This window comes from Hyla sarda, chromosome 4, assembly GCF_029499605.1.
Source record: "Hyla sarda isolate aHylSar1 chromosome 4, aHylSar1.hap1, whole genome shotgun sequence".
Lineage (NCBI taxonomy): Eukaryota > Metazoa > Chordata > Amphibia > Anura > Hylidae > Hyla > Hyla sarda.
In genome coordinates, this window is record NC_079192.1 from 292126996 (window position 1) to 292233714 (window position 106719).

The window sequence follows — 106719 nt, forward strand, 5'->3', positions numbered from 1 at the left end:
TATGTTCACCCTAAATCTATGAACTATGTTCACCCTAAATCTATGTTCACCCTAAATCTATTCCATTGATCTATTCCACTGATCTATTCCACTGATCTATGGGTCCTGGCATAGTGCGTTTAGTTTTGACATCTAGCATGACAGTGGATTGAAATGGAGCCTCATTCATTGATGTTCCTTGTTTATCATTTAGATGAAAAATGCAATTTACATCGACTTCCATCAGTTTTGACCACTTCCTCTAACAGTTTTCATGATAATCATGAATCCTAACATTGCTGTGCAACAAACCCCCTTTTTTTGCACTTCTTATACCTTATTTTAAAATCAGAGAGCAGGGGTTTTATATAGCATGCCAAAAAAAGCTATGCAGCTTTCAAATCCATTGTGAAAATGAAAGTTTTATAATTTTGTAGGCAAAGCCTACATAATCTATGCAAAAAATTTAGTCTAGTCAAAAATATCAAAAAACATACATAGATGACGTGAAACCCTATTTGTTTTCCATTTATTTTTGTAGCATTACACATAGGTATATAATCATTACACAATACACTGCTGAGTAAAGGCAATTTACTTAATACTTCGTTAAAATATTTGGATAGAGGATAAGATATTTAGGGGCGGAGAACCCCTTCAACCCCTTAAGGACCAAGGACATACCAGTACGTCCTGAGTCCTCTCCCTTACTCATAGCGGGTCGGGCCCTGCACCTAGCAACGGCCGGGACCCGTGGCTAATAGCACAAGGCACTGATGGCGGTGCCGCGCGCTATTAACCCTTCAGACGCAGCGTTCAAAGTAGATCGCCACATCTAAAGTGAAACTAAACTGCTGCCGGTTAGCTCAGGGGGCTGTTCAGGATCGCTGCGGCGAAATCGCGGCACCCCGAACAGTGGTAGGAAACGAGGAGGGTCCCCTTACCTGCCTCCTGGTGTCTGATCGCCGAATGACTGCTCAGTGCCTGAGCTCCCCCTATGGGAGCTATAACACTGCAAAAAAAAGTGGGAAAAAATAGTTAATAAAGATCATTTAACCCCTTCCCTAATAAAAGTTTGAATCACCCCCTTTTCCCATTTAAAAAAAAAATAGTGTAAATAAAAATAAACATATGTGATATCGCCGCGTGCGGAAATGTCTGAATTATAAAAATATATCGTTAATTACACGGTCAATGGCGTACGTGCAAAATAATTCCAAAGTCACTTTTTATATCATGAAAAAATCAATAAAAAGCGATCAAAAAGTCTGATCAATACAAAAATGGTACCGCTAAAAACGTCAGATGACGGCGCAAAAAAAGAGCCCTCATACTGCCCCGTACGTGGAAAAATTTTAAAGTTATAGGGGTCAGAAGATGACAATTTTAAATGTATAAATTTTCCTGCATGTACCGTATTTATCGGGGTATACCACGCACCGGCCTATAACACGCACCCTCATTTTACCAAGGATATTTGGGTAAAAAAAAGTTTTTTACCCAAATATCCATGGTCAAATTAGGGTGCGTGTGTGCGCGTGTATACCCCGATATACCCCCAGGAAAGGCAGGGGGAGAGAGGCCGTCGCTGCCCGCTTCTCTCCCCCTGCCTTTCCTGGGGTCTAGAGCGCTGCTGCCGGCCCTTCTCTCCCCCTAGCTATCGGCGCCGCTGCCCGTTCTGTCCCCCTGACTATCGGTGCCGGCGCCCCATTGCCGGCGCCGATAGCCAGGGGGAGAGAAGGGGCAGCGGCACCGATTGCCGGCGCCGCTGCCCCGTTGCCTCCCCCCATCCCCGGTGGCATAATTACCTGGTTCGGGTCTGCGCTGCTGCAGGCCTCCGGCGTGCGTCCCCGGCGTCGTTGCTATGCGCTGCACGGCGCGGCGCATGACGTCAGTGCGCCGCGCCGTGCATAGCAACGACGCAGGGGACGCACGCCGGAGGCCTGCAGCAGCGCGGACCCGAACCAGGTAATTATGCCACCGGGGATGGGGGGAGGCAACGGGGCAGCGGCGCCGGCAATGGGTGCCGCTGCCCCTTCTCTCCCCCTGGCTGTCGGCGCCGCTTCTCTCCCCCTTGCTACCGGTGCCGGCAATGGGGCGCCGGCACCGATAGTCAGGGGGACAGAACGGGCAGCGGCGCCGATAGCCAGGGGGTGAGAAGGGCCGGCAGCAGGGCTCTAGACCCCAGGGAAGGCAGGGGGAGAGAAGCGGGCAGCGACGGCCTCTCTCCCCCTGCCTTTCCTGGGAGTGTATCGGCGTATAACACGCACATAGACTTTAGGCTAAAAAATTTTGCCTAAAAAGTGCGTATTATATGCCGATAAATACGGTAGTTATGATTTTTTTTCCAGAAGTACGACAAAATCAAACCTATATAAGTAGGGTATCATTTTAATTGCATGGACCTACAGAATAAAGAGAATGTGTTATTTTACCCAAAAATGTACTGCGTAGAAACGGAAGCCCCCAAAAGTTACAAAATGGCATTTTTTTCTTCAATTTTGTCGCACAATAATTTTTTTGCGTTTCGCCATATATTTTTGGGTAAAATGACTGATTACAAAGTAGAATTGGTGGTGCAAAAAATAAGCCAACATGGATTTTAGGTGCAAAATTTAAATGTTATGATTTTTAAAAGGTAGGGAGGAAAAATGAAAGTGCAAAAACAGAAAAAAGCTTGGTCCTTAAGGGGTTAAGGATTATACACACTAACCTGAATTCCCAATGGAGGTAGAGCCTTTCCAAAAGGAAATCCTATAGTTCCTATCCTGGATAGTCTCAAGAACATCTGATAGACCAAACAATTGTTGTACAAAGCCAAGCTCAGGGTTGGTTAAAGCTCAGTGCAAGCAGAGTACAGATAAAATCAGGTAACTAGTTAAAAGCACAGAGCACCTTCACAGATTAAAGGGGTACTCCAGTGGAAAATATATATATATATATATATATATATATATATATATATATTTTTTTTTTAATCAACTGGTGCCAGAAAGTTAAACAGACTTGTAAATTACTTCTATTTAAAAATCTTAATCCTTCCAGTACTTATCAGCTGCTGTATGCTCCACAGGAAATTGAGTAGTTATTTTCAATCTGACCACAGTGCTCTCCGCTGCCACCTCTGTCCATGTATCCCCATAGCAAACCTCTACTGCTCTTGACAGTTCCTGATACGGACAGAGGTGTCAGCAGAGAGAGTACTGTGGTCAGACAGAAAAGAAACTTAAAGGGTAGCTCCCACCATCCTATATATATATTTTTTCTGTCCCTGCCTATTGCCAATCTATCCCTAACCCCCTCACTGCTTTTCATTTTTTTTTACTATATTAAAAAGGTCTTTTTGTCTGCCTGGTAGTGTGCTCACTACCAGGCAGACTTCCCCAGCACTCAGACGTCACTGATGCCTGCTGGGGCCGACACTTCCGCCCTTAGTTCATCTATACAGGATGCCTCCATCTGTTTCACTACTACAACTCCCAGCTTGCCCTGACATCTATTGGCTGTCAGGGCATGCTGGGAGTTGTAGTGGGGAATGAGCTGGAGGCACCCTGTGTTGAAAACAATAAGTTAGGGCCATGGGCGCAGCACGGCGCTACACCGTTCCCTCCGGCACTAAACCCCCCCCCCCCCCCGTGTTGAAACCCCGCTCCCCGCAACCCCCGTGTTGAAACCCCAAGCCCCGCTCTCCCCACAACCCCCGTGTTGACACCCCAATCCCCATACATACAAACTGCAGAGTTCAGCAGCTTCAGCGGCGTGCAGGGGCAGAGCATCAGCGGCGTGGTGCGGGAGGAGGGGCCGGCGTCTGAGGCCAGGGAGCCGATGTGCTCGCTCCCTGCCTGTCTGTTTGACAGGCAGGGAGCGAGCGCAGGCTGAATGAATTAGGACCGATGCCCGGCCGGCATCAGTCCGAATTCATGCGTGACGTCATGCCAGCCTGTAGCCGGCCACTAGGAGGGAGACCCCTAGTGGCTGGTTTTCAAACGTTAATTTAAACATTTTAATTAAAAAAAAAAATAATGAAAATATATTAGAGATATGTTGTAGTACATATGTACTACAACATATCCAAAAAAAGTTGATGACAGTGCCCATTTAAAAAGAAAAGAACTTCCTCTGTAGTATAAAGCAGCTGATAAGTCCTGGAAGGATTACGATTTTTAGACTTTCTGGCACCAGAAAAATGTGTCCACTAGAGTATCCCTTTAAAGTATGAGCTATAATGGGAAACTGAGATATTTGTGTAATTGCACCAGATAGTGTTGTTTAACTGTAATAAGATGTATTAACTTGAAATAAAAAGCCATTGGTTACTCAAAGAAAACATCACATTATACCCTAGCCACAAAAGGGAAATATTTTCAGGAAGTATTAAGTAAATTGCCTTAACTCAGCAGTGTATTGTGTAATGATTATATACCTATGTGTAACGCTACAAAAATAAATGAAAAACAAATAGGATTTCACGTAATCTATGTATGTTTTTAGATATTTTTACCTTGACTACATTTTTAGCATAGGTTTTGTAGGTTTTGCCTACAAAATGATAAAGCTTTTATTTTTACATTTTTGCATTAGGGCATGCTATATAAAACCCCTAATTTCTGATTTTAAAATATGGTATAAGTGCAAAAAAAAAAGGAGTTTTGTTGTACAGCAATGTTTGGATTCATGACTCTCATGGAAACAGTTAGAGGAAGTGGTCAAAACTGATGGAAGATGATGCAAATTGCCTTTTTCATCTAAATGGTAAAAAAGGAACATCAATGAATGAGGCTCCATTTCAAGCCACGGTCATCCTAGATGTCAAAACTAAACGCACTATGCCAGAACTCATAGATCAGTGGAATATTTAGGGTGAACATAGTCTTAAAGGGAATCTGTCATCAGTATCGCCTTCACTAACCCATTTAAGGTTTGTGACACTGATTAAAGGGGAACTCCAGTGGAAACAAGTGGAAAACAAATGTTTTCAAATCAACTGGTGCCAGAAAGTTAAACAGATTTGTAAATGACTTCTATTTCAAAATCTAAATCCTTCCAGTACTTATCAGCTGCTGTATACTATGTATACTACAGAGAAAATTGTGTGGTTCTTTTTAGTGTGACAACAGTGCTCTCTGCTGACACCTCTGTCCGTGTCAGTAACTGTCTAGATTAGAAACATATCCCCACAGACAGAGGTGTCAGCAGAGAGCACTGTGGTCAGACCAGGGGCGGATCCAGAGTCGAGTCTCGGGAGGGGCACTACTAGAGTATTTTGTGTTGGCGGACAGAAAACAAGATGTTGCTCACGGAACTTACAATATTATTAAATGTATCATACAGTCCAAACCTTGTTGAAAGACTCTTAGGCCACGCTCATATGTCAGAATAATTATCAAATATACCAATTGCCACAGAATGGGAAAGTGCTAAAGAGGTTTTTACCAGTTAAAACTACAGCTCCCAGTATGACCTAAGCAGTGGTAAGGGGATGCTGGGAGTTGTTGTTTAACCCATCATTACTGCAGAACTCACAAGTGACTCCAGCTCTAATGGGACAAACACAGGAAGATACAGAATGATATCAGTGACTACAGGTGAAGTCTTCTCTATAGTGAGGAGAATACACAATGATATCAGTGATTACAGGTGATGTCTTCTCTATAGTGAGAATACACAATGATATCAGTGACTACAGGTGACGTCTTCTCTATAGTGAGGAGAATACACAATGATATCAGTGACTACATGTGACGTCTTCTCTATAGTGAGGAGAATACAGAATGATATCAGTGACTACAGGTGACGTCTTCTCTATAGTGAGGAGAATACACAATGATATCAGTGACTACAGGTGACGTCTTCTCTATAGTGAGGAGTATACATGTTGATATCAGTGATTACAGGTGACGTCTTCTCTATAGTGAGGAGAATACACAATGATATCAGTGACTACAGGTGATATCTTCACTATAGTCTTTCCTTATCTAATTCAGATGGTACATACCGCCAGGAATTGTTCTAGCTATATTTTCTCTCAGCAGAACTTGACGCCCAGATGGTTTCCATGTCAGCGGATTCTGATCCTCTATATGAAAACAATAATTATTATAATACTGCCAGACACTGTATTCTTCTAATACAGTACCGCCACACACCCTCTGAATATAATTCTGACACACTGTACCTCCTGAATATACAACACACTGTACCCTCTGAATATAATACCGCCACACACCGTAGCCTCTGTATATAATACTATCACACACTGTACCCTCTGAATATAATACTACCACACACTGCGCCATCTAAATATAATACTACCACACACTGTGCCCTCTGAATATAATACTACCACACACTGTGTTCTCTAAATGTAATACTACCACACACTTCACTCTCTGAATATAATACTATCACACACTGCCCTCTCTGAATATAATACTACCACACACTGCACTCTCTGAATATAATACTACCACACACTGCACTCTCTGAATATAATACTACCACACACTGTAGCCTCTGTATATAATACTACCACACACTGCACCCTCTGAATATAATACTACCACACACTGTGTTCTCTAAATTTAATGCTACCAAACACTGAACTCTCTGAATATAACTTGCTGTGCATTACACCCTCTGAATAAAATACCCAAATGTTTTGTGGCCCATAAAAAACGTACCACCCCAGAAATTCCTCATCATATACACTATACTTCTGAAATGCAGAACACTCTGTGCCTTCACATATAGTAATAATGCCCCATCTTGTGCCCCTACATATAATAATTATGACCCGTCCTGTTCCCCCCACATAATAATAATGCCCTCTGTCCTGTGCCCCTAGCATATATTGCCCCCTGTGCTGTGCCCTTCACATATAATGCCCCCGTTCTTTGCCCCTCACATATAATGCCCCCATCATGCGCCCCTCACATATAATGCCCCCTGTGTTGTGCCCCTCACATATAATGCCCCCTGTGCTGTGCCCCTCACTTATAATGCCCCCATCCTGTCCCCTCAGGGGGCATTATATGTGAGGGGGACAGCACAGGGGGCATTTTATGTTTAGGGCACATGAAAGGAGCATTATTTGTGAGGGGCACAGCACAGGGGGCATTATATGTGAGGGGCGCATGACAGGGGCATTATATGTGAGGGGCGCATGATGGGGGCATTATATATGAGGGGTGCATGATGGGGGCATTATATGTGAGGGGTGCATTATGGGGCATTATATGTGATGGGCACAGCACAGGGGGCATTATATGTGTGGGGCAAAGCACGGGGCATTATATGTGTGGGGCACAGCACAGGTGGCATTATATGTGTGGAGCACAGCACAGGGGGCATTATATGAAATAATGCCTCCTGTGCTGTGCCCCTCACATATAATGGCCCCTGTGCTGTGCCCCTCACATATAATGGCCCCTGTGCTTTGCCCCACACATATAATTTATATGTGTGGGGCACAGCACAGGGGGCATTATATGTGTGGAGCACAGAACAGGGGGCATTATATGAAATAATGCCTCCTGTGCTGTGCCCCTCACATATAATGCCCCCTGTGCCCCACACATATAATTTATATGTGTGGGGCACAGCACAGGGGGCATTATATGCGAGGGGCACAGCACAGGGGGCATTATATGTGTGGAGCACAGCACAGGGGGCATTATATAAAATAATGCCTCCTGTGCTGTGCCCCTCACATATAATGCCCCCTGTGATGTGCCCCTCACATATAATGCCCCCTGTGCCCCACACATATAATTTATATGTGTGGGACACAGCACAGGGGGCATTATATGTGAGGGGCACAGCACAGGAGGCATTATTTCATATAATGCCCCCTGTGCTGTGCCCCACACACATAATTTATATGTGAGGGGCACAGCACAGGGGGCATTATTTCATATAATGTCCCCTGTGCTATGCCCCTCACATATAATGCCCCCTGTGCTGTGCCCCAAACATATAAATTATATGTGTGGGACACAGCACAGGGGGCATTATATGTGAGGGGCACAGCACAGGGGGGCCCCCTGCCATGTGCTCTTCCCATATAATGCCCCCTGTGCTTTGCCCTACACATTAAATATTCCCTTTTTCCAAGTTTTTAAATCCCCCTCCCCTCCTCCTGTATATAGTTTCCCCAAATCCCCTGGCCCCTGAGCATACTCTTCACTACTTACAGTATGCGGGCTGCGGGGACAGGATCTCCGGGCGCCGGCGCGATGATGTGACGTCATCGCGCCGGCCTCTAGTGGATCGCGTCCCCGCAGCTCACACACTGTAATCACAGCGTGTGAAAGTTCAGTGAATGGTGGAGCTGGAGCTTACAGCTTCGGCTCCACCATGCAAGGTGGTGGGGCGGGTGCTGCGTGCGGCAATCTCGGGGGGGGGGGGCAATTGCCCCGTTGCCCCCCCCCCTGGATTCGCCACTGGGTCAGACTGGAAAGAACTTCACAAATTTCTCTGTAGTATATCTGTAGTATACAGCAGCTGATAAGCACTGGAAGGGTTAAGATTTTTAAATAGAAGTCATTTACAAATCTGTTTAACTTTCTGGCACCAGTTGATTTGAAAACTAATTGTTTTCCACCGGAGTTCCCCTTTAACCTGTTAAGGACCAAGGACGTACCGGTACGTCTTGAGTCCTCTCCTGTTCTGTCCATCATAGCGGGTCGGGCCGGGACCCATTGCTAAGAGCGCGCAGCACTGATCGCGGTGCCGCACGCTATTAACCCTTTAGACGCGGCGTTCAAAGTTGAAAGCCACGTCTAAAGTGAAAGTAAATCACTGCCGGTTAGCTCAGGGGGCTGTTCGGGATGTCCGCGGCAAAATCGCGGCATCCCGAACAGCTCTGGGTCACAAGGAGGGTCTCCTATCTTGCCTCCTGGTATCCGATCGCCGAATGACTGCTCAGTGCCTGAGATCCAGACATGAGCAGTCAAGCGGCAGAATCATCGATCAATGGTTTCCTATGAGGAACCACTGATCAATGTAAAAGATCAGTGTGTGCAGTGTTATAGCTCCCTATGGGGGCTATAACACTGCAAAAAAAAGTGAATAAAGATAATTTAACCCCTCCCCTAATAAAAGTTTGAATCACCCCCCTTTTCCCATTAAAAAAAAAACTGTGTAAATAAAAATAAAAATAAACATATGTGGTATGGCCTGTGCAGAAATGTCCAAATTATAAAAATGTATCATTAATTAAACTGCACGGTCAATGGCGTACGCCCAAAAAAATTCCAAAGTCCAAAATAGTGTATTTTTGGTCACTTTTTATATCATGAAAAAATGAATAAAAACCGATCAATAAGTCCGATCAATACAAAAATGATACCGCTAAAAACGTCAGATCACCGCGCAAAAAATTAGCCCTCATACTGCCCCATACACAGAAAAATTAAAAAGTTATAGTGGTCAGAAAATGACAATTTTAAACGTATAAGTTTTCCTGCATGTAGTAATGATTTTTTTCAGAAGTACGACAAAATCAAACCTATAAAAGTAGGGTATCTTTTAATTGTATGGACCTACAGAGAGTGCCACACTAAGCACAGACAACAGAAAGAGGAGAAGAGAACTGTCTGAGGACTTGAGAACCAAAACTGTGGAAAAATATCAACAATCTCAAGCTTACAAGTCCATCTCCAGAGATCTAGATTTGCCTTTGTCCACAGTGCACAACATTATCCAGAAGTTTGCAACCCATGGCACTGTAGCTAATCTCCCTGGGCGTGGACGGAAGAGAAAAATTTATGAAAGGTGTCAACGCAGGATAGTCCGGATGGTGGATAAGCAGCCCCCAGACAAGTTCCAAAGATATCCAAGCTGTTCTGCAGACTCAGGGAGCATCAGTATCAGTGCGAACTATCCGTCGACATTTAAATGAAACGCTATGGCAGGAGACCCAGGCGGACCCCACTGCTGACGCAGAGACATAAAAAAGCAAGACTACATTTTGCCAAAATGAACTTGCATAAGCCAAAATCCTTCATGGAAAACGTCTTGTGGACAGATGAGACCAAGATAGAGCTTATTGGTAACGCATATCATTCTACTGTTTACCGAAAATGGAATGAAGCCTACAAAGAAAAGAACACAGTACCTACAGTGAAATATGGTGGAGGTTCAATGATGTTTTGGGTTGTTTTGCTGCCTCTGGCCCTGGGTGCCTTGAATGTGTGCAAGGCATCATGAAATCTGAGGATTACCAACGTATTTTGGGTCTCACTTTACAGCCCAGTGTCAGAAAGCTGGATTTGCGTCCGAGATCTTGGGTCTTCCAGCAGGACAATGACCCCAAACAAAAGTCAAAAAGCACCCAGAAATGGATGGCAACAAAGCGCTGGAGAGTTCTGAAGTAGCCAGCAATGAGTCCAGATCTAAATCCCATTGAACACATGTGGAGAGATCTTAAAATTGCTGTTGGGAAAAGGCGCCCTTCCAATAAGAGAGACCTGGAGCAGTTTGCAAAGGAAGAGGGGTCCAACATTCCAGCTGAGAGGTGTAAGAAGCTTATTGATGGTTATAGGAAGCAACTGATTTCAGTTATTTTCCAAAGGGTTTGACACCAAATATTAAGTTTGGAGTTTGGTGTGACATTATGTCCAATTTGATTTTTTTTCCTCCCTTTTGTGGTTTAGTTCCAATACACACAAAGGGAATAAAGTGTAACTGCAATCGTTTTCTGTGAGAAATACTTAATTTTCTAGAAAAATTTCAGGGGTGCCAACATTATTTATATATATATACCAAATACAGGCGCAGCACTCCAACAAAGAAGGTGATTTAATGTCTCATGTCAGCATTACAACATTTCAACTCCTCCTGGAGCCATTTTCAAGCATAGTGATACACAAGCATATGAGGGCTTTTATGCCCAAACAATTCATTAAGTGCAAACAATTCTATAAAGTGACTATTCTTTGGAGGGAGTTAGTTTTCTTGACGTCTGGGTTAGCAAAAGGGATGGGCAAATTTGCATCTCCCTTTATGCTAAACAAACAGAAAAAAAAACACACTACTTACACTTTAAAAGCTGTCACCCTAGGAAGATGATAGAATCTCTTCCGTTTAGTCAGTTATTGAGAGTCAAACGTATAGTCAGGGATGAACAAATTTTGGATACTACTTTGGATATTGTCTCTACAAATTTTTTGGAGAGGGGATACCCAAAGAATATAGTAGATGGACAGAGAGATAGACTCCACTCACTTGACAGACTATCCACCCTTACCAAAACAATCAAGACTGCCAAACTAAGAAGGATTCCTTTTACCTCTGTGTACAACAGCCATAGTGGTAAAATTGCAGGCATTATTAATAAATATTGGCCTATTCTACAGAAAAGTTACAAGGGGATTGAGGAGTTCTCTACATTTCCCTTAATGTCATACAAACGATCCAGAAATTTGAGGGACAAACTTGTTAAATCAACCATTGACTCTCCCCAGACTATCAGACAAACCGTTTTAAGTACACGTAGTATTGGTTCCTTTCCGTGTTTATCATGTGTTGACTGTAAATTTATGCTCAAGGGACCCTGTTTTGTTCATCCGGAGACTAAAGTTAAATATCCTTTAAAATTCTATCTTACTTGTGACTCGACGTGGGTAATTTATGTTTTAACTTTCCCATGTGGTTTTATCTATGTAGGACAAACCACATGGAGCTTAAAGACACGAATTAATAACCACAGATTTAGTATACGTGAACAGCAGCTGGACCTTCCAGTGTCCAAACATTTCACTGAGTTTGGACACTCTGAAAAAGATCTACGCTTTATGGCAATCGACCACATCCCAAACCTTGTGAGAGGGGGTGATCGGTTGGCTCTTCTTAAATAGCGTGAATTGTGGTAGATATATAAACTAAACTCACTACGTCCCCACGGTCTTAATGCAGATTTTAATACTACTTAGATATAGGAACTCTACATAGGTGTACTATAGGTATCCCAGGATCTCCCCTATCTGTTATATTCCCTCTCTCTACATATGTAATGTGATACACAATTATGACTACATAACTATTACAAATATATATTTTTTCTTATTTCTTCTAGAATTGGATTTCTGAAGGAGGAGACTTCACATGTTCCAACACTCAAGCTTTGTAAATTGCTACCAATATGTTCTGAAGTTTCTTTTGTGTTATGATGAACTAAATAAACGCTGTGCAAATGCATTGTTTGTGGAGCAGTATTCATACTGAGAATGGGAGACATTGTTTGAGGGTTTAGGTTCTGTAGTATATTTCTATAATGTTCTTCTTTGATGATCTTCTTTTCTGCTATTTTTTGTTTTTCATTCTACTTATTTATATTTATTATAACTATTATTATTTTCATTTTTTTATTATTTACATTTTTTGTTTATTTCTATTATTTTTTATTTTGTGCTACATACCTTTCTCAAGATATGGTGTATTGATATATCGGGGTCAGCGCTGCTGAGTAAGCAGGCGCACTTGATATGTAGTTAGGTGGGGTGACCTTAGTGGGGTGGGGGCTTAACGGGCCCGAACACAGGGGTCCCCTCTTTGATAGATAACATCTTGGCCCTTGATTGGGTTAAGCGTGGGATTTGTCCCTAGCTACTCAAGTTGTATAACCCCTTCAAAACCATCATGAGTGCCTACTGTATAATATACAAAGAGAATTAATTAAAAAAAAATTATAAAAAAATATTTTATTTATTTTTGTTTTTTTATTTATATATATTTTTTTATTTTATTTTTTTTGTTTCATTTTTATTTTATGTATTGGTATTTTTATTCATTTTTTATATATCTCTATATTTCTTCATTATCTATATTCTGATTTTGCTACTTCTCTATTATCTGCTAACTATTTGAACTTTCTCCTTCTCCTTGGTCACCTATATCCTCGGTGTTGATGTGCTGCTCTCCACTATGCATGCTGTACAGCAGGTTTTGCTCACATAGGATTAATATCTGCTCAATGCATGTATGACAGTCTGCAATCGTGTTCTCGCGGTCCCGACATACTGCTACACTTACAGCGTTGTTAGTTGCTGGGACAACGAGTCACGTGACCAGACGAGTCACATGATCGCGTTCCTAGTCTGCTCACGCAGGCGTAGTAACTGAATACCCACGCTTGCAAACGCCATTTCATGGATCAGGTGAATGTCTCCTCTTGATTATTCAATATGTATGTACCGTATGAAATGCTTTAATGTACACGTGTTTCAAATTTTCTTGTTATATGTAATTTGAATATGAATGTATTTTTCAAGTGGTGTTTTTAACATTTTAATCATTATTTTGCACAAAATGCACTGTAGCACTTTATTTTCACACGTATTATATTTTTTATGAATTTATTTATACACAGATTTTATTGGATTTGTATTAATTGTCACTTCATAGAATTGTTTGTACTTAATGAATTGTTTGGGCAGAAAAGCCCTCATATGCTTGTGTATCACTATGCTTGAAAATGACTCGAGGAGGAGTTGAAAAGTTGTAATGCTGACATGAGATATTAAATCACCTTTTTTGTTGGAGTGCTGCACCTGTATTTGGTTTTTGTCTTGGATGGACCTTGGTCTAGTCATTTGGGACGCTGGCACCAACTCTCTTATTGGACTGGATAAGTAGTGCTGATTTATTTTGGGACTATATATATATATATATATATATATATATATATTCTTTTAAGATTTATCTATGAAAAAGTGCATAAGATGAAGATGTGCAGACACTATTTATTAGGCCAAAACCTCAATTGTTATTGTGTATACAAAAAAAGTTTACTACAGCCAGATTGCCAACAATTACACTTTTAAGATAGGGTCACATGTGCCGTATTTTTCGCCATATTTTCTGCAGCTGATTTTGCTACCCTTTGATGGCAATGGGTAGGAAAATACACAGCAGCAAATATGGTGTGTATCACCGACCCTTAAGGTACATCTATATTGGTGCAGGTGTTTCTGCTGTACTACAGTTAATGAAATTATGCTATGTTTGTGAATGTAATTTGTGACACTAAATGTTTTCCAGGATGGCCTATCCTACTTTCAAAACCCTGCATTTGTGAATCAGCCTAACCTATAAAGAGGGGCATAGGAACCCCGACAAATCGGGGGTAATAGCATCTCAGGGTTGACTGAAAGTATGTAGTAGAACGTGGAGCCTGAAGCATACATTCCACCCCAGCGCCTGCTTTCAACAGTTAAGGGGGCACTGGTGATGTGAAGTGCTCATCCCTGCCTGCATGCAGGCCTGTGCTGACTGCCTGTGGCTGATTTAACCTGGGCCCCCGGGAGTTTACACAAAGTTCACCTATAAGTTACACCACAATACCTGGTCAAATTATATGGCAGTTTTTCCACAGGAAGTGCTGGGTTTCTTTATGGGCAAGAGCACATAGCAGGAATATGCATATTTTCCTTGTTTCCTTGTGTCTTGTTAATTTCATGGATCATAACACCAAGGGAATTCTCACCAATATCACTGTCAAAAGTGATTGTTAGATTTAAACAGTTTTAATAGCACATCTCTGGTATCTAGTGGTCCGATTGGCACTTCCACAAAATAGGTTTGTTCCCGCTAAATGGTTGTCAGGGCAGCCTGAGGCCTGTAATGAATATGCACTTCACTGATCTATATAGGCAACCAAATAATTGCTCATAAAAGGCCCTGATGGGGCCTATAAAAAAAAGTGTTAAAAAAAACTAAGAAAAATTTAAATTCCCCTTTTTCTGATTTTCAAATAAAAAATATTTGGTATTGCCGAGTGTGGAATTGTTCAAACTGTCTTGATCCTGCACAGTTAACACAGTAAACTAAAATAATTCCGAACACCAAAATTGCAGATTTTTGGTCCCATCACATAAAAAAAAAAAATGTAATAAAGTGATCAAAAAATTTACCAGATTTGTAAGCAACTGTCTGATGGAAACCTCAACAACAAATAAAACATTTTTTAGATCATGTAAATGTAATGAGTATGTTTGCTTTGGATTGGGATTGACAGCATTTTCTTCATTTCGCCCTACAGTATGCACTATTTTTATGAATTTTTTACTGTAACTAGTAGATCTGAGAAATATTAGTGAAAACTGGTTAGGGTTGTTGCAGAAAGAAAGAGCTTGATTTACACAGACAATAATAAATCAATCAATCCCCCCTATCTGCTTTCTATCATAAAAACCCTATTCAGATTACTTTTCTGGAGCATTACCTCCATCGGTATAAAACAACTGTTAAACATATTCCTGCTGTCAGTGTAGCAACTAAACTAATTTTTTTCCAGCTTGACAACAAATCTGGCAGCACCGTCCATACCCTGTAGCATTAATTGACAACTGTAATTTGTTTAAGGGGTTGTCAGTTTAGATAAGTGTTAGGGGATGAGTGTCTTATTATAGGGGTCCAAATGATGGGAGTCCTTGTTATATCCAGAATGGTGCCCCAGCTCTCAGAGAGAGAGAGAGAGAGAGAGAGAGAGCATGCTGCAGACGGCACACGCTCCATTAATTTCTAGATGAATAATAGATACCCAAGCACAGCACTCGCTGAGAGTTGGACTCCAACCCCCCCCCCCCCCCCCTGCCTGTGATCAGACACTTTCCTTCCTATTCTCTGGTTAGGGGAAAAAGTTGTTTGATAAGTTGAGTTCCCTGAATTACTTTCAGGAAGCAGCACTTTGTTCATAGTGAAAACACAAATATTTTTCACAAAGGACAGGGTCACCCAGAACTTTATGAGTGGTGATAGATAAGATGGAAAGCTTTATATTATCGTGGGGCACAGCATGGACACCCCTCTTTCCCCAGGAGGATAAAACTATTCAACAGCGTAGGATAAAGTCCAAGCAATATGGTGCAGTCTATACTGGGACTTGTCCGAAGTCCCTTATCATAGATCGTCAAGAAAAAAAACAAGGCAGTACTTCCAAATTATAATGTCACTATACTGTATATTATGGTATTATAATTTGGAAATGCTGATGTGGATTATTTTTTTCTCAGCTTCTGGAAGAGGCAGACAGGCTCACACACACAGTCAGGGTTTTCTACTGTGCATAATAGTTTGTAAGCCCCACTTCCTGTGTTTTGACTTGGGTCTTGCTGCTGCTAGAGACTGAATTTGCCATGTAACAGCTACTTGACAGCAGTTTGCAAGGAAGGGAGACACCTAGTGGATAAGACTTTAAGTCTTTTTATTTATGAAGAAAGGAATCTAAGGGGTCATTTATGGTTAATGTTTGAATCAACAGTGACCATTGAAAGGGGTACTCCAGTGCTTAAACATCTTATCCCCTATCCAAAGGATAGGGGATAAGATGCCTGATCGCGGGAGTCCCGCAGCTGGGGACCCCTGGGATCATGCACGCGGCACCCCGTTTGTAATCAGTGCCCGGAGTGTGTTCGTTCCGGGACTGATTACCGGCGACCGCAGGGCCGGCAGCGTGTGACGTCACGCCTCCGCCCCTGTGTGACGTCACGCTCCGCCCCTCAATGCAAGCCGACGGGAGGGGGCGTGATAGCTATCACGCCCCCTCCCGTAGGCTTGCATTGAGGGGCAGAGCGTGACGTCACAAGGGGGTGGAGGCGTGACGTCACACGCCACCCGCCCTGCGGTCGACCATAATCAGACCCAGAGCGAACACGCTCCGGGCACTGATTACAAACGGGGTGCCGCGTGCATGATCCCGGGGGTCCCCAGCTGCGGGACTCCCGCGATCAGGCATCTTATTCCCTATCCTTTGGATAGGGGATAAGATTTTTACGCACCGGAGTACCACTTTAAACCTGGGACAGAAACATATGGTAAAATTATGGTTGTTTTTTAACTCTAATAAGTCTCTGAAGGTAAGAAAACATGGGATGTATTGCAATAGTTGCAAGTCTGCAGGCCACTTCCTACCAATAGGGCATAACTAAAGTTGATTTATGTGTTTGTTGCAGTGTTGCTCCTGCCACATGTATTTTTTTTTTCCAACTGTAATTTTTATTAAATAATTTTTCAAAGATACACAGGGAGGCGATCCACTATAGAGGTAGCCGGAGGGCTTACCTCTGTTTCCTATCAATGGATCACAGAGCACACAGATTAATTGAGTTAAATAGAACTCTATTCATCTATATGAGGAATCTAATGATTCCTCCTATAAGTCTAATAAAGTGTAAAAAAAAAAAAAAAAGTTTTAATAAAAGTTTAAAAAAAACACATTAACCTTTCCATGTTTAAAGTTCAAATCACCCCCTTTTCCTATATAAAAGCATGCAAACATAATAAAAATAAACATATTTGGTATCGCTTTGTGCGCAATTGTACGGCCTATTAAAATATAACATTATGTATCCCGTATGGTAAATGTAAAAAAAAAAAACCAAACCACAGAATTGCAATTTTTATAATATCCCAGAAAAAAAAGTTTAAAAGTGATTAAAAAGTCAGATCAATACCAAAATGGTACTGATACAAAAAAAAGATTATGGTGCAAAAAATGAGCCCTCATACAGCCTGGTATGTGGAAAAAAAAAAAGCTACAGGGGTCAAAAAATGGCAATTAAAAAAAATTCAAAAAAAGTTCTGAACTTTTTTTAAATTTGTAAAACATGACGAAAACTATACAAATCTGGTATTGCTGTAATCAGGCGACCTAAAGTATCAAAACAATTTGTTATCTCAACCACAAGGTAAATGGCGTAGAAAAGAAAACCACCAAATCAGCAAAATTATCTTTTACTATTTCAATTTCACTTCACCTAATATATATTTTTGGTTTGGAGAATATGTTATTGAAAAATTAAAAGGTATCATTATAGTAGGTAGTTATGGCTATTATAGGGTCAGGAGGAAAAAATCAGGGCGTAAAAGCGAAAATTGGCCCGGACAAGTGGATCGTCATGAGGGACAAGTAGATTTTGCTCCATTTTAGTCCCGTGGACAAGTACCGTATTTATCGGGGTATACCATGCACCGGCCTATAACACGCACCCTCATTTTACCAAGGATATTTGGGTAAAAAAAGTTTTTTACCCAAATATCCATGATAAAATGAGGGTGCGTGTGTGCGCGTGTATACCCCGATATACCCCCAGGAAAGGCAGGGGGAGAGAGGCCGTCGCTGCCCGCTTCTCTCCCCCTGCCTTTCCTGGGGTCTATAGCGCTGCTGTCGGCCCTTTTCACCCCCTGGTTATCGGCGCCGCTGCCCGTTCTGTCCCCCTGACTATCGGTGCCGGCGCCGATAGCCAGGGGGAGAGAAGCAGAGCCGACAGCCAGGGGGAGAGAAGGGGCAGCGGCACCCATTGCCGGCGCCGCTGCCCCGTTGCCTCCCCCCATCCCCGGTGGCAAAATTACCTGAGTCGGGTCCGCGCTGCTCCAGGCCTCCGTTGTGCGTCCCCAGCGTCGTTGCTATGCACGGCGCGGCGCTCTGACATCATGCGTCGCGCCGTTCAGCGCATAGCAACGACGGAGGCCTGGAGCAGCGGAGCAGCGCGGACCCGACTCAGGTAATTATGCCACCGGGGATGGGGGGAGGCAACGGGGCAGCGGCGCCGGCAATGGGTGCCGCTGCCCCTTCTCTCCCGCTGGCTGTCGGCGCCGCTTATCTCCCCCTGGCTATCGGCGCCGGCACCGATAGTCAGGGGGACAGAACGGGCAGCGGCGCCGATAACCAGGGGGTGAGAAGGGCCGACAGCAGCGCTCTAGACCCCAGGAAAGGCAGGGGGAGAGAAGCGGGCAGCGACGGCCTCTCTCCCCCTGCCTTTCCTGGGGGGGGTATCGGCGTATAACACGCACACAGACTTTAGGCTAAAAATTTTAGCCTAAAAAGTGCGTGTTATACGCCGATAAATACGGTAGTTTTTTTTTTATTTCCACACCCCTGCAGCCCATAATCAGTTTATACTGGGTTTCCTTATAGGCGGTGCAAATAGAAGCCTTAGAAGCCCTCTCCCAGATAATGCGATACTGAGGTAGCGTAATGGTGGTATGTAAGACATCCTCCTAGCGGCCCATATAACGGTGCGACAGAGGGTTGCCATCAGGAGGCTGGATGAGGAGAGAGCAAATCGGCCACATGTACTTATATGAAATGCTTTGACAATACGTAGTTGGAAGAAGCCAGGTGTTGGCGAAACGTTGGGTAGCGGTGACTCATATCCCCTCTGGTCCACTTGGTAATACTATTCCTTATAATCTGTGTAGAGTTGGATGTCTCTTATTTAGCCCCTACGGGTTTTTTTTTCTTAGGACCGCACTTGCGGCAACATACTTATGTATTGCTAATCAATATGTTTACCTTTAACCTGTTACAATATATGTGGGTATGAGTCTCCATTTCTTCGGCTCTCTGCCAGTTGTTTCCAGTTTGTTCTTTTATATCTTTTTGTGTATTTTTACCACATGTCTGTGTATTTTATGTGTTTAATAAAATTTTTAATTATCCCTTATCACGCTGTTGTGTATGTTGTTCCCTCAATATGTAGTTGCTGTTTATGCAAACAATTATATTGTGAGCTGTTGTCCTGTAAAGCTGTGCTTCCCAATCCAGTCCTCCAGGAACCCCAACTTGTCAGGTATTAATTTTTAAACATTATACAAGCGATTTACTTTGTTTCTGTAAATGAATAATTAGTTAATAGTTTTTTCATAGTTCTAGACATGACTTGTTGTGACCTTAAGGACTTGATTGGCAAACACTTAAGAATAGCTCTTGCCTCATTTTAAGTTATTGCACATGAAATTGCACAAAGTTAGACAGGAAACCGTGTAACTAATGCAAGCACTTGGTGAAAATGCAAACACTTTTTAGAATCTGTAGAAAATAGACATGTGCAATTCGGTTCGGCACGAATGTCTAAATTAACGAATTTTACCGTTTTCGTGCATTCGTACCGATCCGAATGCACGAAAACATATTTTGAACATTCCCGAATAGCCACGATAATACGAATAGCAAAGTAACGAATACATTCGTTATTTCCCGACCATAATGATGTAAATAACGAATGCATTCGTTATCTGTAAAGGAACGTGAAGAATTCATTCTGATAACAAATATAATAAAAAGGATATAGATAGTTTGATTTTTCGGATACATTCGGTATTCGGGTACATTCGGTAAATCTTTTTATTCTTTTTTTGGACTTTAGCGATCCTAAAAAATTATGGAGATACCTTTTTTATAAAAATTTCGTAGGGTATCATAAAAAAATCATAATAAAAAAGATACAGTGGTGATGGAAAAAATTGTATCTAATAAAATGTATCATTTTTATTATGAAATGTTTATTCATTTTTAAACAGGGATCAATTTATGTGAGCGGGTAAAGCACTAAAAATGTAGCCGACAATAATGAAAATGTAGTGTGTGCGTGTTTTTCACTTTTTTTAAAAACATTTTTTAGGTAGGACTACTACTCCCAGCATGGAACACACTCTTCCATGATGGGAGTAGTAGTTACCTGTACTAATTGACAGATCGCAGGGGTCCCTTGCGATCATCTTGTATAATGTATAGATGCGCCGGCTGCTCTTCTATGGTCCCCTGCACTCACGTATATATACACATATTCATATTTCCCGCAGAGCTGTGATTGGCCAGATGGTTCCAGCCAATCACAGCTCTCTTTGAGAAATAGGAATATGTGTATATATACGGCCGTGCAGGGGACCATAGGAGAGCGGCCGCCGCATTCATACATTATACTGGAGGATCGCAGCGGGTGTCAGGAGTGATACCCGCAGTGATCTTCCCTTTACTACAAGTACTACCACTCCCAACATAGAGTACACTCTGCTCCATGCTGGGAACTGTAGTACCTGTATTAATAGACAGATCGCAGCGGTTACACTCGCTGCCATATGTCTATTAATGCAGGTACTACAGCTCCCAGCATGGAGCACAGTGTGCTCCATGTTGGGAGTATTAGTACCTGCAGTAAGGGACAGATCCCAGGGATGTCACTCCTCCTGACACCCGCTGCGATCCTCCTGATGTGAATGTCGGGATCAGCTGTTCTCAGGGCTACAGAGCCGGGAGAACAGCTGACGCTGAGCCGTAGGTATACATCGTATATCTACTGCCCAGCAAGAACTTACAGTGAGCTTGCAATGTGTATACAGTATACACATTGCTGGCTCACTTAACCCCTTGCTGAGCTGTGCGCTATGCGCAAGCCCAGCAAGGGAAGAGTTAACTTACACTGCTGGACAGTGTAGGTTAACCCTTTGGGCGGTATACACTTTATACAGCTATCTATAGATAGCTGTATACAGTGTATACAGAAGACGAAGTCCAGCTTACTTCCCTCGAGTCCCGGGCCGGGTTCGTGTAGCTCCGCCCCCTAGTGATGACGTCATTATGGGGCGGAGCTACAGAAGGGAACAAGGCTAGTTTATCTGAAGCTCTGTTCACATTGTACGTTATGTATAATGTGAACAGACCCTTCTGGCAGTGTCTACCCAGACAGGGAGACTCCAGCTGTTGCTAAACTACAACTCCCAGCATGCCCAGACAGCCAAAGGCTGTCTGGGCATGCTGGGAGTTATAGTTTTGCACCAATTGGTGGCTCCCTGTTTGGGTAGACATTGCATCATGGGTGCTCTCCCCAGCGGACAGCGCCAAAAATGTCATAACCAATTTTTTGTGTTTTTTTCTTCTCGTTTCAGATCCGTGTATGCAGAGGATTACTGCGGATTCGATGGATTACGGCGGATTATTTATTTTTTCCTTTAATAAAATGGTTAACGAGGGCTGTGGGGGAGTGTTTTTTTAAATAAAATAATTTTTCCAATGTGTTGTGTTTTTTTTTTTTTTTTATTGAATTTTCAGGGTTAGTAGTGGACGCTGTCTTATTGACGGAATCCATTACTAGGCCAGGGCTTAGTGCTAGCCCCAAAAACAGCTAGCGCTAACCCCCAATTATTACCCCGGTACCCACCGCCACAGGGGTGCCGGGAAGAGCCGGTACCAACAGGCCCGGAGCGTCAAAATGGCGCTCCTGGGCCTAGGCGGTAACAGGCTGGCGTTATTTAGGCTGGGGAGGGCCAGTAACAATGGTCCTCGCCCACCCTGGTAACGTCAGGCTGTTGCTGTTTGGTTGGTATCTGGCTGAGAATGAAAATACGGGGAACCCTATGCGTTTTTTTTTTTTAATTTTTTTATTTAAATAAAAAAAAAAAAAAACGCATAGGGTTCCCCGTATTTTCATTCTCAGCACAATACCAACCAAACAGCAACAGCCTGACGTTACCAGGGTGGGCGAGGACCATTGTTACTGGCCCTCCCCAGCCTAAATAACGCCAGCCTGTTACCGCCTAGGTCCAGGAGCGCCATTTTTGACGCTCCGGGCCTGTTGGTACCGGCTCTTCCCGGCACCCCTGTGGCGGTGGGTACCGGGGTAATAATTGGGGGTTAGCGCTAGCTGTTTTTGGGGCTAGCACTAAGCCCTGGCCTAGTAATGGATTCCGTCAATAAGACAGCTTCCGCTACTAACCCTGAAAATTCAATAAAAATTAAAAAAAACACAACACATTGGAAAAATTATTTTATTTAAAAAAACACTCCCCCACAGCCCTCGTTAACCATTTTATTAAAGGGAAAAAAAATAATCCGCCGTAATCCATCGAATCCGCAGTAATCCTCTGCATACACGGATCTGAAACGAGAAGAAAAAAAAACACAAAAAATTGTTTATGACATTTTTGGCGCTGTCCGCTGGGGAGAGCACCCATGATGCAATGTCTACCCAAACAGGGAGCCACCAATTGGTGCAAAACTACAACTCCCAGCATGCCCAGACAGCCTTTGGCTGTCTGGGCATGCTGGGAGTTGTAGTTTAGCAACAGCTGGAGTCTCCCTGTATGGGTAGACACTGCCCGAAGGGTCTGTTCACATTATACAAAACGTACAATGTGAACAGAGCTTCAGATAAACTAGCCTTGTTCCCTTCTGTAGCTCCGCCCACTAATGACGTCACCACTAGGGGGCGGAGCTACACGAACCCGGCCCGGGACTCGAGGGAAGTAAGCTGGACTTCGTCTTCTGTATACACTGTATACAGCTATCTATAGATAGCTGTATAAAGTGTATACCGCACAAAGGGTTAACCTACACTGTCCAGCAGTGTAAGTTAACTTTTCCCTTGCTGGGCTTGCGCATAGCGCACAGCTCAGCAAGGGGTTAAGTGAGCCAGCAATGTGTATACTGTATATACACATTGCAGGCTCACTGTAAGTTCTTGCTGGGCAGTAGATATACGATGTATACCTACGGCTCAGCGTCAGCTGTTCTCCCGGCTCTGTAGCCCTGAGAACAGCTGATCCCGACATTCACATAAGGACGATCGCAGCGGGTGTCAGGAGAAGTGACATCCCTGGGATCTGTCCCTTACTGCAGGTACTAATATTCCCAACATGGAGCACACTGTGCTCCATGCTGGGAGCTGTAGTACCTGCATTAATAGACATATGGCAGCGAGTGTAACTTCTGACACCCGCTGCGATCTGTCTATTAATGCAGGTACTACAGTTCCCAGCATGGAGCAGAGTGTACTCCATGTTGGGAGTGGTAGTACTTGTAGTAAAGTAAAGATCACTGCGGGTATCACTCCTGACACCCGCTGCGATCCTCCAGTATAATGTATGAAAGCGGCGGCCGCTCTCCTATGGTCCCCTGCACGGCCGTATATATACACATATTCCTATTTCTCACAGAGAGCTGTGATTGGCTGGAACCATCTGGCCAATCACAGCTCTGCGGGAAATATGAATATGTGTATATATACGTGAGTGCAGGGGACCATAGAAGAGCAGCCGCCGCATCTGTACATTATACAAGAGGATCGCAAGGGACCCCTGCAATCTGTCAATTAGTACAGGTAACTACTACTCCCATCATGGAAGAGTGTGTTCCATGCTGGGAGTAGTAGTCATACCTAAAAAATGTTTTTAAAAAAAGTGAAAACACGCACACACTACATTTTCATTATTGTCGGCTACATTTTTAGTGCTTTACCCGCTCACATAAATTGATCCCTGTTTAAAAATGAATAAACATTTCATAATAAAAAAGATACATTTCGTTAAATACAATTTTTTCCATCACCACTGTATCTTTTTTATTATGATTTTTTTATGATACCCTGCGAAATTTTAATAAAAAAGGTATCTCCATTATTTATTAGGATCGCTAAAGTCCAAAAAAAGACTAAAAAGATTTACCGAATGTACCCGAATACCGAATGTATCCGAAAAAAACAACACGAATACCCGAATACCGAATGTATCCGAAAAATCTAAACCGAAAATATTGCCGAACCGAAATTTTTTTCCAAAACGAAAAAACGAAACGAAATTAAACGAAAATTTTTCTAGTGCACAAGTCTAGTAGAAAATCCAGCACCTGTGCCATAGAACTTTCATTATTTTGTACTTTTTTTTAAAGCTATGTTCAAATCATCGTTTTGAGCTCTGTTCGCTGATTCAGTTATGACGGAACTGAATCTGAATGTCATGCTTTTTCTCAACTAAAATCCTGAAAAATAAGACATTTAACAGAACCCAGATGGACCCCATTAAAAGTGAATGGGACCTGTCAGGGATGCATTGGTGTCCAGTGTCACACCCGCTGTCCATCCCTGTCATCAGCATGTATAGTGGAGTTTCTGAATAGAGCTCCACAACACTGATGTGAACAGAGCCGTAGTAGTGAAAGAACTATAAGAAATCAATGAAATAGCAAACCTGATTAAACAGTAAAAGTTAAATCATTTGTAAATACAAAGTTAATGAAATGTATAGGTGCTGTTAAAATTGTATGCTATAGAAGTTAAAATTTAAGTAGCTAATTTGTTTTCCCACAGTCTGTCAGCAGTACAATGATGGGGTGAATCTCCACCCCTGTGAGCTGCAGGACCTAGGCATCTTTAATAGCATAAAACACCCCTCAGAGAGAGGTACTATGAGTTATATATAGCAAGAAAATAAATATTACAGAAAAGGGAGGGAACCGTGTGCTGCTGACAGACTAAGGGGAAACAAATTAACTACTTAAATTTTAACTTCCATGTCGTCTGATCAGCAGCACAATGATGGGGATTTAGATCGCATAATAAAGGGTGGGATTACATGTTAGCAGAATCAATAATAGATGTGACAAAAGAAAAATTATCAGAAGATACACTATCCATTTTATAGTGCTTAAAGAAAGTTATGGGAGTGCTCCAAGAGGCACTCTGACAAATGTGGTCTAAAGGTACTGAGCCTCGCTCAGCTTTAGAGGTAGATAAGGCTCTGGTTGAGTGTGCCATAAATTCAGGAGGCACCAGATTGGCCACATAGTAAGCATCCTGGATGCAATCACATATCCAACACGCTATAGTAGGCTTGGAGGATTTCTTACCCCTTTTTGAGCCATGGTACAGAATGAACAGATTTTCATCCTTCCTAAAGGAACTTGTTCTGTCGGTGTAGATCTGAAGAGCTCTAACTAAATCTAAGTTTTTTAGATGGCTTTCTTCTCCAGCCGCAGAATCCGGAACATATTTCGGTAGACAGATTAACTGATTTTGGTTAGAAAATAAACGTAGGGAACAGATCACATGATCTTAAGCCCCGCCCCCAGAACAGGGAAGTTGGCACAGAGATGTGTGAGCGCACTAAGCACAGCAGGCTTTCAAACTGAGAGAATGACGCACACCAAACAGGGCAGCAGAACGCCACCTCAGCTACAGACGCATGATAGTATGTGCCCGGAAGAGCTGCCGACCCCGGTACTCTGTCAGGAGACGGCAGGCACATGCTTTATTCCTATGGAGCGCCGCAGACACGCTGGTACATGCGCCCATAGAGGACGCCACAAGACCATAACAACTAATAAAAAGTGAGGACGGAGGGGAAAAAAAGCCCTCCAGTACCCAGGTACTGCTTCCAGGACAGAAAAAACTCATAGTAACTGAGGGGCATGTGTTTTGAGTTTACCATTAAAGATTCCTAGGTCCTGCAGCTCACAGGGGCGGAGATTCACCCCATCATTGTGCTGCTGATGAGACAATAGGGAACAATCAAATACCATTGCATCTAAGGAGTAAAAACACATAGGATGATCAGAAAGTTACAACCCCACAAAATTCTTGCACACTGTATTGACATACAAAGGGGAAATATAATTTTGTCAAATTTGGGAGAGGTAAACTTTAAAGGGGTAATTGTATCTCAATAAGGGGGGATCATCCTCTTTGGCCTCTTTTAGGCTGCTGGAGGTGGTCAGGAAGCCATAAACAGCCGAGCTGACTGCTTAAAGAATGCTTAAAGGGAAGAATACAGGTATTGGGCAAAATAACTTGACCATTTTACTAGAGATAACACATTTATTTTTTTAAATTAAACCCTTTAGAAACCAATTTGAAATGATGTGAGCTTTGTGACATGGATTATTCTTCTGGAAGTAGCCATCAGAAGATGAGTACACGGTGATCATAAAAGGATGGACATGGTCAGCAACAATACTTAGTTAGGCTGTTGTGTTTAACCTCTTAAGGACCCAGGACGTATGGGTACGTCCTGGGTCCCGGTCCTGCGATATAACGCGGGGTCACACGGTGACCCCGCATCATATCGCGGTGGGCCCGACGTCATAGTGATGCCGGGACCCGCCGCTAATAGCGCCCGGCACTGATCGTGCGGCTAAAAACAAAAAAGTGCCCGGCTAGCTCAGGGAGCTGTTCGGGATCGCTGCGGTATAATTGCGGCATCCCGAACAGCTGTAGCACAGGAGGAGGTCTTCTTACCTTCTCCTGCGCTGTCCGATCGCCTAATGAATGCTTCAAGCCTGAGATCCAGGCTTGAGCATTCAATCGCCGAAAACACTGATTGATCCATTCCTATTGAGATGAATAGTGTAAAAGATCAGTTAATGCAATGTTATAGCCCCCTATAGGAGCTATAATATTCCATAAGAAAAGTGTAAAAAAATCATTAACCCTTTCAATTATCCCTTCCCCTAATAAAAGTTTGAATCACCCAGCATTTCCAAGAATAAAAAAAAGACAGTATAAATAAAAATAAAAATATGATGTATCACCGCGTGCGGAAATGTCCGAATTATAAAAATATACTGCTTTCTAAACCACACGTTCAATGGCGTACGGGCAAAAAAATTCCAAAGTCCAAAATAGCAAATTTTTTTTATCACTTTTTATACCACTAAAAAGTGAATAAAAAGTGATCAAAAAGTCTGATCAGAACAAAAATGGTACCGCTAAAAACTTCAGATCACGGCGCAAAATATGAGCCCTAATAGCGCCCTGAACACAGAAAAATAAAAAAGTTATAGGGGTCAGAAAATGACCATTTGAAACGTATACATTTTCCTGCATGTATTCATGATTTTTTTCTGAAGTACGACAAAATCAAACCTACACAAGTAGGGTGTCATTTTAACCGTATGGACCTACAGAATAAAGATAAGGTGTCATTTTTGCCGAAAAATGTACTGCCTAAAAACGGAAGCCCCCAAAACTTACAAGATAGTGTTTTTTCCAAAATTTTGTCGCACATTGATTTTTTTTCCCGTTTCACTGTAGATTTTTGGGTAAAATGACTAATGTCATTACAAAGTAGAATTAGTGACGCAAAAATAAGCCATCATATAGAATTTTAGGTGAAAATTTTAAAGAGTTATGATTTTTTAAAGTTGAGGAAAAATTGAAAATGAAAAAACGGAAAAAGCCCGGGTCCTTAAGGGGTTAAAGAATCCTAAATAGGTACGAAGGTTCCAAAGTGTGCCAAGAAAATGTCCCCAACACCATTACACCACACCCACAAGCCTACCATGAATTTTCAGTAGATCAGCAGTTTCTGAAATACTCAGACCAGCCCATCTGGCACCACTGTCCCCATCTTGATGCTTGGTTTGAGCTTCAGCATGTTGTCTTGACCACGTCTACATGCCTAAATGCATTAAGTTGTTGCCATGTGACTGGCTTATTAGCTAATTGTGTTAAAGGTCATCAGCATCACCATAACCTGCTTGCCTAGGCTTGTATTGTAATACTGATTACAATGGATTTTACAGTTTTTACAGTTTACAGTTTTCTAACCATGTAAATATACATATAAAGAACTTGGTGCACTCACTGTGTTCCCTAGCCCCGAGTACACCTGGACATTCTGCCCCCATCTTTCAGATTAAAGGGTTACTCCAATGGAAAACATTTTCTTTTACATCAATTGGTGCCAGAAAGTTAAACAGATTAGTAAATTACTTCTATTAAAAAAATGTATCTTTCCAGTACTTATCAGTTGCTGTATACTACAGAGAAAGTTCTTTTCTTTTTGAATTTCCTCTCTGTCTGACCACAGTGCTCTCTTCTGACACCTCTGTTCATGTCAGGAACTGTTCAGAGCAAGAGAGGTTTGCTATGGGGATTTGCTCCTACTCTGGAAAGTTCCTGACATGGACAGAGGTGTCAGCAGAGAGCACTGTGGTCAGGCAGAAAGGAAATCCATAAAACAAAAGAACTTTCTCTGTAGTATACAGCAGCTGATAACTACTGGAAGGATTAAAGATTTTTAAATAGAAGTAATTTACAAATCTGTTTAACTTTCTGGAATCAGTTGATAAAAAAAAAAATATAAAATGTTTTCCAGCAGAGTACCCCTTTAATGCCCTCTTCATGATCCTTCCCTCTCTTAGAGCTTTCTCACGTGCAGAGAGATCTCACTTACTGTTAGCTCACAGTGACAAGCATGTGCCACAAAGATGGCTGAGGCTGTGAAGCTACATTCAGAAGTGGGGCATGCGCGATTGTCAATGCGAGCCAACAATATATGAGATCTCTCAGTGCATAAGACACACTGGTAGCCATCATTTACTTAATAGACCTAATTTACAAAATCACTGAGGGGGGGATTTCTTAAGACTGGCATTCTCCCTGGCTCTGAGCTAACCAATTTAATTTACGCCAGCTAGAAGTCATAAATTGTAGGAAATTCAACTCACAGGACGGCTATTCCCCTTTCATGACAAAACCACGCCCCTCTACTGAAAGCCATGCTTTCTGATTCTGATCGATGGTGGGGGGGCATGGTTGTCCATGAGGGGTTTCGCTCTGCAAAAAATACTGTGTTCATTTGCAAACCATCTGCCACCTATCACTGTGTAAAAATTTTAGAAAGCTGTGAAAAAAAAATGCTGCAAAATAAGAATGCATTAACCTCTTAAGGCAAAGAAGAAAAACTTTGACCCTTGCAAAGGCGCTGCTGGTTCCAAAATAATGTGGATGCCAAACCAAAGGTATTAGTAGAAACACACACACACTCACGCCCCTTAGTAACGCATCCTTGATGCCGACTCCGCTGCTGTCAGCACCCTCCGCTGTACAGCGGCAGGATGTTGACATCTGGAGACCGGATGTCAACGGATACATTGCGGCTCTTTTATCTTTTAACACTTCATTTACTGTCTATACTTTCAATGAGTCCTTTTACTATATGCACAGTGTAACCCCTAGGAATATGCCTGTGTTCCATGTTCAACATACTGCTGTTATGTAATATATTATGTTTGTAAACCAGATGTGATGTCACTGTTTGGCCTCGCCCCTTTTTGGTGTTTTGGCGCCATCCTTTAGTGTATATAAACCCTGTATGTACTTGTATCATGTACACTGATCTGAGGAAGGGGGTGGCTCCCCCGAAACGCGTCATCCCTGTACTTTATTGTTTTTTATGTCCTAATAAACCTTTCTGGTGTTTCTACTAATACCTTTGGTTTGGCATCCACGTTATTTTGGAACCAGCAGCGCCTTTGCAAGGGTCAAAGTTTTTCTTCTTTGCCTTCACTTCTATCAGGATTGGATTATTCCTCTCCCTGGGACCCAGGCCCAGCAGCTGTTCCTGTCTCTCTGCCACCCACGGCGTGGGTTATATGCGAATATTCTATTCGCTCAAGGTGAGCAGCCACTACCTAGGGGCAAACCTCGCCCACTTATGGTCAACTTGTCTTAATTTACCATCCTGTTATAGTGGTAACGCACAAGGCGACCCTTGTGGGTCTCTTTTCTTTTTTCCATTTGCAGTTAACCTCTTAAGGACAGGGCCATTTTCCATTTTTGCACTCTTTATTTCCTACTCACCTTCTAAAAATCATAACACTTTCAATTTTGCACAGACACATATGAAGGATTTTTTTTTTTTGCGCCACCAATTTCACTTTGTAATGACATCAATCACTTCATGACAAAATCTACAGCAAAACCATTTAAAAAACAAATTGTGGGGTACATTTTTTTTTTTTTTTTAAATGCCATTTTGTAACTTTTGGGGGATTCCATTTCTATGCAGTGCACTTTTCGGTAAAAATTACAAGTTATCCATACCGTTACAAGGATATCTAATTTATATAGCTTTTATTTTATTTTACTACCTAAAAAAATTATAGCTACATGCACCAAAATTTGTATGTTGAAAATTGTCATCTTCTGACCCTATAACTTTTTTTATTTTTCCTTTTATGGATATGTGTGAGGGCTATTTTTTTGCACCGTCATCTGAAGTTTTTATTGGTACCATTTTTGTTTTGATGGAACTTTTTGATCACTTTTTATAGATTTTTTTAGGGTATACAAAGTGACCAAAAATATGCAATTTTAGACTTTGGTATTTTTTTACATAAATGCCATTGACCATGCGGTTTAATTGACGTTATATTTTTATAGTTCAGACATTTGTGCATGCGGCGATACCACATATGTTTATTTTTATTATATATACATATTTTTATACAGAATTTGGGGGGGGGGGGAACTTTTTTTTTTTTTTTTTTACACTTTTAGTCCCCTTAGGTAACTTTTAGGATGAATCAGTAGATTCCTCATACAGATCAATGTAATTCCATACAACCACATTGATCTGTGTGTTCTGCGCTTGGTTCAGTCAGGCTCTATCAATCTCAGAGCCACGGACCACACTACAGGAGAGGTAAGCCCTCCGGCTACCTCAGCAGTGGATCAAACCCCCGATGATCGCGCTGCGGGGGAATCCACCCCTCTAGACCACCAGGAACTGGTTAAAGGTCCCTTTAGACGCCGCTGTCAACTTTGACAGCGGCAATCTAAAGGGTTAACAGCTGGCCACAGCGATAGTCACATGTCTGCTATTAACGGCAGCCCCCAGCTACAGGAATCAGCTGGGAGGCGGCCGGTATTTCGCAGGCTTGAGCCCACGCCATACACCGCTTGCCATTGTAGGATGAGCCGGCTCATCCTTAGAAGGCAACCTGTTAAAAGATGTTAGTGTTAATTGTTTATTTTTATTATTTAAAGGGGTTATCCAGGAAAAAACTTTTTTCTATATATCAACTGGCTCCAGAAAGTTAAACAGATTAAAAAAATTACTTCTATAAAAAAATCTTAATCCTTTCAGTACTTATGAGCTGCTGAAGTTGAGTTGTTCTTTTCTGTCTGCTCTCTGATGACACGTGTCTCGGAAACCGCCCAGTTTAGAAGCAAATCCCCATAGCAAACCCCTACTACTCTGTGCAGTTCCCGAGACAAGCAGAGATGTCAGCAGAGAGCACTGTTGCCAGACAGAAAACAACAACTCAACTTCAGCAGCTGATAAATATTTGAAAGGATTAAGATTTTTTAATAGAAGTAATTTACAAATCTGTTTAATTTTCTGGAGCCAGTTGATATAAAAAAAAAAAGTTTTTTCCCGGAATACCCCTTTAACAAAATAGTAAGTGAATGAACAAAAGAGAAATCTAAAGCAAATCAATATTTCATGTGACCACCCTTTGCCTTCAAAACAGCATTAATTCTTGGTTGACTTGCACGCAGGAGGTTGTCTTAACTAACCACAGATGTACTGTGTATGTACACTTGCTCAATTCCCTTTGTCTTTTCATGCAATCCCAGACAGCCTCTATAATGATGAGATCAGTGGGGATTACATCATTTCTTCCAGGACTGTTTGTTCTTCTTTATGCTGAAAATAGTTTTTTTTATGACATTGGCTGTATGTTGGGGTTGTTGTTCTGCTGCAGAATACATTTTGAGCCAACCAGATGCCTCCCTAATTGTATTGCATGATGGATAGCTCTCTGCTTGTATTACTCAATATTAAGGACATTTTTATCCTGACCAAAGCCCCAACTTGCTGAAACCATGCTTCTCTTTACCCTGCAGACACTTATTTTTTGTACACCATTTCAGCCCTTTGGAGTACAAACTGCTTTCTATTGTAAATGAGATGAGAGGCAGTTCCGTTCATTGGCCACACCCCGGTTGAAGCGATAAGCAAGGGTTGGGCTCGGTGGTTGGCTAGGTATGCTGTCTGTCTAACTAGGTTTTATGATATAATTGTTACCATGCAGGTATATGTCCTCTATAGCATGTATTGATAATTACTGCACTTACTCATACTGCTGCTTCCTGGTGATCCAGATTATTTATAGTATGCACTTTTGAAGACTGCACTTTACTTACCAATACTGCTGCCCCTTGGTGACTCAGATGGAGACCATTGTTTGATCCATTCACTACTTGTAATTATATTCTCTTTGCTCTAGCCACCGCCCATCAGTTCTTGTCCACTGGACCACTATTTTGGAATTATGCCATGAATTTAATTGTTCTTATTGTGTCATGTCGATTTCATGTCTAACTTTGCATTAATAAAATATGAATTTGTTTGATCCGCATAAACGCATTTGTTCTCTTGGTGTTTTGCTTTTTGTTGTAGCCAAATATTTTATGTTTAGACTCATCGATCCAGAGCATCTGCTGCCATCTCGATATTCTGTTTAAATTTTTAATGAAAGTAAGCATAATGGTGGACATTGATCAAAGCATTTAGTAGTTTTTTTTTTTGCTTAAAATTGTCTCAAAAAAGTCGCATGTGCGACTACGCTCTTTTTTCTGCAACTTTTTGCATGTTCAGTGTCCTAAGCAAAAAATAAAAATCTTGCTTACCAAAGCAAAAAGTGATTTGTTGACTTGCAGTGGTCAGAGATTTATCAAGTGCGAAAGTCGCAAAAAAATCACATCGCATGAAAAAACCTACTAAATTTACTCCAGCTCAGACATGGAGCAGAAAAAGCCACTACCAAAGCAAAAAAAGAAAAAGTGCTTAGTGTACGAAATTTATCAACAGGATGAAAGCAGTTGATAAATAAGTCGCACATAAGCAAAAAGAAAATAGTAAGAAAAAAGGAATACATAAGCAAACATTGATAAATGTCCCCCAATGTGTTTTTGATCTGCTGCACTAAGTTTCCTTGGCCGTCCACTGTGTAGTATATGGTCCTTAAAGGGGTACTCCGGCCCTAAGACATCTTATCCCCTATCCAAATGGATAGGGGATAAGATGTCTGATCGCTGGGGACCCCTGCAATCTAGCAGGCAGCACCAACCTGTGAGCACTGCAGGAAGCACTGGAGGCTCCAAGTCTTATGCCTCCCAACCACGGGGACGGCGTATCGTGATGTCACAACTCCGCCCCCTCAATGCAAGTCTACAGGAGAGGGTGTGACTGCCGTCACACCCCCTTCCACAGACTTGCATTGAGGGGGTGGAGCGTGATGTCACATGGGGGGCAGAGTCGTGACATCACGATACTCAGTCCCCGTGGTTGGGAGGCATAAGACTTGGAGCCTCCAGCGCTTCTTGCAGTGCTCACAGGTGGGTGCTGCATGCTAGATTGTGGGGGTCACCAGCGGTGGGACTCCCGCGATCAACCATCTTATCCCCTATCCTTTGGATAGGGGATAAGATGTCTTAGGGCCAGAGAACCCCTTTAAAGGGGTACTCAGCCCCTAGATATCTTATCCCCTATCCAAAGGATTGGCAATAAGATGTCTGGTTGTGGGGATAAGATCTCTGATTACCTGTTTCTTTGTGCTTCTTTAAATGAGCTTAAATGGTCACTCTCATTAAAACACATTTTTGCTATTGCACTCCTTATGGTAAAAAAAAAAATATTTCTGATATACTTTGCTTTTTAAAAAAAATTAAGTTTTCTATGTTTTATTTGTGTTTATATTAGAAATATTTTTTATTTACAATAAGGAATGCAATAGCAAAAATTAGTTTACAATGCCGATAATGAGAGTGCTTTACATCAATGAACTGCAGCGGCTTTTGTGGGGCCAGAGACCGCCGCCGCTGCCCGCTTCTCTCCCCCTGCCTGTCCTGGGGTCCTGAGTCCAACCACTGCCGTTGCCCCATTGCCTCCCCATCCCCGGTTTTATAATTACCTGTTCCCGGGGTCTGCGCTACTTCTGGCTCCTGCGGCGTCCTGCTCTGTTTCTGTGCGCTGCGCAATGACGAGTGAGGTCCTCAACGCGACGTCACCATCAGTGGCCCGGCACACAGAGACAGAGCAGGACGCCGCTGGAGCCAGAAGTAGTGCGGACCCCGGGAACAGGTAATTATAAAACCGGGGATGGGGGAGGCAATGGGGCAGCGGTCTCTGGCCAGAGGATAAGCAGGGGGAGGCAATCGGGCAGCGGTGGTGGTTGGACTCAGGACAGGCAGGGGGAGAGAAGCGGGTGGCGGTGGCAGTCTCTGACCTGCAAAAGCCGCTGCAGTTCATTGATTTAAAGCACTTGCTTAAAATCATTGATCTGCAGCGGCTTCTGTGGGGCCAGAAACAGTTTATCAGGGTATACCCGCACACACACACGCACCCTCATTTTACCAAGGATATTTGGGGGGGGGGGGGGAGAATTAAAATGCACGGAATATCGGTACAAGTTATCGGCTATCGGCCTGAAAGTTCACATATTATCAGTATCGGCTCTAAAAAATCAATATTGGTTGATCCCTAGTATATATACACAATTTCTGGTTGTCACCAGATGCTTATTAGTTTATTCACAACATTAGTAGAAGGATCCGTTTCGACAGCCAGCCTTCCTCAATGGACTAATACATAGACCGGAGCTGTCTATACTAAATACACAAGGTGGCGTATTTTGATAATTTCAGATGCTGATATGTGCCAGGCATTGTTATCAAAGAGAAAATAAACAGTGTCAAACATACGTAGGGAACAGGAACATAGTAAAAAAAAAACTTATAAAACATGATACAAATGCAGCAGATCTTGAAAATATCCTTAGAATGGCCAGAACAGATGAGACCACCACTGGGAGTATGAACGATAAAAAAACGTTTTCCTTTTATGTGCCAATATCACCTCGAGTCCACAGATAGTGCTGTCGGTAAACATTGGCAGGGCTTATCCACAGGTAGTTAAATTAAAGGAATCCCCATTATTTTTTTTATAAAAGGGCACAGAACCTTTTTAACAGCCTTGAGAAAAAAAAAGGTACTTATCTACTGTATGCCTTAACTGTTCCCAGTGCAGTAAGGTACTTATAGGCAATCAGTTTTTTCGCCCCCACACTGGCAGGGAATTTAAAGGGTATTCCATGAATTTTCTTTATTTAACTATGCTACAGGGGCTGTAAAGTTAGTGTAGTTCATAATATAGTGTCTGTACCTGTGTGTGACGATTTCCCGACAATTCTTATGTGATTTTCACCCCAATATTTATTTTTATCAGCATACAAAATGACTGTTGTCTCAGATTTTTCCCAGGTTGCAATGCGCCCGAGACCTGACTCACTAGTCAGCTGATGACAGGGAGCCTGTCTGCTTCAATGGGTGGAGCAATCGCTTGGTGGAAGAGAGATCAATCTGCAACTAATGCCACAGCTGTATGCACCGTGATTGAAAACCACAGGTCTTTTGAATGGATGCAGCTCATTTATGTTTCAATGGGTAGGGTGGCTGATGTGTGGAAGGGAGGAAAATGAAATTATGGGATTTGTAGGCAAAAGAAGAAAACTCAGACAGAAAATACCAGTTCACAAAAAGCTAGCCACAGTGTTATGGTAATCTCACAACATAGCCATTTATCCCCAGGACGAGCGCAGATCCTTCCTACGCATGTCCATTACTGTCTGACAGGTACATACTAAAATCACCTTATGGTGGATAACCCCTTTAATAGAGCAAAAATGTTGTGTATACTATAAAATGCCCCTGTGGACTGTGTGGGAAATAATGCAACCAATAAAGGATCGAATAAGTAAACATAAATCCACCATACGCTGTGGCCACTGGTTTCTCCAAGTAACCAATTTTCCTGCCCACGAGAGGTGGTGAGATCCAAAAAACACACCGGTTTAGCCAGCTCACCCTCTGTGCGTTTCTCCTTTGGAACACCACAACCTCTCGTTAAAGGAGGGCTCTGGCGATAATAAATGTATCCCCTATCCACAGGATAGGGGATACGTAGCTGATTGCGGGGGGTCTGACCGCTGGGGCCCCCTGCAATCACTGGTATGGGACCTGGCACTCACTAAGGGAGAGCCATAAAGACCCGAGTACAGCTATCAGGCATCGTCGGCACTGCCAAAGAAAGGAATAGACTGCGTGCTGTCTACCGGTAGATGACATACGCTCCTTACTCCTGTAGGGCCCCAGCGGTCGGACCCCCGCAATCAGCTATTTATCCCCTATCCTGTAGATAGAGGATTAGTTACTTTTCGCCTGAGTATTCCTTTAATGCTGCCAGTGAATATGCACAAGAAAAGAAGAAAAATGTCCTGCATTTCAGAAATAAGCATATAACTAGTTTTTGCTACACTAGTACACTAACATTTTTCTTCTTTACTAATGTTATGTTAAGATGTTACTGCTGTGGAGAGAAGCGTTCTGGATTCATACTTTCCAGAGGCTAAGTTTCCGCTTGTTTTTTTTTCTGGCAGTTTTTGGAAAACTGTCACTGCAGTTCTTGAGCCAAAATCAGAAATGGATCCATAAGGGAGGAGAAGTGTAAGTCCTTCCTTTATATGTCCTATTCCTTTTTATGTCCTATTCCTTTTTATGTCCTATTCCTTTTTATGTCCTATTCCTTTTTATGTCCTATTCCTTTTTATGTCCTATTCCTTTTTATGTCCTATTCCTTTTTATGTCCTATTCCTTTTTATGTCCTATTCCTTTTTATGTCCTATTCCTTTTTATGTCCTATTCCTTTTGAATACACTTCTGGCTTTGGCTCAAAAACTGGAAAGTGGAAACTTAGACACCTGAGCCAAGGGGCTTAACGCGGAAATATGAGATGACTTAAATTGATACCTAATCATTTTAGTTCATTTCTTTTTCAGTCCGCACCATTGCGCTTAATACTTACTACTGTTCTTCACGTGACTTTGTTACACTTGCATTGCTCTGCATATTTATCTCTTGAACTGCTGCATTTATATCATGTTTTATGACATTGCACTATGTCCCTATCTATCTTTGAACGACCACAAGAGGTGAAGGATTAAAAGGATTTATTTGTCCAGAATGCAACGCGTTTCGCTGCGCATGCGCAGCTTCATCAGGCATGACAGAGTACACGGCAGGAATAAATAGGTAGGATTTAACCCATTGACTGACAAAGAAGATTGCTAAATTGGGAAACCGCATACGGCCAAAAAAATCAGCCAACCGGAGGCTGCTGTTCACTCTGGTTGGCTCATAGACATGCATTAAATACAGTTCCTGAATACGGCTGAGTGCGGGCGCCGCGATTAAGCCCCACCCCCTCCTCCCAGCCGTATACAGGAACCGTAGTTACAAACCGTAATGTGAACCCAGCCTAATAACAAATATTAGGCTGTTCAGGCATGCTGGGAGTTGTAGTTTTGCAACAGCTGGAGGCACCCTTGTTGGGAAACACTGTCTTACTACATAGTTAATCTGTATAGGGTTTACCTCATCTAGTGGCGTTTACAGGCTACAAGCAAAATAAACAGCATAAAAACCCAGAAGTAATTTCCCATCATGCTCTTGCAGTGCCTCCAAAATGCCCGGGAATATCCTTCTATGATATTGGTGTATATTCACTCTGCCTCTTAGCTCTTCATATAAAGCTATAATGAGCTCTTCATATAATGCTATAATGAGCTCTTCATATAATGCTATAATGAGCTCTTCATATAAAGCTATAATGAGCTCTTCATATAAAGCTATAATGAGCTCTTCATATAATGCTATAATGAGCTCTTCATATAATGCTATAATGAGCTCTTCATATAAAGCTATAATGTCTGCAGTGAGTGGCAGTGCCTATTTCACATCCATGTGGTATTCCACTTTCCATAAGCCGCAAGGATAGCCTCTAAGCACTTCCTGTAGACGACTCTGTAGCCAGACCAGTAGGACACGATGAAACTACATCTCCCATAAGCGCTTTCGCGGTCACGTGGCCCCGTTGCATGCAGGGATTGGCTTTTTCTTTAATCCTTGTGTCTGAGCCGTCACTTTACCGTCAGTGTGATCAGTGTACACAGCTCCGGTATCTGAGGCATCATGTCTGACCCCAGCTCGTTCTGTTCTTCGGAGCAGTTCATCACCCGGCACATTAACCTGCACCTCAGAGTGGACTTCTCTGCCCGGGTGATCTCCGCCTCCAGTGCCCTGACCGTGCGGTGCCTGCAGGACTCCCTCACCAGCCTGGTACCTGTACCCACACACACTCACAGCGCCATGTGTTCTGGACACTGCCTTCCTTCTACTTTCACCTGTACTTCTACCTATCTATCTACCTATCCCTATCTATCTATCTACCTATCTCTATCTCCTATCTATCTATCTATCTCATATCTATCTCTCTCATATCTATTTCATATCTATCTCTCTATCCATCTCATATCTATCTCTCCTGTGTTTCCCAACCAGAGTGTATCTTTGTCTGTCCAGACATGCTGGGAGTTGTAGTTTGCAACAGCTGGAGCCACCCTGGTTGGGAAACACTGATCAAATCGATCATGTATGTCTTTGTATCTATTTGACCATGTATAGCTGACCCCCACATCTATATATGAGGCTGTATGAGTTGAGTATAGTATAGATGTTAAATAATTGTTAACAATTCAACTGTAAAACAATAATAATAATTGGATCAGAAGTTTTTGTTGAAACTAATAATGATATTGGTTTTGTGAATTATAGGAACATTAAGATTATTATTATTAATAATGATAAAATTAATATGAACAATAATATGGTTAATATTCATATAGTGAATTATTATCATTATTATAACAATAATAATAAAAATAATAGTAAAAAGATTATTAGTAGTGTGAATACCAACATTTTAAATCATAATATTAACAACAATATGATTGTTATTCATATTGTGAAGTATTATTATTATTTGTATTATTAATAATAATAATAGCAATAATAATAATTTGAACATTCTTTTTTTTTACCTGTCTGTGTTACTAAAGAGATCAGTTCTGACTTTTCTCCATTGTTATGTTATGTTGTAATGGGAATGGGCAGAAATAGCCACAAGATATATTACAGCACCAGATAAGTGGACAAGGCTTTTCCAAATCTCATCCACAAGCTGCGCAAAAATATTTAAGCTTGGCGCAGAAATTGCCTTGTGGTGTGGATTTTGAATTCTGCAGCATGTCCATTCCTTGAAGATACTGTACACTGCAAATGAGTTGTGGACTTTCTCCACGGACTTGACAATGGAACGTCAAAAATCTGCTCTACTGAACTGGGAATGAACCTGTACTGAAACAAGATTGGTGTTTTACACCACGTGCCATTTCATATAACTTGCTCACAGAATGATGGTAATCTGTCCTTATCCCCGGTCCCAGCAAATTTGTGCCAGAGCCTTTGGTTGGTCTCGTAGGTAACCGTACCAGCACGAGACCCATTGCGGTAGAATATATTGCCTTTGGGTCTTGGCCTAGCAGACAAGCAAGAGGCTCCGGCACATAGCACGTTTTATCGTCTGCTGGGACTGGGCAAAATGGTGGCGTGGAAATTTTATAGCATCATATTTGGACAGAATACATTTGTTTTGAGGGCTGCATAAGGCTAGGTTTCCACACAGATGTTTCTCTGGTGTTTTTTTGGAATACTGCCACTGCAGTTGTTGAGCCAAAGTCAGAAGTGGATCCAGAAGGAATAGGACATATAAAGGAAGGACTTATATTTCTCCTTCCTTCTGGATCCCCTTCTGGCTTTGGCTCAACAACTGCAGTGGCAGTATTCCAAAAAACACCAGATAAACATCTGGGTGGAAACCTAGCCTAATAATATAATAAATACAAACCATGAAAGTTACAGTGTGTTCACACGGCCATCTAGACCCGTCACATTTAGAGATGAGCGAACTTACAGTAAATTCGATTTGTGACGAATAGAGATGAGCGAACTTACAGTAAATTCGATTTGTGACGAAGAGAGATGAGTGAATTTACAGTAAATTCGGCAGTTGATGACTTATCCTGCATAAATGAGTTCAGCTTTCAGGTGTTCCGGTGGGCCTGAAAAGGTGGATACATTCCTAGGAAAGAGTCTCCTAGAACTGTATCCACCTTTTCCAGCCCACCGGAGCACCTGAAAGCTGAACTAATTTATGCAAGATAAGCCATCAACTGCCGAGCCGAGAAGTTCGTGACGAATCGAATTTACTGTAAATTCACTCATCTCTAGTCACAAACTTCTCGGCTCGGCAGTTGATGAGTTATCCTGCATAAATGAGTTCAGCTTTCAGGTGCTCCGGTGGCTGGAGACTCTCTCCTAGGACTGTACCCACCTTTTCCAGCTCACCGGAGCACCTGAAAGCTGAAAGAATTTATGAAGGAAAAGTCATCAACTGCCGAGCCGAGAAGTTCGTGACAAATCAAATTTACTGTAAGTTCGCTCATCTCTAGTCATGTTCTTCTCCCGTCAAAAATAAAAAAGGGACTTAAAAAAAATGGACAATAACGGATGCAAATGGGTGTTATCCATTTGGATCCATTGTTGTTCAGTTAATAAGCCCCCCAAAATGTTTTTTTCTCCTGAGCATGCTCAGAAGTAAAAACGGATAAAAAAACGGATTGAGAAAACAGATACAAGCGGATGACATTAAAACCTCATTCATTTTCTCTAGACTTCAATGTTAAATTTACTGTATCCATTTTTTTTTTTGACTGGAGAAAAAATACTGTATGCACGGTCTTTTCTCCCGTTAAAAAGAAGAAAAAAACGGAAATGAGTCCAGACGGGTGCAAACAGCTGTGAAAGGATTGTGTAAAAAAATTTAAATAAATAAAATAAAAAATAAAAAAAATCCCATTGACCTCAATGGGATTATTTTACAACCGTTTGTAATCTGTTTACAAGCAGCAACAGCGGAACCTAAACAGGGAGAAAAAAAAATGGGGACAGACGGCCGTGTGAATACACCCTTACCCTTAAAGGACATGTCCGGTGCTCACTTTTCTTATTGTATCCGTTCCGGGCTGCAAAAAAAAAAAAAAAGAGAAAATAAGCTTTCTCTTGCCTGTCTAGGCTCCCCCGGTGCTCCGGTACAGGTGTTCGGTCCCCGGGCTGTATTCTTCTTACTTCCTGTTAGCCCGGCACGTCACACGGAGCTTCAGCCTATCACTGGCCGAGGCGGGACATCGCTGCGGCCGGTGATAGGTTGAAGCTCCATGTGATGTGCCGGGCTAACAGGAAGTAAGAAGAATACAGCCCGGGGACCGAACACCTGTACCGGAGCACCGGGGGAGAGTAGGCAGGCAAGAGAAAATTTGTTTTCTTTAATTTTTCAGCCCGGAACGGATAAAATAAGAAAAGTGAGCACCGGACATGTCCTTTAAAGTAATTGAATGTAAATATAGTGACAATGGGGGAGATTTATCAAAACCTGTGCAGAGGAAAAGTTGCCCAGTTGCCCATAGCAACCAATCAGATCGCTTCTTTCATTTTTCACAGGCCTTCTTAAAAATGAAAGAAGCAAACTGGTTGCTATGGGCAACTGGGCAAGTTTACCTCTGCACAGGTTTTGATAAATCTCCCCCAATATGTAATACGTTTCTATATTTTAAGTGAATTTTCAGTATCTGGCAGGGGAATATGTCGTGGACACCCTGATATGTATTCCTCTGCTGTGATGGATGTCACATGGACTCCCATGTTTAGAAAAAAAAATTTATACTGCGCGGTATATATTTTTTTTACTGGATCCTGCTTTATGAAAAAGCACTATGCTCTAGAACAGTGGTCTTCAACCTGCGGACCTCCAGATGTGGCAAAACTACAACTCCCAGCATGCCGTTGGCTGTCCGGGCATGCTGGGAGTTGTAGTTTTGCCACATCTGGAGGTCCACAGGTTGAAGACCACTGCTCTATAAAGTCAGTGCTGTTCCATCCAGCAAATATACAAAAACACAGTCAGAAATAGTCTAAACAGAGGTCAAAACTTTACTCTCTGTCAGGTGAAGTTACAGCAACAGGAGAATACAGCAGCACACTGCTAGCACAAAGATATAGATGAAACATGAGTATACGAGTATACAGTGGTCCCTCAACATACGATGGTAATTTGTTCCAAACGAGCCATAGTTTGTCGAATCCATCATATGTTGAGGGATTCGTGCAATGTAAAATATAGAAAGCTGTACTCACCTGTCCCCGCTGCTCGAGATCGTGTCCCCGGGCCTCCGCTGGGTCCTCTGCTGTCTTCTCCGGTCCTCTGCTGTCTTCTCCGGTCCTTTGCTGTCTTCTCCGGTCCTCTGCTGTCTTCCGCAAGGCCTTACTGGGCCTGCGTAGCGACGACATTACACCGCTGCGTACGCCATTCCCATTGGATGACGCGCGCAGCAGCGTATCGACGTCATCGGAGAGGGCCGAGAAGGCACCGGAAGACCAGCGCTGGACCCGGAGGGCACCCCGGAGCATCGTGGAGGGGTAAGTAATACCGCACCACACGGGGAACATTAAGCTGCTATCCGGCAGCAGCTTAAGCATTTGGCGCTGACGGATAGCACTTAATGCGATGGCCCGACATAAAAAAGCATTGTATATCGATGCTGACATCGACATGCGATGGCCCCTGAGAGGCCATCGTATGTCGATTTGATCATATGTCGGGGCCATCGTAGGTCGGGGGGTCACTGTATAGATAAAACATGAGTATATAGATAGAACATGAAAAGCTATACAGCTGTAATGCAATAAATGAAGATATGAAACTATGAAATTATGAGGTACTTAGCTTGCAAATTTGGCACCAAATAGCGTGGACCGTCCCACCACGGTAAGGTGACCTCATTCTGGGACGGACCCTACACTGTGAATATGCCTCTGTGTGAACAGTACAGCAGGCATGCAAGGTCTGAAACCTCCAAGGCACCTAATATACACCTTATAGAGGTGGGTGGGGTGCAGGAGCCAACATGAAGGTAACCACTCCCCCGTATGTGTAATACAACCAAAGAATAAGTTGGCCAGCACTATTAATTCCAAACTATTGTAAAAACCTGGCTTGCAGGTGCAGGCCGCTGGGCTAAATATACAGCAACAGGAGAATACAGCAGCACACTGCTAGCACAAAGATATAGATGAAACATGAGTATATAGATAGAACATGAAAAGCTATATGTCAGGTGAAGTTAGAGATGTAACATTTCCAGAAAGTATTGGCATGCTGGTCAGATTCCCAGTGTTCTAGGGCAGATGTCTAGTCCACAAGCTAATTTATTTTCATGCAATAGGCTGTAAAACCATCATTTATGTGATAGAGTATGTTTTCTTTCTCTCCATCCTTTGTGATCGCTAGACTCTTAGTACTTCTACAGTTAAAGCAGTAGATGAAATCATCTACATCCTTAAAGCGTACCTGTCAGAACCCATAAAGAAAAAAGGAATTAATATGTTAGGCTGGGTTCACACTACGTTTTGTCCCATACGGGAGCGCATACGGCAGGGGGGAGCTAAAACCTCGCGCTCCCGTATGTCACCGTATGCGCTCCCGTATGTCATTCATTTCAATGAGCCGACCGGAGTGAAACGTTCGGTCGGCTCATTTTTGCGCCGTATGCGCTTTTACAACCGGACCTAAAACTGTGGTCAACCACGGTTTTAGGTCCGGTTGTAAAAGCGCATACGGCGCAAAAATGAGCCGACCGGACCGAACGTTTCACTCCGGTCGGCTCATTGAAATGAATGACATACGGGAGCGCATACGGTCACATACGGGAGCGCGAGGTTTTAGCTCCCCCCTGCCGTATGCGCTCCCGTATGGGACAAAACGTAGTGTGAACCCAGCCTTACTCAGTACCTAATCCTGACCATGTACATCATGTGTATCACCTATATTTATTTTTATATTTATTTTAAAAAAATCCCTCTTTCATTAGCTCACAGTTAGAGATGAGCGAACTTACAGTAAATTCGATACGAACTTCTCGGCTCGGCAGTTGATGACTTTTCCTGCATAAATTAGTTCAGGTTTCAGGTGCTCCCATGGGCTGGAAAAGGTGGATACAGTCCTAGGAGACTCTTTCCTAGGACTGTATCCACCTTTTCCAGCCCACCAGAGCACCGGAAAGCTGAACTAATTTATGCAGAAAAAGTCAGCAACCACCGAACGGAGAAGTTCGTGACGAATCGAATTTACTGTAAGTTCGCTCATCTCTACTCACAGTATTCGAAATCCTCTCGGGAAGGGGGCGTCTCTCAGCCTTGTCCATGACGTGTCTCTTGTCCACGACGTGTCTCTTGTCCATGACTTATGGACATGTTTATGCAGCTTCAGGACCGGTTAGTGTTCCAGTATGGGGACCCCTAGTGGTGGGATTTTCCGGAGCTGTTTTCTTTATTATTAATATTCAAAAAATGCAAACAGCCATATTAAAAAAGGTCTTTAATTTTTTTATCAGTAACAAAATATAAAAAGTTATTGGATCTGACAGTGCTTATTTAAACTTCCCTGCAACGCACCTTTAGAACAGACGAAGTCTGTACTTGGGCACAACCTCTGGTATGTTGCATCACTTGGTGCCAGCACACACCCTGTGATTGTTTCTCAGTTTACCTCCAGTTATTTCTGTGGAGGATTATGGGCACACCAACATTTCCTTGTGCTAATCTCTGGCATGAGACTAAGGCTGCATTCACACCTCGTTTTGTACATACGGGTGCCGGATCCGGCTGGGGGAGGGGAAAACAGGACGCTCCCGTACCCCAGCCGTATCAGCCTGTGACTCCATTTACTTTAATGAGTATACTACGGTTTTAGGTCCGGTCCAAAACCGCATACGGGTCAGAACTGAGCCAACCGGAGTCACCGTTTGACTCCAGTCTGCTCATTAAAGTAAATGGAGTCACGGGCTGATACGGCTGGGGTATGGGAGCGCCCGGTTTTCCCCTCCCCCAGCCGGATCCGGCACCCGTATGTAAAAAAAAAAGTGTGAATGCAGCCTTATACAGATAAACAGAGCTGTCTATTCTATCATCCTGCTGCTCCGCTAGTGGCTTCATCAGTGCACATTAGAGAACAGTATGGGTGTATGAGCATGCCACAGATTCTTTTACTTTTATACCCCAATATTCAACTGTTCTATACAATCTGGTATCTAGGTTATTGCAATATTTGCTTCTCTGTTCTTTCCACATTCTCTTGCCAGGAATTATTTTGACATCTAAAGTTTTTTTTTTTTTTTTGCTGTATTCAATTACTGTTGTATAATGCAATACCATTTGTAACTCTAGCAATTCCTTTATTTGTGTTTTGTACTGTATGTTCCATTGTTGGGCAACTCTGTGTTTTCTTCCTTTGCTTATTTGTTTATTTATGTATTTGTTTTACCTGTAGTTTGCTGTGGACAATTTCACTTATTATTGAGATAGAGATATAAATATACTGTGTGTGTGTGTGTATGTGTGTGTGTGTGTGTGTGTATATATATATATATATATATATATATATATATATATATATATATGTGCGTATATATATATATATATATATATAACAAAAGTATCTAGGCATAAGCCTAGGATGTAGCTATGATGGCTCCAATGTTACTCTACATTTGTTAGATTACATGTCAATTGCTCCTTTTTTTATGTGTATTTTCAGAATTCTGTATGTCCAGAACAGTCCTGTATGTGACCTAGAAATTTTACAGAGCTTGCACCCATTTGCAACCAAGTGTTTTTTTTCTATTCATGTGTAGATCAGATTGGTCCTGAGCACTGATCACTTGGTCTATAGTTACCTGCACCCCTGTGTTAAATTCATACAAGTCCTTTAGTATTCTTACCATTGAGTAGTTTGCATTCCTTCTTTGTGATTCTTGTGTGCTCATTGCCCTCTTTTTGATTCTCCTTAGACTTTGGACACCAAAGACCTCACAATCAAGAAAGTTTCTGTAAATGGACAAGAAACTAAATTTTCCCTCGGGACGGCTCACAGTTTTAAAGGCACGCCATTGGAAATCGCCCTTCCTTCTCCCCTGACTAGGTACAGCTGCCTTTTACCTACTCCATTCATAAGGCATTTGTGTGATGGAAATAATGGAATTTGCAGATTACTTTTGTCTGTTCCTCCTTCATGAATCACTATATTTCGTGGGTGAGATGGCACACGGTGGTCTTGGAAGCCAGCTAATGATTAATGCACAGTAGTCCATTCTGATAGCCTGTTAGATTTCAGGGTATTAAGTATGTGACTCTTTGACTTTTGACACTTTGGATTGCTCTAAATATATGATTACATTTTGCAACCTTGTATATTGTGAAGACTCTGACCAGTTTTATTACTAGTCTTCATATCACAGTTGTCTGGAAGGTATACATAATGACTGAGCGAAGTACAAGGTTTATTGATTGGAGCCCCGGTGCCGCTTGCTTGGCAGTTTTTCATCTTATATCTGTCCCCATAGCTCTAAATATTGGCCCTTAGTGGCTATAACAATGTTCATTGCATTCTTAATAACATAGTTAACCATAAAAGGGAACCTATCATGAGATTTTACCATATATAACACGTGGCAACATGTTATCCATGATAAAATCTTCTTCCTCATTATTCCCGGGAGACGTTGCTGCTTACAAGGATGGTGAGGATATGAAGCTAGAAAGTCTCCCATGTCGGACCTATAGGTAGTCCCCTGGGCGGGGAGCTATACTCGCCTAGTCCCGCTTGCTGCGCTGTAATCATGCCCCCTCAGCGTGATTGACAGCCCGCATCATTCTGCCCTCTAAGCAGATGGAGCAGGGCGATGACTCGGGTCATGCCCGGGCTATCAATCACGCTAAGGGGGCGTAATTAAAGCCAGAGCAGTAGGACTAGGCACGTATAGCTCCCTACCCAGGGGACTACTTGCGAGGTGGGAGAAACTTTCAAACATTATAGCCTCACCATCCCTGCTGGCAGAAACATCTCCTGGGGATGGTGAGGAAGAAGATTTTACCATCTATAATGCGTTGCCACACGTTATGTATAGTAAAATCTGATGACCGGTTCCCTTTAACCCCTTAAGGTCGAAGCCCATTTTGACCTTAACGGTACTCCGGAGGAAAACAATATTTTTCATATCAACAGGCCCCAGAAAGTTAAACAGATGTGTAAATTACTTCTATTAAAAAATCGTAACCCTTGCAGTACTTCTCAGCTGCTGTATACTACAATTGAGTTGTTCTTTTCTTTCTGATCACAGTGCTCACTGCTGACACCTCTGTTCATGTCAGGAACTATCCAGAGTAGGAGCAAATCCCCATAGCAAACCTCTCCTGCTTTGGACAGTTCCTAAAATGGACAGAGTTGTCAGCAGAGAGCACTGTGGTCAGACTGAAAACATAAAGCAGCTGATAAGTACTGGAAGGATTGAGATTTTTTAAATAGAAGTTATTTACATGTCTGTTTAACTTTCTGGCACCAGTTTTCAAATGTATTTCTTTTTTTCTAACGGAGTACCCCTTTAAGGACCAAGCCAATTTTCATTTTTGCGTTTTCCTCCACTCCTTTTTAAAATCCATAACTTTTATTTTTTCACCTGCAGACCCTTGTACTTTGTAATGACCGATTTCATTTTACCATAAGATGTACCATGAAACCAAAAAATTTACATTTTGCAACTTTGGGGGGGGGGGGGGGGGGTTGGTTTTTATGCAGTGCATTTTATGGTAAGAAATATGCATGAGCTTTATTCTGTAGGTCAATGCAATTAAAACGATACCCAATTTATATAGTTTTTCTATTATTGTACTAATTTAAAAAAAATGCAAACTGCATTGGCCATGATTAAGCGCATGTGAGCGAGAAACGGCCCGTTGGCCGTTGTTTGTATCCGAGACCTGAGGAATAAAGTATCAAGTAACTGCAATCCAGTGCCTCCTCTATTTTTTCCTCCACGTGGGATTATATTTTAATAGTTTGGACATTTACGCATGCAGCGATACCAAATATGTAAAAAAAAAATTTTTGTAAAATGGGAAAATAAGGGTAATTACATTTTTTATAAGGGCAAGGGGTTTTTATATAATTTTAGAAACTTTTTATTTTTTTTTTTTTTTTACACTCACCATAGGGGATTTTGATGTGAAATCATTAGATTTCATTTACTGTGTAATGCTATGCCCATGGCATAGCATTATACAGTGTGATCGGCGATTCACTGATATAGCCTGGCCATATCTGCGATCGGGTGGCAGATCGAATTGGCGATCTGGAGGCAGGTAAGGGGACCCTCCTCCGTGGTTTTAGCGCACAGAACTCCTGCAATCACGTTGAAGGGGTTCAGTGAGCCCCTCTGAGTTTCCGGAGATTTTCAGTTTTACTTTAGATGCTGTGATCAATGCGGATTACGGTGTCTAAAGTGAAACTAAAAAGGGTTAATGACCGTCAGCGGCTAGATTGCCGCTGCCTGTCGTTAACAGTGAGTGTCTGGCTACTGTTAGGAGACTACACTCACTGTTCTGAAGCCAGTGCAGCTCCTGCGCTCGCTTCAAAGCTGCTTAGGGACTCAGGGCGTACAGGTACGCCCTTGGTCCTTAAGTACCAGGACGCAAGGGTGTACCTGTACACTTCTGTCCTTAACAAGTTAATCATTTCAAGGATAAAAAGGTAACTACATTTTATTTTTACTATGAGTGATTTAGGTTGTTTCCTAACCAGTGGCTCTCCTGCTGTTTCAAAACCATAGGACGGGATTGGAGTTGTAATTTTGGAACAGCTAGAGAGCCAAAGGTTGGGGAACACTGCATTACGAGTTAACTTACATAGGTGCAACTTGAGCTACGGTATGTGTTTTCTAAGTGTGACCCTCCTTAGAAAAAAAAAATGTATTCAGTGCTAATAAATATACTGTGTTTCAACATAGGGATCTCATTCAGTGACAACCAATCCTTTTGTTATTTTATGCAAAAAAAAAAAAAAAATTGTAGCTGCAATTTAAGTTGAAAAATGACAATATATCGCTGACGTAAGATTAATGTGGTCTAAAATTAGACTAATGTTTAGATTAACCCCTTAACGACAATGGACATAAATGTAAGTAACGGTGCCGTGGTACTTAATGCACTATGATGTACATTTACGCACCTCCATGACCTCGACCTGATAGCAGCCGGGACCTGCCAGTAATGGTGGACATCCGCGATCGCGCGGATGTCCGCCATTAACCCCTCAGATGCCGTGATCCATACAGATCACGGCATCTGTGGAAGTGCGGTACTTTGAATGGATGATCGGATCGCCCGCAGCGCTGCCGCGGGGATCCGATCATCCAGCATGGCTCCCGAAGGTCCCCTCGCCTGGCTCCGGCTGTCTCCCGGGGTCTTCCGCTCTGGTCTGAGATTGAGCAGACCAGAGCAGAAGATCATCGATAACACTGATCAGTGCTATGCTCTATGCATAGTACTGAACAGTATTAGCAACCAAATGATTGCTATAAATAGTCCCCTATGGGGACTATTAAAGTGTGTGTTAAAAAAAAAAAAAAAAATATATACATTTTTTTTTTAAACCCAATAAAGTAAAATGCCAGTTTTTCCCATTTACTCCCAAAAGTATATATATATATATATATATATATATATATATATATATATATATATATATAAAAAAAGAAAATAATACACATATTTGGTATTGCCGCATGCGTAAAAGTCTGAACTATTAAAATATATTTTTAATTATCCTGTAAGGTGAACGGCGTAAACGTAAAAAAATAAAAAACTCCAAAATTGCTGCTTTTTTTTTTGTCACATTTCATTCAAAAAAATGTATAAAAAAATTATAGAAAAGCATATAACGTGGGTATCTTTTTTTAATCGTATTGACCCACAGAATTAAGAAAACATGTCATTTTTACCATAAAGTGTACAGCGTGAAAACAAAACCTTCCAAAATTTGCTAAATTGCGGTCTTCTTTTAAATTTTTTCCTCATAAATAATATTTGTTTGTGCCGTACATTTTATGGTAAAATAAGTGATGTAATTACAAAGTATAATTGGTGACGCAAAAAACAAGCCCTCATATGGGTCTGTGGATGGAAATATAAGAGTTATGATTTTTAGAAGGTGAGGAGGAAAAAACGAAAATGCTAAAATAAAATTGGTCTGGTCCTTAAGGCCAAAATGGGCCTGGTCCTTAATGGGTTAAAAATCTTTAGTCTGAGGGGCACTAAATTTAATCAATGACATGAGCCACTGTGATAACTGTGGTACATTTTAAGACTGGTCTAAGTTTGCACTTTCTAAGGCTTATATGTGGGCACATGACAGTCCCTTTGCTCGTATGTGTGCTGATCGCTGGCCTGTAAACACAGGACAATATATGTTGCTTGGCCAGTAATCACCCTGTGTAAGAAAGGCGTAAGTGTTAAACAATATTATTAAAACTGCCCCTTTAACTCTATATGGTAGTTAGTATAGATGTGCGTTTGCAACTTCTGAAGTCTCACTGTCAAATCTGACACCTTTTAATATCATGACGTAACAATTTACAATGTTTTGCATAATTTTACATAGAGGACAAGAAGCCATTTTGGAAATCTGTTCTGAAACCTCGCCAAAATCATCAGCTCTTCAGTGGCTTAAGCCTGAACAGACTGCAGGGAAGACCCACCCTTATCTCTTCAGCCAGTGCCAGGTAAATAGACAAACTTCTTATTTTGGTCAGTATTTTTAGCCAAAATCAGAAGTGGAAACTATACAGAGAAAGAGATTTGCACCTTTTGTGCTTTTACCCAGTGCTTGTTTTGGCAAAAAATACTGATCAAAATACTACATGTGAATCCATACTTACATTTATAGCCTTGTCAGCAAATAGTTGTATTAGAGAAAATGCTCTAACACAGTGGTCTCAAACCGTGGCCCTCCAGATGTATACTGGAAGTTGAGGTTTTGCAACATCTGGAGGGCTACAGTTTGAGACCACTGCTAACGTATTGGGGAGGCATTTGTGTTCATAGTGACTGATGAAAAAGTGCAGAGTTTTGCCATGGATTTGCTCTGGAGTTTTTTGTGGATTTCACATACTCAGTTGTGTCAGGTGAATTGTGTGGCAAATCCACTGTACAAACTTTAGAATTCTGCTTGGAAGAATTCTGCACTTTGTGAACTCAGCCTACTGTGAATACAAATACATCAGTTCTTGCTTTTTTCCCTGTTTTTGAAATCTCCTAAAATAAGTGCTGCAAGATGACTAGCTTAAAAAAAAAAAAAATAAAAAAAAAAGCATAACTGGTAAATTCAGGCATTGTGTGTCACGCAAGCGTTTTTAATTGTTTTTATTTTTATTTTTTTTGTTAACTGACACTTCATAACATCTGGAAAAGAACAACGCATCTCTATTAAACAGGTGGCTGCAGCATTGTGTTTTAGGCTGCAGCTAATGATTTTCATAATAGATAAGTTGGCCGATTATTCTTCAGTTAATTGTATAAAAAAAAAAAAACGGATAAGGGGACCTAGGAAAAGTAAATGGGAGGATGGGAGAAAGTGGGAACCGCATTATGAAGAGTAAAAACAGGAGGGAAAGAGACAGCACCTGAAGGGTTAACAAGGGGGGGGGGGGAGGAAGGGGGCAGCACCTGAAGGGTTAAAGGGCTACTCCGGTTCTCCAGCATTCTGAACATTTTGTTCAGAACGCTTGGAGCTGGAGGCTGTGACTGTGACACCTCAGCCACGCCCCCTCATGATGTCTCTCCATTCATATCTATGGGAGGAGCATGTTGGCCAACGTGACGTCACGACCACTGCTGCAGGAACACAGCGTTTGGTTAGAATGCCGGTTGCTGTGGGAGATCAGGGGAGCCCCAGCAGCGGGACCTCACGGTCATACATCTTATCCCCTATCCTTTGGGTAGGGGATAAGATGTCTAGCAGCAGAGTACACCTTTTAAGGGGGGGGGGGGGCAGCACCTATAAATGTTTTATATAATTGCAGCCCTAAGTATGTTACATGTATACTGTAAAAGTTGCTGCTATGTTCAGTAGTCAAAGGTGACTTTCCTCTTGTAATCTGACTTGTCTGATTAATCCTGTTAGCACCGCAGACTATGCACCTAAAAGCAACTCAGATCCAAGGTGCATTTACTTTTCTATTTTTATTAATATTTAGACCTTTACAATGTTCCATTTTGTGTTTTACAGGCCACGCATTGCAGAACTATCATTCCTTGCCAGGATACTCCATCAGTGAAATTCACCTATTACTGTCAGGTTTGTTACTAAGTGTTTCTCAATAGAAGCTGGGCTTGGTGTCAATGGTGCCTTTGGAGATCCCGTATATACTCAAGTATAAGCCGAGTTTTTCAGCACGATTTTTCGTGTTGTAGTTTTGCAACATCTGGAGGTCCGCAGGTTGAAGACCACTGATGAAGGGATTAACGGGGTGATGATGACACGGGGGGTGGGGGGATGATGACGGGGTCTGGATGATGACTAAGTGGTCTTCAACCTGTGGACCTCCAGATGTTTCAAAACTACAACTCCCAGCATGCATGGACAGCCGATGGCTGTCCGGGCATGCTGGGAGTTGTAGTTTTGCAACATCTGGAGGTCCGCAGGTTGAAGACCACTGATGAAGGGATTGACAGGCGGTGATGATGACGGGGGTCTGGATGATGACATGGGGGATGATGTATTTCCCACCATAGGCTTATAGTCGAGTCAATAACTTTTCCTGGGATTTTGGGGTAAAATTAGGGGCCTCGGCTTATATTCGGGTCGGCTTATACTCGAGTATATATGGTACCCCATTTCCAGAACTCGTGCTTGGTATCAACGAAAGATCGAGTGCCTCCAGCTTCCAGACGCGAAAATATGTAAAAAACTAGTTTACTAGGTATACATTAAAATAGAAATAAAGCAAAGGAAAAAAAATGTTTTTTTTTTTTTTTTTTTCCTTCATTAAAATTTTAATGTATACCTAGTAAACTAGTTTTTAAACATTCTTAAGGCGCTCTATCTGTTGATGCTGTAAACTGGATGCGGTCCGTTGTTGGCTGTCTGAGTTCCTGACTAATCATCACAAACAGCCCTTCCTTGGATCCTATACACACTGGGTGGTGAGCTGGGTTTGCTTTTGACTTCATATTTTGGCTTTAGAACTTGTTGCCTTAAAACATTGCAGATTGAAGTTATTAATTGCATGGAGACTGTTAAAGTGCCGCCATCCTAACACTAGAGACAAAGGAAAAAAATACACAAAAAAAGCGCGGACTGGATCGATATTATGTGCAGAAAAAACTGAGGGGTTTATCGTCTGGAAACCACAAGCCCCCTCAGTCCTGCAGACCTTCAAATCAATTTGAATAAGTTTTTTAACTGGATTTTTGTAGCTGAAGTTTTAATAAATGGTTACCTTGCAACAAGTATCGGTGGGTTGCGTCCCTCTTGGGAGAAAATCTGGGTACTTCCGAATGTACACCTGGTAATTAGGAACCAAGTCTTCGAACTGATTTGAAGGTCTGCCGGACTGGGGGGGTTTCTGGACGATAAACCCCTCTCAGTGAAGTGCAAACGAAAAACACTGTATGTTTTTTCTGCACATAATATCGATCCAGTCCGCTCTCCAATTTTTTTTTTGTGTGCATTTTTTTCCTTTGTCTCTATCGTATTCGGAGTGGTTGCACACTGACCGAAATGGATTGCAGCGGATAAGGATCGTTTAAAGATTCTGGAGAACTTATTCAAGGGTCTTCTTTGTGTGAGTGGTTTGTGAAAAACCACTCACCAAGTGTAAGTGATATTTTTAAATTTCTGGGACTATTTAATTGCTGTATCAGTGAAGAATTGAACGACTGCTGCCAAAAGTTTTTTTTATGTTCTTTGCTATAGCCATCCTAACACTGTAATCAGGGACTTTGGAAGCAGCACTGAACGCTGTCATAACATCCTGGGGGGGGTTATTTTGTTAACCCCTAAAGGACCAAGCATTTTCAGTTTTTGCACTTTCGCTTTTCCTCCTTACATTCAAAAAATCATAACCCTTTCAATTTTGCACCTAAAAATCCATATGATGTTGTTTTTTTTATTTTTTTTTTATTTTTTTTTTATTTTATTTTTTTTGCACCACCAATTCTACTTTGTAATGACATCAGTAATTTTACCCAAAAATCTACGGTGAAACGAAAAAAATAATAATAATTGTGCGACAAAATTGAAGATAAAATGCCATTTTGTAACTTTTGGGGGCTTCTGTTTCTACAGTGCATTTTTTTGCAGTGCATTTTTCAGTAAAAATGAGACCTTATTTTTATTGTGTAGGTCCATACAATTAAAATGATACCCTACTTATATAGGTTTGATATTGTCGTACTTCTGGAAAAAATCATAACTACATGCACGAAAATGTATACGTTTAAAATTATCTTCTGACCCCTATAACTTTTTTATTTTTCCACGAACGGGGCGGTTTGAGGGCTAATTTTTTGCGCCATGATCTGAAGTTTTTATAGGTACAATTTTAGTTTTGATCGGACTTTTTGATCACTTTTTTTATTTTTATTTTTTATGGTATAGAAAGGGACATAAATATACTATTTTGGACTTTGGAATTTTTTTGCACGTACACCATTGACTGTGCGGTTTAATTAATGATATATTTTTGTGGTTCGGATATGTACACATGCGGCGATACCACATGTTTGTTTTCATTTTTATTTACTTTTTTTTAAAATGGGAAAAGGGGTGATTGAGATTTTTATTATGGAAGGGGTTAAATCACATTTATGAACTTTATTTTTTATTTTTTTAATTCTTTTTTTTTTTTTTTTTATGCAGTGTTATAGCCCCCTCTAGGGGCTAAACACTGCATACACTGATTGCCATAGGAATGCATTGATCAGTTTTTTTCTGTGCTTGATTGCTCAAGCCTGGTTTTCAGGCTTGGAGCAATCAAATCCTGATCAGACAGCTGGGAGCAAGGTAAGACACCTCCCGCTGTCCTGTCAGCTCTTCAGGATGCCGCGATTTCACAGCGGCGATCCTGAACAGCTCTGCTGAGCTAACCGGCAGTGTATTCTCCTGTTTTAGACGCCACAATCAAAGTTAATACCGGACATCAGCCCGATCAGTGATGTCTGGTATTAGCTGCAGGTCCTGGTTGCTGATAGCAACCAGGACCCTGCAGATACGAAGCTTCTGAGCGCACTTCACTGATCGGGAGCCGGCCACAGGACGTAAATATACGTCTGTGGTCGTTAAGGGGTTAAAGTCCCCTTTCGGCAAAAAAAACTCCACCTAAACATAGTCCTCCTCTGTTCCAACAACTGACAGATTGATTTGTAGCTTATTTTTTGCTTTATTGTAAATGTGTCATGTTCAGAACATTTAATTTCTTCTAATTATTACTTCAGCATTTTAGATCTGTTCCCTAGTTACTACGGTAATTTAGCGATGTCAAATAACCCTTTAGCTTGTGTTATAACAGCTGTATAGAGCAAATTACCAGTGGGATAAAAGAAGTTTAGGATCTTTGGTATTAAAGACTCCTGCTGTATACTGTGTAGCTGTTGACACCAGGGGCACAACTAAAACTCATAGGGTCCCTACCACCTAACCTCAATAAACAGAAACGGCAACAAATAATTGACCGTACTCCAGTGTTCAAGGTGAAGAATAGTGTAAGTGATCAAAAAGACATTTACTTCATTCAGACAAATATGTAGACGTTCAAAGATCAACCATAATACAATGTTTCGGACCCAGGGGCTTGTTAAAGTATTTCAGTGTTCAGCCCCCCACCGATCATGAGAACAGGAGATGTGTGCGGCTGTGCACTCCACTCTCTGGCTCACTGTGATCTCTGTCTCGCTGCATTAGATGAGCCCCATATACTTAATATGTAGCCCATTTCCTGCAGTGAGACATATTATAGTGAGCCAGGGAATAAAGGGCCTAACTACATGCTTCCCCTGGCTATGGCTAGAGATTGGAGGTCTGATCACAATGTTTTCAAAATTTATTTATTTATTTATTTTTTAATGATGATAGGGACTTTTTAAATCTATAAATAGCGCCATATGTAATTGAACCCAAATAGTATACTACATAACAGAAAGGCACTTTATAATTCTAAAAGAAAAAAAAGTGGGCCCCTCAACTTCTGGGCATTAAAGCAGCTACTATGGCTGCAATGGCTATAGTTACATCCATGTTTGACAAGTTTGTTAGATTAGGTGACATTTTTTTAGCTAGCATTTGTAGTCCTGCTAATATAAAGTTAGCCAGCATGAAACTTTACTGTTAAGAACTGTTTCTCTGTCGGAAACCATTGGGGGACACAGAACCGTGTCCAGTGAAAAACAACGTATCCCCTATCCACAGCTCTTAGAGAGAGAGTGTAGAGAGAGTATTCATTTCTGTGGAAGCCCCAAAGATACCAGACTACTGTATTCAGCATCTCCGGAACTCCCATAGAAATTAATGGAGTGTGTCGTCTGCAGCCTGCACTCTGGGGGCACCTTTTTGGAGATCGGACACCTATCCTGTTTCTAGGGGGATACATTATTTTTCACTGCACAACCCCTTTAATGTAATTTACTGATGCAGTACTACCTTACCAGACAAATTCCAAATCCCAAATGAAGCCAGGACACCTCATGTGCAACTAACGCAAGTAGAGAAAAAGTCTAGTAGGCAAATGGAGACTCACCATTGGTGGTTGTGGTGTGAGCACATCAACCTTACATGCCTTTCATACAGAATGGGAGATCCAACTGGGAAAATCAGCATTATGATTATAAGGAAATGTTAAACAAAGCCTAAAAAATTAATTGTAAATTAATGATGGTGAATTGTAAGCGCAATCCCTTGTTAAATGTACACTACATATTACTGTATTATTAGCCACAACAACACAGCGAGGTAAACCTAATTCAGCTTTATTTTTTTTCAGACAAGAACATGTTTTGTCTCATACCCTCAACCTGGAAGGAACAAGGAATTGTGTTTACAATGAACTGGGCTTTACCCAACATTTCCTTAAAAAAATGCATATCCTGCATGGCATTAGTGACTGAATGCATGTTTTCATTAGGTTTTACAAAATGTTTTTTTTTTTTTTGCATTGTAGAGTGTGTGTGTGTGTTTTTTTTCTTTGTGGTTTGTTTATAACTAGGTACCCTAGAACTATTCTTTCTTCCCATTAGGTATCCATTCCTAAGGAGTTGGTAGCATTGATGAGCGCTCTGAATGATGGAGATTTTATTGACCCCCATGACTGCAGTAGAAAGATCTATCGTTTCAAGCAAAATGTAAGGCTTTGGGCTCTTTCATGTATAACAGATTTTTTTTTTTTCAATGACCGTATTGTTTGCATTTATCTGGGTTACAGAACAAAGATCCCTCCTGGGTCCTGTTGTATGTAGTTTAGGTTACACAGTAGACTTGTCTTCCTTTTCACAATAAAAAGCTAAACTGTGCAAGAAGTTATTGTTCATAGCTAAACAAGTCCTAAAAGAGAAGAATATAACTTATCATAACTGCTGTAAGGACTATGCAATCACTGTAAATGTGTGGATTTGAGCCCACAGAAAGCCTATTTTATAAAGTAACATCAGCTTTTTTTGTTTGCATTTCAATAGGTGCCCATACCAAGTTATTTAATAGCTCTAGTGGTTGGTGCTTTGGAGGGAAGGTAAGTGTGCTCCTGGCCAGGCCTCATGTACATTCAACAAATACCATCCTCCATCATGTCATCAGCAATGTATAATCCAAACAATGTTATATATTAAAGGGGGATGTCCAGGACAAGAAAAACAGAGCAATCTTTTTTTTTTTTTAAACTGCACCACATCTGTTCTTGAGTTGTGTGTGATATTGCAATTCAGTTCCATTAAAGGGATTGGAGACAAGTTGTAATACCACACACAACCTGGGGGCAGGTATGGTGCTGTTTTTAAAAGAAACCAATTTTGTTATTTTATTCCTGAAAAACCCCTTTAAATAAGTTGTATGTTTTTAGAAAAAAATTGAAGTAACAGTCTTGCGCCTGCAGCTTGTCTAGCCCTACGTGTACATGACATCACTTCCTAATTTGTCCTCTAGCATATTAGGTTTTATTATGTCCACACTGGAATAAATATGTAAAATCATCAAACATATAAAATAATCATCGAATGCCAAAAGGACAATATTGGGACGATTTATAAAGACCTGTGTAGAGGAAGAGTGGTGCAGTTACCCCTAACCAATCAGATTGCGTTTTTCAGAGGCATTTTTAAAAATGAAAGAAGAAATCTGGTTGCTATGGGCAACTACACAAGGTTTGATAAATCTCCCCCTATTAGGCTGCATTTGACCCATCTAGTCTGCCCAATATCCTGAATACAATGAATAGTCCTTGTCCCCATCTTATATGAAGGATAGCCTTATACCTATCTCTATCTTATATGAAGGATAGCCTTATGCCTATCTCTATCTTATATGAAGGATAGCCTTATGCCTATCTCTATCTTATATGAAGGATAGCCTTATACCTATCTCTATCTTATATGAAGGATAGCCTTATGCCTATCTCTATCTTATATGAAGGATAGCCTTATACCTATCTCTATCTTATATGAAGGATAGCCTTATACCTATCTCTATCTTATATGAAGGATAGCCTTATGCCTATCTCTATCTTATATGAAGGATAGCCTTATACCTATCTCTATCTTATATGAAGGATAGCCTTATACCTATCTCTATCTTATATGAAGGATAGCCTTATGCCTATCTCTATCTTATATGAAGGCTAGCCTTATACCTATCTCTATCTTATATGAAGGATAGCCTTATGCCTATCTCTATCTTATATGAAGGATAGCCTTATGCCTATCTCTATCTTATATGAAGGATAGCCTTACGCCTATCTCTATCTTATATGAAGGATAGCCTTAGGCCTATCTCTATCTTATATGAAGGATAGCCTTAGGCCTATCTCTATCTTATATGAAGGATAGCCTTACGCCTATCTCTATCTTATATGAAGGATAGCCTTATGCCTATCTCTATCTTATATGAAGGATAGCCTTATACCTATCTCTATCTTATATGAAGGATAGCCTTATACCTATCTCTATCTTATATAAAGGATAGGGAGAGGAGAACCAAAAAAGTAGGACTTGCTTGGCCCTTGGTCCTATTCCCCAAACACCAATTCCAGCCGATAGTAGTTCGTTAAAACAACTGGCCTTTATTGGTACAAAAGAGGGGTGCTTTGTACCAATAAAGGACAGTTGTTTTAACGAACTACTATCGGCTGGAATTGGTGTTTGGGGAATAGGCGCCAAGGGCCAAGCAAGTCCTACTTTTTTGGTTCTCCTCTCACTATTGCTGCACCACGACCTGGAGGTCACGGTGAAGGACGCCCAGGCTGCCGCCCGTACTTTCGACTACAAGCTCATCAAGGTGTTGTGCCCTCAGCACAACGCTACACGGTGAAGTGCAAAAGACACGCTCACACGCCAATCCACCTTGTGATTCTCCACTAGGAGCGCATCTCTTTTTTTTTTTATATATATCTCCTTTATATGAAGGATAGCCTTATGCCTATCTCTCTCTTATGTGAAGGATAGCCTTATGCCTTTCCCATACATGCTTAAACTCCTTCACTGTAAGTGCAGGAAGGCTATTCCATGCATCCACTACTCTCTCAGTAAAGTAATACTTCCTGATATTACTGCATAAACCTTTGCCCCTCTAATATAAAACTCTGTCCTCTTGTGGTAGTTTTTCTTCTTTTAAATATCTTCTCCTCCTTTACCGTGTTGATTCCCTTTATGTATTTAAGTCTCTATCATATCCCCTCTGTCTCTTCTTTCTTCCAAGCTATACATGTTAAGGTCCTTTAACCTTTCCTGGTAAGTTTTATCCTGCAATCCATGTACTAGTTTAGTAGCTCTTCTCTGAACTCTCTCCGAAATAACTATATTATTCGGGAGATATGACCAGAAGTGAGGTCTCACCAGTGTTCTGTACATCGGCATAAGCTCTCTTTACTGCTAATACCTCCCTATACACCCAAAAATTCTGCTGCTGAATTTATGCTGCAGGAATTCCATTGAAGTGAATTGGCTATAAAATCTTCCAGAAACTTCATTCAGAATTACGTGCAGAAATTCTGCCATGTAAACATAGCCTTAGGAGTGAATAAACCCGTAAAAGTAATCACTGCATTATATATGCGGCACATCCCCTCTGTACACATAGTTATGGGCTGCTGACTACTGATGATAGAGCTTATTGCTCTGCCTTTTAAACTGGACAATAATTTCTGTGTTCACATGATGCAGTGCAGTATCGTAACTGTTTGACTGTGATTCTCTGAAACATTTTTTTTTACAGTAATGTCAAATTTACCTTTTTTACTGTAACTGAATCTTCAAATAATAAATTTTTTTGTGCCTTAAACTTCCAATCCTAACCCTATAGTCATGATTTAATCTTCTGTTATTCTTAGGAAGATTGGTCCGAGGACCACAGTATGGACTGAGACAGAGCTGCTGGAAGCTTCTGTCTATGAATTTGCTGAGGTGGGTCAGTGCAGGTTCTTGTCAAATATGACTTTTTATACTAATGGTCATGTTACAATTGCTTTGTAAGTAAAAATAAAGGGTTTGGCCTGGTTCACATTACGTTTTGAAGATACGGGAACCGGATCCGGCTGGGGGAGTGAAAACCGGGTGCTTCTGTATCCCAGCCGGACCCGGCCCATATCTCATTTATTTTAATGAGCCGACCGGAGTCAGATAGGGACTCTGGTCGGCTCATTTTTGCCCCGTGTCCAGTTTTCTGACCGGACCTAAAACTGTGGTATGCCGCGGTTTTTCGTCCAGTCAGAAAGCTGGATACGGGGCAAAAATTAGCCGACAAGAGTCCCTATCTGACTCCGGTCGGCTCATTGAAGTGAATGAGTTACGGGCCGGGTCCCGTATCTTCAAAACGTGGTGTGAATGCACTCAAAGGCTGCATTCACACCGTGCTTTGACCTTCCGATGCAAAGATACGATTTCGGAAGCTCAAATTGCCTGAAATCGAATCTGTGCACGGACAGATACGGAGCCATTAACTATTATGGGGCTGCGGACCCGATCGTAGTCAGCTAGTGACTACGATCTGGTCATTTTCTCAGGGGATCCGTTTTTGTTTGTTTTTCTTTTTGTTTTGTTTTTGTCAGTGTCAAAAATCTGACATGCTGAGAAAATGACCAGATCGTAGTCACGAGCTGACTACGGTCTGGTCCGCAGCCCCATCATAGTTAATGGCTCCATATCTGTCCGTGCACAGATACGATTTCAGGCGATTTGAGCTTCTGAAATCCTATCTCTGCATCGGAAGGTCAAATCGCGGTGTGAATGCAGCCTATGGCTGGCCATACACATGAGCTGACAGTCAGCTGAACACCTTTATGCCCAGATGAGAGCTTGTTCCAAATTTCAACTCTAAGGAAACATTTTGAGATTCTTTTGTGTTAAATAATTGTCATTTTTTTTTCTACATATACTTCATAGACAGAAAAAATGCTGAAATATGCAGAGTCTCTGGTGGGTCCTTATGTCTGGGAGAAATATGACCTGCTCATTTTGCCTCCATCATTCCCATACGGTGGAATGGAGAACCCTTGTCTTACCTTTGTAACTCCGACTGTGCTGGTAAGTAATTGCGTGCATACAGGACATGCTTCTTGTGATGCTGTGTGATATTATTTAGAATACATAGGTGCCATAAAACATAACACTTGATTAAATCGATTGGAATTTAAAAAAATACTAATAACTAATTCACAAAAGTTCCTGAACAAATGTTTTTATTTACGATTTTAAAAAGAATATACAGGATATAGTGCCTGGCTGCAAAGTGGCATTCCTTCAAATGTGCTTGATTTCTTTTTTTATTTAAAGGGGTACTCCACTGCCCGAGTGTGCAGAAAATTTTGTACCGAACGCTGGGTGTGGGCTGCGGGCATCGTGACGTCACGGCCACGCCCCTAGTTGGTGACGTCACGACCCCCCCTCAATGAGAGTCTATGGGGGGGGGGGGTGTCAGTTGCCTCGCCCGCTCCCATAGACTTGCATTGAGGGGCATGGTGTGACATTACGAACTGGCGTGGCCGTGACGTCACGATCCCCGTAGCCCCCACCCAGCGTTCGGAACAAAATGTTCTGAATGCTGGGGCAGTGGAGTACCCCTTTTAAGCCTAATTTTGGTTTTGATTTTAACTTTTTATTTTATTATTTATTTTTATATATACGCAAATAGTAGATGTAAAAAAGAAATAATCTAATAAAGCCATGCCAGTGTTTCCCATGGGTTGCGCTTGATAAAGCAGCTCATATTAACTCTGTTATACCAGATACAACCCATGGACAAAGACTGAACCGCCAGGGGAATGGAAGTGAGATTTTTATTTATTTTTTTGGTCAGACAAACCCTTTAAGTTTATGCAATAAGAAGTTTAAATATTTATTTATTTTTGTTTAGTATAATATATTATTCTTACCTTTTTTAATGTGTAAAACGTTGATTTGTCTAATCCTGTTTTTTCCAATATGTTTATATATTCCAGGCTGGTGACCGTTCTCTAGCAAGTGTGAGTATACTATTTATGGTCTGTTTTAAACAAAGTTATTACAACAAATGTATCAAATATTATGCAAATAGTAATTTCATTCGTACATTGTTTATTTTTTTTTTTGTCTTGTGTTTTTTTTCTTATGCAATTTATGCTTTTTTTATTGTACATAGTAGACCATTTTTTTTTTCATAATTCTAATTGGTAGATTAGTGGGCGATGCCCATTTATGTAATCTATGCGATAATCTTTACTTATGATATTCTTCCTGTATTGAGCTAGAACCCCTGAGTTAAATTGTAGTGATTGGTAAAGCTGCATCCACTTTTATTACTTTTCATATGGAAAATTGTCCTCAGTGTTTTTTTTTTTAATTTTTTTTATTTTTTTTACATTTGTAACATTTGCAACCAATAAAAAGAAAAAAGTTAAGTTAGGATTACAGCCCTACGATTGTTTGCAAACAGTGTGTGTATGTATGTATGTATGTATGTATGTATGTATATGTGTATGTGTGTATACAGTGATCCCTCAACTTACAATGGCCTCAACATAGAATAGTTTCAACATACAATGGTCTTTTCTGGACCATTGTAACTTGAAACCAGATTCAACATACAATGTACAGACAGTCCAGATCTGTTAAATGTGTCAATGACTGGAAGAACCGACCAATCAGAATGGACATTCACTGGTAAAATGCCTGTATTACTGAAGTGCATGCACTGACTGGTGTCTGGTAGCGCCCCTTAAGTACAGGGAGGTATATGTTCTGTACACTTTACCTGTACCAGGGTTAGCTGCTCCTTTGGACACCAGGTGAGGACGGCTCCATGTAACATTTTTAGGACATTGCGTGTACTGTACAAGACCCTGAAGAAGCTCCTGTCCCCTACATTGACAGTGATTTACAGCGCCCAGCAGATCTTTCTTACTTATATATGTAAAGATTTGGTTTCTGTATTAGTTATCTACTTTTTTATTTTATTTTTATTTTTTTATATCCTCTCTTTTTCCTATTTTTGGATGACATTTTGTGGTCTTCAGAACCAATTACCAGGTTTCCATAGAGTTCCGGTCTCAACATACAATGGTTTCAACATACAATGGTCGTCCTGGAACCAATTAATATTGTAACTTGAGGGACCACTGTGTGTGTATGTATATGTGTGTGTGCGTGTGTGTGTGTGTGTATATGTGTATATGTGTATATGTATATGTGTGTATGTATGTGTATGTATATATATATATATATATATATATATATATATATATATATATATATATATATATATATTACATAATATTTATTAGGGGTGTGAATCGCCAAGAATTTGGCGATTCGATTCGAATCGCGATACCAGTGTGGCGATTCGATATATCCCGATATATCGCGATACCGTCTAGGTGACGATATATCGCCCACCTGGGAGCATTCATAGATCCCAATAGACGCCGCTGTCAGCTTTGACAGCGGCGATCTAGTACTCCGGCGCACACTTTTCTCATGTTATCCCGTCCGGGCTGCAAAATAAAATAAAACGCACTTTATCTTACCTGCCAACGAGCCCGCGGAGCTCCGGTACAGTCCGGTACAGGTGTTCGGTCCCCGGGCTGTATTCTTCTTACTTCCTGTTAGTCCGGCACGTCACATGGAGCTTCAGCCTATCACCAGCGGAGGCGGGACATCGCTGCGGCTGGTGATAGGCTGAAGCTCCATGTGACGTGCCGGACTAACAGGAAGTAAGAAGAATACAGCCCGGGGACCGAACACCTGTACCGGAGCTCCGCGGGCTCGTTGGCAGGTAAGATACGGGCGTCCACAGATAAAAATTTCACATCCCTAAAAGAATCGATTCAAAAATATTTTGAATCGATTCTGTATCGGCAAATGAAAAATCGCGATTATCGCGAGAATCGATTTTTTCTTACATCCCTAATATATATATATATATTGTATAATAATTTTGTGCTGTAGTTTTATAATCATGCCTTAGATCATTTCAATATTTTTTCCGCTGTACTGACATTTGGTCGTGTACATGCAGTAATGTTTACAAATGTCTATTCTACTGGACGTCAGAAATGTAACTCTCGCCCATCTAATTTGTAGGTCATTGCACATGAAATTTCACACAGCTGGACAGGAAACTTGGTTACAAACAGAACCTGGGAAAATTTCTGGTATGTACATTTCCCTGATTCATTATCTCCTTACATGGCCGTCTCTGTCATCCACAGGCAAATCATTTTAGCTTATAAAGAAAGCATAACCTTATGGGACTGCTGTTATGTTACTGTTATTAATGTTTCACTCTTCATACGTACTAAATGAAAGAGTATTCAATATATTCATAAAAACAAATGTTTATGCTGATGGGTATATGCTCTTGCCTCTAGGAGGCGCTGACACTAGGGAAAAAAAGTCGGCTTCTCCCTGGCAGGATATACCCGCCCACCTGCAGTGAGGTAATCAGTTTTAGCTAGTGTCAGTAGGAGGCAAGACACAGGTCTGGGAGGTCCCCAGACATGGTCTTTTTTTCTAGTATGGGCTATTTAGTTAGGTTTTTATCTCCCTTTTGTTTCCCTTTTTTCAGGTGGGGGTTCAGGAGCATGGCGCTACCTGTTCCCCCATACGCGACTAAGGGGCACAGGCATAGAGTATGTACTGTTTTTTTTCTCGCCAACGGCCAGCGCCCGGAGGTTGTACCCTTGGTCGGGGTCCCCCACTGCCCCTGCGCGCCCCGCTATCTTAGCCTGGTATGATGCAGCGTGGCCATTAGCTGGTTGAAGATGCCTGGGTGAATATAAGAAGATGGCGTCCGCAGGTGAGTATGTTCTCCCCCCCCCTTCCTTTTTACAAAAGGGACTCTGTCCTATATTAGAAGCATTAGGTGGGGGGCGGCTGTGTTTTTGCATACTGGGTCCTTTGGAGGACAGCCGCCAGCCTTTTAGTAGCGGCTGCCTCCGCAAGAGTTCCTTTCCGGCTCACCACTGAACAGCCTTGCTGTTCCTCCATTCCAAACTTCAGTGGCAGTGCGCTGGGTGTTCAGCCGGCGGAGTTCAGGGAGTTATGGCGGCACATGGCTCCACCCTTCCTCTCCCCCTGAGCCATCGCGCTAACCGGAGGCCAGGCAGCGCCGCCTCTTAAGATTCAGGGGATTATGGCAGCAGTAGCTCCGTCCTTCTCCCTCTGAACAGCACGCGAACCGGGAGGCCAGGCAGCTCCCCCTCTCCAGGTTCGCGCGCCCCACGGATGTTGCTGCGACCGGCCGGTGCTTACCCGTGGCCGGGCTGAGGTACGCCTCCAGCGGCGTTAGCTCCACCCCTCCACCATTGCTGGGGTCAGTGGCCTTTGCGCTCCAGCCTGACGAAAGCTTGCCCGGACTGGGCCACTCTTGTTCCCTGGTCTCTGATCTGTGGGGCGCTGCGTTTCTGTGCATGCTTTTCCTGGCCGTCGCCGATTCTAGGGCTCCCGCGGGTGCATTTCCTTTGTGTCCCTGCAGGAGGGGCATGGTGCGGGCAAGCTTTCCCGTCTAACTTGGGAGATCTTGTGGACTGCATCAGTGCAGGGCGCCTAGCTCCCCATGCTTCCCTTCCATGTATTTTTAATAAAAAAAAAAAAAATTAAAATCTCTGCAGCTGGTCACTCAGAACGTATTAATGGCGTTTAGCGCCCTCTTGTGGCCAATGAGTAAATTGTGCCCTTATTTTTCATTTCTACTTGTGACACCCATTCACTATTACAGCCTTGGCCTGTAATATCTGTTCTTTTCAGCTTAATATCTGTTGGGGGTTGTTTTATTGTTTCTTTCTCCCTGTACGGGCTCTGACATGGCAATTTACCTTGAGTCGGTTGAGGTATGCCTCTGGCATAGCTATTCTCTGCAGGGTTCTCACTCTGTCAAGTTGTGTATGTGACCCGCCGTGGCGGGTCATTGCCAGGGTTCACACCGTAGTTAGTCAGTGACCGTCCTGTACCGCTGAGCGTCATGACATGTCTGTCATGTCTGACGGTCACCCATTGGGGTTTCTTAGCTTGTGCATACCATTTTCTCTCCTCCACAGGCTGCTGCAAATGCGGCCAGCGCCCTGGATCTCCACGTCCAGTGCGTGGTCTCCCTGGAAGCGTCCTGCGTGGGCATGGACTGGACCTAATATCATTATTACGGACAGTAGTCTCATCTGTCTCTCATTTCACAGCTTGCGGTACCCCACTACTAGTGCGAGGTGTCCACTGGAGTAACCCGTTGTCTACAATGGACCCATACCAGTAGGCCAGACAGTGGTCTGTATGGTTTTCTCCGCCGCCTGTTGCTTCTCCAAGGAGCTTGATGTATCTGCGGCTGGAGTTCCGGTAGCTCACTGCTAGTTAGCGGTATCCGGAGGGGTAACCTGGTGTGTTCTCATGGACCCTCTGCAGGGCGAAAGGGGATACAATCCACAGCTCCTCAGCCTCCCCCGATCTTCCAAGGTAACGGGGCTTCTATCCATGTAGTCTAGGCCTCCCCGCCCTTCCACAGGCATCAAAGGGGAACAGTTATTGCCTATCTGACTGTGTTCCCTATCTCCAGTGCCTGAAGGGGCACTCATCCCATCAGACCGCTGTCTGCACGGTCTTGCCGCCGTCGGTCTCCCATCTCAGGCCTGCTGCGTGCTTGGCTGGGTTTTTTCTCCATACCTCACTGTTGGTGTGAGGAACCTGTATGAAGGTCTCTGCAGGTATGAGAGACTGATGCCGGTAAGCCAGACATTGTCTGCATGGTCTCCTATTCCACCAGGTCACCCATCAGATCAGCCACACTCCTGTTCCCCACTTTCTGTGGGAGGGTTCGAAGGAGTGACCTTATTTGTTCAGTAATCCTCTCCAGTCAGCCAATCGGAAGTTCAGGTATCCCACTGCCAAGGAGTAGTTCCAAGTGAGTCACCCGTTGTTATTCTGAGGGCCCTATACATTGCGCCGAAGGCTGGTTCGCGGGGTTCCCTACCTTACCAGGTCCCTCTCTACATGCCTGCCGTTCCCAAGGCTAAAGGCTGGTAACCCACTTTCGGTGTGTGGTTCTGAATGTGGGACCCGGAGTGGCCATGGTCCCTTTGCCAGACTGTGTCTGCATGGTTTTCTAATCCACCTGGTCTTCTCCCCCATTCCTGCCGCTCCTGCGACTGTAGTCCGGTGACTCACTTCCACGTGAAGCTCCACAGTGTCTCTCTGTAGGCTCATTGGACCATTATGCCTGTCAGTCAGACTGTCTTCATTGTTCCCTCTCCACATACATCCTTCATCTCTTGCATCTGCGACAGCAGTTCTGGAGTGTAGCACCATTAGGAAATGGGGTGTGGGCATCTCATGAAGGTTCCATAGCCTTTCACAGCAACAGCAGTACTCTCTGTTCCCCTTTCTAAGGGGTGCACCGCTGGTCTGCTAGGGACATGGTTGTGACCCACCGTTGGGTACTGAGCCTGTCTTCCATACTGCCGGATTTTTGGTGGTCTGCAGTTTCTTTCGTCTCTGATGTCTTGGTACCCGACTACTCGTGAGGTAACTGTGTCTGCGTCCCTACGTCTGCTAAGGGCCCCTGCCCGCCTTCCCTTCTGTCTGTGGGGAGGTGCCTCGGGCCTTCCTGTGGTCTTGTTTCCGCAGGTCTGCAGCGTTTGAGCACCTCTGTTCTGGCATGCGGCCTGGTGGGGTTCCTGGGAAGGCTGGGTCAGGTGCCTGCTCTGTTGCCTTAGATGGCTGGGTTGGCGACCATCTGTTCCAGGGTTTCACCCCTAGGGGGTGTTCCTCTCAATGCCGTTGGTTGCTGTGTATCTGTGCGTGCTTCTTCCTTGCATTCATAGTCACGTCTTTGTATCTGTGCCCAGCTCCATTGTCCTGGATTCCGATCCCTCTGGGGACACACATTGGCTCCTACATACCGCGATGTGTTGTCGCAGAGTTCCTGTTCCTGGGGGCTACGCACACTCAGTACTTTGTTCTGTTGCCACAGGGCGGCATTTCCTTGATCCTACAGTGCCTGGCGCACTTTGAAATCCCCCTTTCTCAGGGGGTATGGGGATCAGGGAGTTTGGCTGGTCAGTGCAAGGGTTTCCTCTCGACCACCCCTTGTTTTCACCTCATCTAGGGGAACGATTTTGTTGAGCGCTTTCTACTACCAAGATGGAGCCTTCTCTCTCTTCCCACTATATATAGGTGAAGTATCTGGATGGGCCCTTGTTTTTTGGCTGTGAGCATTCAGATGAGCTTTTTGCTGTCTGTACTTGTGTGCTTACGGCCCACAATTGCAGCCTGGCTTTCTTTTCTGTTTCTTGGTTGTCTACTGCTGCTCGTGCATCCTTGGTGCTCTCCTCTGTTGGCGGAGTTTATGCAATCATGTTTGGCCCAACGACAGCCGGTCTAGCACCGTCTGTTGTTTGGGCCCTGCATTTGCTTTCCTCCTCCCTTGGTGCAATCTTCCTGGAAGGTGTGTTCATCCTTCCCCTTGACAGTGTCAGTTGCGGTGCACTGACACCACCGTCTTTTGGAATAACCTTCCAGTGCCCAGAACCTGGGAGTCCCAGCTGGGTTTCCTTTTGTTTACCCTCCGTTCCTGTCCTGACGAAATGTACCTTCAGAGTGCTCTGGTCCGCTCGGCCCTCTGGGCTCCAAGGCTGGTTAGAATGCTTGTCTTGGAAACTGTCCTAGGATGCTGTGGCATGCTTTATTTCTAGGTCGGACCTCCTGGTTCTTTGGGTCTTAGTGATGGTTGAGGTCGTGGGCAGGTGTAGCTCTCCTGCCCAGACTTCTCCGCAATCCCATTTGTAGGGGGGTTTTCTGTACCGCGCTTCTTCTCATCTTGACACGAAAGTTTGTCACCTGGAACATTTTGCGGACGTTGGGTTTACTTTCCTTCTTGTAGAAGTCTCCAGAAGACTCGGGTACCTCCAATTCCCATGTCGGCTGCTCCGATGTTCTGGGATGCTCCTTTTCAGGGTCTTCCACTTTTTTTTTTTTTGCCGTTTATTCTTCCGTGTAAGTCTTCCTGGGGACTCGGGAACCTTCAGTTCCCATGTCTATCACTCTAGTGTTCTGGGATACCCTTTTCAGTGCGTTCCGCTTGTTTTGGCTGTTCTTCTTTCCGCCTCTTTCACGGTCCTTGTACTCCCGAGATGAAGGCTGTTCCGGTCATCCAGATTCTACCAGTCAACCCACTTTCGTCTCCTGGGTGCTCGCGGCGGGCCCCTCGGATAGGGGTTTTGGGTCTGCAGATGTTCCGGTCATTGATCTTATGCACCAGGCTTCTCTAGAGGCGGTTTCAGTCTCTTTCCTTTTGCCATTGATTTTCTGGTCTCCACCTTCTGTGCTCTCCTTCTGCTCAGGCTAACTCTGCTCTCTCTGGTGTTTTTTCGCCATGTTCTCTTAAATCGGTTGACTCTGGATGGGGTTCTCTTGTTGTGCCCTTTTCCATTTTTGTTTTCCAGTCAGGCTAGATCTTTGTCTGGTTATGTGTTTCTTGGCATTGTGTTCCTACTTCTTCCAGAGTGGTCTGGCCCATCTGGCTTCCTAGTCGACCTTTTCTTGTCTCTGCGAAGCATGGTCCCTTCCTTGGCGTCCTGGTCCATCTCCATGGCCAGGGGAATCTTCCGGGAGCTCCGTTTCTGGGACTCGGTTATCTCTGGCCTGGGGTCTCATCTGCAGGCCTTACAGACGAGTGGGTTCGGTCTCGGGACTGATCCCCCTTTCGCTAGTGGTTGTTCTTCCCACCCTAGGGGACTGCTTTGGTATGTCCCATAAGTATAGGTGTCCCCCAATGAGAGCGCCTGAGAAAAGGATATTTTTTTTTTTTTTTTTTTTTTTTGTACTCGCCGTAAAATCTTTCTCGTAGCCTTCATTGGGGGACACAGTACACACCCATTTCTTCATTTTTATGCTCCTGTTATATTTTTTTTTTTTTTATCCAGGATTCTTTTCTAGGGTCCTTTGGACATATTTCTTTGTTGGCTTCTCCTCCTACTGCTTTGTGACAAAACTGATTACCTCACTTCCAGTGGGCGGGTATATCCTGCCAGGGAGGAGCCAACTTTTTTTCCTAGTGTCAGCACCTCCTAGTGGCAAGAGCATATACCCATCAGTATAGGTGTCCCCCAATGAAGGCTAAGAGAAATTTTACGGCGAGTACAAAAAATTCTCCTTTTCCCCCCGAAAACTAATGCTCTTTTTCCTAACCATGGAGAACCACTTTAGTTTTGTATTTTAGTTGCACTATTTTTGTTTCAGGTTAAATGAAGGTCACACAGTATATCTAGAGAGAAGAATTGATGGACTCCTTTATGGAGAGCAGTTCCGACAGTTCAAGGCTTTGGGGGGATGGAAAGAACTTCAGAATGCAGTATGTAGACAATGTTATTTTTGTGTTATATATGCTATAATTTTACACGGCATATAGATATAGACAGGTATCATTTAATTCCGCTAGTCTGGCTCTTTATGAATTATTTTCAAATTGGAAATTGTTTAGGGATGGAAATTTTAAAAGGGTATTTCAGAGAATTTTTGGTTGAACAAGGACTTTTCCATTCAATCAATAATTGACTAAGGTGGACACTGCTGGGCCACTGATTGGCTAAACGGAAACGTCCTTGTGTGACACTGACACCACTGCGGCCAGTGATTTGGCTGAGCGTAAACGTTCTTGTGTGACACAGACACGGGGAAGTGCAGTGCGGGGGGGCACAATACATATAAAGTACATGTGTCATTGGAGTATTGTGTTGTCCTATTTAACTACACCCTGAGCACTGTTAAGTAGAAAAATATATTCTCTGGAATACCCCTTAGGTGTACACTTATAAGGAACATTACATGAACAATTTATACACTGTGCTATCCTTGTTGCAGTGCATGACTCATAGACCCAAAGTATATTTGATCAGAAAATTACCTTTTTTTTTTTTTTTTTTTTAAATCAAGGTTTTATGTAGATGTTAATATTAAAGGGGTGCTCTACTGGAGCACCCCTTCAGTGGTGCCAGAAAGTTTAACAGATTTGTAAATTACTTCTATTTAAAAATGTTAATCCTTCCAGTACTTATCAGCTGCTACAGTCATGACCATAGATGTTGGCACCCCTGAAATTGTTTTTAGAAAATGAAGTATTTCTCACAGAAAACTATTGCAGTAACACATGTTTTGCTATACACATGTTTATTCCCTTTGTGTGTATTGGAACTAAACCAAAAAAGGGAAGAAAAAAGCAAATTGGACAGAATGTCACACCAAACTCCAAAAGCGGGCTGGACAAAATTATTGGCACCCTTTCAAAATTGTGGCTAAATAAGATTGTTTCAAGCATGTGATGCTCCTTTAAACTCACCTGGGGCAAGTAACAGGTGTGGGCAATATAAAAAGCACACCTGAAAGCAGGCAAAAAAAGGAGAGAAGTTCACTTAGTCTTTGCATTGTGTGTCTGTGTGTACCACACTAAGCACGGACAACAGAAAGAGGTGAAGAGAACTGTCTGAGGACTTGAGAACCAAAATTATGGCAAAATATCAACCAGCTCAAGGTTACAGGTCCATCTCCAGAGATCTAGATTTGCCTTTGTCCACAGTGCACAACATTATCAAGAAGTTTGCAACCCATGGCACTGTTGCTAATCTCCCTGGGCATGGATGGAAGAGGAAAAATTGATGAAAGGTGTCAATGCAGGATAGTCCGGATGGTGGATAAGCAGCCCCAAACAAGTTCCAAAGAGATGGGGCTATGTGTAGTTCACTCAGGTTAGCTATCCTGAGGTTAACTGGATTGGTCTAAATTAGAGATGAGCGAACTTACAGTAAATTCAATTCGTCACGAACTTCTCGGCTCGGCAGTTGATATCTTTTCCTGCATAAATTAGTTCAGCTTTCAGGTGCTCCGGTGGGCTGGAAAAGGTGGATACAGTCCTAGGAGACTTTCCTAGGAATGTATCCACCTTTTCCAGCCCACCGGAGCACCTGAAGGCTGAACTAATTTACACAGGATAAGACATCAACTGCCAAGCCGAGAAGTTTGTGACGAATCGAATTTACTGTAAGTTCGCTCATCTCAAGTCTAAATCCCATAAAGAGCTTGTAACATGGAAAATATGTATATAATAGATATTATATGACCAGTCCTCAAAGGATAGTAAAGAGAAGAGGCAAGATGGCCTTATATACGGATATTCACAATTATTTTCTATATATACACGGACATTTTCAGGCCATCTTTATATTCTTATCTTTTAGGTGGTTGTTGTATTCATATATTCATGTTTTATTTTTTTATTTTTTTAAATACCTGTTTTTCTGCATAAATAATGTTTTAAGACATTTTATACACATCAATCAACATAGGAAAAAGTAAAACAAGGCAATACAGACATGTCTCCAATGTAAAATCGAATGGAGTAGATAGTCGTATATTTGTCATAATCATATGTTTTTATATGCTAACATCTGTCCAGATGTGAGGTGTGATATTTATTAATACTATTAAACATTGTTCATATTATTCCTAACCTTGATTCAGGTTTTCTATACTTCTACTGTCTACATTTACTATATTGAGTAAGCTTATTTTTTCTATCTTTATTCTCTTTTTCCCTTCTGTTTTTCTTTTTCTTCTATTTCTCTCCATCTCGCCTCTTCTCTTTACTATCCTTTGAGGACTGGTACATAAAATATCTATTAAATACGTATTTTTCAAGTTCCAAAGATATTCAAGCTGTCCTGCAGGCTCGGGGAGCATCAGTGTCAGTGCGAACTATCAGTCGACATATAAATGAAATGAAACGCTATGGCAGGAGGACCTCACTGCTAACACAGACATAAAAAAACAAGACTACATTTTGCCAAAATGAACTTGAGTAAACCAAAATCCTTCTGGAAAAAAGTCTCGTGGACAGATGAGATCAAGATAGAGCTTTTTGGTAAAGCACATCATTCTACTGTTTACCGAAAATGGAATGAAGCCTACAAAGAAAATAATACAGTACCTCAGTGAAATATGGTGGAGGTTCAATTATGTTTTGGGGTTGTTTTGCTGCCTCTGGCACTGGGTGCCTTGAATGTGTGCAAGGCATCATGAAATCTGAGGATTACTCATGGATTTTGGGTCGCACTCTACAGCCCAGTGTCAGAAAGCTGGGTTTGTTTCCGAGATCTTGGGTCTTCCAGCAGGACAATGACCCCAAACATACGTCAAAAAGCACCCAGAAATGGATGACAACAAAGCGCTGGAGAGTTCTGAAGTGGCCAGCAATGAGTCCAGATCTAAATCCCATGGAACACCTGTGGAGAGATCTTAAAATTGCTGTTGGGAAAAGGCGCCCTTCCATTAAGAGAGACCTGGAGCAGTTTGCAAAGGAAGAGTGGTCCAACATTCCGGCTGAGAGGTGTAAGAAGCTTATTGATGGTTATAGGAAGCGACTGATTTCAGTTATTTTTTTCAAAGTGTTGGCAACCAAATATTAAGTTAAGGATGCCAATATTTTTGTCCAGCCCCTTTTCGGTGTGCCATGATGTCCAATTTGCTTTTCTTCCCCCTCCTTTTTTGGTTTAGTTCCAATACACACAAAGGGAATAGACAGATGTATTGCAAAACATGTGTTACTGCAATCCTTTTCTGTGAGAAATACTTCATTTTCTTGAAAAATTTCTGGGGTGCCAACATTTACGGCAATGACTGTATATACTAAAGAGGAAGTTCTTTTATTTTTTTAATTTCCTTTCTGTCTGATCACAGTGCTCTCTGCTGACACCTCTGTCCATTTTAGGAACTGTCCAGAGTAGGAGCAAATCCCCATAGCACACCTATCTTGCTCTGGACATTTCCTGACATAGACAGAGGTGTCAGCAGAGAGCACTTGTGGTCAGACAGAAAGGTAGCTAAGAAGAAGCAGAAGTAGCTAAGTACTGGAAGGATTAAAATTTTTAAATAGAAGTAATTTACAAATCTGTTTAATTTTCTGGCACCAGTTCATTTTAAAAGAAAATATTTTCTAGGGGAGTTCCCCTTTTGACGTTTCTTTTTTTTAAACATCTTTAGGACATTTTTGTGTTTTTCCCCACAAATTTTACTACTTATCTATATTATAAAATACTTTCCAAAATCATGCAGTTTTTGAGTCTGGCCACTAAACATAATAAATAGCTGACATTTCTTGTTCAGCAGGATGATAGTGAAAGGTAACACCAGTATATAAATAAGACAGGATAAGGTCATTCACAATAGCTCTTGTTCAGAGTTTGCCTATCCCTTTCTGTGGAATGACCTCCCATTAGAGTAAATAGGGTTATGTACATAAATTCCACAGCACTTTACAAATTCAGAGGGTACATAAATAGAAAGAATCAGACATTACAGAAATTCACATTAGCCATTAAACCAAACACAAGGAGTGAGCACCTTGCTCCCAAGAGCTTTTAGTGTATGCAAAAAGGGGTTTATGCAAAAGGCACAATGGCTACTCTTCTAGAATGGTCCAGCCATCTTTTATAAATAGGAAATACAAGTGAAGGTGGCTGAACCAGTCAACATCCTATGTCAATGTTAAAGGACATCTGCAGCAAAAGACAACTTATCCCCTATCCACCGCATATGGGATAAGTGTTTGATCGTGGGGGTCTGACCACTGGGACCCCCCCGCGATCTCCTGCACGAGGCCACGGCTCTGCCTCTCCCATAGAACTGTATGTGGAGGGGGCGTACCGTCTACCTCAGAAAGGTCGACTCTACGTGCATTAGCCGCTCACATAGAGCGGCAATGCGGGGGCCCTGTTTGGTAAACCCCCCCCCCCCCCCCCAATAAGACACTTATCCCTTATCCTGTGGATAGGGGATAAGTTGTCTTTTGTTGCAGATGTCCTTTAACAGGTATAAGTATATGGGGGTGCATGCTGAATAACAACAAATCAGGAAATAACAACTGTAGAGGTGACAAATTAGGAAATTTTGTCTCTTGTTCCTATGTCTATGGGGCTGGTGTAAAGCATATCTCTAAATGCTGCTAAAAACAACTCAGGCACTCTTCAGGAATTATTTTCTGAACAGCACTTGAAGATTAGGTGAGAAGACTTCACATGTGATTATTGCTGCTAACTTCTCCAATGTATATCTGATTATTTATGGTTGTTATTTTCTTTTGGATACAGGTTAACACGTTTGGTGCCACGAATGTTCTCACAAATCTGGTCCCCAATCTACATGAAGTTGATGTGGATGCAGCATTCTCCTCTGTGCCATATGAGAAAGGATTTGCCCTTTTGTTCCACTTGGAGCAACTTCTTGGAGGACCAGGTCTGTCATTGTTGGGTTAAAATCTTACCTTTAAATGCCTGTGGAAACCAATTTCTATCTTACATAAGTGTGAATTCGGGTAGAAAACAGACATGGTGCACATCTACAATCTTGTATAATGATCTGATTGCTTCTCAGCATAATATCAAAAACTAACAGGTTGTCAGTATACATTTTTGATCAAAAAGTACAAGCCCACTCGCCACGTCAAGGCCACCTATTTAGAGTGGGTCCCTAACGTCCCTAGCATAAAATGGCGTAGCACTGGGCGGCGACCACCACCGCCGCAACACCAGTTCCACGGGGGGGAAACGACCCACTGGCAGAGCGGCCCCAATGCCACTCAAACCAGTCTATGGGTCGCACCTCCCCGCACACACGACGCCACGGCAGCAACAGACGCCGCACAGTACCACACCAGTGTGAACAAGGTGTAATAGCTCACTTACCATGCTCTCCCAGTCAGACTGGGAGGCTGCTAGGAAAGAAATGGCCCTTGTGTAGCTAACTACTACTTATATAGGGTTGGGCTGAGGGGGTGGGGAAGAGTGCAGCACATGTTCAAGCAAAAAAAAAGGAGGGGATAGAAAACACAGCGTGAATTCGGGTAGAAAACAGACATGGTGCACATCTACAATCTTGTATAATGATCTGATTGCTTCTCAGCATAATATCAAAAACTGACAGGTTGTTAGTATACATTTTTGATCAAAAAGTACAAGCCCACTCGCCAATTCTGACATGATATGGGTGGGAAGCACATTTTGGGGACATGTCCACTATTCTTCATAGTCCAGAGGGCTCTTCAGCTGTCAGTCACAAGAAAGGGAGCCAAAAGGCCCAATATTCTTTTCTGTTGTTTGAGCTAAAAGTACAATGGTCCCTTAAATAGGACAACACATCAGGACACAGATCCTCTTACATTCTTAGTTGTATTAGTGAAGTCTAGGTATCAATCTTTATTTGGCTGCTTTTGCAGTTATCCAAAATGTTCACTGTTTACCATATTATTAATAATATTTTTATAGTGTCAACAAATTATGCAGCACTTTACAATAGTGAGAGTACAAATTAGGACAAAAACAATACATCAGATATTACAACATTACAACTATTTATTCATACTAGAGGAGTGAGTGCTCTGCTTGTAAGAGCTTACAGCCTATGAAGAATGGGGTTTGGCTAATAGGCATGGGGGAGATTTATCAAAACCTGTCCAGAGGAAAAGTTGCAACCAATCAGATTGCTTCTATAATTTTTCAGAGGCCTTTTCAGAAATAAAAGAAGTAATCTGATTGGTTGCTATGGGCAACTCAGCAACTTTTCCTCCAGAAAAGTTTTGATAAATCTCCCCCAAAGTACTTTATTTATACAATGTTCCAGCCATTTTTTTATGAATAGGGTAGGTTATATAAAGGTGGGTGAACCAGTCACCTGCCTGTGTGTTTCAAGTACAAAGCATATAATCATGGTGGAGGAACAAATTGATAGTAAGGGAGAGGGAGAGAAATTATTATTATTACCGTATGTATGTATGTATTTAAAGCACAGAGATTCTGCAGTGCTGTACATTCAAATTGGTCCCAGTGTAGTGGACTCATATGTACAAATATAAACTGTAGTGGATTAATAGATATATTTATTTTCCTAAACTGCATACAGAGCTCCTCACTAAACTAAACTGCTCCTTCCCCCTCCCATCGAGCATCAAAGATGGCACTGGAATGTAGCAGAGATAAGAAATGTTAATTTCTAGAAAAGTACGCAGAAGGAGATTTAACCAATTAAGTGCTTTTAACACCCAATTCACGCAACCCTTCTGCAGACGTCACTATCATCTATATAAGCCTTGTAGTTTTTTTTTTTTTTTTCATTTCATCATCATGACAGCACCACCATGAGATTGTACCCTGTAGCTCTAATAGGAACAGGAAACACAGAGAGGTTAAAAAGGCCCCTCCCTATCCACCCCTCTGTGTTTTCTGTTCCTAGGAGCATTCACTGAGAGGGGAGGTTCTTACCTCTGTTGGGCTGGTTTTTCTGCTCCGGACGGGGCTGCCAGACAGCGGGGGTTCGGTCACAGCTGCCTCTCCCTCCTCCTGTGCTGCTCCGGGTTGCGCCTCCTTAGGGTTGCTGCCTCCTGGTCCCTTCCTCCTGCCATGGCGCCCGCTTGGGTTTGTGGCAGGAGTGCTGTACAGGCCAATCTTGAAATCTCCCCTGAGCTACCTGGCTGTTCTGGGCTCACACGTGTGACGTCGCGCACGTGCATGCCCTAGGATTGTCTGTGACCGTAAGTCCCTCCCCCAAGATGCTTCTAAGGAGTCTAAATCGAAGTCCAAAAAATGTGGAATTTGTGTGGTTGTACTACCAGATGCCTATCCGAAACCTCTATGTAAAGCATGCACTGACAGAATTGTTTACCAAGAATCTCCATCCTGGAGATCTCCATCCTGAATGAGCTTAGTCTACTAATAAATCAACAAGTTCAGTCTGTCATAGCTACTGCACTACCTAGTTCTTCAGCTCCAGTTACTTCTGGTACACCTATGGCTGAGCCACCTCCACCTAAAAAAAAAAAAAAAAAAAAAAAGGAAAAAACTGCTATTATTTTGGAATCACACTCTGACTCTAATGAAGATTTAATTACCGGTATTACATATTCTGGAAAAGAGGGTGAAATCCAAGACACTCCTCCTAAGAGTGAAGATAAAAAATATTATTTTTCCTTTGAAGATACAGAAATCTTGCTGCTGTAAGAAGTGCTATGAATATAGTAGATACACCAGAACCTACGTCCATTCTGGACAGAATGTTTGCTGGGCTGATAGCATTAAATCTCTTATAAAAGATGAGTGGCAGGAGTCGGAGAGGCGCATGCAAATTTCTAAAGAGTTAAATTTGTGGAGTGAGCCATCAAAAATGGATGTTCAGCTTTCAAATAGTTGTCAAGAGAACTGCACTTCCATTCGAGGATGTGGCTCAACTTAAAGATACCTTAGACCGCAAAATGGATGGTCTGTTAAAAAGATCCTGGAAAGCCTCATCGGCTCTAATTAACCCCAATATAGCGGCTACTACTATGGCCAGGTCTCTATTCATTTGGTTAGAAAGCCATTTGCTTAACAAAACATCTAGGGAAAGTATGTTATCTTCTATCCCAATGTTGAAACTGGCCACATCCTTCCTGGTGGATGCATCAGCAGAGTCTGTTAGATTTGCTTCAAAGGCTACTGCTATCTCTAACTCAGTTAGAAGGGCCCCATGGGTTAATAATTGGCAAGTGACTCCACTTCTAAAGTTTAAGCTTTGTGCTATCCCCTTTCAGGGTAATCTTGTGTTTGGCCCAGTCCTTGAAAAAATTCTGGAACAAGCGGCAGACAGGAAAAAAGAATTCCCTATCCAGGAAAAAACTAAACAGAATAAAAATTTTCATTCCTTTAATAGGAACATAGAATACAAAGGGAAAGGAAAAGGAGGCCACTGGAGCTATTATAAAGGAGGAAAAAGCAGAGACTTTATCCTCAACCCCAATTCTGAAAATAAAAAACAATTCCTGTCTTGTAGTGGGAGGAAGTCTCGCTCTCTCAAGTTGGAGACTCTGAAGACAGCCATCCCTCTGATGCAAAAAAGACTACTGGATGTGCATCCTAGACCTGAAAGATGCCTACTTTCACCTTCCAATTCATCCTTCTCACCAAAAATATCTCAGATTTGCAATCCAGTACAATCTCTCTACCCTTCATTTTCAATTTCAGGCCCTTCCTTTCGGAATACCCTCTGCCCAGAGGATCTTTACGGTAGTGATGGTAGAGGTGGTTGCCCACCTGAGACAAAAAGGAATTTTAATAATTCCTTACTTAGACAACCTACTGATTATTGCCCAGTCAAAGGATACTCTTCATCAGCACCTTCTTCTGACATTGTCTTCAAGACCTTGGCTGGATCATAAACTGGCAGAAGTCAGACTTGATTCCAGCAAGGAAGAAAACATTTCTGGGCATGATCCTAAATTCGGAGAAACGGAAGACTTTTCTCCCAGAAGACAAAATTTTCTCCCTCCAGCTGAAAATAAAAGATCTGATACGGGGAAATTCTTTTTCCATAAGAACAGCCATGTCAGTCCTGGGATCAATGAAGTCCTGTATCTCGGCAGTACCTTGGGCTCAAAGCCATTTGAGACCCCTTCACTCCCTAATCTTGAAAATCTGGGACAGATCCCAACTTTCTCTAGAAAAGAGATCAGATTCCACATCATGTAAATGCCCCATTAACATGGTGGCTAAAGAAAAAATAATCTTTCTCTAGGAACTCATTGGATCCTTTATCCTGCCATTACGGTTGGGGTGCTCATGTCGAACACCTAAATCAAGGTTCATAGTCCCAGAAAAATCGAGGTCACTACTCAATCTTTCGGAATTGAAGGCCATTTTAATGGCATTAACAGCTTCAGAACACCTCTTAAAAAAACCATGTGAAGGTGTATTTGGACAATATAACCACAGTGGCTTTTCTCAACCATCAAGGGGGGAACGAGACATTCTCCTCTAAGAGATATCTCCTCAAAAATGTTCATATGGGCAGAGAAAAATGTATTTTCCCTTACAGCTGTTCATCTGAGGGGTATAGAGAATCAGGAAGCAGACTTCTTAAGCTGGAACCAAGGAGATCCAGGGGAATGGGAACTAAATTCCCAGGTCTTTCAGTCGCTGGAGAGTGTTTGGGGAGATCCGGAAATGGATCTTTTTGCAAGCAAGAAAAATCACAAAGTACAGAACTTCTTCTCTCTCAATCCGAGAGAAAAACCTCTTCCAGTAGATACTCTTCAACAAAAATTGTACTTTTCTCTTGCCTATGAATTTCCTCCTCTTCCTCTCATACTGAAAGTACTCCAAAAGATCCAATTTGAGAAAGTTTGTGTCCTCTTCATAGCCCATTGGTGCCCCAAGAGAGGTTGGTTCAGCCTTCTAAACCTTCTCATTAACAGAACTGATCGGGCTTCCTCAAGTGAAGAATCTTCTGATGCAGGGACCTCTGTTATCAGGACCTAGAACCCCTACTGTTAACAGCATGGCTCTTGAAAGGCAGATCCTACTAGAAAAGGGACTTTCCAGCAAAGGGGTTAGCACATTTTTAAAGAGGAAAAAAGATTCTACCTCTACTATATATTTAAGGTACTGGAGAAAATGTATTTTATGGTGTGGTCCTTTTTTCCCCGGGCATTCTGAACCCAGACATCTCTAGAATCCTAGACTTTCTCCAAGAGGGATTCGAAAAATGTCTTGGTACATTCATCTCCAGCTGAACATGAATGGATAAAAATATTTTTTTCTGCTATATCTAGAATAAAAGATATCTAACTGGACTCTAAATTTAAATCTAAATTTGGTTATTTCTGCTTTAACCAAACATCCTTTTGAACCATTATCTGAGACCTCTGATAAATTGTTGACCTGTAAAACTGCGTGGTTAGTTGCCATCACTTCGGTAAGGAGAGTAGGAGATGACAGGATTATTTTCAAGCTTAATCCAGTTTTTCTTCCAAAGCTAGTCACTAATTTCCATAGGTTTCCGGATATTCCCTTTATTCTACAATAATCCACAAAATTATAAAGAAGTCTTACATAACCTGGACGTCAGAAGATGTGTTATTCACTACTTGGAGACTACAACATCTTGGAGAAAAGATTCTAACCTTTATATTAAATTTCAAGGGCCCAATAAGGGCAAGAAAGCTACAAAAAATTTAATTTCTAGGTGGCTGAAGATAGCTATCCAGGGGGCTTATAAATCATCTGGTAAGCATGTACCTGAAGGTCTTCATACTCATTCCACTAGGGCGTAGCTCATTCCACAGATTTGCAGAGCGGCAACATGGCCATCTCCACATACTTTCTTCATCCATTATAAGTTGAATGTAACATCTTCCCAAGATCTATCATTCGGCTGGAAGATGTTGCAAGCTGTGGTCCCTCACTAAAGTCTCCTGTTTATCTGGTATGTCTCATGGGGGTGCTGTCATGATGATGAAATGAAAAGATGGAATTATTATTTACCGATAATTCGTTTTTCATGAGTTTGTCATGACAGCACCCTTTAATTCCTGCCCTTCAATGTGGATAAGTATTATAGATGTATTGTTTATGCTCTAGTTAATTTATAACCACTGAGGGGTGGATGGGGAGGGGCTTATTTAACGTCTGTGTTTCCTGTTCCTATTAGAGCTACAGGGGACATTCTGATGGTGGTAATGTCATAATGAACTCATGAAAAATGAATTATGGGTAAGTAATAATTCCATCTTTCTGGTTAATAAAAGAAAGTATCAACTCAGCTGACATGTGTCCGAGGGGTCTTTCCTAGCGCGTGCACCTCTTCTGATAAAACTAATCAGGAAGGTGGCAGATCTTCACTGGGTACAACAAGGATCTATTTCACTAGTCCCCATTGTGGCTCACAATCTCAATTCATCTATCAGTAGGAGTGTGGGAGGAAACCCAAGGAAATATGTGGAGAACATAATCTTATTACAGATGTTGTCCTTGGTAGGATTTGAACCTAGGACTCCAGCACTGCTATGCAGTCTGCTCTGTGCCTTATAACATTTTGTATTTGTTGTATTTTGTGGCCTTTGACTGTTTTGGGATATTGTACTTTTTTTTTTTTTTTTCCATTGTAAATACGAAATACTTATTTCTTTTCTAGATGTGTTTCTTGGGTTTTTGAAAACGTATCTCCAGGTTTTTGCCTATAAGAGTGTTACCACTGAGGAGTGGAAAACCTTCCTGTACTCATATTTCCAAGACAAGGTACAAGTAGAAACAGATTTTTCTGGCTTGTTTTCAAAGTTGTACCGAGCAACCATAGATCATGGTAATCCAGTTTATTTTCTGCGCGGTGTTCTATTTGACTAATGATATGTATTCTTCTTGTGTTTGTATGTAGGTGCACATTCTTGATAAAGTTGATTGGAACGGATGGATGAACACGCCTGGCATGCCACCAGTGCAGCCAAAGTGAGTTTCTATTGGTTGTGTTTTAATGTGATTTTCTCTTTTGTCCACATGCTTACCATATATGCCGTCGTATAAGACGACCCCCAACTTTTACAGTTAAAATATAGAATTTGGGATATACTCGCCATATAAGACTACCCCTCCTACCGCGATGTACGGTACCTTATATTTCCCCACACATTAGGTAGGCAGCATGTTCCCCCCGCATTAGGTAGGAAGTATAGTTCCCCCCACATTAGGTTGGCGGCAGCTCCCCCCCCCCACATTAGGTTGGCGGCAGCTCCCCCCCCCCCACATTAGGTTGGCGGCAGCTCCCCCCCCCCCCCCACATTAGGTTGGCGGCAGCTCCCCCCCCCCCCCCCACATTAGGTTGGCGGCAGCTCCCCCCCACATTAGGTTGGCGGCAGCTCCCCCCCCCACATTAGGTTGGCGGCAGCTCCCCCCCCCACATTAGGTTGGCGGCAGCTCCCCCCCCACATTAGGTTGGCGGCAGCTCCCCCCCCCCCCCACATTAGGTTGGCGGCAGCTCCCCCCAACAGACATACAGCTTCCAGCCATATACAGTGTATGACTGGAGGCTGTATGTCTGTACTGCCCCCACAGTGTGCCGATCACTGCTCCTCCGGCCCGGGTCACCATCTACTGCTATGGCCTATGGACCATAGCAGTAGGTGCCGGGACCGGGGAGCGGTGACCGGATCACTTAAGATAGCACGGCCGGTCACTAACCAGGCCCCGGTCGGCACGCGTCCTCCTGCGGTCCTCCTGGTCCTGCGCTCCTCTGCCTCTATGGTTGTACGCACAGGAAGTCACGGACGTCCCATGCGTACAACCATAGAGACGGAGGACCGGACCGGATTATCTGCCCGGGCCGGCTCCTGTGTGCAGCTGCAGGCGGGGGCAGGCCAGAGCAGGTCAAAACTAATACTGTATACTAAAAACCAGGGTGCCTCCAGCTGTTGTGAAACTACAACTACCAGCATGCCCGGACAGCCTTTGCCGTGCTGGGAGTTGTAGTTTCACAACAGCTGGAGGCCCCCTGGTTTTTAGTATACAGTATTAGTTTTTACTTGCTTTGGCCGGCCCCCGCCTGTAGCCACACACAGGAGCCGGCCCGGGCAGATAATCAGAAGTTTTCCTATCCCGGACCTCAATACCCCGCGTATAAGATGACCCCCGACTTTTCAGAAGAAAATTCGGGGTTAAAAAGTAGTCTTATACACCGGGATATACGGTACTATGAACATATTCTCTACTAAGTACAATAGAGATGCTCTGTTACAGTTGTACACTGACCGAAGGCTGCGCAATAGCTGTGAAATAAAAACAATGTAGTCTGGGATCCACAACCTGTGGTGTTTGGCGTACCTGCCAACAAACTCAACTTTTATCACTACCCTTAAACGTAGCAATACATTTTACAATATGACCCTCACACCCTGTGCACTACTGCTACAGATGAGTCCTAAGACTTATTTTTTCTTAGACTACAGTAACATCACCCATAATATGCTTGATCACACTGTGGCTTTGCTCATACTGCGTAGAGGACAGGTTTTGGCGCTGTGTATAAGCGGTCACTAGTTTGATTAATGTCTGCATTCTTTTTTAAATGTTACTTGGTTTACGTTAAATGTCTCCAATACTAACAAATGTTCTGATATGGGGAAAAGCTCTACATTGTCTCTACGCCTGTAGGCCAAATTTCTCTCTAGACCTTGATAAATGTGTTGTAGAGCAGAGGTTTAATTTCAGTGTGACAGAATTGTAACTTTTTAAAGGTTTAAATTGTAGTTAGCAGTCTCACAAAAATGGTGCAGCATTTCTAGAAAAATGGCCCCGCCCACCTGTTCCAGCATTCCCTCTACTTTACTGTTATTTTGACACATTGACAAATCCTCTTCCTGTTTTCCCAATTGGCTTTAAAGAGGTAATAAAAGATGGTTATTCAACATTGTATTAATTACTTTACCCTTTAAATGTTAAAAATAAAAATATAAATTCAATTTTTGTGTTTTGTAACATCAAGATAAATTCAATTATAGATCTTCTGATACATGATGACAAATGCATGTAAGAAAATCTCATTGCAGTCTGTGATCTTGGACCAGCTATAATTTGTAGATTAAAATAACTATGTACCCCTTGGAAGATTTGTGAGATGTAAAACTTACTATTAATTTACTCAGATTAATCAGTCCCAGACAGAAAAAAGCCCGGCACCACTACTCCGTAATCCAATAATCCGCTATGCTCTTCTCCTATATTGGACCTTTTCGGTGCTCACATTATTAGAATCCGAATACAAGTCCCAAACAGCTAACAAAGAAATGGAGCACTCACCAGGTCATTCAGGGTCATCAAGCTTCTTTTATTTCATGGAGTTTGCCAGCAAACAAACATGTAAGGGAGAGCAGACGGAACAAGGTAGGTGGGGGAGAAGGTTGGGCGATGGTCCGTATTCACGCACGCAGCCCTTCGTCAGGCCCCATTAGTTTTGCATCCATTAATCTAGTGTATGCCGGGACCTAAAGGCCATATACCGTATATTATTCTGTGTGCTGGAAAACCATGTTCTAAATGTACGGAATTATTTTTTTTATTTATGCCTTTGGTTGACTTTTCTATATTTAGTTAAATGCAGCAAAATATCTTAATGTCCATTTCACTCAGAAAAAAGTCCCTTGAACCTTTTGGTGTCCTTTGTGTTTAGTCTTTTTTTATTTTTTTTAAATGTTGCCTCAAAATCTCAATTGTGTATCTTTTGCAGGTATGATATGACTCTGGCCAATGCCTGTATTAAGCTTAGTGACAGATGGACTCAGGTAAGAGGATCAGTACTACTATTTTCATAAATTAAACAAGTTGTCTTATGAAACTGGTCAGACAACTGGCTGATAACCCCCTTTTCCAACAGCTTTTTATTGTTAAAGGGGTACTCCGCCCCTAGACATCTTATCCCCTATCCAAAGGATAGGGGATAAGATGTCAGATTGCCGCAGTCCCACTGCTGGGGACCCCCGGGGATCGCCGCTGCAGCACCCCGCTGTCATAACTGCAAAGAGAGTTCGCTCTGCACGTAATGACGGGCAATACAGGGGCCGGAGCATTTATGTCATGGCTCCGCCCCTCGTGACGTCACGGCCCGCCCCCTCAATACGAGTCTATGCGAGGGGGCGTGGTGGTCGTCACACCCTTGCCATTGACTTACATTAAGGGGGCGGGCTGTGATGTCATGAGGGGCGGAGCCATGACGTCACGCTGCTCAGTCCCCTATATCGCCCGTCATTACGCACAGAGCGAACTCGCTCTGTGCAGTAATAATAGCGCGGTGCCGCAGCGACGATCCCCGGGGTCCCCAGCAGCGGGACCGCGGCAATCTGACATCTTATCCCCTATCCTTTGGATAGGGGATAAGATGCTAGGGGCGGAGTACCCCTTTAAGGAGGGGGAAATTATGTAATGGTGGTACTTTGAGTGTACAGCTGAAGTCATAAGGTTACATACACTTAATGGGAAGTCATTAACTGGTTAACGACCAAGGACGTGTATACATATCCTTGTGCTGTTTACAGGGTATGGCAGGGGCTCCCGACTCGAGTCTGCATCATACCAGCCAGCCCTCATTAGCAGACATGTGGCAATTGCCGTGGCCAGCTATTAACCCTTTAGATCACTGCTGGCAAGGCTGACAGCAGCGTCTAAAAACCCTGTAAACGCTCCCTGTAAATGGGTGGTTCCATTTCTGTGTCGGCTGCTGCGCTGTGAATGATAAAGCCTGGCAGGACCAGGCTTTATCAATGGAGTGCCGAGCACACAGATCAATGTGGTTCTATGGAACCACATTGATCTGTATGGGGAATCAGATGATTCCTCCCAAAAGTCCTCTAAGGGGACTAAAAGTGTAAAAAAAAAAAAAAAAATTAAATTTTTTTTTTTAAAAGCACACACATTAACCCCTTCCTTATTAAGTTTAAATCCCCCCCCCATTTCCCAAATTCCATATAAAAATATATAAACATAATAAAAAATAAACATATATGTGGTTTCGCCCCGTGCATAAATGTCCGAACTATAAAAATATAAGGCTAATTAAACCGCACGGTCAATGGCGTACACGTAAAAAAAAAAAAATTCCAAAGTCCAAAATTGCGTATTTTTGGTCACTTTGTATACCCTAAAAAAATTAAAAAGTGATCAAAAAGTCAGGTAAAAACAATCATGGTACTGATAAAAACTTTAGATCACAGCGCAAAAAAATTAGCCCTCATACCACCCCGTATACGGAAAAGTAAAAAAGTTATAGGGGTCAGAAGAGGACAATTTTAAACATACTAATTTTGGTGCATGTAGTTATCATTTTTTAAATAAAGAAAAAAAATAAAGAAAACCTATAAAAATTTGGAATCATTGTAACCGTATGGTCCTACAGAATAAATATATGGTGTCATTTTTACCGAAAAGTGCACTGCGTAGAATCGGAAGCCCCCAAAATTTACAAAATGTTTTTTTTTTTTCTGGGTTTGCTGTAAATTTTGTGGCGAAATTATTGATGTCATTACAAAGTACAATTGGTGGCGGAAAAAAAATAAGCCTTCATATAAGTCTGTAGGTGCAAAATTTTAAGCGTTATGATTTTTAGAAGGTGATGAGGAAAAGATCAAAGTAGGAAAACTGAAAAACTTGTGGTCCTTAAGGGGTTAAAACTCATATTTTCCCTTCCATAGATTCTAGGTCAGCAAGCTATAGTTTTAGCAAGTTGTCTAGGAGATCTGCTATGTACTCGGCACAAGCAGTTTTTCCAAAAACAATTTTACAAACAGATCACAGGTATGTACAAAGAAGGCTTGCCAGTCAAGGAAAACATATATCCAGCTGCCAAGCACTGGGGGTACCAGCATCTAGTTGTGAGAGTGCTTTGCTGCAGGGGGAATTGGTGCACTTGACAAAATCGATGACATTATAAGGAAGTAAGATTATGTGGAGAGATTGAAGCAAAAATCTCATGACAGGAAATAAAAACTTGGACACAAGAGTCTTCCAAATGGACAGTGACTCAAAGCATACTTTCCAAGATGTGGCAAAATGGCTTAAGGGGAACAAAGTAAAGGTTAAGGGAGTGGCCATAATAAAGCTCTGACCACAATTCCATAAAAATGTGTGGGCAAAACTGAAGTAGCATAGGTGAGTAAGGAGACCTACAAACTTATACACCAGTTCTGTGAGGAGAAAATGCCAACATTCCAGGAACTTGGGTTATTCAACTATTAAAAAAGTATCTCATATCCACAGGACAGAGCCTGACTCTCCCCAGTGAACCATCCAGCCCCATCTTGGCAGTGACGGCCAGCTCAGCCAAACAACATTGCTAGTGATTTGCTGAGCAGGCTGTCACTACTGAGATGAGTACGTCTCTGAGGGTGGGGGCCAGAGCTTCAGCAGGGAGAGTTGGGCCTGTTCTGGAGATAGGGGATATGTTTTAATGGCTGGATAACACCTTTTAAATGGGCACTGTCAGATACAAAAACTTTTGATATGTTGTAAAGCATGCAAAACCCATAGGTTATGCAATTGCTTTCATTAGAAAATATTCAGTATTTAATACTGAAAAAGCCAGTCAAACTGCCCTTCTGCCTGCTTGGACACATTCTAGTCCTGCTGTGTCCATACATCATCACCTATGTCATGGACACGCTTCCTTGATTGACAGCTGTGAGCGCAGGGCTCACATCTGGAGGAAAAATCCTCCCACTGTCAGCTTGTGTCCCGCTACTGTCAGTGAGGACAAGCTGGGAGTTGTAGTTTTACTAATGCTAGGGGAGATGTGTACAGACAGCATACTGAGGGAGGGGGCGGAGACCTGCACAGTGAGGCCACGCCCCCTTCCTTTGAGAGGAATTCAGACTAGTGAGCTTAATTTAAAAGTGTAATAAAAACAATTAATAAAGGTGTTAGACACATAAAAATTAGATGTACATGGTCAGGATTAGGTAGTGAGTGATATATTTAAAAAAAAAATGTTTTAGTTGGACCTGACGGGTACGCTTTAAGGTGACACAAACTGTCTGACCCAGGGTAGACAACTTAAAGGCAAGGCTACCAGATACTATTCACATGCAAGTTAAACTGAGCCACTGATATTGTAAGAAAAGAAATAAAGCTGAAATAAATAATGGTCTCTTGTGTTATTTCTAAAATTTCACATTTTTGAAATTTTGTTGTGGTCCTAACTTGCCTAAGAAAGAGAATGCGCATTAGAATTAAGATCAACTATTTGAGAAACTGAGTTTTAAAGTGAAACTGACAGCTTTTTCACCCGCACTAAACCCAAAGGCAGCGGCGTCATTTGCATATTCATCACAGAGGCAGGCCTGGTAGTGAAAACTGAGGAGGCAGGGGATCTAAGCGTGGCAACTCCCGTCCTCCATTGTACAGAGCTGCGTAATGGGAAAGAAGATATAAATGGACCTAACTCTGCAAGTACTTAACCAATAAATGTAAGTTACCCCTCTGTTTAAAGCTGTTCACCTGCACAGTGTGGGTGAACAAGCTGTTACTTTCTCTTTAATAAACCTGGCTGGAGTGTATGTAAACTTCTGACTTCAACTGTATGTGGGCTAGGTCCGCTAAGGTGTTAGCCACATACACTTAGCAGTTATCCCCTGTGGCTCATAGTGGGGTGTCCATATATTCTCAACTTGGACATGTAAAAAGCGGTTTGCTTTATTGAGGCCAACATTTTTAAAGGGGGTGCTTCTAATAAAATATACATAATAATATTGGTTTTACAAAAAAAAAGTGGTATAAACCAATTAGCAGAGATTAAACTTGTAATATACCAAAAGTTAAATCTGTTTTAATACATACTGTTAAGTTATGGAAAAACATTTTTATTAAGATTTATTTTCATTTTTTTTAAGAAAACTTTTGTGGAGAAGCTCTAATTGTTGGTTATTGATCATCTTTTTAGGCTAAGGAGAGTGATTTGAGTTCATTCGTGGCAGCAGATTTGAAAGAATTATCATCTCATCAGCAAATTGAGTTACTGACTCTCTTGCTGCTTAAGGTACGGTAATTGTTTCTTCTTTGCCATGGCAATAATGTCATATTCTATTTTGCACGTGTTTTCTGTTGATCCTGTTTTACTGTTAAAGGGGTACTCCGGTGGAAAACTTTTTTTTTTTAATCAACTGGTACCAGAAAGTTAAACAGATTTGTAAATGACTTCTATTAAAAAATCTTTACCTTTCCAGTACTTTTTAGCACCTGTATGCTACAGAGAAAATTCTATACTTTTTGAATTTCTTTTTTGTGTTGTCCACAGTGCTCTCTGCTGACACCTGCGGCCCGTATCAGGAACTGTCCAGAGCTGCATAGGTTTGCAATGGGGATTTTCTTCTGCTCTGGCCAGTTCCTGATACAAGCAGCAGGTGTCAGCAGAGAGCACTGTGGGAAAGACAAAAAAGAAATTCAAAAAGTATAGAATTTTCTCTGTAGCATACAGGTGCTAAAAAGTACTGGAAGGGTAAAGATTTTTTTTAATAGAAGTAATTTACAAATCTGTTTAACTTTCTGGCACCAGTTGATTTAAAAAAAAAAAAAGTTTCCACTGGAGTACCCCTTTAAAGATGCTCTCAGTATGAAGAGAGCACAAGGTAGGCCAAACATGTACTTGAAGTTTGTCCCTTTTAATCTCAAGTAAATTTGAGGTTTGAGCTTGAGACCAGTAGAGCAATTTCAGACCAAAACCTAGTGACAAACATGCAGGTCCCACAGTCTGTGAAAAGTAGAACCTCTATCCAGGTAACCCAGGAAACAATGGGAAAAGCAATGGACCCTTTCTGGCACTATATACTGTAGGTCCTCTGGAAAACTTTACTGCTGTCTCAACCACGAGTCATTTGGATGATTCCTTGGTGGTTTTGCCCAGCCAGCCTTGATTGATAGAACTATCTTTATACCCAAACAGAGATCTATTAATTAAGGCTCGTGGAACATAGAGAAGCTGCTTTGGATCATTTTAATAATTTGTCGTTTGGGCAGAATGAATGTGTTTACAGGTGCCCTTTAAGCGTCTTTCACACTGCTGCTCCCCGTCACGAAAAAAAAAATAAAAGACTTTAACAGCCGTTCTCGACGGGGAGCAACGCCAGTGTGAAAGGGGCCTTAATTGAGGATTTTATCAGGGACACTGGTCTTCTTCCCTAAGAAGTAGTAGTCTCTCCAGGTGAGTTCCACTGTTCCAGGGGAATAGTTGTTCTCTCATCTCTTAAAGGGGTACTCCGTTTTTTTTTTGTTTTTTTTTTGTTTTTTTTAAATCAACTGGTGCCAGAAAGTTATACAGATTTGTAAATTACTTCTATAAAAAATGTTAATCCTTCCTGTACTTATTAGCTGCTGAATACTACAGAGGAAATTCTTTTCTTTTTGAAACACAGAACTGTCTGCTGACATCATGAGCACAGAGCTCTCTGCTGACATCATGAGCACAGTGTTCTCTGCTGACATCTCTGTCCATTTTAGGAACTGTCCAGAGCAGCATATGTTTGCTATGGGGATTTCCTTTTACCCTGGACAGTTCCTAAAATGGACAGAGATGTCAGCAGAGAGCACTGTGCTCATGATGTCAGCAGACAGCTCTGTGCTCGTGATGTCAGCAGACAGCTCTGTGTTTCAAACGGAAAAGAATTTCCACTGTAGTATTCAGCAGCTAATAAGTACAGGAAGGATTAAGATTTTTTTATAGAAGTAATTTACAAATCCTGTATAACTTTCTGGCACCAGTTGATTAAAAAAAAAAAAAAGTTTTTCACCGGAGTACCCCTTTAAAGGTATAGTTTTATGAATGAAAGCTCAAAGACAGAGAACTTTTCTGAGTTGGACATTAAAGGTAAATGGCCTCCAGCTATTCTGAGGAAATATTTGAACTTGGATGGTTTAAACAGGTTTTAAGAATAGGACAGTCATCAGTTTCCAACATGTTAGGAAATCCTGCAACTTGGTAAGGTTATTATTCAGCTCACTTGGAAATGGCGCAAGATTTCAGCCTGGAGGAAATTCAGGATTATGAAAGAATGGAGTGAAATAAGAAACCATAGACTGTTAATGAACCTCTAGAAAACTGTAGAGTAGTATGTACTATAGAGTGGGAAGTTGTTGTTTTTTTAATTATTTTTTATTTATTTTTTATTTTAAATAGACATATATGGTATGTTTAGATATTTTATGTTTTGTAAATTTAAAAAAAACTGCTACATTATAAAAACTTGACTGTCCTTTGTCATCCTACATGGTTGGAGATACTTGATTTTCAGGGTAAAGTGTCATATTTTTTTTTCTCCTTATTCCAATACATATTACAGTCAGAATACAGTGGTCCCTCAACATACGATGGTAATTCGTTCCAAACGGACCATCGTTTGTTGAAACCATCGCATGTTGAGGGATCCGTGCAATGTAAAGTATAGGACAGTGGTCTACAACCTGCGGACCTCCAGATGTTGCAAAACTACAAAACCCAGCATGCCCGGACAGCCGTTAGCTGTCCGGGCATGCTGGGTGTTGTAGCTTTGCAACATCTGGAGGTCCGCAGGTTGAAGACCACTGGTATTGGAGGTTATACTCGCGTGTCCCCACCGCTCTGGACCGTCACCATTGCCCAGGATGTCGCCGTCCATCGCTGTAGCCGCGTCCCCGGGGTGTCCCCTACGCTCCGGCAAGGCCTCTGCTTCCCCTGCATCCTCGCTCTCCGTCGCCGCCATCACGTTGTTACGCACGCCGCTCCTATTGGATGACGGGACGGCGTGCGCAGCGACGTGATGACGAGGATGGAGAGCGCCGACAATGCAGGGGATCCCGAAGAGGACGCACCAGAGCCCTGAGGACAGGTAAGAGACATCACCGGAGCTCACAGGGCACCGTAAACGGCTATCCAGTGGCAGCTGAAGCAGTCAGCGCTGCCGGATAGCCGTTTATGCGATGGCCCCGACATAAAAAGCATCGTATGTTGATGCTGCCTCTGAGAGGCCATCGCATGGTGAAATTATCGTAGGTCGAGGGGTCACCGTATAACTTCAGACTAATTCCCAGCTAGAGGACCATGGTACACCAGTTCACATTCCCAGCTGCTAGATCAAGAAAAGAAGGAAAGTGGAATTTTTCTTCAGCCAGAGCTATTTTTAATATGATAATTGGGAAGATTTTCCTGCCTTTAGATCTTGTCCACATGCAGTCAGGCAGTCCCTAGTGTAGAACATCCCTAACGTCTGATGTTCTGTGTCACTGTTTCACCTTGAGCCAGGGCATGAAAATGTGGGATTCTTTTTATTATAAGTCACAGATATCCATTATAGTGACTTAATTCATTGAAGTATTGTTTGTGCACAAGATTGATGTATTCCTAACTTCATTTTTGTATATTGACTTTTAAACCTATTTTTTTTTTTAATTCTGTGCAGGATCCATTGCCTGTGTCTCACGTAAAACGTATGCAGGAGGTATACAACTTCAATGAGGTCAAGAACTCTGAAATTCTGTTCAGGTATGTAAAACCAAGACCTAAAACTAGTTCAGAATGTAACATTATAAATCTTAAAAAGGGTATTCTTATCTCCAAAAGTTATGCCCTATCCACAAAATAGGGGATAACAAGTTGATCAGCAGGGGTCAAATCGTTGGACCCCCCCCCAATTATAAGAGCAGAGGGAAAGTGTGCCCTAAGCTCAGTGGGTGGCAGTGTTTGACACAATAGAAAATGAAGCGAGCTCTTACCATACACTTGCAATGCTTTACATTCATTCAGGGGTATATGACCCCCTACTGACCAACTTCATATGCCCTATCCTATAAATTAGGGATAACTTTTGGCCTCTTTTTAAATGTAGCAGCCACCAGCAGATGGCAATTATACCTTCACTAGAATGGAAACAAAGTTTTTATCTGTCCTTGTGGTGTCCCATTTTCACACATTAAAGGGGTATTCCAGGGGAAAAAAAAAAATTATATATCAACTGACTCCGGAAAGTTACACAAATTTGTAAATTACTTGTATTAAAAAATCTTAATCCTTCTAATAATGATCAGCTGCTGAAGTTGAGTTGTTCTTTTCTGTCTGGCAACAGTGCTCTCTGCTGACATCTCTGCTTGTCTCGGGAACTGCACAGATCAGAAGAGGTTTGCTATGGGGATTTGCTTCTACTCTGGACAGTTCCCGAGACAGGTGTCATCAGAGAGCACTTAGACAGAAAAGAACTCCACTTCAGCAGCTCATAAGTACTGAACGGATTAAGATTGTTTTAATAGAAGTAATTTACAAATCTGTTTAACTTCCACAGGTTAACAGTTGATATATAAAAAAGTTTTTTCCTGGATAACCCCTTTAATTTCAGTGAGGAGTAATAGAAATGCAAGAAGTTTTTTTTATTCAGTCACCTGATGCAGTCCTGATATTTTAAATTGCAAGGTTGCTGTAAAATATCTTACAAATATCTGATTGTGCTAGCCGGATTTATACAGTCACGTGTGTGTGTGTGTATATATGTGTATATATATATATATATATATATATATATATATATATATATATATATATATATATATATATATATATATATTACATATATATATATATATATTACATATATATATATATATATTACATATATATATACATATATATATATTATATATATATATATATATATATATATATATATATACATATATATATATATATATATATTACATATATATATTATATATATATATTATATATATATATATTACATATATATATTATATATATATATATTACATATATATATTATATATATATATATTATATATATATATTATATATATATATTATATATATATATATATACACACACACACACATTCCCCCCCCCCCCCCCCCTTTTTAGGAAGCAGCATTAAACCTAACCATTTAACTTGGATGGTTTTCTCTTCTCTCATATAGGTGGTTACGACTTTGTATTCGTTCCAAGTGGGAAGCGGTCATTCCTTTAGCTTTAAAAATGGCAACAGAACAGGGTCGGATGAAGTTTACCCGACCCTTGTATCGGTAAGTTAACAAATAATTCTGAGGTGATAAACTGTAACTCTGAGGAAGGTTAGATCTAATGACAAAAATACCTAATTTTTACTTGTTCAGCATTTGGAGAGAATAAACAGCATCAAAGTGCATGTTAGCTGTTGTCACTATTGCTTTATCTAACCAGATTCAAATTGATGTACGGTTTTTCTTAATATCTTTATAGTGGTTGGGGCTTTATTATTCTGATACAAAGCGCCAAACACCTTGTGTAGGTGCATTTAACCCCTTGCCGCAAATGGACATACATTCATGTCCATTTGAGGCTCCCGAGGTATGACGCGTGCTCAGCAGCTGAGTGCTCATAGCAACCGGAACCCACGGCTAATGCTGGACATCGCCGATGGGGCTGATATCCGCCATTAAACCTTTAGACACGGCTATCAAACTTGATCGCCGCGTCTAAAACGAAAGTAAAAATTGCCGGTTAGCTCAGTGGTGCTGTTCGGGACTGCCGCGGTGAAATAAAGGCGAACCGAACAGCTTGCAGGACGCGAGGAGGATCCCTACCTGCCTCCTCACTGTCCGATGGCCGAATGACTGCTCTGTGCCTGAGATCCAGGCAGGAGTAGTCGAGCAGCGATAACTCCGATCAATGCCATGCTATTGCCTGGCAGTGAACAGTGTAAGAGATCAGTGTATGCAATGTTGTTTATAACATTGCAAAAAAAAAGTGCCAAAAAAAGGTAATAAATGTGATTTAACCCCTTCCCTAATAAGTCAGAATCACCCCCCTTTTCCCATTTAAAAACAAACTGTGTAAATAAAAATAAACATGTGGTATTGCCGCGTGCGTAAATGTCTGAATTTAAAAAAATAGATCGTCAATGGCATGCGTGTAAAAAAAAAAAAAATGATAAAGTCCAAAATAGCATATTTTTTGTCACTTTTTGTACCATAAAAAATAAATAGTCTGATCAAAACAAAAATTGTACCAATAAAAACTAAAGATCACGGTGCAAAAAATGAGCCCTCATATCACCCCTCGATATGAGCCCTCATATCACCCCATATGGAAAATTAAATAAGTTTTATAGGGGTCAGAAGAGGACATTTTTCAACGTATTAATTTTGGTGCATGTAGTTATCATAAAAAATTTTTTTAGTAGTAAAATAAAATCAAAATTATACAAATTGGGTATCCTTGCGACCATATGGACCTACAGAATAAATAGAAGGTGCAATTTTTACCGAAATCTGCACTGCGTAGAAACAGAAGCTGCTAAGTTACAAAATTGCTTCTTTTTTTTTTTTCAATTTTGCCTCACCAATAATTGTTTTCTGGTTTCGCCGTAGATTTTGTAGTGAAATTATTAATTGTATTACAAAGTAAAATTTTGGTGCAAAGAAAAAGCCCCTCATATGGATTTTTAGGTGGAAGGTGAAAAGTGTTATGATTTTTAGAAGGTGAGGAGACAAAAACAAAAGTGAAAAATCACCAAAGAGGGAAGGGGTTAAAGTATTTTTTTTCTTGCTCCCTGTATCCTACACTAGGGGGAGCTTATGCCCATTACTCTATATGGTAGGCTAATAGGTGAGGAGGCAAAAAGGAGATTTTTTTTTTTTTTTGTACTCACTGTAAAATCTCTTTCTCGTAGTCTTCGTTGAGGGACACAGAGACCATGGGTATATGCTCTTGCCACTAGGAGGCGCTGACACTAGGAAGAAAAGTCGTCTCCTCCTTGGCAGGATATACCCGCCACTGGAAGTGAGGCAATCAGTTTTGTCACAAAGCAGTAGGAAAAGCCAACCAAGAGACAAGTCCAAAGGACCCTGGAAAGGAATCTGGGAGAAACACCCAAGAACCGGTAAAGGCTATCCGGACAAGAATGAAGATATGGGTGGGTGCTGTGTCCCCCAATGAAGGCTACAAGAAAGAGATTTTACGGTGTGTACAAAAAAAATCTCCTTTTCTTGGTCGCTCTTCATTGGGGGACACAGAGACCATGGGATGTACCAAAGCAGTCCCTGGGGTGGGAAGAACAACACCAGAGGAAGGGAGTCGGTCCAGAGACTGAACCCCAGCCAGCCATTAGACTCAGAGAGGAAACCCTGAGCTAAAAAGGCAACCAAGGCCTGGAACTGAGTGCCGGCAGTTCCCACTGTCCATGGAGATGGACTAGGACGACAAGGAAGGGACCATCCTTAGAAGAGACTCTAAACCAACAGGCCACAGAGAGAGACAAGAAGGGGCGATGCAGAGACCCAATGGGCTGAACCAACCTGGAAGGAGGTAGGAAACCAACTCCAAGAAGCACAGAACCAGACAGAGGGAGAGCCCGGTTGGGAATAAAAAAGGAAAAGGGAACGACAGGAGAACCCCATACAGAGGACCAACCGAAACCAGAGAACTTGGCGAGAAAACGCCAGGGAGATCCGAAGGCGAGTCCGTCAAGATGAAGACCAGAAACTTCTCGAAAAGGCATGGTGCAGAAGATCCGAACCAAAAAGCTGTAGGCGCCAAAAACCACTGTCCCAGGGGCACAGTGAGCACCCAGGAAGAAGAGCGGACTCAGGACGTCACACAGGCTGAACAGCGGGAAGAACCACAGCCATGCTGCAGCCGAAAAATGGCCCGACTGGAACAACCTGGTAGACAAGTTTGCCGTCGAATCCCAGATTAAATGGACCCCGAAGGAGGAAACAAAAAGTAAGGAGTAACCCGGAAAGATGACATTGAACTGGAGACTCTAGAGTCACCAGGAGGTGCCCCACCTGTAAGGGGAGCAAATTCAACAACCGTGAAACTCTTTGGGAGACCTACTGCTATGTCAGGACAAGAAGAAGAGCAGTACAGAAAGACCGCCTCACAAAAGGGATTGCGGCTGCATAACAGGCTGTTGCCCCTGCAGGCCCCATGCCCGAACAGAGATGCTCAACCGCCACAGACCTGTGGAAACAATTACACAGGAATGCCTGAGGTACACCCCACTGAAAAGGAGGGGAGGAAGGCTCTACATGAGCAGGGTGTCCAGAGCATATGTAGGGACACAGACATGGGTACCTCATGATAGCAGAGGGGTACCAAGACTGCCACCACGAAGGGAACCACAGACATTCAAATGTCCGGAAGCATGGAAACTTGTGTCAGCACCCAACTGCGTGCCACAACCATGCCCTGAGAAGACTAATGTTACGCTGATAGAAGGGGAACCAAGAGTGCTGCTGCTGCAAGGTCAATAGAACCATCTCTTAAAGGCTGCAGTCGTAGACTAAAGAGATGAAGGACAAATGAGGTGCAGTAGGTATGCAGACAGTCTGACTTACCGGTAGAAAGGTCCAATAAATCCACAGAGCCACTTCTTCAGAACTTCGTACTGAAAGTGAGTCACTGGACGTCTGCCACTGGAGCGGCAGGAATGGGGAAGGTAACCTGGTGGATGAAAAAAAACATGCAGACAGTCTGGCTCATTGGCATAGGGAGTGTGGACACACCGGTCCCATCCTCAGCCCTTATCCATGATAGCAGCAGGCCTGTGGAGAGGGACCTGGGAAAGTAGGGAACCCTGCGAACCACTATGTGGTGCATTGTGAAAGGCCCATGGAGCAACATGGGGAGCCTCACTCAGAACTACACCTTGGCAGTGGGATACCTGAACTTCTGCCAAGGTGTGGGAAGTGTATGGTAGGTGACCCGACGTAGTAGTAAACCATGCAGACCACTGCCTGGTTGACTGGTATAGGGTTCCTGAGTCACTTCTGCGAACCCTCCTATTGAAAGTGGGGTACTGGAGTGCGGCTGATCTGATGGGCGAGCCCCAAGAAGACGAAAGTCTGACTGACTGACTGACCTCAGTCCCGTGTACCTGCAGGGGACCCTCTTCCAGATTTCTCCCACCAGCAGTGAGGTACTGGAAACCCAAGCAATGCACACGGCAGCCCAGGGATGGTAGACCAACTGTGTTGGCACCGTGCAGACAGCAGTCTAGCTGAACGAGTAGACCTCAGGTGCTGGTGAAAAAGGAAGTCATATCGCCGATCACTGTGCCCCCTTGGTCGCAGGTGGGAGGATGGGGATGTCTAGGAGCCATAGATAGAATCCCCGCCACCCTGGGAGATCAGGGGAGGCTGAGGAGCCATCGATGTTATCCCTGTCTAGTACACGTCAGGGCACTTCTTCAGACACTGTGCACTTGTAGTGGGGTACCGGAACTCAAGCCACAGAGACATCAGGCAAGTGAGAAATGACAGGCGGCGAAGGAACCACGCAGACCACTGTCTGGCTTACTGGTATGGGTCCATAGTATGCAACAGGTTACTCCGTCGGACACATCGCACTGGTTGAGGGGTACCGGAATGTCAACCGCAGATGCGGCAGATATGAGATCGGTGACCTGTCGAGGAGGGAATCATAGTGTATTATGCACACGCCAAGAACCCTCCCCTGATGAATGACCGTCGGAGGAAGAACCCCGAAAAGGCCCTGGGTGTCCGCCAGGAACGCAAAAGCCCTGTAAGGGCACCGGACCGGAGCCGTGCCCCGATAGGGAGGGACTAGGACCGACCGTGGGCACAGTAAACTGGCATGGTACGCAGCGTAAGGGGAAACCAGGTACGGAATCTCCAGGGGCCGCTGTTTGCATATGCTCCCTCACAGAGTGAGAACCTCTGTGCCGGTGCCCAAGCAGTAAATCGCGTTCCCCGGCAAGTATCTGCACTAAGCAAGCGGTGACTGAGTGCAGGGAGCCGCAATCTAAACAGGGGCAGTGATGCAACGCACTGTAGGAGCACTTGACACTCCGAGGCCAAGGGGGGTGACAGCGGTGCCCAGCTAGACAGGATTCCGCTGAGCTGGAGGAGAAATGGCCCTGAACGAGGGAGTCAGAGGAGGGAGACAGCCTCTGACATCCTTGGTAGCGTGAACAACTACTGCAGCGCCCTAAGCCTGGAGGGCTCGCTGCAGGAGGAGGGGCAGAGCTAAACTCCCTTCATGAGAGGCGCAGAAAGGCGCTGGGCTTATCCTGTCCGGCACTCCCAAGACAGCGCCGACAGAGGGGGGGGGGGGGGGGGGGAGAAAGTCCTGCCTCAGTCTCCAAATTCCCATGTTGAGTGGAGCTAACTGCCACCATTATGGGTCCTGTTGGCCAGCGAGTGCCAGAGGAGATCCGACCAGCTGAAGTAAAGAAAATCAGCGGCCACAAAGTACAGGGAGCAGCTGCAAAAGCCGGTGGCTGCCCTGAGACAGAAATGACTGCCGTAACTGTGAGTCCACTGGCTAGTCCACTCGCCCACAGTCTTCATATACTCACCCGCGGTCTTCTTATACCCAACGGCTTCAACCAGCTTATGGCCATGCTGCATCATACCAGGCTAAGATAGCGGGGCAAGCAGGGGCAGTGGGGGACCTGGAACAAGGGTACAACCTCCAGGCACTGGCCGTTGGCAAGAAGGGGTTAACAGTACATACCCTGTCTGCGCCCCTTTGTTGCATATGGGGGAACAGGTAGTGCCATGTTCCTGAATCCCCACCTGTAAATGAGAAACAAAAGGAAGGAAAAAAGCTAACTAAACAGCCCTTACTTGAAAATAATAAAAGATTTTTTTTAAAGACCCAGGTCTAGAGAGCACCAGACCTGTGTCTTGTCTCCTACTGACACTAAAACTGATTACCTCACTTCCAGTTGGTGGGTATATCCAGCCAGGGAGGAGCCGACTTTTTTTCCTAGTGTCAGCACCTCCTGGTGGCAAGAGCATATACCCATGGTCTCTGTGTCCCCCAATGAAGAGCGATTTGAAAATGAAAATTGGCTGCTTTCTAAAAGGGGTCTTCCCAACAGTGACACTCATTCACCATCCACATGTTTTATTTGGGGAAAGCTAGCCCCCTCTAGTGGTATGCTTTGTATACAGCACAAGAGACTTCTTTAGATAATAAACGTAAAAATAAAATTTGATGTAAAATTTTGACTGTGTTAGGGGTGTCTGAGAGTGAGTGTTCACCTTTTTTAGCAAACATTGATTGATTGTCTTTCTTTTATGTTTTACTGTAAATTCAGAACAGAGTAATAGTTTTCCTGCAATGTTTCCAGTTATTTCAGGGGGATTTCAAAGCCACCGTTTTTCAGGACATATGTTTTCTACATTATTTGCACAATTGAGGTCAAAAAGTATAAAAATAGAAACATCTGTTTCCTTTCCCTCCATTAGACTACTACATAGAAAGCCTTTTCTTACAGTATTACTTTGTATATTCTTTAGGGACCTGTACAACTTTGACAAAGCTCGGGATCAAGCAGTCAGCACTTTCCTCAAGAACAGATCCTCCATGCATCCCGTGACTGAAATGCTGGTGGCCAAAGACTTGCATGTGAATTCCTAATGGATTTAGCACACAACACTGTTTCTGGGAGTTTTGCTGGAATTAAACAGTTAATACGTTTCTGCCTTAATCTTGGGTTATACCCACTGACAAGTGGGATTGGAGTAAAGTCCAAAAAGTATTTGTATACTCCCTACTATAATAAATCCTGATGGTGATATTTTTTCGGAATATCAAGTTTATATATCCTTATGCCTATTCTTTTAAGTGTGAATCTACATTACAAAAACAGAAACCTGAAATTATACAATACACATTTATGATGGTTTTACATAAAAGACAAATAGTAAAATTTTTGTTTTCTAACCTTAAAGAGGCACTGTCATTGTTAAAAACTTCATATATATAACTTTCATATATTGCAGGACTCATTATAATAGAACATTTCACAATATACACATGTTAAATTTTTTTTTAATTTTCACCTGAAATTCAAGCTCAAAATAGCCACCACTAGGGGTCGCCTGTCTTTTAGCCAGACAGACTAGTCTAGATTTTACAGCATACTGGATACCGGCCGTAAAGCATACCGGTATCCAGTATAGGAGATTTCTATTGTGTATGTAAAACTACAGATAAAGGATGTGTGGACATGCTGGGAGCTGTAGTTTTACAACAGCTGGAGGCAACACTGCTCTAACACAGTTATTTACAAACATTGCAGCTTCACTTGTTACTAAACTACAACTCCCAGCATGCTGAAATAGTCAAAGCTTTCTCGGACTCCTGAATGACAAAGAAGTGGATCAGACATTCAGGAGTCTGTGAAAGATGAATGACACAGATAGTGACAGCTATCCTGATTAGCATCCAGCTTTACTAGGCGAAGATAAAACAGATAGAACATGTATTCATAAAAATGCTGTACTTTTATCTAAAAAATCCTTGCACTAATTTTATAAAGATCTATTCTTATATTTATACATTTTATCCTGTTATGAATTCACCATAATGTCTTCTGATTACTGCAGGCAAGCTCCAAGTATCTTCCTCTGACACAGCATAAAACCAGAGAGGAAAGGGTTACAGAGTAGAGTACTGATTGGCTGATTGCACAGGCTTGCGCCTGTGAGGGAGACAGACACACGCCCCCTCCAGCCTGCACAATGAAAAAGTACCGTATATGCCGGCGTATAAGACGACCCCCAACTTTTACAGTTAAAATATAGAGTTTGGGATATACTCGCCGTATAAGACTTCTACCGCGATGTACAGTACCTTGTAGTTCCCCCCCACATCAGATAGGCAGTATAGTTCCCCCATATTAGTAGGCAGCTCCCCCCACATTAGGTCAGCAGTTCCCCCACAATAATAGGCAGTTTCCCCCACATTAGGTCAGCAGTTCCCCCACAATAGTAGGCAGCTCCCCCACATTAGGTCAGCAGTTTCCCCCACATTAGGTCGACAGTTCCCCCCACAATAGTAGGCAGCTTCCCCCACATTAGGTCGGGAGTTACCCCACATTAGTAGACAGCTCCCCCACATTAGTAGACCGTGCCCCCCCCCCCCCTCACAGACATACAGCCTCCGGCCATATACAATGTATGGCTGGAGGCTGTATGTCTGTACTGCCCCCACAGTGTTCTGATTACCGCTCCTCTGGCCCAGGGTCACCATCTACTGCTATGGACCATAGCAGCAGTCCTGGGCCTGTAGGAGCGGTGACCGGATCACTGAAGATGACGAGCCGCCGGTCACTCACCAGGCCCCGGCGTGCGTGCGTCCTCCTGCGATGGGCCTGCGGTCCTCCTGCGTCTCTATGGTCGCAGGAGGACGTCACTGACGTCCCGTGCGTACAACCATAGAGGCAGAGAAGCGGAGGAGGACCGCAGAAGGACGCGCGCCGGTCGGGGAATGGTGAGTGACCGGCAGACATCCCTATGTCCAGAAAAGATCTTTCGGGACACAGGGATGTCCGGCATAGGAAAAGCTATGATTATCTGCTCCCGTGATACTAAAAACCAGGGTGCCTCCAGCTGTTGTGTAACTACAACTACCAGCATGCCCGGACCGGCAAAGGCTGTTCGGGCATGCTGGGAAGTGTAGTTTCACAACAGCTGGAGACACCCTGGTTTTTAGTATCAGTAATTAGTTATCTGCTCTGGCCGGCCCCCGCACACGGGAGCCGGCCCGGGCAGATAGTCATAAGTTTTCCTATCCCGGACCCCAATACCCGGCGTATAAGACGACCCCCGACTTTTCCGGAAAAAAGTCGTAAATGTGGGTCTGCAGGGCTGCCATATGTAATGTAAATGCCTGGTAGGTTATTCTCTACAAATCCCTGTATTTTTCAGAAATAGGCATTTGACGTTTACTCAATTGATCTGGCTCCCATATTCTCTAATAAATCAAAATGGAGATCCAGAGCTATTTGGAGGGTGTTGCAAACCCTTAGGTCTCATTCCGAAAATAGTGTTACAGCTACACTTTAGCATCTACAATGCATTCAGAAAAGTCTCTAACTCCTTAAGGACATGCGGCGTAAATGTACTGAGCTGCATAGCACCTCTTAGTGCACAGCGCCATACATTTACTGCGCAGCTGTGATACGAGTGCAGAAGATGCGCTCGCTTCACTCCCGGCCCTGCCATTAACCCCTCAGGTGCAGTGATCGATACAGATCACGGCATCTGCGGTAGTGCTGCACTTATAATGACTGATCTGATCGCCCGCAGCACTTGCCGCGAAGATCAGATCAGCCAAGATGGCGGATGGAGGTCCCCTCACCTGCCTCCATCCGTCTCCTGGGGTCTTCTGCACTGGTCTGCCTTCCAGCAGACCAGAGCAGAAGATGGCCGATAATACTGATCAGTGCTATGCCCTATGCATAGCACTGAACAGTATTAGCAATCTAATGATTGCTATAAATAGTCCCTTATGGGGACTAAAAAAGTGTAAAATAAATGTAAAATAAAGTTTAAAAAAGGAAAAAAATTGAAAAATCCTCTCCCCAATGAAGTTTTTAATCACCCTTTTTCCCCCATATTAATACATAAAAGCGTAAAAAAAAAACTAAAAAATATAAAAATATGTTAATGATCCCCTACGGCGAACAGTGTAAACGAAAAAAAAAGTCACAAATTTCAGCTTTTTAAGCTTTTCAGCAAAATAATTTAATAAAAAGTGATCAAAGTCACATATATACGCAAATCTGGTACCAAAACAAACTACAGATCATGGCGCAAAAAAATCCCTGAATACGGTAAAATAAGAACGTTAGAGGTGGTCAAAATAGGGCAATTTTAAACATACTGATTTTGTAAAAAAAAAAAAGTTTGAGATTTTTTTAAAAGCAGTACAATAATAGAAATGTATGTAACATGGGGATCCTTTTAATCGTATTGACTCAGAATAAAGAAAACATGTATCTTTTACTGTAAAGTGTACAGCGCGAAAACAAAACTAAATTATGGTTTTCGTTTAAATTTTCACAAAAAAAATTTGGGGGGGGTTTACCATACATTTTAGGGTAAAATGAGTGATGTCATTACAAAGTACAACTCATCACGTAAAAAACAAGCCCTCAAATGGGTCTGGGAATGGAAATATGAAAGAGTTATGAATTTTAGAAGGCGAAGAGAAAAAAAAACGCAAAAAATATAGTCCTTAAAGGGGTACTCCGGCGCTTAGACATCTTCTCCCCTATCCAAAGGATACAGGATAAGATGCCTGATCGCTGGGGTCCCCCGTGATCTTGAACGCCGCACCCCGTTAAAATCAGTCCCCGGAGCGTGTTTGCTTTTCCACTTCTCATTTTATGTTGCAGCTTTGTGCTACATAAGATCCTGCTTTCTAAGCACTGGGCTAGAAATATCTCAACTTTTTTTTTTTCCCCATTCAGCTTTCCAAGCTACTGAAAAACACCCACTATGCTACCACCACCATTTTTCATTGTGGGAATGTTATTGGGCAAATGATGAGCCCTCTCTGTTTTCCTCCACATGTGAGGCCAGAATGTTCAATCTTTATTTCATCAGAGAATGTTGTTTCTCGCAGACCTTTTTAGGTGCTTTTTTTTTTTTTTGTAAACTCCAGGAAGGCTTTCATGTATCTTTTACTGAGGAAAGGCTTCTTACTGTCCACTCTGCCATAAAGTCCAGATTGGTGGAGTGCTGCAGTGATGGTTGACCTTCTGAAAGTTTCTCCTATCGGCACATGGGATCTTTAGAGCTCAGAATGCATTGTATATTATTACTGCAGATGTGGTCATAAAAGTGGGTTTTATGACTCCACTACATCACAGGGGTCTATAATGTTAGTCTTGTGGTCGTAATCTAAATGCTAAAAATATAAGGTGAGTGAACTCTTGTCTGGCATCAGCTGCCTGTGAAATCCCCATAGGCCCTGGTATCGATGATTTCTTCAGGATGCATGATATAGGCATCGGTCTATATCTAGGACCCTTGAACCCTACTAAACTAGATTAATCGAATAGCGAATACCAGGTGGCTTACCAAGGGTTGATGCCCTTCGGATAGCTGTGCTGCCACACTGGCCTCCTCCGGACCAAGGCAGCGCATGCTGTGGCTTTCCCAGCGATCAAAAATCTGGGATTTCCAAAGACCTTGGCCCAGATTTATCAACCTGTGTGAGAGAAAAAGTGGAGAGATTTTCTCACAGCAACCAATCACAGTTCAGCTTTCACTTTACCACAGCTCGTTAGCTGAGCTGTGATTGGTCGCTGTGGGAAAATCTCTTCATTTTTTCCTCAAACACAGTTTGATAAATCTGGGCCCTTGTCTATTTTTGCAGAAAAAAAAAATTGTTGAGTATAGAATAGAAGTATGACTTCCTATAGAATAGGTGTGCGAATGTATATTGTAGTTGTTTTTTTTTTTTTTTGCGAAGATTAGGGTTTAAAAAAAGTTACACTTCAATGCAGGTGTAAAAGCTTGATAAATCTCCCGCTATATCTTTTCCCCTTCATTTTATCTTTGTGATTTCCCTGCTGGAAATGTCAGGCATTGATGCCTTAGTGCAGTGTTGCCCAACCAGGGTTCCTCCAGTTGTTGCAAAACTACAGCTCCCAGCATGCCCGGACAGCCTTTGGCTGTCTGGGCATGCTGGGAGTTGTAGTTTTGCAACAGCTGGAGACACACTGGTTGTTGGCTGTCCAGAAAT

General features: G+C 42.4%; 1 protein-coding gene across 1 annotated transcript; it reads left to right on the top strand.

The window, feature by feature from the left end:
- The first annotated feature begins 38267 nt into the window (after positions 1 to 38267).
- LTA4H (leukotriene A4 hydrolase) lies at positions 38268 to 101786 on the top strand. Its single transcript, XM_056574488.1, has 19 exons — positions 38268 to 38495; positions 46178 to 46308; positions 50821 to 50941; positions 52447 to 52515; positions 57450 to 57554; positions 57885 to 57937; positions 60746 to 60818; positions 61797 to 61937; positions 62852 to 62875; positions 64971 to 65041; positions 71112 to 71223; positions 76010 to 76154; positions 82857 to 82960; positions 83097 to 83167; positions 85938 to 85992; positions 90138 to 90233; positions 93625 to 93707; positions 95145 to 95249; positions 101478 to 101786. The coding sequence occupies exons 1-19, from the start codon at positions 38349 to 38351 to the stop codon at positions 101596 to 101598; spliced, it is 1827 nt and encodes a 608-aa protein (XP_056430463.1). The 5' UTR covers positions 38268 to 38348; the 3' UTR covers positions 101599 to 101786.
- The last annotated feature ends 4933 nt before the right edge of the window (positions 101787 to 106719 follow it).

Bases quoted from the DNA above. Each gene is read 5' to 3' on its own strand.
- LTA4H (XM_056574488.1), top strand. From the start codon at position 38,349: ATGTCTGACCCCAGCTCGTTCTGTTCTTCGGAGCAGTTCATCACCCGG. The intron at 76,155-82,856 runs GTCTGTCATTGT...TTTCTTTTCTAG, and splicing joins GCAACTTCTTGGAGGACCAG to ATGTGTTTCTTGGGTTTTTG. The intron at 85,993-90,137 runs GTAAGAGGATCA...TCATCTTTTTAG, and splicing joins TTAGTGACAGATGGACTCAG to GCTAAGGAGAGTGATTTGAG.